Source organism: Sitophilus oryzae, unplaced genomic scaffold, assembly GCF_002938485.1.
Source record: "Sitophilus oryzae breed Bouriz unplaced genomic scaffold, Soryzae_2.0 scaffold_1430_pilon_pilon, whole genome shotgun sequence".
Taxonomy (NCBI): domain Eukaryota; kingdom Metazoa; phylum Arthropoda; class Insecta; order Coleoptera; family Curculionidae; genus Sitophilus; species Sitophilus oryzae.
This window is the reverse complement of record NW_022146094.1, coordinates 884263-989522: the sequence shown is the minus strand read 5'-3', so window position 1 is coordinate 989522 and position 105260 is coordinate 884263. Positions and strand designations below refer to the sequence as shown.

Sequence of the window (105260 nt, the reverse complement as noted above, 5' to 3'; positions counted from 1 at the left end):
AAATTAATTTGGATAGTTTAGTTTGTTTAGAAACTTTTTTATCTCTTGTGTTTTTTTGATAAAACTCACCGATTTGAAATTAAAAAATAAAATGTAAAGCATTACATGTCAGGACAAAAAACATTTTTGGATAAAGAATCTAGTAGGCTGCTGTCAAACAGTTTTATTTCGTAATAATATCGTTACATTTTCTTCTGAACGATAACATCTTAAAAATTATTTACCAAGACAATTTTTAATTCTGTATTTTAATCCATGAAAGTACAAAATAATAAAAAAAAGTACATATTAAAAAATAAAAATGTTTTTTGTCCTGACATGGGGTAATGCTTTACATTTTATTTTTTAATTTCAAATCGGTGAGTTTTATCAAAAAAATACAAGAGATAAAAAAGTTTCTAAACGAACTAAACTATCCAAATTAATTTTTTTGCATGTGTTTGATAAGATTTTTCTTTAAATTTCGTTAACAAGAATGATAGGGGTAGTTTATTTCAACCCCTTCCACTCATTTTAAAAAGTGAAAAATTACCAGAAAGTGTGTTTTCATAACAGTAATGCTTCCATAAAATTTTATTAGTCTATCTCTTTTCGTTTTCAAGATAAAAAATAAAAACATTATTTTTCCGCCATCTTTGTACCGCAATATCTCCCTAATGGTTGACTTTTGACCCAACGTTTATGAAGCAAACTACCCTTTATTTTGAACAAGGAATCGCCCCCTGAAGTTTTTCGCATTTGTTTCGAAACACCCTGTATATGCGGTTAAATATTTCATTTTGTAATAGTTTTAATTTTCTAATTATTTTTTATTAAACGCTAACAAACCTGCATCTATTTTAGATTTTAATAATATTTAGTTCTGAAAGTTAGTTCTTTCTTTAAGTATTATTATGCTAAGGATAAATATAGAAAAATTAATTCAAAAAGATTAATTGTATACACAAATAAAAAAATAGTAAGATTTCAGGACTTTATATTAATAATAGCAACGCTGGCCATATTCCGAAAACACGTTGAGATGACAGTTAGCATGTTTACCTCCCACTGCAAATTTTTAGGCGGGATTCGTTTTGTAGCTTCTCTACGATTGTTCTTCTCTGGTATAAGTTGGGATATAAATGAGTGTGGTTATTGTGAATCTTAGAAAAGGACTTCAAAAATAGTTACTTGTGCAGTGTGTGATCGTTCTCAGGTAAAAAAACAACATGAAAAATAACGGAATAACTTTTCACTAGTAAGTAATTATGTACGTCTTACTAGTACAACAAAATATTACGAAATTCCTTTAAAATTAACTAATATTATCTCTAGTTATAGCAAGGCCTTCATCCGAGGATATAATTTTAAAACCACAAAGGAACTCAGAACATGCTCAACAAGACTAAAACCGGAGGAACTATGCTCACATCCTATCAAGGACCAGTACAAGATGGTGTAGGGTACAAGGATAGGAAAGTAGGTGCAGACATAGAAGGGGGACAAACACAATAAAATGTCAGGTTCCACTTGTTCTTTGGACTGAAACTGTCTATAGATATCATGCTATATTTGACGAGTTATAACTATGGGGTTATATATAATACTTTTATTTCTAAGGTTTAGTTTTTTGAGCCACACACTTAAAAAAATAAAATCAGCGCCTTGTGGGAAAATATTACAATCTCTCCGCACTACTTAAAGCTCTCTCAGCTTCAAACATTAAAAGAAAAAAAAGATACAGCTTAAATATTTCAAAAATATAATCATAATTAAGGTAAAATAAATATATTTTAGGATCAACTTATACCCTTTAAATTATTCTAGGATAGTTGCATATTTGAATTTTGAATAATTTAGCAAGATTTATAAGTTATAAAACACAATAACAAGAAAGATAATTTTATATTTCCTTTAAAAATTTTGAAGTGAAACTTCTTTACGCGCGATGGGAGTAAAAACTCAAGGCTGTGAGTACCTTGACCATGCCTTGATGCACGAGCTAGCGAGAAAAAAAAGTGGCAAGTATCGCGCAAACACCAAAAAATATTTGATTTAAAGTTAAAAAAAGCATTATAATAAACTTGCTACTGTACCTGGGTACCATTATCCTCTGGTTGTGTGCTAGGAAGTAAAGTTTCATGCATATTTTCATCGATAGGTTCGTAGCTTCTGAATAACGGTCTAGATAAAGCATTTAGCTCATTTGTTAGCTCAGAATTAGAATTATTAGAGTTAAGCAACTCGCATTTTCATTGGAGGACATGGTCATATTTATTTCAAACCAATAATCAACGAGAATATTTGTATAATTTAAGGGTGCAGCCACACTATCCTAAAAACGGCGTATCGGCGTAACGGCGTAATGACCTTGAATAGATTTCCAGTAATTCTATTGGCTGAAACATTCATCTGTCAGAAATTTTATCTGTCAAATTCATCTGTCAAAAATTTCAGCCAATAGAATTACTGGAAATCGATTCAAGGTCGTTACGCCGTTACGCCGATACGCCGTTTTTAGGATAGTGTGGCTGCACCCTAACAAAATTACTGTAAATCACTCTTAGATAAGGAAAGAGAGGGGACAGCTAACACGCATATTCTCCAGTGAAAAAATTTTGAGGCCAAAATTTGATCGGCGCGGCGGCCATACTTTGATGACAAGATGTCGAGCTGTCACCAAGCCAATTTTTATGTTTTTTGTGAATACTGTTTTGTTTTAAATTTATAAACTGTGTTGTTTAGTATGGTGAGATGTTCGGCGTATGGCTGCAAAGGCTGAAGCGAGAAAAAAATGACTGGAATTACATTTTACAGATAAAAGTTGATACACAACTTGTGCTATGTAATCATAAAATGTACATTTTTTTCATTATAGCAGTAAAAATATGTAAAATGCTATTAATATGTCTTGTACCACATCCAAAGCAAACTATTTTTATTAATTCCAAGTAGTATTTTCAATATCCTATATTATAATTAATGTTTGAAACTATAAATAATGCTACTCAGACAGGATTTCTCCAGTGGCGTAGGGTATTATAATCAGAGAAATACAATTTCTGCAATAAATTTTATATATTTTACATGTAAAAAAAATGTATAAAGTATTGTTATCAAATATGTAAAATAATAATTGTAGACTATAAAAAACATGAAAAATTTTGGTTATAAAAAATCTATATGTATAGTTGTTACATAAAACTTAAATTTACCTGCCAAGATTTGCTGGGGGTGGACAAACTTGTGGTGGGCTACTTGTTACAATATTTTTTTTTCGATGTTATTTTATATAGTTTTTATGTCATTTTATATGTAGAATTATATGGGGAATGTCATCGATCGTTATTTCCAAACAAACAGAATGCCGTTGTTTTTCGATCATACGGTATATATGTATATACACGTTTAAAACATATATATTTACATTATTTTTTATTTAATTATACATTAGACACACGTTAATTAATAAATAATTGTCTTGATGGTCAGTTCACTGTGACTGTTAAATAAATTTTGCATTATCGGCTTAGATATTCTAATATTATAAAGGAGAGACTATAAAATACAAAATTGTATATGCATTACTCAAAAATAAACGATATATTAGTTAACGTTTTAATAAATATTTTTTATCGTCTAGGTACAAGCTAATTTCTGATGCTACGCCATTGGAGAATTTCGCGTGGTGACAAGTGGCCTCACTTTCAGCTGCCGTGTTACCTGTCCCCTCTCTTTCCTTGTCTAAGAAATCACTAAATACGAATTGTTGGTTAGGTTCAACATTTTTTCTCTTCTTAAATAAATTTAAGCGTTAGCATTATGAGGCATTTGCATAAAAGTGTATTTTGGGTGGTATTCCAGGGTATTCCACAAAATTTGCAGATCCAGAGATAAATTGAAAATAACGTTTACATTAAAACAGCATTATATGTCATTTTTTCAAACATGTCCTTCAAATCCTTCAATTTAATAGCTGCTAGTAAGAAGTTTCACTTCGACACATTTTTTTCATTTAATTAATAAAAATAAAACAGTAATAGATAGTGTGAATGGACTCTTACATAATAATTGTGCAAATTTATATAGGGATAGGGTTATCTACCACCTGAGAATGTTTGTCTCTTCACTATAAGAATTTACAGAGTCCTAAGTAACAGGAATATATTATAGTAATGTTTAAGAACATCCTTATATCATTCATATACTGTCTATATACTTTTCTTTTTTTACTAACCTTTTTTTTATGTTTCTTATTGATGAAACTGTCACAGATCAAGATATAGACACTATTTGAGATATATTTATAGTAACTAGCCCGACAGAATTATTATGTTCAATACTTTTGCTAAAAAACCTAGCTATTACACATTTATTTTGTATATATACTTACATTTTTCTTTAAATATATATACACCAAACTATCTACCTACCAATCTTCTGATGTTACCTAGTTACATGATATACTGGCTAGAATTCTTTTTTAATTTAAAAAATATACCTCCTTTATGTTTGTGCACTATCTAAAAAAATAATAAAGTCAAAATAATACGACTAAGACTTTTTTTTATCATTTTTCTGCCTTGAATTGTTCTAAAATGTATGTTAATTTTTTTGAAGTACTTCTTTCAGTCATATAACATATTTTCGTTAAATAAAATAAAAAACCAGGTACTTATAAAAAATAAATTAATAAATATTTTTAATAGTCATTCAAAAATATTACCTAATTTTCACAGTATATAATATTTTTAAAGTGTAATGAAACAAAGAAATTTTAGTAAAAAATAACTATGTATGTGTTTTACAAGAAAATTTGTTACAATAATATGATTCATTGGCAAGCAATGCAAGTAATTTGTTGTATTCAGTGTTTAGGTGTTTCTAAAATTTATCTGTTTGAATCCACTTTAAAAGCTTTATAGAAAACATATTCTTACCCTTTCATTTAGTTTTAATCGGTTAAATTCAACGTTTAATGCGCGTGCGCGCAGTAAGCTCTAGTGCATCACGCCATCTATACAGGGGTACCAAAATCAGGATCCCCCACGCCATCTACATTAACAGAATTCGCATTATAAACATATCTAGCTAACAATTTCTCTCTTCTTTGATCGTTCTCAGTGCCTTCGGTTAGTTCCTCATTGGGACATAACCTCAATGCTTTACTAACCCTCAGATTTTGACCGTGTAACGAGAAATACTTCTTTGAAGGTCCGAGATTTTTTGGTTTGGATTGCTTGGTTGAATTTATAGCTGCAGCAGTTTCGATTTGACTTTTCAAGAAAATATCTGTAAGGATGTTGTGGATGTTTTCCTCAAATTGGGGACTAGTGTCGGGACAGAAAACTGTATTTTTAGTTGGTTTTGGTGGTGGGTCAACTGAGGTAGATGTCGCTTCGGTAGTTTTTTCTATACGTTGTCTAGGAAAGTCGTCTCCTATTTCACTGGCTGTAGTGGATATGTCGGAGTACCCATCGTTTTTACTGAAAATGCTCTGAAGTGTCTTAACACCGAAATATTTCTTCTTAACTTTTTTCTGTTTCTTGTAGTTCCGGTTTTTTAGGTGTACAGGTGAACTACTACAACTCTCGTCTGAGTTTAACAAACTTTGATCGCTCTTAGTTTCAGAAATTGATTCATTCGAGACGTACAAAGATGGTTTGTTTAATTTTTCGACCTCAATAAGACTGGTTTCGTAGTTAAATGAAGAGCTGTTCTTTGTTACGTCTGTCTGAAGGTTTTTCGGTGATTGCGAATCGTTTGAAGCGATATCCGTGGATAGTATCTCCGAATCCAGATACACATCGGTGCTGGTTTGCATAGGGGAAGACAAGTTATCCGAAATAAGCGAGTTAGCTGAGCAATTAAAGTTGCTTTCGATCGTAGCAAAAACGTCGACTTTTTTGAACTCTCCCAACTTGATAATGTTGTTGGTTGCGTTGTCTAAAAGCACTAGTTCGCTCGTATCGACGTTTGCAAGTGTGTCATTGAATTTTGTGAGGTTATCTAGCAGAGTGTTGTTGTTGGACGTGTGCAAATCTGTCATGTCATCCGGTGGTGCTTTGACAGTTATGTTTCCGTTTTCTGTCAGGTCTAAAACGCTGGTGGAGGTTAGGTTTTCTTTGCTGTTCCTTGCGCTTGATCGAGATAACCTGTAATATTTTGGGTTTTATATAGAGTGTACCAAAAAAAATTGCAACAAATGTATTATTTGAAAAATCCCCTGTATATTGGACATGCTGAAAAAATTCCGTATAGTCTTTTTCTCAATAAACTCAATTTGTTGCAAAATTTTTGGCACCCCCTGTATATACAGGGTTGTTCGCCACATACGACACGGAGTATTGTAGCTAAACGATGAGATTTTTACAAATTGTAAGTTTTGGGTTCGATGAAGGACTATTAGAGGTACAATTTAAAAATAATTTTACAAGATACAGAGTGTCCCAAATAAGTAAAAAATATCAAAGTTGTATTTTTTTAAATGGAACACCCTGTATATTATTACATTTTTAGTTTCTACGATTAAAATGAAGGTAAATTTGATTAAGGTTTATACTTAAACCTTACCGTTTTTGAAATATTTTTCAATTTTGTGAAATTGCAGTAAACATTTTCAAGGCTTCATTTCTCCAAAGGGTATCAAAGTTTTTAATACTAAATATTTACTGAAGTTTATTTACTGATCAGTTATTGTGTTGCAATAATAAAAATAATACTACCTTATACAGAGTGTTTAAAAATTTATTTTAAATAATTATTAGCTTCAAACGGCAATAACTTGTTTAATTTAAATGGAACACCCTGTATATTTTACGAGAATCAGATGCACAATTTAATTGGTAAAAAATGGTATAATACAATTTGATAGACAATTTAATTGTGCATCTGATTCTCCTAAGATATACAGGGCATTCCATTTAAATTAAAGAAGTTATTGCCGTTTGAAGCTAATAATTATTTAAAATAAATTTTTAGACACTCTGTATAAGGTAGTATTATTTTTCTTATTGCAACACAATAACTGATCAATAAATAAACTTCATTAAATATTTAGTATTAAAAACTTTTATATCCTTGGAGAAATGAAGCCTTAAAATTTTTACTGCAATTTCACAAAATTGAAAATATTTCAAAAACGGTAAGGTTTAAGTATAATAAATCTTAATCAAATTTACCTTTATTTTAATCGTAGAAACTAAAAATGTAATAATGTACAGGGTGTTCCATTTAAAAAAATACAACTTCCATATTTTTTACTTATTTGGGACACTCTGTATCTTGTCAAATTATTTTTAAATTGTACCTCTAATAGTCCTTCATCGAACCCAAAACTTACAATTTGTAAAAATATAATCGTTTTGCTACAATACTCCGTGTCGTATGTGGTGAACAACCCTGTATAGAACAAAATAAATATAGGTGTTGCAAAATAAAAAAAAATAAAGCGTAACATTCATTTATTGGTTGCAATAAAACTACATAACAAAAATAAAATTAAATGTACAGCTTAATAGGAATGGTGAAAACTAAATATAAATAAATCTTAAGTCACTATACAGTATACATAAAATAATAACTTAAAATAATATAATATAAATAGGAATTTTCTTCATATCACATAAATTATTGTAACAAAAAACATGCAAAATAAAAACACTTTTGTAAAGTGTGTGTATTTTTTTTGAAAACTGTTTCTGTTTTGAATGATAAAAAGTCATACAATTTATCTATACAGAAACAGCTTTTAGTACAAATAAAATTAAAAAAAAATAAGTTGGCATGCTGTCACTTTGTGAATACTCTCACCTGCTCACTGATTCAGGTGTTCTAGGTGCTGTAGGCGTGTTCACTATTTCTTGTGATCCTTTCAGTAAACTGGAATTGCTTGATTCACAAACTTCTTCGTTGAAGAATCTGTCAAATTACAATTTATAATATTAAGATCCAGTGCTATTTTGTTTCCAAAAATATTTTGATTAAAAGAAAATATATAAAGTAGGCAACGCTGTACCGGTCAAGCTTAATCACGTGACTTAAAGCTTATTTGGTATGAACTGTATATAGTTAGAGGTAATAATACTGGTATACTAGCCATAGATAAAGAAAGAAATATACTTAAATGATGAAAATAATTATGAACAATACAGAAATATGCTAAAACTAACCTGAAATTTAAGCCATCCTCTTCCAAAGAATTATCGCTATCATCCGCAGCAATGTACTGAACTTGCAACACGCAATCTCCGCTCTGCTGTTGCAGTATCGACACGGCCTCCTTGTGAGTGGCGTTCCTTATGTCAATGTCATTAACATACAAGATGGCGTCCCCTATGTACAGCTGTTCTGATACGGAAGCGGGTCCGTTGGGCTCCAATTCTGATATGAGAATCGGTACTCCGTGTTCCCTACCGCCCTAGGAATACAGGGTTGATCAAAATTAACTGGTGATATTATGCTTTCTAAACGTATTAATATTTGTGTAGTCTAAAATACCTATTACACGTGTCTAGTAGCAATTAATGGTCTATAATAAAAATAGTCGTTTGATGAAATTAAACCTAAACGCGCTGTGGTTTTATTTGTCCTGTTTTGACTTTGGTTAACAAAATTTAAATTAAACTTACGATTGTTGATAAAAAAAACAGCACGCCACTAGTAGACCGGAAAGACAGAAATGCACAAGAAAGTGCTGTAAACAAATGGTGTTTTATGAATGGAGTGTTGTGTCTAACCTTTAGTTACCTACATGTTTTTAGTAAACACGTCATTACTAGTGAAAAGTTCACAAATTGGGTGTAAGAGACACGAAATACCTACCGTTATACTAATGCCTAGACCCTGCTCAGGTTTTCTCTTCACAACCACTATCCTTATATCGCCAAAATGAGCAGTACCACCGTTTGACTCAATCGGTGGTTTCGGACACTTGTCCTGGTTGTTGTGCAAGGAACTGTTCCGTCTACAAGCTCGTACCACAGTCTTATGTCTCTGAAGCAGAATTTCCGATTCTAACTGACCCCACAGCTTATCTCTAACCTCACCACGCATTTCCCTACCTATTAGAAGAAAAACAGTAAAATATAAGGCAAAAAATAATGAGATACACCTTTTACACTCAAGCCAAAAGTATTAAACTTACTTACCTAAAAGTTGTAACTGCTGTATCCTCCCTGCCAATTCCTTATCCAAGTACTTGGCCGCTAATTTTGCTCCATATACTTCAGCTGTCAAAGCCAGAATGTCATTTCTTAGCGCGGTATTCTCGGCAAGTAACTGGGCGTTCTCTATCTTGTTCTGGATTGGTTCCAGCAAGGTTGTACTGAATTTGAGTTCAGGATCTTTTTCCTTAGCATCAGTACTCACTGAAATAGAAATTAACACATATTTAATCCCTAAATCCATTAAATAAAAAAAAAAGTGTGTGCACTATGTGTTTCTAAAATGAAACTTCTTATTAACAGCTATTAAATTGAACGATTTGAAGGAAAAAGTTGAGTGTTTTAATATAAATATTATTTTCAATTTATTTCAGTAATCTGTACATTTTCAGTTTCCTCAATAGCCTGCAAATTTTGTGGAATACCACCCAAAATACAAACTTTTATGCAAATGCCTAAAAAAAAAGCTTAAATTTATTTAAGAAGAGAAAAAAATTTGAACTGAACCAACAATTCGTATTTATAGTGGTTTACATAATTTTGTTAAATTATACGAATATTCTCGTTGATTATTGGTTTGAAATATATATGACAATGTCCTCCAATGAAAATGCGAGTTGCTTAACTCTAATAATTCTAATTCTGAGCTAGCAAACGAGCTAGCTCCTTTACCTAGACCGTTATTCAGAAGCTACAAATCTATCAATGAAAATATGCATGAAAATTTATTTCCTAGCACACAACCAGATGATATTGGTACACAGGTACAATATCAAGTTTATTATAGTGATTTGCTTAGCCGCGTATGGCACAGATCGTTACCCAGAGCGAGTTAAATTGTTTCGCAAAGGAGTAGCTGTGGCAACACTGCCGTTACCACTTTTTCTGACTCTAGCTCGTATGTCGCTCGTGTGAATTTTTACTCCCAACGCGCGTAAAGAAGTTTCACTTCAAAAACACAGCATTGTATTTAACTCTAGTCTACAAAATGAATAACTTTGAATTTTGACCGTTATTTTTTACCAACATGGCAAATCTAAAATCCCTCTATCAAAAAAGTTACTGATATTCTTTAAATTGAGTACCTGAACGAATCAGATAGGTAACTCTTTTTACTTTCGTGAAATAGAAACGGAAAATAATAAAACAAGTGACAGTTCTTCCTCTTCTTGCAAAAATCAACACGAAATGTCATAATTGACAAAAGTAAAATGTCATCAGCTTTTGACATTTCTAAATATTAGACCAATGCCGTCTCTAATAGAACAGCCACGGAGCGAGATTTATGGCGTCACGCTAGTTAGATACTACGGATTAATCAATATGTTGTAGAATACATGGAAAACATAATTATTTTTCGTATTTTTGGTTTGTATTTTAAAAATGATATAGTTTACATGAAATATACATAATATACAGTTAATAAATACAATATAATAAATATATCTATTTATAGTAATAAATACTTTGGCAAATAAACTATGAACCATACAAATGCAGCAAATGTTTTACAATATACAAATAATGAATAGGTGGTACACAAGATAATGGGTAAAATGTAAAATATGTTTTAAATTTTGGGGTTTAAAAATCGATCTAATTTAACAAAAAACATTCAATATCTACTAATAGTGATGTATTATTATTTGCATTCACAAAATTTATTTATATATTATAATGTTTACTGCAATTAATAAACTAATATAAACTTGTCAAAAGATGACCATATATTTTTTTAAATTATTATTCTTAACACAAAAACTATCTACATTGACTATGGAGTACGATTTCAGCCATATTGTAAAGCGTTTGCTGCATTTGTATGGTTCATAGTTTTATATGCCAAAGTATTTATTACTATAAATAGGTATATATATTGTATTTATTAACTGTATATTATGTATATTTCATGTAAACTATATCATTTTTAAAATACAAATCAAAAAAATACGAGGAATAATTATGTTTTCTATGTATTCTACAACATATTTATTAATCCGTAGTATCTAACTAGCGTGACGTCATAAATCTCGCTCCCAGGCTGTTCTATTAGAGAGGGCATTGCGTCATCATGGCCGCAAGTTGCTAACCTAATAAAACTAACACTAGAAAAGCCCGCGGGAACTGTCAAATTCAAAGTTATTCGTTTTACAGACTATAGTAATTGTACAGACTAGAAAATATATATCTGTATAATATATAAAATACAGACTAAGGCTGTATTCCGCTGCAAAACCAGGCGAACCAGACCGGTAAACTACGGTAAAGAGCGGTTCCTGAAAAACATCGCTTTGATACGGAACTTTTTCTAAATTTCAATACCTCTATTATAAAATTTATCTTCTATGCATTTTTAATATACCTATTCTCTGCTTTTACGTTTGCTTCTTCTTTTCAATGGAGTTTAATGATGAAAAGTACTTTATTAATAAACTGTTAAACTCGTTAGACAGCTCAAGTGAAGATTTGCAGGTCCAATATTAAAACAGATCAATAATAAATAAACAAATCTAATCAATATTTATATTTTTATAGCTTACAAAACATTCACGATTACTTGTTGTCTAGTTTTTCATGTTTTCTTTAAATGTTCCTGATTTTATAAGAAACAATGGCTGCATGATAAATTTAAATGGTCCTAAAAAGTCATTTTATTTAGTTAATGAAATTTATTTACCTTTACTGCTTACCTCCATTACTTTTCGATGTAAATACAAAATATTATTACAAATTTTAGAAATTAAATGAGAATTTCACTCGAACCTCCAATATTTGCTTGATTTCTGTCACATAAATGACATTGATTGACAAACAAAACCAGAAAAACCAGCGCTGGTTAGTTTGATGATAGTTATAACCGAATTTTTCAGGAACCGTGTTCCGTAATAAGAAATCTTTCAGGAAACCGATGGAAACGGTTAATAAAACCATAACCAAGGTAAGCAACGGAATACACCCTAAATAACTACAGTTCTTACTGCTTCTGCGTATACGTAGAGGGCTCTGTCTCATTTCCGCTTCAAGACGCTTCTTGATAGCGTTCACATCCGGTTTAAAATACTGATCTGATTTTTTGTTGTTCAAGCTGTCCGGAAGTTGTGACAGTTGCGAAGAATGAAGCTGAAGAAGTAAGTTGTGCAACTCGTTCTCTAAAAGTTCTTTTTTGGATTTGGACTCGACAAGTTCTGCACGCAGATGTATAAGTTCAGCCTGTAAATTGTAAAAATAAGATTTAATTTATAATCTAGGAACATTCTGTACACAGTAATATAGAAAACGTTTTTATTTAAGTGTATTTTTATTCGAAAATCTAAAAATAAAATCGAACCAATCGGACTAATGCATTTTCGATGAATTGAGGAGGAAATATCAGAGCCCAAGCCATTAGCGATATCTATCAGAACATAGATTAAATTTGAAGCTGGTTTTTCCGTTTTTTACCACGCTATCTCTATAAATAAAACCTCGTGAAACGCGTTAAGAAGAACTTGTGAAATTGTAACGACAAATAAAATGCTTTCGGTTTCTTTTGGTGGGAAAATCAAAGATAAAAAACATCCTAATAGGAGACTGGAAGAAGTTATTATCTGTGAACAAATATTGAATGAAGCTCCGAAAGTGATAACGTAGGGCAGTTAATTCTAACTTAATAGTTCTAGGCTTTAAATAACATACAAGGTGTTCGAAAAATGCACGCCCAAAAATTTAAAGGGACGATTCCTCATAAAAAATTAGAGAATTTACTTTTTTATTTAATTTATAATAGAATTAAATAATAGAATTTAAATATAATATTTCTAGAAATATGGGTGCAGGAAAATCTATACTAATATATCAAATCCTTAAGTGACTGACATACTGATTAATGACGATCCTGCTCAAACCACTGTACCAACCAGTGTAAGAAGCTCAATTTTGGCATACAGGTTGATTCGAGGATTTAGAGGTTCGATAAGAAGGGATTTTTCGAAATTCCAGTTCCAAGAGGGTGAAACCACCCCTCAAATATTACAATATTTTTTTATTTAAAAAACGGTCAAGTTTCCGAAAAAACGCTTAAACACGTATATTTTATTTTGTTGTTTTACATATTTTAAGATTTTTTATAAATTTATACAGGGTGTTTCATAAAATATGGCCATTGAGTAATCATTATTCTGCTTAAACTGCTTGACGTTTAAAGCTGAACTCGCACTAATGGGCTACCCGGTAGATATTGTTGTTTCCAGTTCCTACAAACTTCTATAACAAGCCCAGCCAGGAGGACCCTGTACATTATTTTTTTCCTTATTCACGGTGTCCCATATAAGAATATACACTACTGGGACCTCGTAAAGCAAAAGAGATACAAAAAAAAATATTAAATTAGAGAAAAGTTACGTCTTGCTGAACCTTGATCTGCTATCTCTATCTCTAAAACTCTTTGAAATATCGAAAAATAGTCTGTCAGATTTACAGAGCAAAAATTGCCAGACCTTTGTCGGTCATCTTTTGAAAAATGCAAGATGGTAATGTTATTGCGAATTTTTTGCCAGAGAGAAAAATTTGATAGTTCCCAGACTCCCAAACCGATTAAAAGAATTTTAAGTGGTTCGCTTGTGTCTCATTTTTATTGCGCTGCTTTTTAGGATAATGTGTTTTGACGATGTATTTTTATGGAAAACATTTTTTTGTAGCGCGTCAATAACGTGATACAGAGTGTCCCATTTTCGTGGCTTTTTTTACAAAGATGCGGCTTTCACATTCACTGATAACTGATACTAAAGATGCTACACGTAGATTTGTCCTAACCTTCTTAGTTACTGAAATACAGAGCGAATTTTAAAATGTTGCATTTTTCGACCCTCTTCGTATCTTGGTTATCTTATAACTTATTGAAAAGGTAAAAAATGAGTCCCCTAGAGTTTTTAGCCGACCATACCAACAGGTATGTGTCTGTCCGTCTGTCTGTAACACGATAACTGAAAAACCGCCAAACCGATTTTAACCAAATTTGGCACAAAAATACTGTGGCACCCGAGAATCCGGCCATTAGTTTTTGGTGGGAGTGGGGGGTTGGTAAGGGGGTATGGGAGGGGGTTAAAAATGTTAAAAAATCGTAACTCCAAAATTACAGTAGCTAGCGAAACGCGGTTTTCAATTTAAGATTAGGAATAATATTTGCAACAAAATTTGTAATAACATCAAAATCAGTCAAAGTCGCAGTTTTTGGGATAATTGAAACTAAAAGAACTGCCTAGCAACTTTTTATTAACATATTTTAGTATGGGCGGCTATACGTGCCTCCCGACGCCAATTTTTTTACGCGGAATCCAGTGGCGTAATTGTAATTTTTTCGCTGGGGGTTGTCATTTTTGAAATTGGAATTGCTTAACATAGCCAAGGCAAATAAAATAAAAAAGATAATACACAAATTTACCCATTTAAAAAAAAATACTTTGTAACATATTTCAAGAATGACAGCTCTCAGCCAAAAACAAGTTACTCCACTGGATTCTACGTGGAAACCTCTACGGAACTTAGCTTTCACTTTTTCGATGATAAGTTATAAGATACCAATACAAGAAGCGTCGAAAAATGCAACAGTTTCAGGAACTAAGAAAAATCTGTGTGCAGCATTTTTAGTTTACTCATAACCGAGAAATCCTGTAAATGTAAAACACACGAAAATAGGACACTCTATACAGTGCAAGTCTAGAATTTGGATTTCAATAAACTACATTGGCGTTCCTTGAAGAAAGGCCTGGGTATTTCGCCAGAGGAAGTGAAATTTAAAGGATACACACAAATTGCAACATTTTTTATTTTGTAAAAAGACAGTGAATTTTATGACAAATACACTCAGCGCAAAAAAAATATTCAACATCGCATTTAAAAACCTACAACTTCAGGGTAAAAATATATTTTAATCACCCTGTATATCGATGAAACTATTTTTAAAATGTGCGTAAAATGTGTATCTTTACCAGCATATTTTGTAAAAAAGATTGGGCCAACAAAAACACTGGAAACACTTTCATATTATTTTATGTAAAACCACAAAGAAGTCGATGTTATAGAAAATATCGATATTTTCAAACGTCCCTAACAAGAGGTACAATAAAATTGACGTTAAAAATTACTAGGTACGACCTTTCTTTTGTTCGAAAATTGACTCATTACTTTCTACCTTCCTTTGAACCTTTGAAGTACCTACCACTCTACGCTGTATTTTTTTCAGATGGGACAGTCTGTGCTGTGGTACAACTTATTGGTACGTCCTCACGATATGTTATTAATCCTCGATCAGTCGGGACAGCCGTACTACTTCACTAGTCGTACCAGCACTTCATTTCGATACGCAAGTGATATGATAAGTAGCAACGATTGATTTTTCGTAGAAAAAATTGTTCTTTCGGGAATCACAAAGAAAAATATGAGATAAGAGATCGCGGAATTGTTTACTAAAAACCAAAAATTAACAAGAAATTCAGAGTGTGTTACAGATTAAGTCAATTTTATGTAAAATGTATAGTAAAACATTAATATTTTTATGTACTTTTTGTTGTAATGTTTTGTTAAGTTTGAGTTTACCTCAAGAAACGATACGGGTGAATAGTGATGTGGAGAATTTTCAAAATGCTGTTCAAAAACAGGTAAGTACATATATAGCATGTAATTATTATACAGGGCGGTTAAAATTAAATATGTTCACTAGATAGTTATTTTTGACTGAGATTATATATTTGGAAACACTTTGGTGTCAAAAGTTCTAGAGAAATTGTTTTTTTCATAAATGTTCTATATCTTTTTACTATTTAAATAAAATGTAAAATAAAACACTAATGAAAATTATTATTATTAAATTAAAAATACTATTTTTTATCATCTGCTGATGATGGTTCCAGTGCAAAAGTAAAAGCGTCTTCTTGTAGTTGAATTAGTGTTTTATTTTCCTGTTGTAACACCAAAGGTTCCAACCTTTAACTGTAATCCCCTAATATAATCGAAATCTTCGTTATTACTAATTTCCACCATGTATATCAATCACTCCGTCAAAATGAACTAGATTTCTGTTTATTCAAATTATACTTTATTTGTTTACGCCGTGTTTGTGTGTATAATATGCATTTAAATGTATTTGAACCTGATAATTTTGTTTGTTTAATAAATAAGATTAGTAGGAAAGATTTAACATATTTGTACTTATTCGTAATGCAAAGGACAATAATCGGCAGATAAGCAGGTACTTCTAACGTCTAGAGTACGACCGAGAATGTTGAATAGCTTTTGAAAGCTCTTTTGCATATATAAATTCTATTTATGTAAAAATATATAGCTGCAAAAAAATACAAAGTTTTCATTGCATCCTCTTATGATAGAAAATACAGGGTGTTCCGTTTGAAATAATGGAGATAAATTAACGTTTAATTTTGACTCATTCTGTATATATCAAACACAGCAAATTTTAATGGGTTGAGTTTTGAAGAAGACACTATTAGACGGTGCTTTCGGTTCAAAGTCTCAAAAATTTTCGACTTTACAACTTCGAGAAGAAAACCAAAAAACCTTGGATTTTCCAGGTTTTTTTTGTAATTGTATTTTTTTTAATTTCTAGACATTTAATTCTGTACTCTTCTCCATCGAAGAAAGACTAAGAAATCTAGACAACATCTACTCCATGCAACTCTCAGAAACTCTGAAAACTAAACTGGAACAATACCATAGAAAACTGGAAATTTTGGATAAGAAAATGATCCAGTTAGAATCCATGATTATGCTGAATCTGGACAAGATTTCGGAAAATATCAGTACAAAAAACTACAGAGATGACATTGTGAAAACACAGATTTACAGGAAATTGGATAATATGTACGATGGATTGAGCCACAGGATGTCTTATATGGATAAAAAGCACGATATGGCTTTGGATAAGTTACAGGTACCTGTTAAATTATCGACAATCCATATCGATATTTTTTTCAAATATCGATATTTCGATGTATCGATATTTTTGCCCATCTCTACTACAAAAACTTTTTTTTCAAACGTTACAAAAGTATTAATTTTTGCGAAGCGATTGACAATATAAAAAAGTCATTTCAACGCCTAGGCATAAAAATAAGCACTTTTACACCTAAGTACAAAAGTAAAAAAAATATATTATTAAACTGACAAGTGTCAAATTCAACGAGTTTACCCATTGTTCCATATGTCATTTCTTACAAGGTATGAATTTTTATATTATTTGCGACGTTTGAAATTGTTTAAAAGTACTATTTTTAGATCAAAGCCGATCGACAATCCCTATCGATATTTTAAAAAATGTCGATATTTTTACACATCACTAGTAAAAAAACATTTTTTTTTAGATTAAAACTGATACAGTGATGTCTCGTTTAGAAAAAATGGAGGACAGCATGAACCAAAAATATTCCGATATAGAAAACGAATTTTCTGATACCCAGATAATCATTGAAGAGCTGAAAACATCTCTAATCAGTACAGAAGAAAACTATCAAAATTTAACAAGCGGTATTTTACATGTAAGTAAAATAAATCTGTATTTTTTTAATTGAAACATTCTTTAATCATTGATTAAAATAAAATATTGTATTTCTTTGTAGAATACCATACAAAATGGTCTTGTAATAAACTCAATAAATGAGACGGTAAATGTTCTATCTCAGGAAGTTCACTATGTCATTTCACCAAAAGTGGAAAAAATTGAAAATAAAACAGAGAAAAACCTGGAGATTTCCTTGAACTCACAGACACTGCTTTATGCCATGAAATCTGAACTTAAAGAAGACTACAACAATTATGCTAACAAAGTAATTATAATTATACATACATTCCTCATAGAAGATACCCAAGATATACAAACGAGATGTAAACAGAAAAATGCTAGGTTGCCATTTATTTAATAAAAAAGTTTATAAATAAAGATCTTATATGATTAGTAACTACGCCAATGATGTTGACAAATCTTGAAAAAAGAATTATATTAAGTCTACAAATCAAACTGTATACATCTTTGTACCGTATGATCGAAAAAAACGGCGCCCAATGACGATCGATGACATTTCCCATATAAATTTACATATGAATTGACAGCGATCTTCATTTCATAGCCATCGCTGACGCCGTTTTTTCTCGATCATACGGTATAAATAAACAAACGGTTTGTTTGCATTTTCCTTGTATATGTTGGCCCAAAACAAATCAATCTATATTGTTTAGTCTATTTTTTATACATGTCTATAATAAATTCAATATGACATAAAACAAGAGACGTAAAAATGACATGCGTTCAAGGAAATAAGTAAATCTAGAGAAACATATATTTTTTAAGAATTATAATACATTTTAGGTGGCCGATATGAACATAGAAGCCTGGAAGAAGAACGACATAATAGATATCAAAATAGAAACAATAGAAAAAGGTATAAATCAAATTAAAACAGAAGTCCAAAATGGCGTTAGATCACTTATGCTTCAAATCGGGAAAACTGGTGGAAAGGAATCACTAAACAACGGTAAAAATTAAAAATAAAATTTCTCCAACAAAAATTAAGAATTTCTTTCAGAAAAATCTCTGGAATCTTTGAGGAAAAGCTTAAATTTAAGCATGGAGAAGATTTTGTCTAATCAGGGACTATTTTTGGAAAGTTGCCACAGAGTACAGATGGACGAATCGCAAATTGAATCAGAAATAAGTGTGATGCTTGAAAAATTGATTGATATGCTTGAAAAAAAGTACGTAATTATCAATTTAAAAAAAAAATATTAATACAATAACTAAAAACCTGTTTTTTTTTAAGAATGACGACAGTAATGAAAGACATAAAAACCCTAGAAAAATCCGTCAAAAATCACGATTCCAGAATTAACAGGAACATTTTACAGGCCAACACAAACGTGGTTTCTTTATACGAAAAAAACACCAAAAATAACGAATTGGTAGAACACGAATTAGAACGAGATTAAATTCTTTATAAACTCATTGTTTACTTTCGTTCAAGATGTCCTGCCTAAGAGCAAAGATGCTGAAAATGTAAGAAATATGTGTACAATTGTCAAAAAAAAAATAAGTAAAGATAGAACAGCTCTAAGGGGTGTCCCTTAGAGCCCCTCTATGTTTTCTTATTTCTCTGTGGTGATTATTAGGTCTAGGGCGTGTAACCTTGACATTTGAGTTGAATTTTTTGAAACGCTCACTTTAAAAATACCTATTATGTGCTATAACAAAGAAAATTTTAATTGAAATTATCAAAAGATTTAATTTTATTACCTATTTATTAATTAGTAATATTGAAAATAAACTCAAGGCTATACGGTAGCAACAGCATTATTTACATAAAAAAAATTAATTACACATTTTATTTTTCAGAATATTACAAATATTTCAGAACTGTTGTTTAACATTACCCAAAATTTGTACAATCTGAATTCAAATGCCATCAGTAATTGGAACGAATTAAAAACTAACTTTACAATATTTAAAAAATCCTTAGAAAACATGAAAAACATTCTTATAGACAGCAAAAACCAGAGTATATCTGTATTAAATCAAAACGATGATGTAAAGAATAATTGTACAGAAAATTATGGAAATTTAATTGATATAAGAGCTGGAAGTCCACTATGTCAGAACAATACAAATGAAAAGACTTCAACAGAAATACCAGATGATCTTAAGAATGTAGTATTAGAAATATTTGGTAGTCCAAAATCATTAAATTCAACAAATTCGAATATTAAGCCTGATAAACCCAAGACAAAAAAATCAAAAAATAGGTGCAAACCAAATCTGATTGGTTTGATAGATATCAGGGCTGATTCCAGCAGTGATAGTGATATTTTATGCAATAATACTCGAAAAAATAAAAGAACAAAGAAGAAAAAAGCTAAGTTATCTGTAAAATCAAGATTTAATGATGAAGATTCTGATGATGACTATGTTTTAGAAGATGATGAGCTTGAAACAAGTACAGAAATAACTACAGAAAGTACAACTAATGCAGATTTCAAAACAGAAACCACAACATTAACTAATTAAAGGAACTTTAATTACTAACGTCACAATTTACCAAAGACTATTTGATAATGTAATTTTTTTTATAAATAAACTGTCTTCAACTATATCTCTCTAAATATGGTATTTAATACCTCCACTTACCTCTAATTTTGCACTATTCTGAAAAATGGTTTGGGCCTTATGGGACAGCTGGGCAAAACATGATCCTAGAGTGCACAATTTCTGTCGGACATTAAAAACTATATTGGCCTCCTCCCCATCAATTTCTCCTACGATAATAACAAAAAGAATTCAAAGAAATTCCACGTATTAGTTAATGTAAATTATAAAACCGCAAAATTACAGAGATAAAGTTGTTTTAAGCAATGCCATCGGCAGATTTTATGTAGTAATATTACTTGACCTTACCCAGAGCTAAATCCAAATCCACAAAAGCTTTGTCGAACTCTTTCTCTAGAATATCAAGCCATCTAAAACCGACGCTAGCCATTTTTTTCTTAAATCACTTTAAGCATTTAATTTATAAAATAAAATTATCTTTATAACTTAATTTTTCCTTTGCTTTGATTTGACGTTTAAATATTTTAGCGACGACTGCGACCTCTGCGGATTAATAAGAGAGCATGTAATGTCAGATAGTATATGCAACCAAATATACACACATAGAATAGGTTGATAAAGTAGAAATTTGTATGGTGTGTTTTAAGTGGTTGATCTGTGGCTGACGTCTACTTGCTGCACTTGCTCAGTGAATGTTGCCAGATTGTATGTCTATTTAAATGTTAATCAAGCTCATAGAAATATTTCTAAAGCGTAAACCTAATAAACATTTATAAATGAGTAATTTATATATCTAATTCATGATGGCGCTACCTATACACAGTAAAAGCAGAAAACTGTAATCGCTTAGTTTTAAAACTTCCCGTATGGTGGCGGCATAATCGTTTAGACGATAGTTCCAAAAATTCTCACTAAAGAAGAATGGCGCTGTAATCAATTAAGCGCGTCAAAGGAAAAATTTGAATAGACGAGGTGTTTTTAGATAGATAAGGATAAGTAAATGCAAGATTTTCTTGTTTTTCTTAACTGAGTACTTGCACAATAGAATAAAATACCAAACTTACCAATTTTAGAAGTTGTTTAAGGCTTCTTGTTATCAAAACGTTTAGAAAAAAAATTGAGAGGCAACTTGTATTTGATCTGTCGACAATTGTTAAAAGTGACAAATGACAAGTATCAGATGTCAACTGTGGATGTCAACAATCAATATCAAAAATAAAAATATCTGGAGAAGTTAAACCAAAACAAACGTTAAAATGGGAATTGAAGACGATGATCCTTACGCTCAAGCGGCTGTTGGAAAATTAAAAATAAAAGGCGACAATGGAATCAAGAAAAAGAAAAAGAAGAAGGACAAGAAACATCTGGAGAAACAGGTATCGAAAGCTATGGAAAGCAACATCGAAACAACAGAACATGTCCAACCAGCCAGAGTCACCAAGACAAAAGCAGAGCTTGCTTTCTTAAAGCAGCAAGAAAAAATGGTAAGTATTTACCTAATAATTGTTCTGTAGGTCTTGTTTTTGATGGTGTATTGTTTGTAGCAAAGTCAAAGGATACTGGAAAAAGCTTCAATGACTCATAAGGAACGGGTAGAGAAATTCAATCAGCATTTGGACAACTTGACAGAACACTTTGATATACCTAAGGTATCCTGGACTAAATAATAAGGCTCTATTTTTAAGATACAAATATATATTACACAATAAAATCTCAGAAAACTATTTGGACTTTTTAGTTTTATCAATAAATTTATAAATCACATTATTTAAACACCTAGCAAAGTTTTCATAGGAAAACCCCGCCTCCAATCTTTTTCTTCCTTCGTTACCCATTTTCCGATAATCCTCTTTTGTTAACCTGTACATGAATTCTGCTAAACTATCTGCGGTGGGTTCACATAAGTATCCCGTTCTGCCGTGATCTACTGTTTCACGTGGGCCTCCGCTGTTCATTGCAATCACCGGCTTTGAAGCCAGCATAGCTTCCAAGGGCACAATACCAAAGTGCTCGTTTAATGGGGTATATAACAAAGCCGTACATGATGTAAGTAAATCTACTTTAAGTTTGTCTGAAGGTGACTTGATAAAAATAATTTTATCTTGAAGATTTTTCTGCTTCACTAGTTTTGATAGTTGATTAAATGTCTCTTCGTTAGTTTTGTTTATTGGATCATATCCTCCAGCTAGAACACAGTAAATCCTTTGCCATTCTGTGGGATTACAAATTTTCTTAAGCTTTTCCATTCCATAGATGGCAAATTCTAGTTTTTTAGCTGGATGAAATCTGTTTATAGACAAAAATACAATCGGATTAAAAGTAATTTCTGGTACAATTGTCCATATTGGTTTGATTTCTTTAATTCTCTTTACACTCTGCTGGAAAGAATATGCAACTGTGGGGTATAGGATTTTAATTGGTTTTTTGATTTGAGGAAAAGTCTGTTTAAACATACTGGCAGTATATTCACTATTAACAAGAATAATATCAGCTAAAGCGGTTGCTCTTAGTTCCAACCAGTCAATTGGTATGCGATACAGCCTTTTCAAAAGATTTCCTGGTGGTGAGGCTAATAAATCTGGGTGATGACAATAATAAACGACTTTTTGATTTGCTAATCTTAAAAACGGTACAGATATAGGTATAAGGTCTATAAAATACAAGTCTGGTTGATGCTGTTTTCTATATAACAGAAGATAAGCTACGGTGAGGTAAACCATGCGAATATAAGCACAGAGAGCTTGAAATCTTCCGAATATCTTTCTGGGTAACCAATCTCCATAGACTTCTACCGTAAATTCCTTGTTTTTGAGCTCCTCGAACGCGTGATCGGGGTCAAAATGATTAGTTAGAAAGATTACTTCATGTTTTTCCTTTTTTAAGACGCCGGCAACGTCTAATACCAATCTTTCGGCGCCTCCGATGCCCAGATCCGGGTGGATAAAGGCTATTTTCAGTCTTTTCTTTGATACCATTGTAAATTATCAAGTATTTGAGTTAAAAAGCCACGTTATAACATTTCTCAAATTATCTGTATTTTAAATTAAAAGCAAAGGGAGCAAAGGTTAGAAAAAATCTGACAAATACGTCAAAAAATATGAATGTTGCTAGACGTCCGCTAACCGGATGAATAAAATAAATTAATCATACGGTTATAGATTTCCATTTTCTTTAAATTTAAATAAAATTTATTTAATCAAGTCTCAAATCATAAAAAAAGAGCCAAGTGGCTTTAGCGTTGCTTGGATGTTTGTGAAGATGATCACTGAACGATGTGTTCTTTGCTCTTTGCTGCCTTTTTCTTTCTCCGACATAATAGCGGATTGGATTGTCCATATTATATTCGTCTAGAAAATTGTGCCATCTAGATAGGCTTACGTGAAAAGATGTTCTTTCGGCCCTACTATTCCAACTCCTAGGCCTTCACACGTTTCTTGAGCCGTCTGTATACCAGGTTGCCTCAGCTCGAATGGATACACCTTTTATCCAGTCTTCTGAGTCTTCCTTATATATTCCTGGTGTAGGTATAATTATGTCAAATTTGTTGTTAAAGCTATATATTGTTGTTAAAATACATGAAGTATCTTATGCATATACTCAATCACAATAAATCATTTATTTAATAAATAAATATAAAGATTTTATTATTTTTCAATTTTTTATAACCGCACGATTAATTTATTTTATTCGTCCGTTTAGCGAAGGACTAGCCACTTCCAATCCCTCCAATAGAGTAAGGTTAGAAAAAAATCTGGCAGATCTGTCAAGAAAACAATAACAAAAAGTATAAAAATTTAAGAGAATACAAAAGATTGTTTTTTTATATAAAATGGCATCGGCAAGTACAACATCAGCTCGATCGTTATTCTCCGATTCGAAAATACGTTTGGCCGACAGAATCCAAGTAAATGTGAATAACATTACTGCAGTAACAAGACAAATTACAAGAGGCTCGAAGAGTCAAGAGATTCTGATGCACTCGGCTCGGAATTTCGCGGCCCAAGAAGGACTGATCGAGAATTCCGAAAATAATTTGAAAAAACTACAACTACTATGCACGCATCTTAATGTTCAACAGGAGGCTCTGCAAAGACGAACCATGCAATTTGACCAAGTGAAGGAACAAGTACAAGCTATGCAAAGATGACTCCAGTCGTAACAAATTTAATGGTTTTGGTTGTGTAAGACTTGTTTGAATTTAGATCATTGTTATATCTTTCAGATCTTTTTTTCTCTGCTGAATGTAGATGGCATCACCAAGATACTGCTAATTTTCTGTCTTTTGAGCCTCGTGGGAGATACACTATGGACCAATCAACGATTGAAATAGTTGAGAAAACAGTGTCCCTAGGATAAGTGATTGGTACTCAAAAAAATTGTAATTATTAAATGTTATTAACATTTAGCTGTACAAAATCAACGATATCGGGAAGGATAAAGGGTTTACTATTAACTGAAACATTAGATTATACTTTTTATTGTCCATATCTTGTCTTTTCAATTATTTATTTGAAACATTGTCTTCGCAAATTGTTTATAATCTTTAATTTTGTCTCGTCACATACATCTAACTGATACTTTTTTTACACCTTCGAAACTATGTATATATATTTTTGAAATTCTTCTTAAAATTATTTTTTAGCTACCTATATAGATACAATAAATATCCTTTTTTATATAATATATGCATTAAAAATATACAGGGATATACATAATTGTTTTTATTTGTAAAACCTGTAGATAATATATAAAAAAGGACATATTTTTAAGCGTGATGGATAATAAAACATGTTCCAAACGAACTGTTATTATTTAGTAGTTTTTTTTACATTATATACGTTTGATTTTATTAAAATTATTAGTTAATAACTTAAATGAGCCGGGTTTAAATGTTATAAATAAATAAATTAATGTTAAAAATGACGGTAAACAGGTACATTTAACAATACGTCTAACGATACAATTATTTATACAAAATTAAAATTAATATGAATCGTTACTTTTGTTTAACGTAGAGGAAAGTAACCAATATGGAATAGTATAGATTTTTAATCTCTTTTCTCTCTGTTTTAGAGGTTTTTTCCTGTCTAAATGTGTTTAATAAAAAAATCTGATATACGTTTTGATTAGTTTGAAGTGTTTGGAAGGTCCATATTTGGGTACCTATCCATATTTAGGTGCCTTATGTTCAATTTGTTTTTGAGAAAAAAAATTATATTACTTTATATTAATATATAAATAAATAAATGTCAATAGTCCATGGGTATATTGATAAATAAGTTCTAAATTATAAGAAAATGCATTTTCTACGGAAACTTAAAGAGATAGGTAAAAAATGGTATAATATAATTTGATAGACAATTAAATTGTGCATCTGATTCTCGTAAAATATACAGGGTGTTCCATTTAAATTAAACAAGTTATTGCCGTTTGAAGCTGATAATTATTTAAAATAAATTTTTAGACACTCTGTATAAGGTAGTATTATTTTTATTATTGCAACACAATAACTGATCAGTAAATAAACTTCAGTAAATATTTAGTATTAAAAACTTTGATACCCTTGGAGAAATGAAGCCTTAAAATTTTTACTGCAATTTCACAAAATTGAAAATATTTCAAAAACGGTAAGGTTTAAGTATAATAAACCTTAATCAAATTTACCTTTATTTTAATCGTAGAAACTAAAAATGTAATAATATACAGGGTGTTCCATTTAAAAAAAATACAACTTTGATATTTTTTACTTATTTGGGACACTCTGTATCTTGTAAAATTATTTTTAAATTGTACCTCTAATAGTCCTTCATCGAACCCAAAACTTACAATTTGTAAAAATCTCATCGTACTCCGTGTCGTATGTGGTGAACAACCCTGTAAAAAACTAAATGGTATTACATATTTGGTTATTTTCCTCTAATAATTATGAATACAATTTAATTTTTTTCTTCTTAATAATATAACAATTTAATCACTAATTCAGTCACCGAGATATGTAGCTTTAAAATTAAAAATCGCAATTTTTAATGCTCTTCCCTTTCGAGTTGTCTCATTATTAAGCGCGGTCTAGAAGCAACGACTTGCTCGACACAAGCAAACCGTACGATAACTCGTTGCGTGTGGACCACGCTTTAAACATAGATAAAGGAAACAAGTCTAGATTGGGATTGGAATGCTCGGCTTGCCGCCAAAACTTATAACTGTTTTGGAGCGCATACGTTGTGGGGCGCTGCTATAGCGGTTCCTAAGAACAACCACCAAACAAGAACAGAAATAATTTTCTCTTGTCAAAGTAAGAATTTTTAAAAATTATAGAATCTCACAAAATTTAAAACGGTTCATTGAAAAAATACCGAAAAGTGTTTAAAGCGTCCATTTTCAAAGTAATTATTGCTATCTTGTGAGTTTAATTTAAATTTTATTTACTCAAACCCGTGATAATTGTGAAAAAGTGGCATTGAAAACTTAAAAAGCTGTGTGAACTGTGAACTGCAAAAACCATCGGCATCGTGGATCGTTTTATAACTTCGGTTTCCAATGTTTCATAGGTATTTCATAATGTAACACACTGTGTTTTATTTAAAAAATTAAAAGATAATAATAAAATTGAATAAATAATATTTGGCGACATAAATCCGGAAAAAAGCCGAACCGCTCCGAAATTATCAAAAGCTTTGGAGAGCGACCGTTGTAACAATAGCGCCAAACAGTATTTACATTGTCCTTATGGGTACTTTCCAATCTATAGTTGTTTTTTCTATCTATGGCGAAAAAATATAAATGTCGACGTTCAAAGTTATATATGTACGTCACTGTCAACTTACAGTACTGCCCTCTAAATGTCAAAAATAATGTCAAAAACGTCAAAAATGGGGAAAACTAAAAAGATTCTTAATAAATTTGAAACGTACACCACACTTAACATTTATTACAGCGATATAGGCTATCTTTAAAGAGTTCTCTCAATTTTTCACAAATAATGTACATTAAGCTCAATTATTGGACGTCGGATACATACATATTATTCTAGACCACTCTATATAATTTTTAATTCCTTAATTTAGGACTTTGGTTGCATATTCTTCAATTGGAGGCTTGGTAAATGAAAAAAAGAGATTTTAAGCAAGGCGTTTCTTAAATAAGTGCAAATATTTTAACCATAGATAACAAAAAAAAGTAAAAGGTGAAAACAAAAATTACAAGAATCTGTGTGCAGCATTTTTAGTTTTATAAAAATGGATATTTCTTTTACAGAGATCTACCAGATGTGAAAAAATATTTACACTTAATAAGTGTAATGTTAAATAATATCCTATAATATTTAACATTCACCCTATAGAATAAAAATAAAGAAAGATTTAAAAAAAATCGTTGAAATTAAACATAAACCGAATTGACTGTGCTGTATTTTTTTTGTTGTAAAAATATATTTCAAAAAAAGGTCTATAATTAAATAAAATTTAAAGCTTAAATTTACGAAAATTCGTATATTATTGTTTATCAAATGAATGATATTGCTGTCGAAGTGATATGTGTTAAATCATACTTAAGTCTAATTCAATACACCGCGTGATTTAATAAAAAAAAAACCGTCATAGTAACTGCCTACTAATTTTACTTCTTTTTAATGCTTAACAAAAAAAAATCACTGAAAATATTAAATTATTTCTAGGCATACTATGACGTAGTTTTAATTTCATCACGAAGTATTTTTGTACGTATTTTTATTATTTGAAAGAAAAAGTTAATATAACTTATTAGGATTTTTGGTTATAAATATTAATGCTTTATTTACACAAAACGTACTGTAGAATCGCGAAAATTAAATAACTTAACTTTCAGATTCGTTATTATCAGATAAGTCTTCTTTTAACCAGTTAGGAATCACCCTTATACCTATTTTTTTAAACAGCTTTACCAAAGCTGTATTGTAAGTTGAATAATATCTCTGAAGATATTTTAGTGACTTTTCTTCCATGGGAGGGTACTGTCTACCTTTGCTACGGCCCAAGCATTTGGTACTGTCCCCTTTTACCACCTGACAGTAGAATCCCTTTTTCTTATCAAATCTGAGACAAAGAAATTCATATCTATAGATATTAGCGGCTCAGAGTGATAAAAACGCTACTAAAACTCAGAGTAAAAGAAATAATAAAGATAATTTACCACATGGCAGTAGAATCACTGTTTATTACCAAATCTGAGAAAAAAATACATACCTATAGATATTAGCGGCTCAGAGTGGCAAAAATATTATATATAACTCAGAGTAAACATGCTATTTTTTTATATATTATACCATATATAAATTATATATTATATACTCGTTAAAGAATGAAAAAAACTCAAAAATGTATTGAATAATGTGTAAAATGTCGTACCTCAAGTGTTCTGTGTAGTTAAAAAATGGCGATATCTTCAGAAATTTTTGCAATTCGTTCATCACATCTATAGGACTGGATTTCAATTCCTCACCATCGATAATATGGATAGACTGGGCGGAAAAGTACGTCAGCCATCTTTCCAAATGTTGAGCGTACTTTCCAGGGTTCAGACACCTGTCAAAAAATGACAGCTCAAAATATAGGTAGAAAATCTTACTACTCTAAATTATTTAATTAATAATCTTCTAGTAACATTTTAATGAACAGTGCTTTCCATAAAATCGATAAAATGAAAAATATACGAAATAATATACATGTACTGATTAATTAATTACTACTGAAAATACCTGTTCCTAAGGTCTCTCAAAGGTTTCGGGGCAGTATCACTAGCTGTGATCACTTGGTGGAAGCTGTAATTATTAGTGACGATGTCACCGTGAGCTTTGGTATGTTGGTACCACGAATAAGCCCTCTTGGCTGGTGATATTAAGATTGTGATTATCTTCGCGCGAGGTAGTAAAGCGTGCACCCTTTTCGGTACTAACTCGCCGTCAAAATAAGTGGCGCTTTTCTCGAAATAGTACCGAGTCGATGTTGAATTGGTGTCACTGGGAAAAAAATTCATATACCTAAAAAATACAATAAATAAATAGATATATAATGAAAAAAAATTCTATAGTTCATATACTATGGGCTGGCAAAGGTTAATCTTGGGTCGATATTTCCGTATGTAAGAAGAAGAGTATAGTCTGTAAAACGAATAACTTTGAATTTGACAGTTCCCGCGGGCTTTTCTAGTGTTAATTTTATTAGGTTAGCAACTTGCGGCCATGCTGACGCAATGCCGTCTCTAATAGAACAGCCTCAGAGCGAGATTTATGACGTCACGCTAGTTAGATACTACGGATTAATAAATATGTTGTAGAATACATGGAAAACATTATTATTCCTCGTATTTTTGGTGTGTATTTTAAAAATGATATAGTCTATATGAAATATACATAATATACAGTTAATAAATACAATATATATACCTATTTATAGTAATAAATACTTTGGCAGATAAACTATGAACCATACAAATGCAGCAAATGTTTTACAATATGGCTGAAATCGTACCCCATAGTCAATGTAGATAGTTTTTGTGTTAAGAATAATAATTTAAAAAAATATGTGGTCATCATTTGACAAGTTTATGTTAGTTTATTAATTGCAGTAAACATTATACTATATGTACTATATAAATAAATTTTGTGAATGCAAATAATAATACATCACTATTAGTAGATATTGAATGTTTTTTGTTAAATTAGATCGATTTTCAAACCCCAAAATTTAAAATATACTTTACATTTTACCCATTATCTTATGTACTACCTATTCATTATTTGTCTATTGTAAAACATTTGCTGCATTTGTATGGTTCATCGTTTTATTTGCCAAAGTATTTATTACAATAAATAGGTATATATTATATTGTATTTATTAACTGTGTATTATGTATATTTCATGTAAACTATATCATTTTTAAAATACAAACCAAAAATATGAGGAATAATTATGTTTTGCATGTATTCTACAACATATCTATTAATCCGTAGTATCTAACTAGCGTGACGTGATAAATCTCGCTCCGTGGCTGTTCTATTAGAGACGACATTGGTCTAATATTTAGAAATGTCAAAAGCTGATGACAATTTACTTTTGTCAATTATGACATTTCGTGTTGATTTTTGCAAGAAGAGGAAGAACTGTCACTTGTTTTATTATTTTCCTTTTCTATTTCACGAAAGTAAAAAGAGTTACCTATCTGATTCGTTCAGGCACTCAATTTAAAGAATATCAGTAACTTTTTTGATAGAGGGATTTTATATTTGCCATGTTGGTAAAAAATAACGGTCAAAATTCAAAGTTATTCATTTTATAGACTATACAATGCGTTTATAATGTACTGAACAAAGAGGGAACAGTAAAAACGTTGCCAAACGTATGAAATAAACCGAGAAACTGTGCACATTGCTACGGGACGTGGAAGGGGTTATAGCAGATTCGTCGCGGTCGACCGGTTGTCCCAATCAGTACTTAAAATTCTAGGAAAGGGCGTACATCATGCGTTCAGCTTCACGATTTAATTACGTCTCGTGATACTTTAATTGTTTATTTATGAACGAGTCGTAATTTTCCCTATAGCTTGTAATTTTTAAGCACTTTTGGTAAAAACAAGTGGAAGTGAGATGGTGTTTGACAGTGGTCGCGCTATTAGAATTCTGAATTGAAAATCGAAATATCTCGAAATCCATTAGAAACAATTGATTGTAGTTTTTTTCAAAAACTTTCTTAATATTTCTGCTGTATTTTCTTGGCAACCCAAGTAGCAAAAAGAAATTCTAAAAGGATTGAATTATTTTATAACAGTCGAATAGCGTGGTCTTAAGGACTGCTTGATTTTATTAAGCTTTTGGTTTCGACCATTCTGTTTTTTAATAAAAGTTGTTATATTAAACTATTTTGTAGTGGTTTTTACAACGTATCCTATAACGCATTAAACGATAATTTCTTTTAGTATGATATAACACTTAATAAGACAATGCTATATGATAACAAACATATTATTTTATTAGACTCTTATACCCACCATGTAAGAGTTCTATAATATATATATATATATACCGCTCACTCGTCGGGCACGCATGAAATGCATTGCGTGCACGAATCCATGAAAATCTGATCACGTTTGTTAGTTTAAATACTAATCAAATGAGATTTGGCAACATCTATTTGTCACAAACCTCAATATGTCCAAAATAGTTCTATAGTGCCTGGAAATTCTGCGTAATGATAGATATTTATCCTATACCGATTTATTTTACAACAAAGACTTATTTAAGGGATTCAATTATAATAAAATGGTTGCATTATAATTCGCCATGTTTAAGGCAGAATTTTTGTATGGCCTATGGCCGCCATTATATGAAGCAAAACCAAAAACATCAAAATAAATTGTAAAATGTTATTTTTGAAAATTATTTTGTGATAAGATTCCCACATACAGTAATAAAGTGTTTAATTAAATTAAAAACGAGAATTTTTGAAAATGTTATTTTATTTTATTGTTTAAATTTATATGTAAACCTTAATCGCAATTAAAGCGCTTTAATTTTTTGCCAAATACATACCTATAATCTAGCAGTAAAATTTTCGGCGCAACAAAAATTGTCCCTTCTTTTCAAACCCTATTAATGATTTTTTATATTACATATTTGTTGTACCTTCTGGCTCTACCCGCCATTTTCATTGTCGAGTAAAGTCTCCTTTTTAACAATCCACATCCTCTAGATTCATTTTACGACACGCTTAAAATATAATTTGCTCCTAATTTTCTTCGGTAAAAAATAAAATACTCTTGTACCTCGCTAAATGATCAAACGTTTTTATTCTTCTGTTTCTTAGATGTGACCACGTAATACACAATAAAACTAGTTTTATAATAGTCATATAACGCTGTGTAAAATAGTTGCATAAGAGTTGTATACCCTTTTTATAGAACTTCTATACTACTAAACGGTTGTATAAAAATGGGCCTTTTTTGGTTGTAAAGCTATCATATTACGGTCATATAGCACGTTATATGAATTGAGGTATCCTATAAAAATTATCACATAGCTGTTTATACAGCCTTTATAAAATAAAATTTGCTACTTGGGAAGCAGTATGTGAAAGTCTTTATAAATAAAAAAGTTACATGATTGCCGAAAATTGCTATACACTAAAAGTAAATGGATGGGGTTTTAAAAATTTTGAATGGAAAAAAAAACAAGCCTATCCAATTTTTCGTATTTGAACGTCATTTGAATATATATCATTTGTCACTAAAATTATAACCACTGTACCAACTTATTTCTTTGTAAAATAAAATAAACTGCTTTCAAATTAAAATGACAGACTATTCTTGGGAAAAAAACAATTTTGGTTTTTCATAAAATGTTTTTTACACGTAAAAAACTAGTTTTTCACATTAAAAATAATCTCGACTTACCAATCTAAGCCTCTCAAATAATTGTTTCCGTTAAAAAACTGAATTTCCTCGAAAGTAGTGGGGCTGGCCAGATTCTTAGCTATGGCAGGATGCAGCGCTAAAAAAGTATACAGTGCCGTAGTTCCGGTTTTTTGAGGCCCGATAACTAAAAACCTCGGTAATGAATCGCACGATTTATTTTTCGACCATATTTTCTGATGTCTTTGTGTATCGCAAGGATTCTAAAAAAATATATATTAAAAATAAATAGAATATTTAAAAAAATAATAAATTTTTACCCCCCACACTGGATCTGATTCGCCAGGATACAGTTTAAAATAATTTTCAGCCAATTGCAATGGAGGCGCTGACGTAAGTCTGATGTTAGTCCAACACTGTATAAATTTAATGACAGATTCGAAAGTATACAGTCCTAACCTGTCGTTTCCATAATTTGACATGTGCGTCATAAATATATTTATCTGTAAAAATGTTTTTGTTAAAGAGAGACTTAAAAAAAATGAATCGGAATATAAGTTATCTTTTATACGTCAAAAAACTTACAGGGTTATATACAATAGTTTGGAACAACTCTCCACCTTGTATGGATTCGTCAAGTTTCTCTCTACCACCCGGATACCTATCAATTAACATGGTGTGCGTGAACAAACCGCAGGTTTGTCTAGGCAAAACCATTATGTTTCTGTGGATGAAACCTCTTCTTAACCTAAAAGAATGTTATGACAGAAACATACCAGACATGTAGAACATATTTTAAATTGTCAAATTTTTCTTAAGCTATTAAAATTAAATGATTTTTTACCTTGCTGGCCTCAAATTTGGATACTCCTCAGTAGCTGTCACCCGAATATTCCACACTTTCTTCCAAGCTATATACAACAGTTCGTGCACTGGATAAACGCCAGAATGATGCGGTGATATTGAATAGCCAGAATCACTTGGTATACCTTGAAGATAGATTTTTAATTTTATTATAAATCAAAAAACTTAAAAATAACAATCCTACCATATTGTTTGGCAAAATTCTTGTTCAAAATCATATCTTCCATCAAGAGAGTTAAGTTATCATAGAGATGCGGCTGTTGATGGTTCCACATGTGAGAGAACCACATGAATTTATCCACGTTTCCCAGAATCATGTCGTCCCCTTTGTCTTCTTCAGAGTTTCCATGGTGGAAGTATTTTCCGGAAAAACCGAGGTTGAATTTGAAATTGGGCACCATACTTGACAAACTTAACGAGAAAAAAAGAAACGCTTAAAACATTTTAGAATAATTTTACATATAAAATGACAGCAATCTTTATTTCATAGACATCGCTGACGCCTTTTTTTCTATGATATTGTATTATTTGCAAATATAATTTTTTGAACACTGATACTTGCAAAATATACATATAAATTTTGTGGATGCAAACAATAATACATCACTATTAGTAGCTATTGAATGTTTTTTGTTAAATTAGATCGATTTTCAAACACCAAAATTTAAAATATATTTTACATTTTACCCATTATCTTATGTACCTATTCATTATTTGTATATTGTAAAACATTTGCTGCATTTGTATGGTTCATAGTTTATTTGCCAAAGTATTTATTACTATAAATAGGTATATATATATTGTATTTATTAACTGTATATTATGTATATTACATATAAACTATATCATTTTTAAAATACAAACCAAAAATACGAGGAATAATTATGTTTTCCATGTATTCTACAACATATTTATTAATCCGTAGTATCTAACTAGCGTGACGTCATAAATCTCTTTCCGAGGCTGTTCTATTAGAGACGGCATTGGTCTGATATTTAGAAATGTCAAAAGCTGATGACATTTTACTTTGGACAATTATGACATTTCCTGTTGATTTTTGCAAGAAGAGGAAGAACTGTCACTTGTTTTATTATTTTCCTTTTCTATTTCACGAAAGTAAAAAGAGTTACCTATCTGATTCGTTCAGGCACTCAATTTAAAGAATATCAGTAACTTTTTTGACAGAGGGATTTTATATTTGCCATGTTAGTAAAAAATAACGGTTAAAATTCAAAGTTATTCATTTTATAGACTATATTTCATATATAATGATGACGTAACGATGAACGATGGCTGAGCAGACTGTATATCAATATATGTATAGTATTATAATACTATTCTTTCTGTTGATTAATGCGTTAGATATTCGATAAGAACTAAAGGCACATTTTCATTACCACTTTTTTCCAGTTATGTTTCTTTTATACATACTGGGTGTCCCACTTAAGATGGATACAAACCAATATCTTGGTTGTTTGTTGAGCGATCTTTTTCATTTTTGGCAGGAGGCTGTATGGCTATAAGACGTACATTTTGCCCAGGGTAAGAAATGCGATACCTCATAGACGTACGTTTTAATGGGGTTTAATATTTTTCGAGTCAAGAGTAAACTACCCTTAGGACAGTATTTATTTCAAACCTGATAAATTATATTGAATCCTCCTTACCTAAGATACTTAAGTTCTAATTTTGATAAATATTGATACAGGGTGTGTCATTAAAATAAGACGTTTTTATTTTTATTATTATCTTTTTTAAGTACTTACGACGCCACTGGATAAACAACTGGCTTATTATCAATAACCAATTATATCCAATTTTCAACTAATAATCGATGGTGGTTTGGTCGAAGATACTTGACTTGACTTGTTGACTTTTAGTTCGTTATAGTTTTATAAATCTTTGTTTAGAGCATATTTTTCAAAGTTAATAGTGATTGTTTTAAATAACTATTTGGATTTTTTAAAATATTCCTCAATAAAACGAATAAAAATTATATTTCAGATTCCATTGAAAACTGGCTGTTTAAATTATTTTGTAACTCATTTTATTCATTTGTATTAGCAAACTTAAAAAAAAACAAGTTTTTAAAGTAAACAAAATAAATTGAAAATATTTAGTTTTTTGGTATCGTATCTTAATTATGGAAGCTATCTGAAAACTTAAATCGATTATTAATTGATAATTGGTTATAATTGGTTATTGATAATAAAACAGTTGTTTATCCAGTGGCGTCGTAAGTACTTAAAAAAATACGTCTATGAGGTATCGCATTTCTTACACTGGGCAAAATGTACGTCTTATAGCCATACAGTCTCCTGCCAAAAATGAAAAAGATCGCTCAACAAACAACCAAGATATTGCCTTGCATCCATCTTAAGTGGGACACCCTGTATATGTAATATATTATGCTTCTTTTGGAATTTAAATTACACTGTATAAACTTTTTAGGCTAAGTAAGGTATAGTCTGTCCAACGAGAAGATCCTTGACAGTGATAGATGTGTCTGTCATTTTAATTTCAAAGTAGTTTATTTTATTTTACAAAGAAATAAGTTGGTACAACTGGAACGCATAGCAGGAAATATTTAAAATTTGATTGACAAGATGACAAGTGATTACTTCAAAATATTGTGAAAAAAACTGTATAAAACTGAAAAAATGTAATCGAGTTATTTTATTTAATAAAACGGTATGTGTTAATACAAAACAAACAAGAACAAGACACTACATACCAAAAAAATATAAAAAAGAACTATTATTTACTTTCAAGCTTTATGAAACTACCCGCATTTATGATTATATTTATCAATATAACTTATTATGTACAAATACAAATTTGTAATATTCCACAGGAATAAATAAAACAACATAGGTAAATAAAACAAACTATTAAGTGTTATTAATAATAACACCTACCAAATTTTATACCTTAAAGGTTGATTAATTAACTTTAATCTTAATTTTTTTAAACCAGTACCTTTTGACATTATTTTTCTGCAGTACTAAAATCCATTATTTACCTATTGTGTGATGTCGATATTTTACAGCTACTCCAGTTTTTAGTATGTGTTTAGTTTGATCCTTCTACCATATACGAGATGCACTTATCTACGACGAAATGGTATACAAACTTTATAGATGGCAACTTCATTGGTGTATAAGACTTTCTGCCTGGGCAGCGAGTATTAACCATAAACTGTGCTCTGGGTCTACAGTTAATTTTCACTCGATTTTTCCTCCACTTGACTTCAAAGACACAAAACACGCGTAATAATACGAATCAAAATGCATCATCTTCCAAAACGCAGGGTATTTAACAAAAGTTGACACAAAATTATAACCTATAATTTGGCAAGACTTTGACAAACGTCAAAAATGACAAAAATCTAAAGGCGAGTTCATACGCATCGGCGTCCGTTTGTCGTTCATCGTTCCGTCAAACCAATAAAATTGAAATACGATCTGTCATTTTTTAAATAAACCAATAAAACTGGTTAAAAACAACAAGACACGACGCATGACGGATTTATATTTAAACCCATCCATAGATAACTTAAAAATGATTAGAAACTTTTTTTAGTAAAATAAATAGATTGGTATGGGACGTCATCTGCTTTTCTTCTGTCATTGTCTGTCGAAATCTTACCTGAGAAAAAAAACAGACTATACTTACCGAGTTTGAGTACTTATTAAAGCTTGCACATCCTCAGGTTTGAGCCTAGTTCCGATATCCCCAACGAAAATATCGTCAATATCCACCAAAATCGATCTGTCCAGAGACAAACTCAGCTGTCCGTGACTAAGATAGCTTAAACTATCCAAGAACAATAACCTGTGCAGCCAAAACTTCAATCCAGAGCCAAAAATAACCCTGTGAATGTCATCATACAGCCCGTGGTCTTGAATAACTGTTGGTAGAGGAGTCCTTATGCCGCTCTCATTGATCTGGAAGTAATCGTTCCTATAAGCCCACTCCAGAGGCTCATAAGTACTGTGATTGGCCTGAAAAACCACCCAATCGTTTCCTGGTAATTCACCCCAGGCAGTCTCACCAGCTCTGGTGAGTCTCAAGATCTGTGAAGTTGGATTTAAGGAGGCGTCTTTAAGTTTCAAGTTCGTGTGAATGAATAACGGGAAACCTTTGAGCTGGGAACCGACATAGGTCTCTTCTTCTGCAGGCACGAAACCTATAATCCCCACGGAATACTCTCTACAGTACTTGTCGAGTAGTTCCCTGTTCCAGTTATCCATCTGCAAGTATTTGTTGTAGTTTTCGAAAACTATGACGCCGTATCGGCCTTTGTCCAGGGTGGTTAGAACAGGAAGACTTTTCCCTGTGACCTCGACTTTGTATTTTATCCTGGTGTGGACTAGGAGTTCGGCAATGTCTTTTCCTAAATTTAGAATACTTTCGACAAATACTAATACTTTGGGGTAGCTTTTCAAGCGGGCGTCCGTTTTGTGGTCGTGATTCTGTAAAAGTCTCGGACCGTTGAGGTTTCCACATTTTATATTCGGTTCTGGACGAGTATTGGTCCTGATAAACCTGGAAAATAATAACGCAACATTAAATTACTTCATATAAGTGAAGGTGAACTAAATAAAGATCTTTACAATCTGCAACTTTCTGTTTTTTTAATCAAGATTAAGGCTGGACAGAAAGAGTAAAACTGTTTTAGTCAAAATTTGTGCGTATTTGTGCGATTTCAAATTTTGATGCAAAATCCGGCAATACCGCAGAGAAGAAATGTATCAATCCAACTTTTATTATCTCTTTCCAATACATCTTATTTTTCATTTAGCTATCTACATTACTGTCTTACACGTTAAAATACAAACCACACAGTTTCGAAGACCAGATCGATATAGTTCCTTTAGAGTCAATATTCAAAAATAAGTTGATTGAGAAAATTAAATAAAATTCTACAAAACAAATAAATTCTAGGCGTTAACGTAATGTAAAACTATCATATTACATCATACTATAAAACATCAATAAATAATGTAACGCGTATAATATGTAATAATAAATATCAATTAACATACAATGGGACGATTTGCAGATCATATTCAGTTAAAGTACAAATTTAAATTATTGCTGTCTTTCATGCGTGTGATACGTTTTACAATTTTTCAGATACGATTCATAAAATCATAGATAAAAGAAAATAATCTTCTATTAAGATAGATATGAAACTTAATAGTAAAATTTTGGGTCAAAGCGCCCCTCCGTGTTCTTAGTAGAGACTACGTTTAACCCAGCGCCTTCGCCTTTTCTGCTGTAAATATTTTTATGTTTATATTTGATTTCAAAGGATTTAGTTTTAAAGTTATACTGATATATTAGTATATCAGAGTAACTTTAATAAAACATAAGAATATATATATATTTTACAGTTTATTAAATATAAATTTTGACTACAAGGTAGAAAGTAAATCACAATATTTGATGAAACTTATAAGTATACCATTTTTACAGTTAATAAATAATAAAACTATTTCTGACTATGATGTTTAAAATTTAGATAGATAGAATATTAAAAAACATACCGGTATTTGCAGACGCAGGCCCAAATTCAATAAAAACCAAAATTGTTCCTGCGAAAATCGGGCTTTTTTCACAGAAAAGGTATTTTTGATTTATCAACAATCATTGTCAAGTTGACAATATACAGGGTGTTTTCTAATTAGTCTAAAAAATTGTGGTGTGATTCCTCATGTGTTCTTAAAACAATTTTTATATAACCATTAGGTCTAAAGTAGTTCCTTTCTGATCTACAGGGTGTTAAAAATTAAAAAAAAATCGATATTTTGCTTAAAATAAATTGTACACTACTGCTTTTTTAAAGAAAATATATTTTTTTCTTGACTGGCCATCCTTTTTCAACAAAATTGATCTTTTGATTTTTTCTTGTTCATCAAACGGTTGCCGAGAAAAAAATAAATATACTTATTAAGAGCCCGCCTTAATCCGTTTTCTAACGATTTTTTATTTTTTAGATCAATTAGGAAACACCCTGTATATGCATATCACAGGCAACCAAATAAACTAGTAACCTCTAAAAATTATTTTTCCTACCGCTAGTGACCTACCGTGTTTTTAGTGAGTACTAAATTATTTTATCAAAATTTCACCATATAAGTTTCCAGGCAATGCATAAAATATAAAATCTGACTGGAAATAGGGATGTGCAAAAATATCGATTCATCAAAAAATTATCGATATGTTAAAATATCCCCATTTTTTTACTATCGATATATTAAAATATCGATTAAATTTAGTGTTTTTAATTTTTGTTGCCTGATCCGGCAAAAACAATAATTGTATTCGTCAATCAATCCTAATTTACGTCATATACTAACATACCAAATCTCATTTTTTTATCTGAAAAAAATTTTTGTTACCTAAATTTTAGGGTTTCTGCACTAAAGTCATTCAAAAGAATCAAATAGCTTCAGTTCATAAATTTTGTAGAAGTCTAACTGATTAAGTTTGAAGAAAAAATCTGAGTAACTTAAACACATATTTTTCATACAAAATAAACCACTATACTGGTTTTCATACAAAATAAACCACAAACTGTATATTTGAAATTTTTTTATAGTTATTTTATTCTAATTTATTTTATTTTCTTGATGACACAGACATAGCTTTATTTAGTATTTCTTTCAAGATATTCCAAAAAGGGGAATTTTGGGATTTAGAATTGAACTGAACTATTGAATGGATATTATCAGAAATTGTATTAAATATAGGTCAGCCAGTTCACTAATCTATATAGGAAACCGATAAAATGTATCGAAATGACGAGAAAATAAATATGGAATTGAATCTTTTGATGTGTATACGGCGTGATAGATTTTCTATTAGATAGGAAGTAGTTTTTTTTAATAAAAAAAAAGATTGTGTGTAACATATTATTATAACGAAACTTTAATTCCATAGTTTAATTCTATATAAAGGAATTTGTGATAAGATTTTTTTTATTTTTAAAAAAATTTCAGGATTTTTTCAACAAACAAATTTTAAGGAAGTCTGCTATTAAATGTTTTAACATCCTGTAGCTTTAAAACTAAGCATTTTTCCAGACCCATGTTGAGAGGAGCTTTTTTCCAGATTTTTTTGTTAAGGAATCAATTTTCATACCCTGAAATTTGACTGAAACATCCTGTATAACATAGATGATATTAAAAAAAATATAGTACAATAACATAATGTATAATATATAGTAGTTTATGTTTTGGTCGATAAATTTGTTAACTGCGGCATATCATTTACGTCATTTAATTTGCAAAGTTAAAGAAAATTTATTACAGATTTTGTTTAAAATGTTATCCAAACGTTTTAGAATCGGTTTTAGTATAATTAACAGGCGGAAAAATAATGTTTTTATTTTTTATCTTGAAAACGAAAGAGATAGACTAATGAAATTTTATGGAAGCATTACTGTTATGAAAACACACTTTCAGGTAATTTTTTACTTTTTAAAATGAGTGGAAGGGGTTGAAATAAATTACCTATCATTCTTGTTAACGAAATTTAAAGAAAATCTTATCAAACACATGCAAATGCTTTAATTTGGATAGTTTGGTTTGTTTAGAAACTTTTTACCTCTTGTGTTTTTGATAAACTCACCATTTGGAAATTAAAAATAAAATGTAAAGCATTACATGTCAGGACAAAAAACATTTTTAGATTAAGAATCTAGTGATAATAACGATAATAATAATCATCTAGATAATAATGTATTGCAGTAGAGTAATGCCAAATAAAATAATATTAGGAACATCCTAAAAGTAACAGCGGCCGACTAGATTTTTTCTAAAAAATTACAGCAGCCCACTAGATTCTTTCTCAGAAAATGTTTTTGTCCCGACATGTAATGCTTTACATTTTATTTTTTAATTTCAAAGCGGTGAGTTTTATCAAAAAAATACAAGAGATAAAAAAGTTTCTAAACAAACTAAACTATCCAAATTAGTTTTTTTGCATGTGTTTGATAAGATTTTTCTTTAAATTTCGTTAACAAGAATGATAGGGGTAGTTTATTTCAACCCCTTCCACTTATTTTAAAAAAGTGAAAAAATTACCAGAAAGTGTGTTTTCATAACAGTAATGCTTCCAAAAAATTTCATTAGTCTATCTCTTTTCGTTTTCGAGATAAAAAATAAAAACATTATTTTTCCGCCATCTTTGTACCGCGATATCTCCCTAATGGTTGACTTTTGACCCAACGTTTATGAAGCAAACTACTCTTTATTTTGAACAAGGAATCAGCCCCTGAAGTTTTTCGCATTTGTTTTGAAACACCCTGTATAGTAGTTTATGTTTTGGTCGATAAATTTGTTAACTGCGGCATATCATTTACGTCATTTAATTTGCAAAGTTAAAGAAAATTTATTACAGATTTTGTTTAAAATGTTATCCAAACGTTTTAGAATCGGTTTTAGTATAATTAACAGGCAACAAATGTCAAAATTTGACATACGAAATGTCATTCTATTCAGTGTCATTTTCTATTGAATAAAGTAGAAATATACCGAGGGTGCCATTTAAAATTCAAAAGTTGTAGTCATTTCCGGTGAAACAGGAAGTGGCCAAAAACAATTGGATCCATCAATCAATCCTAGTTTATGTCATATACTAACATACCAAATCTCGTTTTTTTATCTGGAAAACAAATAGGGGTGAGCAACTTTTGAGGCGCACCCGGTATACATAAAGTTTAATTTAAAATAACGAAGATATGAGCAACATCTTGAACAAACGAAATAAACATATAAGGAAATGGAAGAGTCACAAAGTTGCAACAAGACCACCTGGACATTTTCGGGTGGTGGTTATTTTTTTTTTAATTTGAAGTAAATCATTCAAGAATCACGGTACTTTTTTTAGATACTATTACTTTTCGAATGAAGTTAAGCTGAAAATAATTAATAAAAAAATCAGAATTTTCAATAAAATCCTTTCATCGATTCTCCATGAACGATTAACCTACTACCCTTTGACTGTAAATCACCCTGTATAAACATCTCAGATGTAGAATAGTAATGTAAATAGTTAAATAAAACTCTTATCTCGTTCCATATGTCTTTTTTCCAACGCAAACAGCACAGCGTGCGACTGCAAGCAAATTAAAATTTATATCTTTATTTAGATTAACGTAAATATGGACTTAACATTGGGAAACTGCCAACAATTCGAAAATATTTAACAATTCCAGGCACATCTGTCCGTTCATACGGAATGCAGACTAATGAATTACACCAACAACATATTATACTGAATATATTTACCAGAGAAAAACATTTTTTTAGAATTCAAAAAGGAAAAAAAATAAATTTTTCTTTCTGATAATAAGGAAAAAATAGAAAAATAAAAGGCGGAGGACCTTCCTATTAAAATTAAGAGCTCACACTTGCAGAGAATTTTTTTGATGTGTCTACCAACCTTTTTTCCAGAGTATAAAATGAAAAAAAAATTGTCGATTTGTCGAAATTTAAAAGAAAATATGAAATAAATCATATTCACACATAGGTCGACACATTAAATATTTACAGCATAAAATTATACGGAATTAAAAACAAATCAGGGAGATTCTTATCAATATGAATCTATTTGATTACCGTTGATTAAATATGACATATACGAAAAAGTCGTTTGACATGCGTGATAAAATCTAAGCATTATTTGTAAAAGGATTAACTACGGATGCATGATTGTTTTTTTAATTATTCTCCTTAATTATTACAATCGTTGTTTTTCAATGAGTGAAATAGCTGTATTTTTCTGTCGGTTTGAATTTAAATTGTTATTATTTATTGGATTTGAGCATCAATGGAATGTATAAGTGCCATACATGAAATAAGAGTCTAGAATTTATTATTATAATTTATTCATATTGGACATGAGTATTTTTTTAAATATTCATGCATATTTCAAAGCGCCAATAAGCTTTCGACTTTTTTGACGGTTTTTTTAAGTTTTGATGTAAAAAATTGATAAAAAAATGGAAGAAATTTTTTTTAAACAACCTGAATATTACTTTCTTTTAGATGGAGAATTAAAAAATGAACATTATTTGTATTTAAGGTATTTCAAAATTTTTACCGGTTTCACAGATATTTATGGTATTGTATTATACCATTATATGATAAAAAAAACGCGTCCAGTTGGCTAAGAAATGACGATCGATGACATTCGCCATATAATTTTCCATATAAAATGACAGCGATCTTCATTTCATAGCCATTGCTGATGCGTTTTTTTTCAATTGTATTGTATATGGCTTTTTCAACAGCAAATTTTTATCAAAGCCACCTAATGATTTTAGCCTTTGTACCTATTTTACTGTTGAGGGAGCCATATTCATTATAGTGTATAAATAAAACATGACAAAAATAATACAATCACTTACTTGGTTAAATATGGAGTCCTAGTCTGCCTTAAGTAGAATATAATTAAGATAATACTAAAGAACACTATGGCAAATACACATTTCCTTAAAGTAGCTGGCCCAAGGACCCATCTCACTCCTCTACGAACACCCCGTCTCACTCCTTGTGTATGGAAGGCCCCCAAAAGAGGTCTGGCATCCTCCAACATGATTTTTCACCCTTTTTTGGACAATACAATACTACTTTTTTCCTTAGATAACTTTGGTTAGCACTAATCTAAATTCTTATGGCTTAAAATTATGGCACTCTCAAGTTTGGAATGTAATTTTGATAACTGGAGAACAAAATTTATGTTTTAAAGTTTTGAATATTATTTGGATCTTGCCACTGTTCTCCATTTACTATGTTTCCAAATTTCTAAGTCACAAGACAGCACTATCTTTCGCATTTTTTTCTGGGCCTCCAAAAGGGTTATTTTTCGAGCTTTTTTGCACATATCTGCATGTTAAAGACATCCCTTAACAAGCTCAGTTTTCTAGAAAAAAAATGCAAGTAGTAATAACATAAAAGATAATTTATGATGTTAAATAATAGGGACAACTGTAATATCTAAACTACTAGATTATCAGACGCGCTAAAACTGGGACAAGCTAGATAATATGTAACTATTGTTTATTTACATAGGGCATACCTAAAATTTTACAATCCAAACTTTTTTTATAACCTTCAAACATAAAGAAATCACTACTTTTTATTCACAAATTCCAATTGAAACTAGAAGCACAAATCACATAACTGTGTTTGTTTACAAACACTTTATTTTATGGAAACAAATGGCACTATGAAACTACTTTTTTTAGTGTTTAAAAACAGAAAAATTTCATTGTTTTTGTCTGCTGTTTAGCTCAGAATGACAGACGGAATGAAAATGAGAAAAAGAGATAGGAAATCTTTCGTAGAAGTTCGAGAAGAACTTCGGACGATGTCGCTGATGAAGTAGTGTATTATTGGTTGCCTGTTTATTTATTTTTTTAAAAATAGATACCACATGGTTTGAAAAGTTTATTGTTTCCTGCAGAAGTTTCCTGTTAGTATTTTAAAACCATTTTAATCATATCATTGCAGAAGCAAGACTTACAAATTTACCCTTAAAACAAAGTTATACTTGTTAAAAATTTATCATGTTTATTCTCCTATAAATAATTTTGTTACATTTAACTCTGATATTTTATTAAAATTAAAATAACATTACAGTTATTTGAAAATCTAAGAAATTTTGAACCAAGACAAAATAAGGCTAATAAATTTTAATTTAGCTTTTAAAATGTAGGTCTCTTCTATTTACTATAAAAAGAATAAAAATATTATTAGTGCGTAAGACATATTTAATTATAATAGATATATGTTATAAATATTAATTTTTGTAGAAACTTAAAACAGTATTTTTATCAAATGAAGTATTATTCTATTATGTACCTGTTGTTGAAACAGTCTTATCACAGCCCGGGTAGCTCAGTCGGTAGAGCATTGGACTTTTAATCCAAGGGTCCAGGGTTCAAGTCCCTGCTCGGGCGAAACTTTTTTTGCTTTCAAATTATTATTTTTTATTTTTTAAACATATTATACTAATTTATATATTTATTTTCAAACTTTTTAAATAGAGATTTTGCTATAAGCTATATAGATCTCTATTTAAATAATTTCTTTTTTCTAAAATAAATCAGATATCACTGATATATCGCATCAGAATCTAATAATGTAAATGGTTTTGTATCATTACACTATACATAATTACAAAATAATATGTTTTTAGAAAAATATAGAAAAATAGAAGCAATTCCAATATCAAAAAGTACATTTTTTGATAAAGTTCTAATATGAAAATATTACTCATAATATATTTTACATTAATAAATTTTAGTAGTGCAAATCTAAACTTAAATTTCAAAAGCAAAAACACACCTTTGAAATGTTTAAAAACAATTATGAATAATTATTTTGGATTGGTTGATTCGCAAGATCACGTGATGGTTAAGAGAAATAAACGATACATTGAATTAGATGTACCATTTTACATAACAAAGAGTGAAAATCTAGATAAGTTTTTAGAGAAAATAAATAACAAACCTCAGTCTTATACCTTTTATTTGGACGATGTAGAGCATTTTAATGAAACAATAAATACTATTGTGAATTCGGTGAATTTCAGAGATGCCTTTTACGTGGTTTTTATTTTTAATGAAGATCAGATAATGGGGGTACAGATGATTGCAGACATAATGTGGGAATACAGGTAAATTAGATTTAATATGTTTTTTTAATTAAGACAATATACGAGGGGATCAGCAATATAGCCCAGATGTTTGCTGAATCTGATTTTTTTGGACTTATTTTCCCAGTCGTTGAATATACAGGGTGATCCGAACTGTATTCCGGAAACTTTGGCAGCATATTCTGCAGATAAAAATAAATAAAAAAGTTCGTACAAATGTATGTCCTAAAATTCTTAGTTTCGGAGATACAGGGTGTAGAAATTTAATTTTTATTTCGATTTTCTTCAAATGACTTCTGAAGTAACGTCAATATTTGGATGAGAAATTTGATTTTGATGTCAATACGATTCTTACTTGTAGAGGGCAACACCTACTTATTTTTTAACAGGTTTTTAAAACTACACCCTGTATATGAAATTTGCTTCATAGAATAACATACCGAATAATTCTATGTTTGCTGATTGGGAAAATAAGTACCGAAAATTTTCACTGTCTCCTGAACTGATAAGAAATGCGTGAATAACGCAAAATTTATAAAAAAATAGAATATTGATTTTAATTTTTTTCAGATTACTAAAGACTAAAATCATTGTTCTAAACTCAAACCAAGACATTTTTAAAATCTACAACATCACTATCAATGATTGTGGTTCAACAAGTAACGCCTCATTGATTTATGAATACTCACCTAATCAAAATTGCTCTGTAGACACTTTTTCTTCAAAAATTAACATTAAAGAAGTGTTCAAAAACTGTCCTTTACACATAACTTGGTCTGCCTTGCCTCCATTCGTTAATTTACCAAAGGATCCAAGAGGAGGACTCTTCCTGGACATGTTAGATCCATTTGGCGCAATCTCTGGACGTCTAGTAACTTACAGACCTTACAACCCAACATATCTGGAAGAATTACGATTTATGTACTATGGATCAGTACAGGAAGACCTAGAAAATGAATATGCTGATATATTTGTGGGACCTACAGATTTAGCACTCATGGAACTATTTGATCTGTTGCCTATAATCACTTCTGATAGCCTAGTAATCATTGTACCTACTCCAGTTGATAATTATTGGGATACTATCAAGAAATTAGCTGGGTTTGATAGAGTGCTGCTGTATTTTGGAGCCTTAGGTGCCATGACCTTTACATTTTACCTTTTGGTGAGATCCATAGAACCAGAATTTGGATCTTTTGCCCAGGTAGTGTTTATGTTTTTGGGAACGTATTTGAACGTGGATAGTTTTGTGAAATGGCCTAAAAATAACTATCTCAGATGTTTTCTAGGTGAGTATCAATGATTCATTGGTAAAAAGTGGAGGCAAAAGTGTCCCACCCCTATAACTTTTCTATTTTTTTCAGATAAAAAAAGAGATTTGGATATTAGTGTAGATTGATTGACGTATTCAATTGTTTTTTATCACTTCCTGTTTCATGGGAATTGATTAGAACATTTAATGTTTAAAGAAATGACACTCTTATAGAATATCATATCATAATATGTCAAATTATGACATTTTCGCTTAAAAAAATCTAGAGTGCTATGGTTATGTTAAAATCACTAATTCTTGATCAAGGAGTCTTGGAAAAATATATTTTATCGTCTAATGTTTTTCGTGTTTTGTCCTGGAAGGTTAAAAGATGCCCAAATCGTATTTTTAATCATATCTTAATTTTTTCAAAGAGAACATGGGTGACTCATTAGCATATTTTGAAAAAGCATTTTTTTTGGTACCACGCACTTGGTATTTCGAGTCAAATTGTCGTTATGAACCGCATATTACAATATCAAATAAATCATTTGCGAAAATGTCAAAAGTTGACATATGATATATAATTCTATTCAGAATGTCTATCGAATAATAACTCTGATTTTTTTTCCACAGCGAGTTACGTTTTAAAAAATATTCAGAAATTATTATTTCAAGGAATTTATTACGGGTAGAAAAAATATTGTGCTGGCTTGGCGTTGGTTTCTATGCAATTTGACAAATAAATAAAGCTGTCTCTTTAGTTGTCAGTTTTGAGTCAATATTTTTTAATTCTCTTTCGTGTCGATTGCTGATTGAACTGGAGCCAGAAACGTCAATCAATCCTAATTTATGTCATATACTAATATACCAAATGTCGTTTTTTTATCTGAAATTTTTTTTTATAGGGGTGAGCCACTTTTGAGACGCACCCGGTATACATATGTTTATTAGTAATCTCTTTCTAGCAATGTGTCTGTTAGGAACAATAATAATAATAGTATACACTCAAGCCTGTGTTTTTGGTATATTATTTGAGTCTGTATATGGAAAACCTATCACGAACATGGAAGACTACCTCAAAACCGATATTCCTTTAAAACTAATAAACGGAACTGATGCTTTATTTCAAAGTTTTGGATCAAAGGAATACAAGGAGATGTACAATCGTCGTCAGCTGCTGATCGAGTTTTCTAATCTCGAAGATGCAGCTGATCATGCTGTTGCACAAAGAAATTTTGCCACCATGACAGATATGGGTAAGAAACAATCTCAAAGACTATACCATACCTCTATACAGGGTGTTCCTTAATGACATACTAATAATTTAGGGGGTGATTCTAGGACCAATTCTAAGAAAAAAACTTCGTATGAATGTATATCCTAAACATCTTAATTTGTGAGATACAGTGTGGTAAAATTTAAAAAAAAAACTTTTCTTATAATAACTCTGATTTTATTATAGATTTCTTTATGAAACTTGTGCCTGTTGTGTGGAAATCATTTCTGCATCGGCTGGAAGGAAATTAAGATATAAAACATTTTTTTTGTAAATCAAAATAAGTATTTTGATGCATGGAAGATGTGTATCAAATATAACATCAGGCAGAGATATTTCAAAAAAATAGAAAACTTTTCCACCATGTATCTGAAAAGTTAAGATGTTTAGGACATATTCATATGAAGTTTTTTTTTAGAATAGGTCCAAGAATCACTTCCTTAAATTTTAGCATGCCATTAAGGAACACCCTGTATAAATATCTATCGTGCTATAATCTCACATGAATACGGTTTTTTGTTTCACTGTCTTGGCAGATAAATTGTGTTATGTATTATTATACAGGGTGAGCCTTAAATATGTGCAAATATTTTCAGGGGTAGTATATTTCGACACCAGAAACACGATTATAATATATTTTGCGCAATTTTTTTTTAATTTTGAGTTAAAGAACATAATTCTTGATAATATGGCAACATAGGTAGTAGATTAAATTTACAAGAAAGAAAACCCAGAAAAGATTAAGCAAAAAATAATATTTTTTGTAAATTTTCAAAGAGAATAACTCGGTTATTTTGAACTTATTTGAAAAACGGTAAAGAGAAAATATGTTTCTGTTCTCGAAAATATTTGTACTTATTTAAGACACACCCTGTATAATAGTATGTTCTCTCATTTTAATAATATATTTTCAGCTTACACATTGACGAAACCGAACTTCAACAAAGCCTTCGGTCATTTTGAGGTGTGGAATATGAGGCTGTGTTTTGCTGTCAAAAAAAATCAGTATTACTTCCAACAATTTAATGACTGGTTCTCAATAATCATCGAATCAGGATATTACGAGAAATATAAGAGGCTATACCAGGCGAAAAGTGCATGGAAGAATAATTTAGAACTGGAAAAACAAAACTTTGTTTTGTCTTTGCGAAAATTCTTAGTAGCTTTTGTATCTTTGATGATCGGATTGTTTTTTTCGTCTGTTGTTTTTATTGTCGAGTTGTTTAATTATAAAATATTTAACAAGTATTGCAAATCTAAGAAATAATTATATATCTCTTAATAATATAGTATGATCGAAAAAAAAACGGTGTTAAAGACGGCTGGGGACGATAATCGATGATAATTTTGGCGAGGTCAATCTCTAGACTTCGTTTACTAAAAATTTACATAAAACTTCTCAAAAATTAACATTAATTATAGAAAGGCTAGCGTTTACCAGTGACTTCGTTCGCGTCGAATTAATCATTTGTAATGGCGACGATAAAGCAAAGCAAGAATTTCCATTAACATACAAACTGGATAACATTTTTTCACATTTATGTCTTCTACATTTGCTAACAATATGGCGATATTATTATATAACTTGGTAATATTTGAGGGGTAGTTTCATCTCGTTGGAATTTGACTTTCGAAAAATCCGTTTGCCAAAAATAAGTTTTTTACGTCAAGCAGTTTAAGCAGAATCGTGGTTAAGAAATTACCCAACTTTTTGGAACACCCTGTATGATTTTTTAAAAAAATTTAAAATATGTAAAAAAACCAAATAAATTATGCTTGTCAAGCGTTTTCCCGAAAGACTAACCGTTTTTTAAATAACAAATATTGTAATATTTGAGGGGCGTTTTCACCCTCTTGGAATTTGAGATTCGAGAAACCCCTTCTTATAGAACCTCTACACCCCACAGTCAATCCGTTTGCCAAAAATCCGCTTTAAACGTCAAGCAGTTTAAGCAGAATCGTGATTACACAATATTTTATGAAACACCCTGTATAAATTTATAAAAAATCTTAAAATATGCAAAAAACAAAATAAAATATACGTGTTTAAGCGTTTTTTCGGAAACTTGACCGTTTTTTAAATAAAAAATATTGTAATATTTGAGGGGTGGTTTCACCCTCTTGGAACTGGAATTTCAACAAATCCCTTCTTATCGAACCTCTACACCCTAGAATCAACCTGTACGCCAAAATTGAGCTTCTTACGTTGAGTGGTTTGAGCAGGATCGTGATTAATCAGTATGTCAGTCAATTAAGGATTTTATATGTTAGTATAGATTAAAAAAGGATAGGGCATTACGTTTCCACATGCAACACAAATCTATTTACAAAAAAAAAATTCTCGAATTTTAAACTAAAGAAGAATACGAACCAAGTAAACGACGTCTAGAGCGTGAACTCGCTAAAATTACCATTGCTTCTGATTCCTCAGCCGTCTTTGACACCGTTTTTCTTCGAAAGTATGGTTTTACCGAGAGGTTTTGGAATATTAGTTTTATCTTACTCTGTATATACAACAAGGCATAAATAAGGATATAGGATAGAACTAGAATTGCCTATCTTTTATTATTATTGTTCTAGAACGATAATATTACAAATTTACTACTAGGGCTATCTTCATACATATATTAACCTACGTAGCAATATTTAATTTTAAATTTTATAGAAACAACATAAAGTTTTAAGATTAACACATCTATAAATTTTGGTCATATCGATTTTGATGAAGCTATAAAATGCCTACAGGGTAATCTACATCTCTCCTAATAGAGAGAATCCAAATATATTTTTAATTTCTATATAAACACGATATATCTATAGAATCAATATAAAATTACATTAAATATTGGTATATTCTCAAATAATTATGTTTGTTCAAAAAGGATCTGTTTATTTTTGAGAATAATCTTAAGTAAATACGAAATATTTTCGTATCTCTGAGATCTATTTAATGACAAACATTATAAATTGAGCAAAAAAACCAAATACATATTTATTCCAGGTTATCTATTTTAATAAAGCAGTCATGTGGATTGTTTTTAATATAAGTTTCTTTATCATTTATTCAACATTTGCTAAATTATTGCCAATCCACTCAAACCTGGAGGAAGATCAAGCAATCCTTACAAGAAACCTGATACAATTAAGTTTCAGAAAAAGCATGGTAAATGTATATATTTCCGATTATTCCAACCATTATCCCAAGTCTTTAAAGAACCTCCCTTTGCTTCTTACCAATGCAGAGAACTTGGAAGAATTCCTCAAAGACTTACGGCAAAAACCTCAAAATTATTTTATATTTTTGGACACTCTGGAGAAGCTTAATGACTCCTTGCTTACTATCAGTGAGTCAGGATTGAAACTGAGTACTACCAAGTATTTGGTGGTTACAAATTCCAAAGAAAATTATAATAATCTTGCTAGAATTCTTTGGAATTTTAGATTACCTCAATCAAAGATTATTTTCGTTCATCCAGATAATGTAGAAGTTTATGAATTGGAGATAAAAAATTGTGGGGATTCTGTAGGGGTTCAGCAAATCTTTTCGCTAAGTGAAATGGCTGCTTTTACTACAGAACCATTTTATGATACAAGAAAATCATTCAGGGGTTGTCCTTTATATATTGCATGGAGTATAGTGCCTCCTATGGTAAACTGGATTGATGGACCCTATCCAGGGATATACATAGAGATGATGAAGGTTTTCCAAAGCATTAGCACGAGGAATATAACTTACAGACCCTTTAACGGTATATATACAGAGGAGATTTCACATTCATATTATTTTGGAACATTATTAGATGATTTTGCTGAGGAATACGCAGACTTGTTCCTAGGATCGATAGATCTATACACTACAGAGATTTTTGATATCAGTCCAGTGCTATGGGAGAACAGCATTATATTCCTGATTCCTAGACCTATAAATGATTTTTGGAGAGCATTTATTCCCGAATCAGTGGTTCCAATGTTTTTTATTGGTCTCTCAGTTTTAGTTGGCTCTGCATGGTTGTTATCCTATTTTTCTAGAACAAATGCAGATTTCAGAATATTTTCTTCGTGGTCTAAAGTCATTTTGATTTTTTTTGGAGCTTTGCTGGGTGTACCCTGTATGCATATTCTTCCGAAAACCAGCACCTTAAGGTTATTTTTTGGTAAGTATACAGGGTTGTTCACCACATACGATACGGAGTATTGTAGCTAAACGATGAGATTTTTACAAATTGTAAGTTTTGGGTTCGATGAAGGACTATTAGAGGTACAATTTAAAAATAATTTTACAAGATACAGAGTGTCCCAAATAAGTAAGAAATATCAAAGTTGTATTTTTTTAAATGGAACACCCTGTATATTATTACATTTTTAGTTTCTACGATTAAAATAAAGGTAAATTTGATTAAGGTTTATTATACTTAAACCTTACCGTTTTTGAAATATTTTCAATTTTTGTGAAATTGCAGTAAAAATTTTAAGGCTTCATTTCTCCAAGGGTATCAAAGTTTTAATACTAAATATTTACTGAAGTTTATTTACTGATCAGTTATTGTGTTGCAATAATAAAAATAATACTACCTTATACAGAGTGTCTAAAAATTTATTTTAAATAATTATTAGCTTCAAACGGTAATAACTTGTTTAATTTAAATGGAACACCCTGTATATTTTACGAGAATCAGATGCACAATTTAATTGTCTATAAAATTATATTATACCATTTTTTACCTATCTCTTTAAGTTTCCGTAGAAAATGCATTTTCTTGTAATTTAGAACTTATTTATCAATATACCCATGGACGTATATTTTTTTATAGCAAAAAATACCGAGGGTGTCGTTTAAAAATTAAGTTGCAGTCATTTCCGGTGAAACAGGAAGTGAGCAAAAACAATTTAATACGTCAATTAATCTTAATTATTATTTATGTCATATACTAACATACCAAATCTCGGTATTTTTATCTGAAAAAATAAAAAAGTTATATAGAGGTAAGCCACTTTTGAGAAACACCTGGCATATAAAGCTAATTGTTCTTGAGTTCATAATATGTTTCAGGAACATTTTGGCTCGAGTCCTTCATCGTTTCAACCTTCATCCAAGGTTCCATAGTTGGTTCCTTGAGCGGTTCAGTGTATGGTCCTCCAATCACAAACGCTATAGAGCTGCTACAGTCTAGCATCCCTATAAAGACTCTAAGCGCTATGCAGTTCCTATTTCGAATCGGAAAAGACAAAACAGACGCTGAAATTTTTGAAAGAATCATAGTTCTGGAGAATACCACGTATTTGGAAGATGTAGGAAAGCTAGCTGTGCGCGATAGAAACTTTGCTACTACTTTGGATAAAGGTAAGAAATTATATTTTTTTACATATGTTTTTGATGAGAAATAAATCAAAAAAATATATGACTCACTGATTAATCACGATCCTGCTCAAACCACTCAACGTAAGTAGCTCAATTTTGGCATACAGGTTGATTCTAGGGTGTAGAGGTTCGATAAGAGGGGATTTTTCGAAAGTCTAGTTCCAAGGGGGTGAAACCACCCCTCAAATATTACAATATTTTTTATTTAAAAAACGGTCAAGTTTCCGAAAAAACGCTTAAACACATATATGTTATTATGTTTTTTTTACATAATTAAAGATTTTTAAAAAACTATACAGGCTGCTTTGAAAAATCTGGTCATTGATTAATCATGATCCTGCTTAAAGCGCTTGACGTAAATAGCTGATTTTTGGAAAACGGATTGATTTTTCGAAACTCGAATTCTAATAGGGTGAAACCACCTCTCAAATATTAATATATTTTTATTTAAAAACCGTTTTTAGGTTAGGTGTTTCATAAAATACGACAATTGAGTAATCACGGTTCTGAAACTGCTTGACGTTTAAAGCAGATTTTTGGCAAACGAAGTGACTGTGAGGTTCGATAAGGAGGGGTTTCTCGAATCTCAAATTCTAAGAGGGTGAAAACGCCCCTCAAATATTACAATATTTGTTATTTAAAAAACGGTTAGTCTTTCGGGAAAACGCTTGGACACCCATAATTTATTTTGTTTTTTTAACTATTTTGAAATTTTTTAAAAAATCATACAGGGTGTTCCAAAAAGTTGGGTAATTGATTAACCACGATTCTGCTTAAACTACTTGACGTAAAAAACTTATTTTTGGCAAAAGGATTTTTCGAAAGTCAAATTCCAACGATATATGTATATACAGGATGTCTCAGATTTTAATCGGGAAAATTTAATAGACGATAGAACTTGCAAAAATAAAACAAAAATTTCATATCAACTTGTAAGATTTAAAGCTTCCTTTTCGAGATACAGGGTGTTAAAGTTACTTAAAAAAGATAAAAAAATTACGATATTTGAAAAACTATTTAATCGATTTTGGTATAACTTGACCCGTTTATAATACTTACTATGGGACTTAATTTGATGTAATTAGATTTAAGTTTAATGGCCAGGGGCGGCGGTGGGGCATCACTGTTAAATTATTTTAAAGGAAAAAATAGGCACGCCACTGCTTTTTTAGAAGTTTTTATTTTTTGGATTTAGTAATTAAAAATATTATTTTTTTGTCTCCTGACTTTTTTGTCTATCTTGCTTTACTTCTTGCGAAAAAAAAAAAATTCTAATTGGTAATTAATATTATAATTAGTATTCTAATGGTACCCTGTATCTCGAAAAGGAAGCTTTAAATCTTACAAGTTGATATGAACTTTTTGTTTTATTTTCGCAAGTTCTATCGTCTATTAAATTTTCCCGATTAAAATCTGAGACACCCTGTATATCGCCATATTGTTTTTTCTCATGCTGACATAAATGTGAGAAAATTTTATCCAGTTTGTATGTTAATGGAAATTCTTGCTTTGCTTTGTCATCACCATTACAAATGATTAATTCGACGCGAACGAAGTCGCGGGTACACGCTATTGATACTGGGTGTTTTCTTTTCAGGCTTCTTGACTACCAGACCCAACATTTTGAAATCTTTCAGCACATTCGAAGTGCTTGATCTAAAACAGTGCCTGGCCATGCCAAAAAACTCGTATTTCTCCAAGCAGTTCAACGAATGGTTTCAGAGAATCCTGGAAATCGGGATCATGTCCAAGTATATAAACCTCTACGAGTTTTATTACGCCCTGAAACAATACGTGGAGACAGAAAAAAGAATCTACACTATCAATTTGAAGCATATCATGCCAGCCTTTGTGATATTGTTAACAGGATATGCTGTATCATTTGGTGTGTTTGTTCTGGAAATGGTTTTTAACCAGTTTCAAAAAAGGACGAAGACGTTGTTTAGAAAGACATACAAACACAGATATTTAAATTAATTATATTGATTATAATTATTTAACAATTTTTTGATATTATAAGTTTAATAACTCAAGTAGTCAAATATAACGATTTCTATAGACTTTTTTTACCTAAAAATGTCTTAAATGTTTATTTTTTTACTTTTAGTAGTTTTATACAGGTACGGACGAAAAGTTAATACTCTTCAAACCAGTTAAAAATATGTAGCAGGCGCCCCCTACAAAGAGGTGTCTTACTGACATCAAAATCAGATTTCTCATGTCAATAAACTCCCAGACAGTAATTTTCATCCAAATATTGACCTAACTTCAGAAATTATTTGAAAAAAATCGAAATAAAAATGTAACTTCTACACCCAGTATCTCCGACAATAAGCATTTTAGGACATACATTAATACGAACTTTTTTACTTATTTTTATTTGCAGAATATGCTGCCGAAGTTTCCGGAATACAGTTCGGACCACCCTGTATATTTAAATCTAGAAAAATATTGAAATATATAGAAAATACTTGAACAGAAAAAATGTTTTTCTATTCTTTTTGGCACTAAGACTACTCTGGACTAGATCTACTTTGTTTAGGCGAAATGCGAACCTCAGTCCTCTGCCATATCATTGTCAATGGCCTACCGACTTGGCAAGTGTTTAAACCCACACCAAAAATTTAAAATGATGTTTAATAATTATTTGTTTCTAAATTTTATTTGATTTTTTTTTGCTTTATGTGAAAAATAGGTACGAATAGGTATGGTATGCCGTTTAATAACTGTACGTATTTCCTTAGACATATTAATAGGATTATTTTAGTACACCATAAAACAACTAAAATGAGTTTACTTACAGCCGTAAGTGCCTAAAAAACGTTAAAGTAGTTATCTTTTAATTTTACCGATCTTCACAGTAATGTCCTACATAAAGGTAATAATAATTTTATTTGTGTGCTTTTAAAGATTTTTTTTATTAATATACATTGTATATAACATAAAAACAATAATTTCTAAATAAATATAAAAGAAAATCTCACACCGTTTTATTTTTGATGGTTTGATTGACCAAACCAAAACTATTATTCTTAAGCTATTTTTTTTAATTGCTTGTAATTTTTATAACTGTAACTAACAACGATCTATAGAAAAAAATACTGAAGTAAATTTATCTAATTTAAATCGATTTTTATCGTTTCCATTAGAATAATTTAAGAAAATAAGCAATAAAAATAATTCAAAAGCCTACGTAAAGTCGTTATAATACGTCATTTATTTTACAGAAAATTTATTTTATGTTTAACTCTTTTCCAAAACTATCATTTAATATATTTAACAAATAATAAATAGTGTAAAAAAAATATCAATCAAAAGTTGTTTTTTTCATATTTTATCATCATTTTCAGCTTAATCAACTATTTACAATTGGACTCTATGGATGTGAGAGCTGGACACTGGATTCACAGACCGAAAAGAGAATAGAAGCCTTCGAAATGTATGTATACCGACGGATGCTGCGAATCTCATGGGTACAAAGGATCAGCAACGATGAAGTACTCCAGCGCATGCAGAAACAAAAAGAGATAGTGAACACCATCAAGGAAAGAAAAATGCAATACCTGGATCATGTGATTAGAGGTGGTAGATACGAAATACTGCGCCTCATAATAGAGGGCAAAGTGCAAGGGAAAAGATCAGTAGGAAGACGATAGAACTCATGGCTAAACGATTTAAGGAGATGGTTTGAACGCTCGTCTGCGGACATCTTCCGGGCTGCAGTTTCCAGAGCCACAATTGCCATTTGGATCGCCAACAACAACATTTGGATCGCTGTATATACAGCTTTGTGGATATATCACCCTGTATATAACATCATAATATTTATTAATAGTGTTCATAAATTCATTTATGAATGACTATTTTTTTTAATTTGATTTCTATAGAGCAGATCCTAATAAAAAAATGTAATGTTTACCCAAAAATCAGAAGAAAACTAATAACTCTGTATAATTTAAGATGTAGTTTTTCTCGGTCAAATTTCCTGAGAGGTGAAAATACCCATCATGTCATTTTCGTTGGTTTTTACGAATTTTTAAATTTTTTATTACTATAATAAACAATAAAAAAAATTGGCGGGGGCGTTTTTATATTTGATCGCAATCATGTTACATTCTAGCGGTATTTTTGCAGAAATATATATAAAATATATGCAAAAATCAACGATAAACGTATTCTGCTTTGTTCTAAAATTACGAAAAATAATGGGCGTTTTTTAGTAATAGTCAGCTTCAGTATGGCTGATACAAAAAACAAAATTATAATTTATTTTTACCAAAAACAGTTTGAATGAACTCGCATGGATAATATAATGCGGAAAAAAAGGTTAACGAGTATTTTCATTAGTAGACTATACAAAGTGGCCAAAATACTTTTCAAATAGTTTCTACATATCTCAGACAATTTATAGTAAAAACAGAGAAATTTTTGTAGTTTTAATTTTACTGATTTAGATATTTTGTTAGGTCAACATATTTTAATAATTTTTTTTGCAACCGATAATCTCTGCAACAGATAATGATCTTTTATAAACAGAAAATGATAGAATTTAATGTGCCTATTAATCTTTTAAAATTTATTATCTTCCCAATATAGAATTTGGCTGTATAAAAACCAAGATTTTTTTAAATTACAGAGATGCTTGTCTGTTCCTATATTCTTCTTGTACCGTTAAACTTATTTAGAGTTGGTAGGAGTTCTTAAAATATAAAATAAAGCACACCGAACCACAAATCGCATGTATCTTCGTTTTGTGCTAATATTCAAGCGATCTAAGATGCTCCTCCTAGTGAATATACAATTTGTGGTCAGTAAAAAAGCTTTTAAAATTCTGTAGAGTGTGAAAACCTATTAAAACAATAATAAAATGCGTTGCTTTGATAATTTATTTTGATTGTTTTCAAATACTCGGAAGATTTATAGTGTTGTTAATTGTTGGTGGGTGATTTAAGATGAGTTCTTTTGATGTAAATAAGTAAAGAAGAATGGTAGAGTGATTTCACAGTCAAAAAAGATGCCACAAAGTATTTAATTTGTCAGAGTTTTTCAAGAACGATTAATTTCTCTAAAATTCTGCATTTTTTCAGATATAGTTTTGAAAATTTAGTATATTTTTTTATTTATTTTTCAGAATATTACAATGTTTTGGTTGTTTTGTTTGGCAAAATCCAAACCTTTAATACAAGGCAGACTTTCCTTGGCAGAACCAACGAATTACTATTTCCGTGATGCGAATGGTAAGAATTTTGTTTCATTAACATTTAAAAATAAAGTACTAGAATGATTATAGTAGATTATTTTGGACTAATCCAATTTTTTTACTAGACTTTTATCTTAAATAATTTTTTAATATTAATTTTTTACTTTTTTTAAAGTAATATCACAGATTAGGTATCCTATAAGTATACAGATAAAATGCGGCGTGCTATGTGCGCAAACTAGTAACCTAACTAGCACCCGATTCCGAAAATTGGAACCACGAAAAATAATGAAGAAAAAGAAAAGTTTATAATCTGTATAATCTGTGGTAATATCCTGTAAGTTATTATATATCGAGAAAGTATGGTTACACTCGTTGAATTTGACACTTTATGTAAAGTGCTCCTCTTTTATGCCTAGGCGTTAAAATTACTTTTTTATATTGTCAATCACGTCGCAACAATTAACACTTTTGTGACGTATAAAGATAATCATATAGTTATATATGTAGGTCCGGGAACTTATGCTTTTGGATATGACGTGGACGATCCAGAAACGGACAATCTTCAATTTCGGGATGAAGAACGTCATGCCAATGGCACAGTAACTGGAAAATATGGATGGGTTGCACCAGATGGACAGGTTTATATGGTCAAATACATATCAGATAACTTTGGATACAGGTAACTATTTTTAATTTTCTTGCAGAGTTTAGATAATGTTTTATTTTGTATTTCAAGTATTTTACTCAAAAGTAACAAAATAATAATAAATAAACTAATAGCCCCTCTAAATAATTCTTTTAAAATTATTATTATTTTTTTGTTATAGGGCAAAGGTAGAAACTTTACCAAACTTCAAGAAATACAAAACTAGAAGATTTAGGACATCATTTAATAATTTATTCTAATTACCAGGTTTATTTATTTTAAATACATCAAAATATATTTTAAGGTTGTTCTAAAATTGTGATATTACTTAAAACTATTTATTTATACTATATTTTATTGCATGAAATTATTTAGTCATCTTTAAGTCAATTTTCTTGCCATAGAAATAAACAAATCATATAAAATAAAGAGTCATTTTTGTATTATTACTGTTTTTTTCTTAAGTGCTTCTTTATTGACAGTAATATAAAATCTATTAAGAACAAGACACATTTCTAATAATAATTTCAAAGAAATGCAGTAAGCTTCATGATGCTTGTGTTGACATATCAAACAATATTGTGCTTTATGTTCATAATAAATACAAATTCATTTTTAATTAATCATAATAATCAAACTACAACATGTTTAAACGATTTTTTAAAGACTTATGTTCAGTATGATACAAATATTTTGATTAAATTTGAACAAGATCATAATGAACTGGTTCCAAATTTACTATGTTATATTTTTAACGAAAATGGTTTGAATGAGTTAACAAAAAATATCGAAAATATAGGAAAATTTATTAGTTCTTTTATATTTTTAAACCCCAACTTTAAAAAATTGCAAAATGTTCTGTTGAATATCAAAAATTCCCAAATAAAATATATTTCTAAAAAGTTTATAATAATAATAAAGAAAGAAGTTGATGTTTCCGATGTTGCTAAGTTGTTATTTCAATATAAACTTTATTATTCTATGGTAGTTAAAGAAGTTGAACCGGATGTGGTATTTTATACTGTAAAATCAAGAAACAATGGGTTTAAACAAATTAAAATAGGTGATTGTGGTTCAAAATACAAGGATATTGTAGGCAAAATGCAAAAATACTCTGAAATATATCCTAAAGATACTACATTGAATGTAATATGGAGTCTAATGGATCCCTATATTATTGATCCAGATAATGATTATCCAGGTAAGAAAAAAGTAAATAAAATCAACTACATCCATAGATTTTAGTATTCCGCTAGTAGGAATAAAACTTTTTTATTCCATTAGTGTCTAAAATATCACTTTAAACGACTTATATGAGTAAATAACACTCCCATTATTGTATGATTGTGTATAAAATCGTCTTGTATAAAAAATAACTATTTTTTATATTATAGGTATCACAGTAGATGTTTTGACATCCTTCAAACACACCAGCCCAATAAAAATCCATTTCAGACCGGCAAATAAAATCTACAGGACAGAATTTGTCTTAAACTACACGTTCAATGCTGTCCAGAACTCATTTGACAGCCACTATGCTGACATTTACGCTGGTGCAACTGACGTAACCATTGGCAGACAGTTCGATATGAGTCCTCTAATTGACAGCAACCCGTTGTACTTTTTTGTGCCCAGACCAGTGAGGCAGTCTTACATTGAAGTGATTTTCAGTGCCCTTGATTACAAGACTTGGATTTGTTTGACCGGGATTTTTTTGGTTTGGACGAAAATTTTTGGTTTGTTTGCCAAAAATTGTGATGAATTGGTTATGTTTCGGTCATTTTTGAACAATATTTTTATGTTTTTCAGTTATGTTTTGGGGTTTTCGTACAAAAATCAAAAACCTAAGAGACTTACTGTCAGAATTTTATTAGGTATATATTTTTTGTCTATTTAAAAATCTATTTTTTTAAATAACTTGATACCACACACTTGGTATTTCGAGTCAAATTCTCGTTATGAACCGCATGTTATAATTTCAAATTAACCATATTATGCGAAAATGTTAAAATTTGACATATGATATGTCATTCTATTCAGAGTGTCATTTTCAATCAAATAAAGTAGAAATATACCAAGGGTGCCATTTAAAAATCAAAAGTTGTAGGCATTTCCGGTGAAACAGGAAGTGACCGAAAATAATTGAATACGTCAATCAATCCTAATTTATGTCATATACTAACACACCAAATATCGTTTTTTTAACTGAAAAAATAAAAAAGTTATAGGGGTGAACCACTTTTGAGACGCACCCGGCATATAGCATAGTTTTGAATTATCACTCATAGCATTAAGTAACTTTTTTTTAATTTTAGCAAGTTATTTAATCTTCTCCATTCAACTGTCAACAACAATTCAAGGAAAATTTATAAGCGTCATGTCAAATTCGCCATACTTGCCTCCAATCACCAACCTCAAATCACTAATGGCGTCTAGAATGCCTGTCAAATTATTTGACGTGTCTAAATACGCATTTACAGATGTAGAAGATCCAGATGTGAAACAATTACTGGCAGTATACCGGAGTGTCTCTCCAGAAATAAGTGTATACGATATTTGTATGGAATGTGTGGAAAAAAAGGATTTTGCAACATTTTGTGATAATGGTTAGCATCTAATAGTATATTATTGAACGAGCAATTTATGCTAGCCTATTACGGGACGTCGTTGCAGCCACCCTAAGTTATCAATTTCTTTTTCAGCATTCCTAATCATGAACGACAATGCTTTGGAAACGCACAGCATCTTCAAAGTGTGGAGCCTAAAATACTTCTTTGCCATGCCCAAAAACCACTACCTCTACAAGCATTTCTACAAAAGGTTCCAAAGGATCGTGGAAAGTGGTATAGTTATAAAATACCTGAAATTGTACAGGCATCACTTCTCACTGATTAATAAAAGGCAAAAGAAAGATACAGAGTTCGTGTTAAGAATGAAGATTCTAAGTGGTATTTTCTTCAATTTTATGATCGGAATGTTTGGAGCCTTTCTTGTTTTTGTTAGTGAAATAATTATATACAGATATAAAGATTTTATTAAAAAATAATCACTTAAAGAATTTAAAGTTATCAAAAAATATTGTTTTTTTTAGTAATTAAAGTAGTAATTAAGGTCTTAAGCTTCATTCACAACCTCGCAATTAGTGGAATAAATTAGTGGTTTCAATTACACTTTATACTTTTTAGTTTACGATCATTCACAATGTTTAAAAACAGAATTAAAATTAAAAGAATATCCTAGCAACAGCTTGCGTTATTAGTTAGTTCTATCCCTAGAGAAAGCCTAAATTTAGCCACAGAACTTTTTCTTTAATGGCCATAAGCGGGAGTAAAAGCCCAACCGCCCGAACAAACACTAGAGGCGCCACCGGTCATCAAATGGTGTAAAAATTGCGAAAATTTAACCATCTAATTTTGACACAAGGGGTCGCGCTTAACTTTTTCAATTTTAATTCAATATTCATTGTTTTCAAATTATATTATTAGACTTTGTTGTATTTTGTGAATGTATAAATGTTTTCTTAGTATAAAGTTGCATTATAGTAATTTAAATTATATTACATACATATTTAATTATGACATGTATGTCAGTTGCCGTCTAAAATGTCATCTTGATAACAAAAAGTTAGTTATTGTCAAAAGTAGTTAAAATCATGTTAACATATTAAAATTTACAAGTTATAATTAGATATTTTATATTATTTCAACAACAAACACATAATAGTACAGCGTAATGTTGATATGCAGGTCCAAAACAAAAAGTGCCGTTATATTTTTCAGTTTTCGTTGTGAGCCGCGGAAGTCTCAGTGATTTTAGTGTTGTCGGATATTTTTATTTGCGAAATAGAAATATTGCGTTTGGATTGCAAACCTAAAAGTGGAAGTTTTATTGCAATGTAAGTAAGCGTTTGTTCATTTTATATTTTACTTTTTTCATACCTACGACAAATATACTTATATTGAAATTTTATAATTCGTTTTATTTAAAAAATGTTAGAAAACAAGCTTGTAATCCTGTAATTGACATAATTGTGATGTAATATATTCATTTAAATGTAATATATTACTTTACAATTAAAAAAAATGTAAATTTAAAAAATATATTAAAAATATATACAGGCATTAAATGAAATTTTTTGAGTGCGAACAAACACGAGAGGCGCTTTATTATTTACTTTCATTTCTTAACATGGTAGACGAAGTTCTAAAGGGGGATGTTTTGTGAATTTAGCTTATAAAACAATCAACTTTTGATTTATAACCACAATTTCTCTTGACGGAAGATAATCAAAGGCCAAAATGACATTTCTCGCAAATTTTGAAGGATATAATTAGTGGAAAAGTATAAAGTTTGATAACTTTTTCTACTAATTGAAGATGTCTACCACTAAATTTGACGTTCGGAAAGCTTACATTGAAATTAGAGGAACTTTAACGCTATCTGTATTTCTAAATATTAGATTCTTAGGTATAGTTTAAAATTATAACAAAAAAAACTAAATTTAACTATTTATTAAGGACTGTGTATTACAACATCAAGCAAAAGTTGTTTTTTACCCTGTTCTGTCATGGCGTTACAGTGCAAGTTCGTCAAAATCAAACACTGACCTCCTTGACATATTTTTGTCGGACTCTCATTCAGCGTCATGATTGGACCATAATATTTTTGTCTAGAACCAATAGTTAATTGTTATTAATTTAATAATAAATTGTTTTATTAGGAGTAAAAATGAAGCTCTTCATTCTACGTTACAGGCGAGGCACAAAAAATCATTTTTACTCTTCATCTTATTTACTTATTAAAAGCAACACTATATAAGCAATTATACAGGGTACCCCAAACTATTCCGAAAACTTTTTAAAAAAGTTTATATAATTTTATGTCCTAAAATGCTTATAGTTTATACAGGGTGTAAAAGTTTCGTTTTTATTACGTTTTTTTTCCAAATAATTTCTAAAGCAAGGTCAGTATTTGGATGAAAATTGGTATCTGGGAGTTTTTTGACATGAGAAATTTGATTTTGATGTGAATATGACTCCTATTTGTAGGGGGCGCCACCTATATGTGTTTTAACTGTTATAAATAGTAATAACTTTTCGTCCGCACCTGTATATAACTACCGAGTGAAAAAACATACATTTCAGTGAATTTTTACATAAAAAATGTCTCTTGCTAAAAATCGCTACTAGCAACCGTTCTCAAGATATTTAGAACGGAAATAGTCAATACATGTCATTATTGACAAAACATAAACACGTTGAGTAGATAGTAATACTTGTGTGACATTTGAAAAAAACCGTTTTAATATGATATCTAGATGATATATTGGCTAAAAACCTTATGTTATTATCCAGTGTGGACACTGCAACCGTGTAATTCAAGTTAGTGTTGAAATTTGAGCCGACCCAAACCATTATTTTATCACTGGAACTGAACACTTCACTATCGTCATCTCTGTATCGTTCTTCAGCATCGTTTTCTGTAGTCTCTTCGTCATCAGGGTTTTCAGTTAGATGGACGTTACTGATCCTGGTTGCCATGACGATGACGATTGGTTCATGATCTTCTGAAGGTAGTTTGGGTAAATTTAATTTACTAAAAAGAATAATAAAATATAATGTACGCAAAGGTTCATCTAAATGACATTTTAGTAAAAATGTTATGGAAGAGGGGCATATAAAAAAAACTTGCTCGAGCGCGATGCTACTGTTAATTTAAGTTCCACCACACAAATTGCTACTTTTTTTAAGGACCTAATTTTGCAAATAATTTAAAAACTGCTAAGCGGAAGAGTTATGCAGTTGATAGATAGCCTAACAAATGCATCCACTGTAACTGCACTATTTTACACAAGAACAAATTTCCCCCCGTACGAATCCTGATACTATACAAATAAAAATACAAAAACAAAGCACATTTCGACATCGAAAAACCTGAAGAGATCTAACATCTTTAAAAAACACCGCCAAACGTGTAAAAACAGTCTCTTTCCTATTATTTACCTCTGCCTGTACACGCTGGCCGATTTGTTCTTCTTCAGTTTGAGCAGAACGATGCACTTGATGATGCAGTAGCGGATGTCGAGCGGGTGGAAGCGCGAGGCACAGCGCGCGTCCAAGGTGGCGCCGATGGTGGGCACTTGGTCGTGTTCGTGCCTGAAGTGGGATTCTAAGGTGCAGACGGAGACGAAGCGACCGCAGTCGGCCATGGGGCACTTAAGTGGCCTGGAAAAAAATGAACAGAAAATAAGAAAATGGAAACTAAAAATATTTTGGGATTGTTTTTTTTAATTTTATTGAGCTCTTGGGAAAAATAGGAGACGTAGAAGTAAAATTTTGAAAATTTTAGATTTTGTAGGAAATTTTATATAGATTTGGGATACATGAACAGTTAGAGCTTTAATTGTTTCAGTTTTGCGTGAAAATCGTTTTTTTAGACTCTTGTTTATGGGAAATAAACATATTTTTTTTCAAACGTCACAAAAGTACAAATTTTTGCGACGTGATTGACAGTATAAAAACGTCATTTTAAGGTCTAGACATAAAAGTAAAGCACTTTTACGCCTAAGCATAGAAGTGTGAAAATATATTATTAAACTGACATAAAGTGTCAAATTCAACGAGTGTAACTATAGTTTCTCGTTATATAATTACTTACAATGGGTTACTTTTAAATCTTTTTATATTATTTGCAACGTTTGAAATGGTTTAAATAGTTATTTTTTATACAAGACGATAAAACGGTATTTCATCGTCTTTGAACTTTCGTCTTTCATCGACCGAAATGAGTCGATTTTTCGGGAGAATTTTTGGGAGACGATAATGCAATTTTATCGTCGTGTATAACAATATTTTTTTTTATAGCGAGTTACGTTTTAAAAAATATTCAGAAATTATTTTTTCAAGAAATTTATAACGAGTAGAAAAATATTATGCTGGGTTGGCGTTGGTTTCTATGTAATTTCACAAATAAATAAAGCTCTCTCTTTAGTTTTCAGTTTTGAGTCAATATTTTTTAATTTTCTTTCGTGTCGATTGCTGATTGAATTGGAGCCAGAAATGGCTCAAAACGAAATAAGTAAATTACCAACAGATATTCAGGCTAAGGCGACGAACGCCATATCCAAACTACTTCTATTTAAATCCCGAATAACTTATGAAAAGGAATACAAACATTTTCAAAAATGGAAGCAATTAAAAAACGTGCGAGAAGAAATACAGTTTTTAACATATACTCGCTGTTAAAGTACCATTTGATCTAACCTTCCGGTTAATCTTAACAGTTGCTATAGAAAAAAAATATTTGTGACATTTGGAAACAATAGTAGGGTTCTATTCGGAGTAAAAATGACTTTTTATATTATCAATAACGTCGCAAAAGTTAATACTTTTGTAACGTTTAAAAAATTTTTTTTTGAAATGTCTGAAAAGTATTAAATTTCAATATACCGAGTACTTAGACACAGAAACGCGTGGCCAGATCTGTTAGTAAAAATATACCTTTTTGATAATGACATCATGCTCAGCATACTCTGACGGTTACGCAATAAATTAACTTGAGGATTTTGAACATATTGTTCGGGTTTTGGAATAAATTTAGTTTCGGTACTTGCCAGCACTTCGGTCTTTGCATCACCAGCACCTAACATTTTGTTTTCTGAAACAAAGTACAAAATATTTTCGTATATGTATTTTTTTGATAAAATAAGGAATAAGTATGAGGCTACTGTACATAATAACGTTTAATGATCATTTCATTTTAATGATTATCCTCAAATATGGGACACTCTGTACATCACAATTTTTTGAATTTGATGCTAGTTTATTGCGAAAAGAATATTTCCCCGTTCCTGTCTTAGAGGAAAAAAGAAAACAAACTGCAGTGGACACAATTTTTTTTATCTTTTTAAGTGCCTCTGGCTGAAACAAACCCATGATTAGAATAATCAATAGAAGAGAATAATTTCTTATGCTAAAACAACCACCTACGATATGTGACCGAAATTTAAATCCTCCTAATTTCTGCCTCTGTGCGTGAAAGCATAAAATAGAATTTTTACAATAGAATTAAAAGTACCTTTAATGCAGTATTTCTCTAGCATGAAACTTTTTTAAAACATACTTGCATAAAAAACATATTTCTCTAGATCATACTTTCGTGGATAACTATGATGCTATGTCATTTTAAAGGTATTTTTTGTGCGATTCTTCTATATTATTTTACTACCAACGGCCTGCACAAGTTGAATGAGTGTAATATGTAGAAAAGGGAGAAACTCTATTGTCCTTATAGGTCGCAGTGTTTCTTAATATTGAGAAAAAAGCTCCTTAATATTAAGGAAAAAAAATAGAAGTGATGCTGAAATAATTGCAGATTTTACCTGAAACAAAGCTTTTTTTGAAACAATCCCTACAAAAGAACATATTTTTGTTATTCTGCAACATGGCGGATATTCTATATCGTCCATCGCATATCTCGCATTCAGCAAATCCTTTTTGGGTATCCATTATTTCGGTAATTTTGACGTGTCTGTCACAAACAACTATAATATGTCAAAAGTCAATGTCAACCGTTTATTTTTGATGCTCAATTCCGTTTTTTACCTTGGTTCTCTCTGTTCCATTTCTATCTAATCAAACATGAAATTAAAAAAAAGTACTTATCTACTATTTTTGATAGATATAAGGCAATTTTAACAGTTGCTATGGAAAAAACAATAATAATATGACTTTTCAATAACAGTGCCATTAAAAAAAACAGTAAACAGTAAATTTTACAAGTGTGTTGATGAGACTTCATTAGTAAACATTAACAGATGATCGATCAAACTCAATAAATAGTAAATTTTAATGTAAAATTGTTTAATTTAGACACTCGATTGGGGTTGTTACTCAGCGTAATGTCAACCGAGTATAACAATAAATTGTCGGAAAAAAGAGCCAATAAGGAACAGGGAACTAGATTATTTTATGTTACAATAGTAATATAAAAAAAAACACATTTTGTTGGTCATTAAAGCTTTAAGTATAATTTTCAGTGATATCATATGGCGTTTACGATAGTTTTATTCACATATTGATGAGTATTTCATAGGTTTTTTTCAATGAGTACTAATTACTTTCGTTTTTATTACACTGTTTGAATCTTCAGTTATTTGGGTACTTTCATCTTTTACTTTTGCATTCAACTATCGATTGTTCCATCTCTTTTGAACAAAGAAGAGGAAAGCTTGTATAAATATAAATTAAGTCAGTTTCACTGAAACACTACATTTTTTTCTTTGTGTTGGTGTGCATACTTGGACTTAACATGATATCGTTTAAGGTAAGTGTTTATTAGTGTATAAAAAATATATGTAAAATCTTAGATTTTTAGAACTGCCACAGTGTCATTTTTAAATATAATGATACTATGGTGCGTCTCAAAAAAGATTCACCCCCTATAACTTTTTTATTTTTTCAGATAAAAAAACGAGCTTTCGTATGTTAGTATATGACATAAATTAGGATTGATTGACGTATTCAATTGTTTTTGGTCACTTCCTGTTTCACAGGAAATGACTACAACTTTTGATTTTTAAATGACACTCTCGGTATTTTTTTACTTTATTTGATAGAAAATGACACTCTGAATAGAATGACATATCATATGTCAACTTTTAACATTTTCGCATATGGTTTATTTGAAATTGTAACATGCGGTTCATGACGACAATTTGACTCGAAATACCAAGTGTGTGGTATCAAATTATTCCTAAAAAAATGCTTTTTCCAAATCTGCCAATATTAGACGATCAAAACTATTTTTCAAAAACTTCTTGATTAAAAATTAGTGTTCGAACACAGCCTAGGCACTCTAGATTGAAATTTAAAATACGATTTTTTTAAACGAAAATGTCAAAAGTTGACATGTGGTATGTCGTTCTATTCAGAGCGTCATTTTCTATCGAATATATCGAATAAAGTAAAAATATACCGAGGGTATCATTTAAATATCAGAAGTTGCAGTCATTTCCGGTGAAACAGGAAGTGACCAAAAATAATTGGATACGTCAATCAATCCTTATTTATGTCATATACTATCATACCAAATCTCATTTTTTTATGTGAAATAATATATGTATGCATGGTATACATGTTTTTTTGTGCACTGTATCAAACTTTGATATAAGATATAGTTTTCCGTTTGAATTCGTTGAGAAAAACTTTACATCTCTTTTTGACACGCCCTGTAGAATAATCTTTAATCATAAAATTATTGGATCATACAGTATGCACACAAAGAGTAATTCAAAGCACAAAAGAACTCTTTGTTTATATAAATTACTCATTATTTTCTACTAATGATACGTATATACCAGCAGTTTTTTTTTAATAAAATCAAACAAATCATTATTATTATTTGCAATTTGTTTATTATTAATATAACGCCCTCGTTGAATCAAAATCGTGACCCACATCTAAGAGTGATCATGAATTGAGGAAATAAAGTTGAAGGTTTCGATAAATGAACAATATTAGTGTGTGCTGATCATTATATCATGATTAGGTATTTTGTATTGATAAAATAGTGGAATATATTTGAACATCAAAATTGTTTGTATGGGCGTTCCTGCTTTAAATATACAGGGTGTAGACAGATTTATGTAACGTTACTTTTAAAAGAAATCTTGTTTTACTTAATTTTCTATAATAATTTGTTATAGCTCTCATTTATTTATTTTTTCAAAGACTCTTATTTTCATTAATTTTCTTTGATTGACACGTATTTTCCTACACATAATTCGATTTTTTCAATTTTCAGATGACACAAATAATTTTTCTGATAATTATTTTCAATATTTCAAGTTACATAGATGCTAGAATTATTCACAATGACTTAGCATTAGAACAAGAGCAATATCAGCAAGATTATGACAAGTATTATCAGCAAAGTATTCAAGAAAATTCCGAAGAACAGGATGATTTAGACAAGCCAACAAGTACTTCACAAGAAACACATTATTATTATGTAAGTCAAGCAAAAATCAATTTTTTTTGCTAGTTAAAATTTCCAAATTTCGGAGTTTTTCATATTTTTTCTTTTTTTTTAGGATTATCCAAAGTACTCCTTCAAATATGGAGTAAACGATTTCCATTCAGGTGACATAAAGTACCACAAGGAAACAAGGGATGGTGACAAAGTCGAGGGTGAATACCACTTGGTTGAACCCGATGGTTCTTTAAGAACCGTCGAGTACCATGTTGATAAACTCTCCGGTTTTGTAGCAGTAGTCAAAAAAACAGCTCTTACTGATCTAAATTCACATGACGAACATACAAATTCTGATGTACAAACCCATCAACAATACCAAGAAACAGAGTCTTAGAATATGATTATTTATTTTTTTTTGCAAAAAAAATTATTAGTCTTTTTGTTGTAAAGTTAGGGCTTGGCTCGACACATAAAGTTTTACATGGCAGGTAAGAAGGATTAAAACTAGCGTAGATTAGGGTTCCTGGGAGATCCTGTTTGATCCTTGACTCGGAGGCCTTGGGTATATTGCTATACCCCTGTATTATTGTATACCAAACCTTCCTTTCATTCTTTGTTTGCATTAAAGCACTTCCAGCTCTTTGCAAATTTCCTGATGTCGTTGATGTTGACTTCTGCTGCTTCCTCTAGTCCCTTCAAAAAAGAGGTACCTACCCTAAAGCGTCGGTTTTTCAATGCCAGATAGTGGCACAGCAGGTGCTCTATGGTTTCTTCTTCCTCTCCGCATTCTCTGCAGTAGTCATCGTTGGAAATCTTCTACCTCACGAGTTTTACCCCCGTTGGACAGTTTCCAGTGACGACACTTATAATTAGGTTCTTTTTGTACTCTAGTAGTTGTTTCCGTTTTTAATCAGTTTTACTATTTCCGTCTTGTAACGGAATTTTAAATTATGTCTTTATTTTCGAGAAAATTTAGTCCAAACATAAGGAATATTTTGTTGATGTTTAACCATCAAAATCTTAAAAATAAAAAAGTTGTCTAAAAATGTGCTACAACACGGATATCGTATAATCCTTTATCTTTAATTTTTTTCTTCATTTATGTAAAAATACCTAGCCTGTTTTACGTAAAACGTTAAATTCCGAACGCTTTTTTTGCTACTTTTTTGGTCTAGTGAAATGGACTTTTAAAGACGCTGTAATATATCTCTTTTTTTGCAAATTTACCGTAAAACTGTTTTTTTTTAACTACTGTATGTTCGTCTACACATAATACGCACATCATGTACAGACGGGGCTTCAGACAAAAATATGTTAAGATTATTTATTGCAAGACTTTATTTATTGTTCACTGTGCTTTAAGGAGCAATAATATTTTTTTCTATTGTTTAATATCTTTCATAAAATAAAATTCCGGCTAATAAATAACCCAACAGGATGAGAATATAATGTCTACATCAAGAATTGACAGAATAACATTTTTCATGGAATTTATTATAAATTCTTTTAAACCATATACGTTTTTAATTGTTTTTAATCTTGATTTTATATGTTGTCTTTGGTTTTTATGTCACTGTAAATTATACCGATATTTTGTATCGTTTAGTGTTAGAAAATGTGTTTGTTTTATGATTTGTAAATCTTGCTTGTATATATATTTTTTTATATCGTTATAAATTATAGAGATTTTTTATGGTATATGTCTGTTAAGTTTAAAATATCGTATCGTTATTTTCTGTATTTATTTTTATTATATTTAATTAGCATACCTATTATCTGAATTAGCAAAATTAAACAATAAACAATATTAGTTTAAAATAACTGTATGTATGTATTAAGTATCATTGTTACCCAATAAAATATGTGTATTTTCTAAATATTGTAAGCAATACTGATTAATCAATTTTAATACAGCTAAAAATTTGCAAAACTTCGGACAAAAGTTTTTTTTAAATGGCACGGTTTGTATAAGAAAGCAATTTTTAAAAAATCATCTTCTTCAAAGGTAAAGTGGTAAAATATATGAAAAATTATTATCCAAAGTAGTTCATTGGTAGTATATTTTTACTTTATTTGATAGAAAATAACATTCTGAATAGAATGACATAACATATGTCAACTTTTGATATTTGCGCACCAATTTTTAATCAAGGAGCCTTGGAAAAACAGATTTGATCGGCTAATATTTTTCGTGGCTTTTCCTGATTGGTTAAAACATGCCCCAATAGTATTTTTAATCAAAATTCAATTTTTTTTAATGGAACCAGGGTATTAAATTAATTGTGTATTTTTTAATCCCATATTCATTTTTTTTATTTTTTTTTTCTTTCCTGTTGATATTAACGATCAATTTATGACAGAGTTCCGATATTACAGCATGTTAAAAATAAGTTCACATGAATAAATTAAATAAAAATCACTTACTATTCTACGAAACGTGATTCCTTTGGAGTAACCTTTGGTGTTTTTAATGGTATTTATATGATTATGAGTGGGATTAATTGAACTTTACCTTCGCAGATTATGTTTTTATTAAAAAAAATAATATGTAAGTGATATAACTGTTTTTACAAGATATTGATATTTATTGCGTGTGAGTTTTCCATTGATTGTTTGAAATTACTAATTCACTAGTATTTGAATTTATTAATTGTATATTTATACTCTTTCTTATATTTCTCTAGATTAATGTTGTATTTGATTTTTTAACAAACTATATTTTTTTAAACGTCACAAAAGTATTAATTTTTGCGACGTGATTGACAAAAAAAAAAGTCATTTTAACGCCTAAGCGTAAAAGTACGAAAATATATTATTAAGCTAACATAAAGTGTCAAATTCAACTAGCGTAACTATAGTTTCTTCATATACATATAATTACATACAAGGTATGAATTTTAAATCTTTTTATATATTATTGGACACGTTTGAAATTGTTTAAAAAAATATTTGTGGCGTTCGGAGTGAAAATGACTTTTTGTGCCTCGGCTGTATGTGGGACTCACTAACTTTTTTTTATTAATAAATTTTCAAGCTTAAAAAATAACAAACAAAAACGTTAAAGCCTCTTAAATGTAGTACAAAATAAAATGCTAACACTGTATTCTTCTAAAGGACGGTACAACCAAAGTACAACTTAGATTTGTACGCCATAGTACCTATTTGGAGATCATGAATGATGTCTGTCTGGGATTACTGTTACGTATGGCATTAAAAATCTGGTCTCGAATGAGAATTTCCTCGTAAATGCTATAGATACGAGATAAAAACCTTGAAAAGGCTTCTTTCAGATGAAGAGTAGTAAGGGAGTCTGCTAATATAAATAAGATAGTTGTGTGGGGATAATTTCTAGTATTGTTCGGTTTGCAATTATGGCGTTATTAAATGTAAGTAACCTATATCCATTATATTTTTACAAAACTTAAGAGATATGAGTATTATTCCCAAGTAAATTTTAAAAAAGATAAATAAGTTTTCCCCATTTTATTTAACAGAAAAAATTATTTGAAACTTTTTAAAGAACTTCTTAAAATGAAGTACATTGTTCATTTTGACTAATTGATACGATTTTGTTTTTAGTTATGATCTTTGGTAGATACAAAATTACTAAATTAGGCGAAAATTTAATATAGTCCGGTCCTGGTCAAACAAACATAACAATCACAAGCTGTCAAAAATATCTATCTAAGTTATTATTCTATAAATCTCTATATTATCTATAAAAAGTTACAAAAGTACACCCTTAACATAATAGGAACTCTAAAAATTCAATATTCAAAAAAAATATTTCGTAGGTAAGTAAAATGCTTCAAAAGATTTTATTTATTAAACAGTAAACAATTCTCAAAATTAAGTAGTTTATAAAATTCGCTAGGCAGTGGTACGATGTTTTTCGACTATTTCTCCAAGTATTCTGGTTCTGGTACTAACTTGTTTTTCATCATCCACTTGCAACAGAATATTTCATTCATTTTTATTTAATAATTCTTGATGATCATTATCAATATTATTCTTCTTTTTATATTCACCGTCCTTAGTAGCTGTTCCTGTTGGAATTCTGCTTTTTACTTTTATATTCTTTAATAACTGTCCTGGCCTATTTGGAAAATGTACAGAAAATAAATCCTTTACAACCTACAGACTATTTCCTGCATTAATATTCTCAATTCATGATTTTATAAATGCTTTTCTATCTCCCTGTATAAAATGAGCACATTGAAGTGTCAGACAGTGAAAAATATTTAAAAAAGTACCCCTTAAAATACCATACGATCGAAAAAAAAAACGGCGTCAAAGATGGTTGGTGAACGAAAATCGATGATAATTGGCAAGACCATGGTCTAGACATCCTATTTTTCTTCATTTTATAATGGCGCTTTCTGCCAGTGGGCCTTAAGAAGACTGTAATTTATTTTTATACAGAGTAAATATTATTTTTAAATGGTGTATTTTAAAATAATTATTGTAGTTTAGAAAAAATATTTTTTTAGAAATAGATCTGTGTAGATCTTTCTATAATTAAGTTTTGTGTCAATTTTAAGTCTAGAGATTAATCTCGACAAAATTGTCATGGATTGTCATTCCCCAGCCGTCTTTGACGCCGTTTTTTTTTCGATCGTGCTTTTCCTCATAAAAAATTAAATTTGTATCTAAATGATATCTTTAAAATCCTCTAATGTACGGGTTGTATCACAATAAATATATTAATTTAAGAACATTTTATCAGTTTATAGATTTTGAAGAATATACAGGGTGAGTGTTAAATAAGTGCAAATATTTTCAGGGGTAGTATATTTCGACCCCAGGAACACGTTTATGAGGTTTTTTTCGCACCACCTGAATCCCCAGTGCGAAATTTAAATTCCAGTTAGTCATCAAAGTTTAATTGATATCAAATATAGTTTATCCTTTACTACGATTTAATTCTAGAATTTTCCAAAGTTCTACATATCATTTAGCACGAACTAATTTATCAGCGATCTTCACTATGGCGCAAATTCGTAATAGATAATAGTGCTGGAAACAAAGAGAAGCATAAAACAGTTTGGTATATCACGATCGCGATGTCACGAAGGAAAATTTACTCTGCAAAGAGATAAAAGTTTTTCTGGGAACTGATTTTTCTCGCTCACACGTACCTACCTAAGTAGTAGATCAAGGTACTGAAATGGTAGCAGTACCATGGCATGACTGTAAATCGTGGATAAGATTTCTTAACTAGATTTAAGGCGGCGTTAAATGTAGCAGAATAAATCTCAGACAGTTTGGTTTTCTTTTATGGTGTTGACGTAGATTTATTTGTCTGTGTAAATAGTTAAGACGATTATCTATCCAAGAAAATCCTTGTCCTGCATCCAGGATATTTTATACAACTCGTTCACATCAAATGTTTTATTGGATTTAATTTTTTATAAAATATATACAGGGTGAGTCCTAAATAAGTGCAAATATTTTAAATAGTATATATTATACAGGGTGTCCCAGAAATAAGTGCAAATATTTTCTATTTTTTTTTGAATTTTTGTGAAATTTGAATTTTTTGGATTTTTTTTTAACTTTTAGTTAAATAACATACCTAATATTTTGATAGTATAGCAACATAGGTAATAAATTAAATTAACAAGAAAGAAGCCCCAGAAAAGATACAGTGGTTCTCAAAATTTAAGCAAAATATAATGTTTTTTTTTAATGTTTAAAGTAAAATAACTCGATTATTTTGGACTTATTTGAAAAACGGCAAAGAGAAAATATGTATCTTTTATCGAAGTCTAACAGCCGTGAAAAAATTTGCATCTATTTAAGATTCACCCTGTATAAGTAGGTATTGTATATAGTTCGTCAAAAAGAGTCAGTGAATAGTTCGATAGACTGAATTATTTTTATTATTTATATTTTTAATGATTAACTGAAATACTGAAGGATATTTTTTTAATAACAATTATTTTGTTTGGTTTGTTTCAGGCACTGGTACTTATAAGTTTAGCAGCTATTTCCCAAGCAGGTTTCGCTGGCCATTATGGTAGTTATTCCCTAGATGCAGCCCTAGGACATGGCGGAGTGGCATATGCCCCAGCTCCTGCATATGCCATTGCTGCGGCCGTGCCAAAATATGCAGCTGTGGCACCTGGGGGACCTGTGCCATATTCCACAGGAGAGCATGGTCACGACGTAGACTATTACGTAAGAACCTTTTTATAAACTTTTTTTTTAACTTTTTTAAATTCACACTACAGATTAGGTATACTATATGTATACAGATAAAAATCTTATAAATATCGCTAAACCGAATAGCGTGCATGGACGTTAATAAGGCTAGGTATTATTTCCTTTACGTGAGGTGGTATTAACAAGAGAGTTAATATTTATGTTTTAATTTATAGTTATCGGAATTTTGTTCGAAAAACGAAAAACAATAAAGAAAAAACAAAGTTTATAATCTGTGCTCACACAGTCAGTTAACTGAAAGTAAAAAAATCCTTTACGTAATATTAAAAATAATTTTTCTTTCTTTTTAGGCCCATCCGAAATACTCATACAACTACGGTGTAGCGGACGGATACACCGGTGACAGTAAGTCCCAAACCGAGACACGAGATGGCGACGTAGTCAAAGGATCGTACAGCGTTGCCGAACCTGACGGCTCGATCCGTGTAGTCCACTACACCGCCGACGACCACAACGGCTTCAACGCTGTGGTCAAGAAAATCGGACCAGGTTACCATCCAGGGGTAGCCAAGTTTGCTGCGCCTGTAGCCTACGCTCCTGCTCCAGCATACCATGGTGGGTTTGGTCATGGTATACTTGGTGGAGCGTATAAGCATTATTAGAAGAAGCTTTAAGTACGCTTGTAGCATGACAAACAATGTAAATTACGTAGGTTTAGTGTAAAAATACTGGCACAAAATCTGGTAACTCAAAACGTACTGTAAATTTTGTAAGCCGTAAGAAATAAATTATTTAAAAATTAGATACTGTGTTGGTTTTATTTTGTAAATGAAGTCAATAATTCTATTAAAAAAAGGTATTTACAGTATATATGTCTCCGGATTATCTTTACAAGAGAAAAATCTTTTTTATTATTTGCTTTTTGGACTCACTTCAAAAAATTCATTGCTATATTTTGATTGAAAGCATTAATTAATGTTGTTTTTCATGAACTTATTTTCCTGAATATGTAACTTTGTTTACTCTGAAAACGTATCTACTATTTGTAAACAAAATTTTACACCTTTAAATGACTTTTTACCAGTACCTAGTAATTATACAAAGTATTTTGTTAAAACAATGACAGTGTTTCATTAACGATTTTGTTTGGCACATTTCTCACAGCTCAGACAAGGTGAAAAAAAATGTTGCAATACATTCTTACTTTGTTTATATAATAGCTAAATTGTGTTATAAATAGAATAGATTAAATAAGTTCATTTTGTTTAAATTTATTTGGAAGACTGAAAGGATTCTGAGAAAGTGTTATAATAAGAATATGCTTTATTTCACATATTCTCAAATTAATTATAAGTAACACTATTATATAATCACCCCAAAAAAAATATATCTCATTTCTTTTTATAGTTTATGCTCATTTTTTGTCTCCGTTATTATATCTTTCAAAATAATACCAGTCCAGAAATAGTTATTTTTTATACAAGACGATAAATTGGTAAGGAATTTATTACGAGTAGAAAAAATATTGTGCTGGGTTGGCGTTGGTTTCTATGTAATTTGACAAATAAATAAAGCTGTCTCTTTAGTTGTCAGTTTTGAGTCAATATTTTTCAATTCTCTTTCGTGTCGATTGCTGATTGAATTGGAGCGAGAAATGGCTCAAAACGAATTGAGTAAATTACCAACAGATATTCAGGCTGAGGCGACAAACGCCATATCCAAACTACTTCCATTTTTTCACTTCCAATTTAAATCGCGAATAACTTATGAAAAGGAATACAAAAATTTTCAAAAATGGAAGCAATTAAAATACGTGCGAGAAGAAATAAAGTTTTTAACCTATCCTCGCTGTTAAAGTATCATTTAATCTACCGTTAAAGTACTTTTGTATCTACTATTTTTGAAAGATATTAGGCAATTTTAACAGTTGCTATGAAAAAAAAATACATTTCTGTCAACTAGTTCGTTGAACATTACTTTAGTTTTTGCTAAATTTATTTTGAGACCTACTTTATTGCTGGCTGTATTTAGTTCTTTAATTTGTGTTCGTTTTTCGTCTGTTTTTAATCCCTTGTTGGTCCAATCCAGTTGACGGAAGGCCTGTCAATGCCTTGTTTAGGATATATCACATCGAAAGCCTTCTCAAAGCCTATAAAAGCTATGGCCAGTGGAAGTTCGTATACTTTTGTTCAGCTGATAGTTTCTCTAGTGCATGTATGTGATCGTGCTGAAGCCTCTTCTAAAGCCTGCTTGTTCTCGTGGTTGTGCAGCTTCTAGTGTGTTTTTTATTCTGTTGTTTATTATTTTTGTAAATATCTTGTATGCTAGTTTCTGATATCTTCTTCTGAATTAGAATTATGTTGGCGCTATTCCATTTTCTTATATTTAACTTAATCTAAAACAAATAAATAGAGCTTTAAATAAAACAAACATTCTTCAATGTCACTGTTGAAAGAAAATAGACTTATTTAGTAAGATTTATGCAACACATCATTAAAGGAACATTAGAAACAATTAAATTTTATCAACTTTATCTAGACAAAAGATTTAATAAGCTGATATTATCGCGAATGCGTGGAGGAATGGACTAGGTACTTATTTTTTATGTAAATTGCTTGACTAATTTTAATAATATCTAGAAAAAAGCAGATCCTTAAATAAATTGAAATAGGTATGGTCAAATATAACAAATCGAAGTTGGTTTATGAATAAAGTACAGTATGCTCAAAATAGAAGTACAAAATGCTCAAAAAGTTTATTTGGTTTGAACTGTATTTATAGTTTTACTGACATCTGTCACATTGCATAAGTATGTGGTTGTAAAATTATTAAGAGATATTTTTTTGTTTCCTTTTTAGATAATGTTTGATTAGAGTGAAAGTTTTTTTTACACAAAAGAAACACCAGGTCGTAGAGTGCAGCAAAGCTCAAATTTTCTCTAATTTAATCATCATTGCTTCTCTCCATATTTCTAAATCCGTGCTGCCTTTAGAACACTCTGTATAGTCAATATCAATATTTATATATTAATTAACCAAAACAAACATTGAAATATGTTTATAAATTCATATTTTTCAATGCCGTTACAATTTTTTTAATGCACGCAAAGAAAATTAAAAAAAATGTTCGTACAGCTATTATTGTAATGGCTCTTCGCATAATGACATAATTAGCACCAATTAAAAGTTCTTTAAATAGATGTAGAACTAAATCGCATACATAACTAATGTATACTAAGCCAGGCAGAAAATCGCTATTAATTGTAATTGTTGCAATTACTAATAAGTCAAAACGATTAAATCAAAAATTACGCGTATTTCTGCTTGATAAAAGAATATTGCTTTTCTGATTTGTGTTTTTCTATATTGATTCTTCCATAATTATATTTAAAAGTAGTCTCTTTCTCTTTCTCTTTCTCTTTTTCTTTCTCTATTTTTTCTCTTTTTTCTTTTTCTTTCTCTTTTTCTTTCTCTTTTATCTTTTTCTTTTTCTTTCTCTTTTTCTTTCTCTTTTTTCTTTTTCTTTTTCTTTTTCTTTTTCTTTTTCTTTTTCTTTTTCTTTTTCTTTTTCTTTTTCTTTTTCATTTTCATCTTTCGTTGTTTTTCTTTTTCTTTTTTATCTTTTGTTGTTTTTTCCCTTAAAAAGAAAAATATGTGTTTATCTTTCTTATTTTTTCCGAAACGCCTCGTATGTATGGAATTGTTGTTATAATTGTGTATAATATATTCTGCGTATGGCTTGGGGTTTGTATTTTATTTAATGGTTTTGTCAATAAAAAAGATCATCATAATGTCTATTTTCGATCTTCTTGAATAGATAATTCGGAATTCACGTCAGCGCGTAATCTGATTATCTAAATAGTTAAAGTTGTATTCTATTGCAAAATCAACACCAAATAAAACCTCCCGAAGACAATGGTCCGTCTCATTATCACACTAATTGCTATAATTATAGCTGAGTGAACTGAATGAAGTAGACGCCTGAAAATCATCTACACTGAAAAAAATCTTTAGAACACTTTAGTTTTTTAAAACAGATACATCTACAAAAACCGTTGACGTTCTGTTAAAATGACATTATATCATGTTAAACTTCATAATTAACAATTACTACCTGATAAGAATTACTTAATAAGGTAAAACCAAAAAGCCCCAAACTTTCTATATGATTATTTTTAATTTTTACGTATGTTATGTTCTTTAAAATCAAAGAAGCGATTGCCATACATTACTAACATCTACAGATGCATGAGCAATACATTTATTTTTATTAGATTGTATTAAAAAAGCCTCCTTTATTTTTCTTTTAGAGGCTATCGTTTCTTTCATTATAATTTTGGCGTTATTAAAATTTATTCTGTGCCCTGTGTCCCATGAATGATGACAAATCTTAGATTTGTGAAAATCTCCCTTTCTTAAATAATCTTTATGTTCTTTAATTTGAACATTTAAAGGTCTAGAAATTTATTGCATTCACATGGTATTTTGTATATTACATTTTTTGTTAGGTTGTACTCTCTTTCTCTTTCTCTTTCTCTTTCTCTTTCTCTTTCTCTTTCTCTTTTTTCTTTTTCTCTTTCTTTTTCTTTTTCATCTTTCGTTGTTAATAAATAAAAAATATATGTTTTTCAGCCTTTATTAAAAAAGATATTACACATAGATTATACACAAATACGATCGAAAAAACGGCGTCAAAGACGGCTGGGAAATGACAATCCATATAAAATGAAAAAGTCGTCTAAGGTTTGACCTCCCCAAAATTATCATCCATTGTCATTCTCAGCCGTCTTTGACGCGTTTTTTTTCGATCGTATAAATATATATTGTGTATAGACCATTATAGCAGATTTTTCTCTTTGTGTAGCATAAATTTTGAGCTGTCAAAGGACCGTCTGTCTGTCTGTCCGTCGTGAGGATTTTGGGCAGCCTTGCCTTGGGGGTCGCTAAAAGCGAAATTGCACCATAGACTCACATCATAGGTTCCAAGGTGGGGTTCCTGTGCGCTGGGAACCAAGCACAGCATATAAGCATTGTTTGGAGGAATAAGTGTGTCAGTCGTTCCGAATAGCGCATATTTTAATAAGAATTTTTGCGAGAAAAAAAAAGATTAAAAATGCACAGCAGTTTAACGGTAATTAGCTGTTTTAATTAATTGCAACTGAAAAAAAAGGTGTCGATTGTGGAGAAGCCGATGAAGTCTGAAATTGTTTGAAGTTTTTTGTGATAAAAATATAAGTGTTTTAGTGATATTAGAATTTGGAAAACGTGTCTATAAGAATAAGTATACACTATTTTCACCCATTTGAATGATCATAAATTTTATTATTTTTTTTTGTAAAATACCACTATTTTGAATCTAAATGGAAACTAGATGGTCAGTGGTCTCTTTTTGTACAGGTATATTAACTGGAAACATTATTATAATTAAAGAACTGATAGGCCTCGAAACGAAACATAAAAGAGGCTTTTTTAATCCAATCAAATATAAATAAATGTATTGTTTAGTCATCTGTAGATGTTCTGGAATGTATGGCTATCGCTCATTTGATTTTTTCCGTTGAACAGCATCACCAAAATTCAAAAAAAATATTTCATATACAGAAATTTTAACCTTTTTTTTTGGTTTTACCTCATTAGTAAATTGTTAATTTGTCGTTTGATTTTATATAAAGTCAGTACAGGGTAGAGTCTTAAATAAGTACAAATATATAGGTAGTGTATTTCGACCACACATAAATACGATTTAGTTTTGTAAAAAAAAAATTTGAAAAATTTTGAATTTTTTGGAAAAAAATTTTGGAATTTTTTTTAGTTAAAAAACATAATTTCTTCATAATATAGCAATATAGCCAGTAGGTTAAATTTACCAGAAAGAAAATCCACAAAAGATCTAGTGGTTCTCAAAGTTAAACCATCATTTTTTTTGGGAAATTTTCAAAAACGGTAAAGAGAAAAAATATGTTTCTTTGATCGATATCTACAAGCCCTGAAAATATTTGCACTTATTGAAGACTCACCCTGTATAATTCGAACGTTAACGATTTTTAATAAAGGTGTATGCTAAAAATCTAAAGTGTTCTAGTTACATTTGAAATCATTTCTTCCTTATTCTTTTGGTTTTTTGCTTCCGAAGATGGGTGAAGGTTTTTTCCCCTCATTTTTAACGTAAAATTGAAATTATCTTAAAAAAGTGTTAGATTTAAATGTGGAATTATTAGGATTTAAAATTTTAATATAGAATTTAAAAATCGTGGAATTTACTGATGGCGGTTTTTTTAGGAAATATATCGGGGTTGTCGCTCAAAATCGTATATTTAAACATAGGCTCTGATATGGCATTATACTGTTTTTTTCTCTGTTACAGTATTTTCTCTTTACTGTTTTCAAAAGAAATCCAAAATAACTGAGTTATTTTACTTTCAAAATTTAAAAAAAATTGTTTAAATTTTCAGAACCACTGACTTTTTCTGGATTTATTTCCTCTAAATTTAGTCTACCACCTATGTTGCCATATTATCAAGATATTATGTTTTTTTAACCGAAAATAAAAAAAATATATATTATTTTTTTTTTCGAAAAATACAAAATTTTCTGGAATATAAATATACCACTCCTAAAAATATTTGTACTAATTTAAGACACACCCTGTATAAATTTATAGGAAATATTTTCAACAGTATTCAATTTGCAAGTTGGTAAAGACTCTAGCCCAATAAAAATTTTAGCTACTTCGAGTTAAATCAGAAAAGTCAGGAAAAAAACGAAAAAAATAAAAAATAAAAATATGAAAATAAATTTTTCAAAATAAAGTGCATCTCGAGATATCTTTTGCACAAAACATACTGGATTGTGTATAAATATTATTCTAAAAAAGTTTTAACAAACATGTTTTTGAAAAACCCTGTAGATATTGCTCAACATCTGTAAATAATTATTTTTTACCAAAAGTAAAAGTGTCAGATGGTAAGCACTGGAATTTTTGGCAAACAAAAATTTTATTTGACTTCAATTTCTCACATCGACATCTGTCATGTATTAAAGCAACTACCAAAAATTATTTATGTGATGATAAATTAACGTGACGGTACTTTCAATTATTTTAGGTAATAATCTTTGGTGTATTTTCGTTGGTACCAAATATACACGGCGGAATTCTTTCGCAAGAAGAGGATCCTCATTATAAGTATAAGTATGTGCCTGAAGAAGTAGATTATCACGTGAGTATAAACAGTTTTTAATGTTTTTTTTTAATAAAAATATCGTTAGTTTTTTGAACAAAAGTGAACAAAAAATGAACAAAAGTGAACAAAAAATATTACATTATTTTTGGTATATATTTTTAAAATTCCAACACCCTGTGTATTGTACTGTATATTATACATTCTCTACTAAAGTTCTACACTAAGGCTTATTCAGGTAGCACTTGACAGCCATATGTTTTGTCAAGGCACTTTTGCCAAGGCATTTGACAGCCATATGTTTTGTCAAGAGACCTATTGTCGTCTGAGTCACAAACGTCACAAAAGAATTAATTTTTGCGACGTGATTGTCAATATAAAAAAGTAATTTTAACGCCTAGGCATAAAAGTAAAGCACTTATGCGCCTAAGAACAAGAGTAAAAATTAGTATTGTCTTTTTTTAGTCTCATCCAAAATACGCCTTTAAATATGGAGTATCAGATCCTCAGACAGGAGATCACAAATCACAGACGGAAGTACGTGATGGTGAAGTTGTCAAAGGGCAGTACTCATTGGTTGAACCCGATGGTTCCATCAGAACAGTCAATTACGTAGCCGATCCTGTAAATGGTAACATTTTTTTTAGAAAATTTGTTTTTAGTATCATCAAAAAAGAAAATTAGACCAATTTACATTTGATTGAACATTTTTGAAGCATTCTACGTAAAAGGGTGCTTTGGAAATGTTTTCATAGAAATATAAAATTTTCCATAACAAAAAAGTTACAGCGATTTGTTAAAAATGCATATTTTTGTAAAACACCCCGTAACTCCGAAACGGTAACAGATATTGATGTGCGGTTTTCACCATCATGTTTTTGATGAAAATTGAGCTCCAGACATCGATATTAGTTTTCATCTATCTCCTATAGAAAAGGGTGTTTTCATTACATTCAATCTAATCTACAATCTTTTACATAACAATATTTCTTTTATCAAATTCTTTGATAAATATCTCGAAAAAATACACAATACTAACAGATTTTTTCTTCAAACAATGGTACTACTTCCTGACTGTTTTCAGGCTTCAACGCTGTCGTTTCCAAAAGTGGGCCATCTGTCCATATCGAGCCGCAACAACATCTGGTACCGGAAACTGTAGTACAGGCAGCGCCACCTGTGTCTACTTACGTCAAAAAAGTCGTACCGACATACGTCAAGCAAGTGGTACCTGTTTATAAATCGCTACCGGCCGCGACACCTAGCATACAGTACCAGAAGCCGATCGTGAAGTACACCACGCCGATAGGTAAGAATTCTGTATTTTTACTTTTTTTAACAAGTTTCTATTCATTTTACTGGTAGTATACTTTTAAAAAATAGTACTGACGCTTTATGTTATTATTACATAAAAACATTCAAAAAAACAAATTTTGTGGAAAACAAATAGTGCTAAAAACTCCCATGTTTTTTGGAGGAATTGATCTTTTTTGAGAATAGATTATCTCTTATCTTTTTTATAAATTATTCGCCGGAACCTGTACTGCATTTTGAAAGTACCATCCATTTTAAGGAAGGTAGAGATAAGTGCCTTTTCTGGTACTTGTCTGCTTGTTAAAGTAGGAAATACCATCCAAAGAAAAAGGGTGAATAACCACTCCACCTCTATTTTAGTATAATTTTGCTTCCATTTGTTAATTTTTCTTACGAAAATATCAATATGAATTGATTGACAATGAATTAACAGACATTTTAGACGGTTTGTATATACATAAGTTTGAAATAATAGCGAATAAAATTAATATAATAAAGAAACATAACATTTCTTTGCAATACTAATAAAATAAAGTGTTCTGTAATACTGCATATAAATCTTTACTAGATGGCAGTGATTAAACATATTTGTTCTTTGAACTAAAATATATAGCAATTATAATTAAATTAATTTTCATTTGGGGTAAAATTGCTTGTGACAGTAGCATAAAATAAGATAAATTAATATTTATAACTAATAAAAATATTTAAGTCTCACCCACACAAAAGTTTCAAAACGCAATCAAACATTTTTCTTTAGTCAGGTACTAAAAAGTACATGAGGTACTATTTCCGCAGTTAATAAAAAATGCTTAATTTAAACAAATTTATTATAATTTAAAAAAATCACTATAAATACTATAAATTTTTTATTGCTTCAGATATAAAAAAACGAGATGGGGTTTGGTTTGGTTGTTACTAATTTTAAGGATCATTTAGTTAATATTAGGGGATCATCCTATACGGTTTCACATATTTTATTAATTTAATTTTTCCATTTTTAGATAATTCGTATTTAGGGTTGGATGGTTGTAATTATATTCTGTGTGATATATAAAACAATAGCAGCCAATTATTCAATTCATTTTTTCGGGGTTATATGTTTTTGACAATTGGCTTTCTATTTTCTTACTAAATTGAAAATTGTTAAAGAAAGCGGAATGAATATATGTCGAAAAAAATTGGGCAATACATTTCAATGTAATTATAGATGACTTACATGATACAGTATCAATATTTCTCCAATTATACAGGGTTGTTCACCACATACGACACGGAGTATTGTAGCTAAACGATGAGATTTTTACAAATTGTAAGCTTGGGGTTCGTTGAAGGACTATTAGAGCTACAATTTAAAAATATTTTTACAAGATACAGAGTGTCCCAAATAAATAAAAAATATCAAAGTTGTATTTTTTTAAATGGAACACCCTGTATATTATTACATTTTTAATTTCTACGATTAAAATAAAGGTAAATTTGATTAAGCTTTATTATACTTAAACCTTACCGTTTTGAAATATTTTCAATTTTGTGAAATTGCAGTAAAATTTTAAAGCTTCATTCCTCCAAGGGTATCAATGTTTTTAATACTAAATATTTAATGAAGTTTATTTATTGATCAGTTATTGTGTTGCAATAATAAAAATAATACTACCTTATACAGAGTGTCTAAAAATTTATTTTAAATAATTATTAGCTTCAAACGGCAATAACTTCTTTAATTTAAATGGAATGCCCTGTATATTTTAGGAGAATCAGAGGCACAATTAAATTGTCTATCAAATTGTATTATACCGTTTTTTACCTATCCCTTCAAGTTTTCGTAGAAAATGCATTTTCTTATAATTTAGACCTCATTTATCAATATATCCATGGAATATTGACATTTTAGATTGTTTTTAAAGCAACAAATGTACAAAATATACAGACTAGTAATATTATCGTATATTACTAGCCCATTTGTATGCAAAAAGAAAACTATTTAAATCTTTATAAAAGAGTATATCATTAATTAAATATAACACCATTATTTCCGCCCATATACTAATTAATGACATACTTAATTGTGTTCGTTAATAAATTATTATAAATAAATGTGGATTTTTGAGTCAGAAATCAATATAATAATAAGTTATCAAATTAAAGTCTTTGTTGTTATAAATAAGCATTTATTAAAAAATGAAATATCATTTTTAAGGTGTTACTTTTTATCACACTGTCTAATGCCCATACAAAATTCAATTTTTTAGTATTTGGAGCAATTATTATTAATCAACGCAAACAGTCAGTTAATGTAGTTTGAATACTGGAATCATATTAATTGGTCCTCTTTAACAAATATTTAAACAGTTTTTTTTATTTTTTAATGAAATAAACGAATTATATCGACAATATTAGTATCTGTACTCTTTAAAAATTTGGTACATCTTTAAAAATAATCTAAAATGTCAATAGTCCATGGGGATAATTTGATAGACAATTAAATTGTGCATCTGATTCTCGTTAATAAATATCTTATAATAGTTAATAATATATATAAATAGATCTTTAATAAATAAGGTACAACCTAGCATTTTTGTGTTTACATCTTGTTTGTATATCTTAGGTACCTTTGTTTTTTACCCTAAGATTTAATTAATTATATCATTTGTCTGAGAACTGATGTACATATCTTTAATAGTGACATACAAGCAAAGATCAATTAAATCAAACAAAGGAGTAGGTTCATAAATAATTTAGTACCATACATTAGCATACACACACGTATGCTAATTGACTTCGAAGACTTATTATAAGTGCTACAGTTTTTTTGTGCCATTTTTCAGACACACAATAATCGGAAATGCTCGCCAGCAAAGAAATGTGGCATTTCGTTTTAAAAACCTGTTTAATTGTGTTTTTTTTTCGTAAGGATTCTTATAATGTCAAACTGGATTACTTATCATGCAGCCTTGATATTTACGAAATTAGTCCTGCTGCTACTTAACGAGTACCCGAAAATTCGTCTAGAATATTAAATTAGATTCCACAATTATATTTGCATGTGTGTGGAGAAAAAATACAATACCTGTTATACGCTTTTATTTAACTTGCAATGTTGTACCTTTTAAAATTTTGGAACTATATTTTTCAGCAAATTTTGTTAAAAAAACATAGTTTCATAGTTGTCGATTTTCGAAAGAAATCAGTACATGTATATTATTTCGTATATTTTTCATTTTATTGATTTTATGCAACATGTCACATTTTTTCTCATCATAGAAACTATCGTTTTCTTAAACATTATGGAAAGCACTGTCCATTAAAATGTTGTATCCTATGTTATAGGGCTTGTTTCTCTCTACAATTTCCTGTCTCACAATGTACCGTTTGTGTCCAGGAAGGGTTTATAGTTTCATAGTTGTCGATTTTCGAAAGAAATCAGTAGGTACTTGTATATTATTTCCTATATTTTTCATTTTATTGATTTTATGGAAAGCACTGTTCATTAAAATGTTGTATCCTATGTTATAGGGCTTGTTTCTCTCTACAATTTCCTGTCTCACAATGTACTGTTTATATCAGGGAAGGGATCATAGTTTCATAGTTGTCGATTTTCGAAAGAAATCAGTACATGTTTATTATTTCGTATATTTTTTATTATATTGATTTTATGGAAAGCACTGTTCATTTTATTTTGTAGATTTTGTTACAGTGGCGAAAAACCCAAAAGTCTTTTGGAGAAACATTCGTTTATATTTCTTATAACAAATAGTATTTAGCAAGCTGAAGTGCGATTGTCTTATTAAAAACAAGTGTTCGCCAATATTTGAATAGCGTGAAAAGGTTTTTTTCGTCATGTTCTAAAGAAACACAAATATATGTATATACCGTCTGCATAAATCAACATTTACTTTAGTTAAATATGTTATTCCAGACAGCTTTAGAGCCATACGTGATATACAAGGGTTAATCAAATTTATCTAAATGCAGAGGTGGGTAACATGGTTTTTGAAATGTATTTAAAATAAAAATACAAAATAGATAATAGAAAAACTATTTAAAAAACAAAGTAGAAAATACTTTTTAAAATTGTATTTAAAATACCAAATAGAAAATGGATATTTTGTATGGCTATTTTAAATAATTTTATTTGAAATAGTTACCTACCTCTGTCTAAATAATAGGTAATATATAGGGTTAGTCTTAAATAAATGCAAATATTTCTAGAGATGGTAGAACTCGATAAGAGAAATATATTCTTCCTCTACTATTTTTCAAATAAGTTGGACTTCATAATTGACTTGAAGATAATTTAAAAAGAAATATTTTTGCTTTAATTTTGAGAACCACTGTATTTTTTTTGAGTTTTCGATCTTTTAAATTTAATCTATTTTCTGTATTGCCATTATATCATTACATAGATATTATGTTTATAACTAAAAATTAAAAAGAAAATCCAATTGTTTTTGAAAAAATACAAAATTTTCAAAAAAAAAAAGTTTTTTTTATAAACAAGTGCTGCTACATAAAGTCTATATGCAAACTAAAATAAAGTCTTGTAAATTTGATATGACCCTCGTATTTTAATAGACTCATTTATTATATAACTTTCTTTTAAACCAAAACACTACGAAATTTAAATAAACATTACCGTAATATTACGAGCTTATACTCTTATAACGGATTTGTTGTTATTCAGCGCTGGTATTAAAAATAAGTATAACAATAAGGCGGAGTGCAATACTTTAATAAATGGTATAAATAATAATATTGCGTTTCTTAGATAATCTCTCTATAAATTTATGTGGTAATAACGGTAGCGAAATTATTGATATAAATAACGTATTGAACCAGATTAAATATCAGAAAAATACTAGCTAATAGATTTTTTCTTTATATAGCTTTTTTATATATTTTATAAAATACTAGCGTGTACCCAAGCGACTTCGTTCGTGTCGAATTAATCATTTGTAATGGTGATGATAAAGCAAAGCAAGAATTTCCATTAACATACAAACTGGATAAAATTTTCTCACATATTTGCTTTTTACGTCAAGCGCTTGAAGCCGGATCGTGATTGATTAATCAATGACCAGATTTTTCGAAACACCATGTATACATTTTTAAAAAATCTTAAAATATGTAAAAAAACAAAATAAAATATACGTGTTTAGGCGTTTTTTCGGAAACTTGACCGTTTTTTAAATAAAAAATATTGTAATATTTGAGGGGTGGTTTCGCCCCCTTGGAACTGGAATTTCGAAAAATCCCTCCTTATCGAACCTCTACACCCTATAGTCAATCCGTTTTCCAAAAATCAGCTTTTTACGTCAAGCGCTTTAAGCAGGATCGAGATTAATTAGTATGTCAGTCACTTAAGGATTCTATATATTTTGTATAGATGAAAGTTCTTTTTTTAATTAGAGATATCTATGTATGTTCTTTAAAATTTAAATACCTAGGCTGCCTCGTTACAAACAGATGGGATCCAGAAGTCGAGATCAGAAGCAGAATTGAACAAGCTCGATCAACTTTTCTTAAACTTAAAAAATTCCTAACGAATAATGATCTCAGCTTTCAACTCAGATATAGAATGGTTAAATGTTATGTCTGGTCCGTCTTGTTGTATGGTGTCGAAGCCTGGACTCTTAAAGTAACCTCGATAAACAGACTGGAGGCATTTGAAATGTGGACTCTTAGAAGAATGTTTAGAATCCCTTGGACAGACCTGGTAAGAAATGAAGAAGTTCTTGGAAAAGCCGGTCTGACTAGCCGTGAACTATTCGACGCCATTAAGAAAAGAAAGACGTCTTATTTGGGACACATCCTGCGTGGTCCTCGTTATGAATTCCAACGTCTTATCCTACAAGGAAAAATCGAAGGAAAAAGGGGAATAGGAAGAAAAAAACTTTCATGGCTCAGGAACATTCGACAATGGACGGGAATACATGACTTTATGTCTCTCCAAAATACTGCTTTAAATAGAGAAATCTGACAGGATGCAAATGGACGGTCGCCTACGCAGGAATCTGCTTGGCACTTTAAGAAGAAGAAGAATGTATGTTCTTTAAAAAAACTTTTTTCATACCAATATCTGACCTGTTTTTTTTGTGATTTTCCTCTTCTGTACAAGTTAGTAACGGTTTAAACAAATCTGCAAAAAAATTTGGTACATATAAACATAACCTCGATGATGGATTACGTACTATAAATAAAGACTATACAGGGTGGTCCGAACTGTATGCCGGCAATATATTCTGCAGATAAAAATAAGTAAAAAAGTTCGTACAAATGTATGTCCTAAAATGCTTAGTTTTGGGGATACCGAGTTTAGAAGTTTCATTTTAATTTTTTTTATGTAAAAAATCACGTAAATGTAAATGTTTTCACTTAGTAGTTTTATACAGGTACGGACGGAAAGTTACTACTCTTCAAAACAGTTTAAACATTTGTAAGTGGCGCCCCCTAAAAATAAGATTCATACTGACATCAAAATCAAATTTCGCGTGTTAAAAAACTCCCAGACACTAGTTTTCATCCAAATATTGACGTTACTACAAACCCTGTATCTCCGAAGAGTTGTTGTTGGATCCTGTATCTCCAAACAACAATTTTTCCAAACAACAGGAAAAAACTATTTTCTGTTTGTCAAATACTGAAACTTATGTGGTAGCGCTCCCCGTATCCCCATACAAAACGTAAATCACGAATATTCTCAAAGTAGTTCGTTCGTACCCACATTTCCCATCGATTCTGCCGCATTTTTTATTCAAAATTAACGCAATGCATTTCATCGTTAGGCGGTTGCGTCATTGCGATGATTCAACAACCAATCAAAATTCACAGATGACATTTTAAGGTTATACCGATGATGGCAGACGGTATCAGCTTATAGAAAGGAACAGCGAAACGGACGAATGTTAGAGATCAAATGTCAGATTTTTTATTTCGGAATCATCAAAGCTGGGAATCTATGTCTAAAGGCCCATTTACATGTCGTCGTTCCTTGTAAGGAAGAGTATAGTACGTCGAAGAAGGGAGATTTTGAGTTGTATCTATTTTGCGACAATTGAATAGAACTATTATCTCAAAATATAAGGGTGGTACGAACTGTATTCCGGAAATTTTGGCAGCATACTCTGTAGATAAAAATGAGTAAAAAAGTTCGTATAAATGTATGTCCTAAAATGCTTACTTTCGGAGATACAGGGTGTACAAGTTTCATTTTTATTTGAATGTTTTCCAAATAATTTTTAAAGCAACGTCAATATTTGAATGAAATTAGGTGTCTGGGAGTTTTTTGACATGAGAAATTTGATTTTGATGTCAATATGACTCCTAATTTTAGAGGGCACCACCTACATATTTTTTAACTGGTTTGAAGTATAATAACTGTTCGTCCGTACCTGTATAAAAGTACTGAGTAAAAAAATATACATTTACGGTGTTTTTACGTAAAAAATGCCTCTTGCTAAAAATCGCTACAAGTAATGGTTTTCGAAATATTTGGAATCGATATTATCAATACCTGTCATCATTGACATAAATTAAACATGTTAACTAAATAGTTATTAGACCGAAATCATAAATCTGTTTTATTATCACTTTTTCGAAGAAAAATTTATGATTAATTTTAAAAAAAGTTTATCATTTCGGTCAAATAAGTATCTACTCAACATGCTTATTTTTTGTCAATAATGACATATATTGATATGGAATACACAGGGTGATTCAGATTTTACTAGAATAACTTCAGGTATCTCGATAGAACTAACCGAAATAATGATTTTGAATTATAAACCATACTCCAAAAACGCTTCCGCTTGGAGTAAAATGGCGCTAAAATTGGCAACGTGGCTGATATGTGTGAAAAAAATTGGATTAATTGCTATACAGGGTGTTGTTTTTGTGAGTGTCAACTGCACGGAATCTTGTAGAACTTTTTTGTCGCACGCCACTGGATAAATTTGTTTTTTTTTCTGATACCTTCCGTCTTTTTACTAATTTTTCTTGTTCTTAAAGTTTTTTGATCTGTCGTCTTAGTTTTCGAGATATTCCACAAAATTCAGGACATAGCTCGGCTGCGTTCGAAAAATGTTACTTAATTAGCAGCATGCCTTGGAGAACTTAATTCAAATTTTGGCGCCATTTTACTCCAATCGGAAGTTATTCTAGTAAAATCTGAATCACCCTGTATATGGAAATGTATATTTTTCACTCAGTAGTTTTATATAGGTACGGACGAAAAGTTATTACTCTCCAAACCAGATAAAAAAATTGTAGGTGGCGCTCTCTAGAATAGGAGCCATATTGACATCAAAATCCAAATTTCTTATGTCAAAAAAACCCCAGACACCAATTTTCATCCAAATATTGACGTTACGTCAGAAATTATTTAGAAAAAATCGAAATAAAAATAAATTTAGAGCATTTTAGAACATAGGTACATTTATACAAACTTTTTTACTTATTTTTATCTGTAAAATATGCTGCCAAAGTTTCCGGAATACAGTTCGGACCACCCTGTATATTTTCTTCTAGTGGGCCGATTTTGATGATTTTTAAAGTAATTTGTAGGTGAATTATTTGACTTTTTAGTATCTCTTTGAAAATTAAAAAGGAAAATTTTCATCTGTCAATTATATGAGGGAAAACAGTATGTTGATATTTTTGTGAACTTTTAAAACACTGTGGAATAAGTTAACATAGCAAGGAATTTAAAAATAATTTTATCATCTAGGTACATTCTTTCTCGATAGTTTGTTTTTTGGTTTATCTCTATAGCCTTATTTTTGTTGGAGATATTCGTTTTTGAAGAAGACACTAACATTTTTTTCGTAATTTTTACATTAAATATATGGTCCTAATCAACACACCTAGTAAAATGTAATCCCAAAGCAGGCCTTCTTGTCATAAGATTTGTTTCGTTTAATCTTCTTCTTTACAGTTCGTTCAGTTAGATGTCCGTTCCTTAGGCGCAATTCACTGTAATTTTTTTTTCGGTTTCTTAGCGATAAACTTACAATAAATCCATCGTCTCGATTCAAAGTTCTGGACGTCAAGCTAAATCTGCTAGCGTCATCATTTTGATCTTTATCATCTTCAGTTTAAAGCAACTATAGCGGATACAACTTCTGGACTTAGAGAATATTGCAAAACGTTCAGTAAAAAACAGGATAAGCTTTTATTAAGGTAAATACCACAGATACACTTCAAATCAGAATCCGGGTACTTTTTTAAATGTCAGACGATCTCAACTCCTGACAAGGATCTTTTTAATTCGCTATTTTACAGATTTAAAATTTTGTTTATATGTTTCATCGATACGTTTCTCAATCACTTTAATATTAAAAACCACTTGCATGATTATTGTTATTAAGATATACATTTCCTAGTACTATTTTAACATCGTTTCTAGTTCCTTGTTTCGGGTTTTCAGATTAGTACTTATTTTTAACCTTTTAAACAGAAAAAAATTAAATCTATTTGAATGTATTTAAGTCAGTTTTTGACATGATTCCTCAGTTAAAACAAAAGCATGATTTATTAGTTTCATGTAATATCAATTCGAGGTATTTAATTATAAGTGGATTAAGAGGGATTAATACGATTCTACGTATTTGTTTTAAATATTATACTTGATACAGGGCAAGTCTTAAGTAAGAGTACATACTATTTTTATAAAATATGCCGGTACTGTTAGAAGACATCTGAAAAATATTCTCGTTGGTAAACAGTGGGGTTTACGAAAAAAACCCTAAAATATTTAAAAAAAAGCATGTTTTTTGGACTTATTTTTTATTTATTTTTTTAAGTAATAACCTCATTTTTTTATGTTTTTTAGGCTTTCCAAAAACTTATTACAACGATTACGAAACAGCATATGCCTACCCTGGAAACTACGACTATTACGGGGATATCCACAGTCACTATTAAGAAAAATGAAGATATTATCCATCAGTAACTTTCGTTGAGGCCTAATATGGTCAGCTCTCATTCACTTTACAAGAGCCTCAAGTATTTAATGTACAGTGTGTTCACCATCAGAAAAAATATCTATACAACAATATTCAGAAGATACAGGACAATTTTGATGTTTTTTGGTTATTTTGCAAGTTAGAATGTGATTATTCAGACAAAATACTTCAACATTTTTTTTTAAACTAATATCTACCAAGAGAGCTAACGGCTAAAATATAAGTTAACGCCCTGTATAAGAAAGCAGGAATTTATTTAAGATAAATATCGTTTTCTTCAATTTCAAGTGGTCTATATAAAGTTAGGTTATGTTTACATTGCCAGAGGTTTCATTTGATTTGCCTTTACTTACATACGAAATATTTTCTTTGAATTCTGTATTATAGCTTGGATGTCTCAAAGTTTAACATAATATTTTAACAATAATATAAAATATATTTAATATTTTTACCTAGATTTTGTAAGAAAATATACAAAATGGAAAATATTTTTTTATCGAAATGTATAGTTTAAAAAATATTATTAATGTATTATTAAAACAACAAAACATTGAATAAGAAATATTTTTATTGTAAAGTACAATTATTAAAATAGTGTACACACGTTATACTAATATAAATTTAGAGTATTTTATGTTATATTTTATTAATATTCACCAAAGATTGTTAAAATCGTACGTATTTTTGTATATATTTGCCATAATAATAAAAATGTTTTTATAGTTACATTTATTTTTAACATATTTTTGATGAGGTATTTTTGAGAATTTTTTTTTCCTGACACTTCATTGAAAATTGAAAAAAAAACTTTTTATAGCTGCAGATTCATTCATCGAAAATTTATTGACGGTGTATGCAATGTTGCCACATCCTGTGTTACCCACATTCTGCATATTTTAGTGTTTATACGGGGTGAGTCTTAAATAAGTGCAAATATTTCCAGGGCTGGTAGATCTTGATAAAAGAAATATATTTTCTCTTTATCCTTTTCAAATGAGTTCAAAATAATCGAGTTATTTTACTTTGAAAATTTCCAAAAAAAAATATTTTTTGCTTAAATTTTTAGAACCACTGGTTCTTTTCTGGGTTTTCTTTCTTGTAAATTTGATCTACTACCTATGTTGCCATATTATTAAGAAATTATGTTTTTTAACTGAAAAAAAGTCCAAAATTCGTTTAATTTCCATTAGTTATACAGGGTGTCCCAGAAATAAGTGCAAGTATTTTAAAGGGTGGTAGATCTCGATAAAAGAAACATATTTTCTCTTTATCGTTTTTCAAATAGGTCCAAAATAACGGAGTTATTTTACTTTGAAAATTTTCAAAACAAAATATTTTTTCCTAAAATTTTGAGAACCACTAGATCTTTTCTGGATTTTTTTCTTGTAAATTTAATCTAATACCTATGTTGCCATATTATCAAGAAAAAATTTCCAAAAATTTCGAATTTTCAAATTTTCTTTTGGCGAAAAAACCTCATGGCGTGTTTTTGGGGTTGAACTATACTACCAGCTAAAATACTTGCACTTATTTCTAGGATACCCTGTATAATATTCATTAAAACGACTATTGTTGCCGATAGTTTAATTTTTGAACTGTTTCTTTTTTAAATAATTATTATCATTTCATAGATTGGTAGGTAGTTAAAATATATATACCTAAACCAGAAGAAACAATCCTCACTTTCATCTATATATAAAATAAAAAGAAATTTTTGACGAAAAGTAAGAGTGCTTCAAAACAAAACCAATAATTTAACGGTATATAAACAACAAATTAAATGAAAATAGTCGAAATTAATTTGTTTATAATGTTTTTCGGTTTGTGATCTAGTGATTCCTGTATTTTCTGTCGATTATCGTTATTGTATTTTAATGAGAAATCATTTTTCTTTCATAGATATACAATTACCATCAAAATGGTAAAAAGATTATATGCTTATTTTGTTTAGATTTTTTAAATAAAACCGATAGTCTCAAAGATGAGAAAAAACATATAAATACTACTAAAAATATCTTTAAAATAAAATATTTAAATTTGCATTTGTATTTATATTAAATTGTAAAAATATTTTAATAAATGCGAAAAACTTCAAGGGGCGATTCCTTTGTTCAAAATAAAGGTAGTTTGCTTCATAAACGTTCAGTCAAAAGTCAACCATTTAGGGAGATATCGCGGTATTAAAGATTTATGGAAAATAATGTTTTTATTTTTTATCTTGAAAACGAAAGAGATAAACTATTAAAATTTTTATGGAAGCGTTACTGATATGAAAAACACACTTTCAGGGTTTTTTTCACTTTTTTAAATGAAGTGGAAGGGGTTGAAATAAACTACCCTATCAAGATTCTTGTTAACTTAAATTTAAAGAAGTAATCTTATCAAACACACAAAAAAAATTAATTTAGATAGTTTAGTTTGTTTAGAAACTTTTTTATCTCTTGTATTTTTTGATAAAACTAACCTGATTTGAAATTCTAAAACATAAAATGTAAAAGCATTACATGTCAGGACAAAAACATTTTCTGATAAAAAGAATCTAGTGGGCTGCTGTAATTTTTAGGAAAAAATCTAGTCGGCCGCTGTTACTTTTAGGATGTTCCTAGTATATTATTTTATTTGACATTACTCTACTGCAATACGTTATTATCTAGATGATTATTATTATCGTTATTATCACTAGATTCTTAATCTAAAAATGTTTTTGTCCCGACATGTAATGCTTTACATTTTATTTTTAATTTCAAATCGGTGAGTTTTATCAAAAAGAACACAAGAAGATAAAAAAGTTTCTAAACAAACAAACTATCCAAATTAAAAGCATTTGCATGTGTTTGATAAGATTTTCTAAATTTCGTTAACAAGAATAAGTGGTTTATTTCAACCCCTCCATTCATTTTTAAAAGTGAAAAAAATTACCAGAAAGTGTGTTTTTATATAACAGTAATGTTTCCATAAAATTTCATTAGTCTATCTCTTTGGTTTCAAGATAAAAAAATAAAAAAATTATTTTTTCGCCATCTTTGTACCAAGTGATATCTCCCAAATTATTGACTTTTAAACTAACGTTTATAAAGCAAACCCCCTTTTTTTGAACAAGAAATCACCCAAAGTTTTTCGCATTTGTTTTGAAACACCCTGTATTAAATTAATAAAAATATTTTAATAAATGACTGGTATGAACACACCTCCTGTATATATCTATTAGGTGATTATTGGACTTAGTTACATAAGTAAAAAGTAGTTTTATACTATATCTTAATTATTAACTATACATTTTCATGCAAAACTAATATTAAAATCAACGCAGAACAATCATATTCTACATATGATATAATAATATATGTAACTAGACCAAATGAATCTTGTAAAGCTTACTTATTGCTGTTTATAATAAGAAAATATAAAATAAGAGCAACGCCGCGACTACCGTATACACATAAATAAATTATTTTAGTAATATAATTGCAGTGTATAAATCAATTTGTTTTGATTTCTATTATAGTAATTTATCATTAAAATAAATATATATTTTCTTCATAAATTTCCAGTTTTTCGAAAAGGACATTTAGACAAATTGTATTAGTAATGAATTGCTATCAATTCGCTGATTTTTCAAACAACACCACAACATAAATCTTAGTAAAAAAATAAAACATTCCTTTTTATTTATATAGAGATTCTATGTAGTATGGCAACATAGGTGGTAGATGAAATTTACAAGAAAGGAACCTCAGAAAAGATCAAGTGGTTCTGAAAATTTAACAAAAAAAAATATTGTTTTTAATTTTCAAAATAAAATAACTCGGTTATTTTGGAGTTATTTGATAAACGGTAAAGAGAAAATTTGTTTCTTTTATCGAGATCTACCAGTCCTGAAAGTATTTACGCTTATTTCAGACTCACGCTGTATAGAGTATATTACTCAGTGATTAACTGGATTTAAACATGTGTTTCATTTTTAAATTTATATAATTATTTATAAATTACTCTAAATATAGTATGAGATATTTTTTTTTTCTACAAAAGTACCCACTATAGAAAAGATCCGCAATGTTTTATAGCAAGCAATTATTAATAAAACTACATTAATAGTCATCTTAATGGATTTTCCATTTAAATTACTCAATAGAAATTAACCGATTCTGCCTCAACATTTTCCTTATTATACCAATAAAACAATATTTTATCACATTTAACAATATCCGTTCGAGACCACACGTAACCAGGTGCGGAGTTAGAGTTTCATCTCGTTGGAATTTGACTTTCGAAAAATCCGTTTGCCAAAAATAAGCATTTTACGTCAAGCAGTTTAAGCAGAATCGTGGTTAATCAATTACCCAACTTTTTGAAACACCCTGTATGATTTTTTTAAAAAATTTCAAGCGTTTTCCCGAAAGACTAACCGTTTTTTAAATAACAAATATTGTAATATTTGAGGGGCGTTTTCACCCTCTTGGAATTTGAGATTCGAGAAACCCCTCCTTATCGAACCTCTACACCCCACAGTCGATCCGTTTGCTAAAAATCAGCTTTAAACGTCAATCAGTTTAAGGAGAATCGTGATTACTCAATGGTCATATTTTATGAAAAACCTTGTATAAATTTTTAAAAATCTTAAAATATGTAAAACAACAAAATAAAATATACGTGTTTAAGAGTTTTTCCGAAAAACTCATCGGTTTTTAAATAAAAAATATTTTAATATATGAGGGGTGGTTTCACCCTCTTAGAATTTGAGTTTAGCAAAATCCTTCTTATCGAACCTTTACACCCTAAAGTCAATCCTCTTTTCCAAAAATCAGCTTTTTACGTCAAGCGCTTTAAGCAGGATCGTGATTAATCAATAACCAGATTTTCGAAATACTCTTTGTACATTTTAAAAATCTTAAAATATGTAAAGAAACAAAATAAAATATACGTGTTTAAGCGTTTTTTTTCGGAAACTTGACCGTTTTTAAATAAAAATATTGTAATATTTGAGGGGTGGTTTCACCCCTTTGGAATTGGAATTTCAGAAAATTCCTTCTTATCGAACCTCTACTCCCTACAATCAACCTGTATGCCAAAATTGAATTTCTTACATTAAGTGGTTTGAGCAGGATCGTGATTAATCAGTGAGTCAGTCACTTAAGGATTTTATATATTAGTATAGAGTGACTTTCAATAATTCTCTACCGCATCTTCAATCTTCAAAGTAGCTAAAATTATCAATAAAGTGTGGTGCTGAGAACTATGTATTTCTAGAAAATTTACCATGAATTTTGGTCGTGTCCAAGTCGTCACTCTTTTGACTAGGAGGTTCTCCTTTAGGGTTCTTTAAACATCTTTTGAATATTTGACGCGGTCAAATAATTTTTTTAAGTTATAGTTATTAACGTAATAAGGCCGATAAACAACAAATAACGGCCGGGCTGAAGTTTGTGATCCGAGGCGATAGCCGAGGATCATAGCAGCCAAGGCTGTTATTTGTTATCGGCCGTGTTGCGTTCTAGATTTTCGTCATACTGCAGATTTTTTAGAGCAATAAACACTACTATTTAATAACAAATTTTATTGAACAATAACACAAGTAAGGATAAAAAATACATAATGTCTTATACTAAAATTCATTTTTCATGATAATGAACATGGAAATTAAAAGTGCACTTGTTGTTCTTAGAAATCTGTAATCCTTCCCAGGGATTTACAGATTTTATAGAAGAAGATGATGCTACTGAAGAATGGCAAATATTTGTATCCACTAAAGACACATTATTTTTGGAGCTATCATGAAAAAGTTGATTTGTTATTTTCATTCTTTTGAAACTGATTTTTCTATGTAAGTTTCTGCCACTGTTGAAGACTCCCATCCTCCTAGCTCCTTTAGCGATAGTAAATCACCACCATTTTCGGCGAGCATGGTTGCTGATGATCTACGAAATGAATGCCCTGTATAACGTTCTGATTCTCCAAGTTCAAAAATTTTGCAATTTTCTGCGGTACGCCCCTGATGGTATGTATACCGACGATTTGCTTAACACACTTGCCTTTCTTGTAACCAATGAAAAATTTTGGATTGTCAAAGTTACGAGGACGCAGGTTGATGTATTTTTTGTATAAACCATAGGCATCAAACGGAAGGCCCGTTTTGGAATAAGAAATTTCCTATCTTTCTTATTTTTAGTATTTCTTAATGAGACAAGAATATTTTTCTCCGAATCTTCGAAATCATCAACTGTGAGTGACCAAAGCTCGCTGCGCCTACAAGCTCCAAGAATACCAAGCACCAATACAATTTTTTCGAGTAACCAGGTGTAATCATCGGCATCCAGTAGAAAATTATTTATGTCATTCTCCGACAGAACTTTGGCTTTTTTTGGTGAATAACCTTCGTTTTTGCGTCTCAGAAACATGAACAGTTTACCAAATCTATGAACAAATATAATTTAGATGAGTATGATTAAATATCGAAGAATATAATGGCTTTTTACCTTGATATGTCGATGTTTTCTATATACTCTCAACGCAAGCTTCAGCATGGATATCTTTGTCCACAGTGATGTAGGAGAATACATTTCAGACATTCTTTTAGCATAAGCCAGCAATACCGCTTCATTTACGCTGTTTATACTTCTATCCTGCCGCCACTTCAAAAAATTGTCATATTCCTGCTGATATCTCCCTCTGGTTATAGTCGGAAGTAAATTTTGAGTAGCCGCAGCCGCTTCCTCCTGTATTTCCAACGGAATTTCTCGCGACATCTCGCTATGGTCTATTTTCCCAATTTTTTGAAAAGTCCAACTGACAATAAATAGTCATTGTTGCAGGTGACAGACGTTACGATTACCTTAGAAACTTAACGGCCGCCGGCCGTTATGATAACGTCCGGCGGACGTTATATGCATCTTTTCCATTCTGATTTTGCTTATGTTATAATAATATAACAATATAGTATGACGAAAAAATATTTTCCTAAAATACATCCTAGTACATACTTTAGGTTTGTACTTAAACAAAATTCCCAAGTTTTTTATTTTAGGAGGTACAGATGTCAGACGCACTATTGCCGGACCCTGTATAGATGCTGATGTACATATGCTGTACTTGAACAATCAACAAGATGCAAAATTAAAATTCCTTTTAATTACACAAATTATAGAATAGAACCGAACCAACCAGATCGTGGAATCGATAAAGTAAATCTTGAAAATCTCTCTTGTGGTTGGTTGTGGCAACGTGGTATAAATTTCGGGTTAATGTGTTACCAAACTGGTATTGTTCGTTACGTAATGCAGTGGCAGAAAGTGAAGACGTTCTTGGTTTTGCTCGTGTAATACTTCAGGCAGAATTTCAAGCAAGCAGAAGTTCATTTGTATGCGTAACTTGTCATGTTTTGAATGTAGAGATGTTCTTGTTAACACAGAAAATAATAACTCTATTAGATACATATTCTAATAATTAATAGGTATTTATGGTACTAGTGTGTCTACTATATCTTACATATAAGTCACACCGGGAAATGTTTAAAATTTCCCAAATGACGTACAAGCGAGTGCCATACAAAGTTTTATCCAACAGCAAAACTGTTTCATGTCCAATCTCTAAAGAATAATTGATTTAAAAGGATCTACCAGTTCTACTTTCATTATTGTGAATTAATAAATTATCAGGGTGCGTTTATGTTAGTATGCAATATAGATGTGCGTTTTTTTTTTGTAAATAATAAATAGCACTCACATTAAGATGTCGTTTAGATAAATCGCGATTTTTTAACGATAAAATAGTGAATTGTCAACCAGCAAGTCAGATTTTAAAGGAAAATGATTCAGGAAGATCTTCCGCAAGTACTTGGGTCTAAAATATCCTGACACATAATTGGCCATTGCATGAGAAGATCATCCGCTACATTACTGGCAAATGCAGGAGTGAACATGACAACGTCAAAAAGACCCGGAGGATGGCGATCTACCACGGTTACGGAAGGATATATCGAGGAGTCCATCAAAAATAAAATAGAGATTGCGAAAAAGATTCAAGTTGCTGTAAGTGTTCCAGAACGAGCCGTTGTAATGACAGAGCCTATTTCAAGCAGTGAAGGGACAGCATCTGGCGGCATATAAGGTTTTACAATTTCTAAATTTAAAAAAAAAAATTCATTTAATGTTAATGTTAATTTAAATAAATAATTGAATTAGTAATTTATGAATAAAGCTTAATAATTTCTATAAAATGGCGTGGCTTTGAAGTTATAACACACTGGTTTGTTATAACTTCAAAAACTCAGGCGTGTGTTATTATTTATTTTATATGCGTGTATACATGTGAGTAATATCTGTATAAGTAGGGGCTGTTGAATAAAATACTTTATTACTAAAGGCACTGTTTAGATTTACTTAGTAATCGATGTAGATTCATCTATCCAAAAAAATCCTTTATGGGTATTTCACCACTGCACTGCAAGAAAAATCTACAAAATGAAATAGTTATTTTTTATAAACACTTCTGCGTTAAACCTAAACGGACGCTGCTTGTCAGAAGTTGTGTTTACAGTAATAAAAATTTGCCTAACAAAGAAAAAAATGCTTAACGTTTCGGAAAGTTTTCTCTTTCTATCGTCGGAAGCAAAAAAAAAATTAAAGAATCAAGAAAAAAACAATTTAAAATATTTAAATTAAACTATTCGAGAACACTTTACTTTTTAAAACAGATACGTCTACAAGAAATCGTTGACGTTCTGTTAAAATGACATTATATTAAGTTAAACTTCAAAATTAACAATTACTACCTGATAACAATTACTTAATAAGGTAAAACTAAAAAGCCCAAACTTTCTGTATGATTATTTTTAAATTTTACGTATGTTATGTTTATTTATGTTTTATGTTCTTTAAAATCAAAGAAGCGATTGCCATACATTACTAACATCTACAGATGCATGAGCAATACATTTATTTTTATTAGATTGAATTAAAAAAGCCTCTTTTATTTTTCATTTAGAGGCTTCGCTTCTTTCATTACAATTTTGGCGTTATTAAAATTTATTCTGTGCCCTGTGTCCCATGAATTAAATCCCATTAAATTTATGGTATTTTGTTCAATTATGTTCTAAGATTCATTCAGAACTTCCAAATTAGTGGTTTCAGCTAGCAAAACAAAAAAGAAATCGTTGCAAAATTGGCTTTGCCATGCCAAATCCAAGATCCTACGTTATTTTTTCAAATTTCAGACAATCTTGATTTAATTGCTGTAGGTATTTTTAAAATTATAAAATACGTCTTGGTTACTTGTTTAGCCTTGGAAATTAGATTGAAGATACCCTAAATATTTTTCGAAAAAAATTGCATTGAATTGCAACTAAATTGCTTTTGCAGTTGTTATTAATAATAATTTTCGAGTTCGGTAAACTCAAGACGCAAAACCCTAATGATTATTTTATTATAATTTTTGGTATAACTAAATGCATTTCGAGTGTTATCAGATTGATTTAGAATAAATAAAACAAAATATGTGATATGGAAATTGTTTTTTTTTTATTTAATGCCTATAATCGTATTTATAATATAATAAGAGCAACGTAGCGCTCTATATTATTATATGTATTTTTCACGATATCTATACTAATATACAAAATCCTTAAGTGACTGGCATACTGATTAATCATGGTCCTGCTCAAACCACTCAACGTAAAAAGCTCAATTTTGGCATACAGGTTGATTCTAGGGTGTAGAGGTTCGATAAGAAGGGATTTTTCGAAATTCCAGTTCCAAGAGGGTGAAACGACCCCTCAAATGTTACAATATTTTTTATTTA

The 105260-nt window shown here is 30.1% G+C and overlaps 12 protein-coding genes and 1 non-coding gene across 14 annotated transcripts; 9 read left to right on the top strand and 4 right to left on the bottom strand.

Annotated features, from left to right (window-relative positions):
* Nucleotides 1–3954: 3954 nt before the first annotated feature.
* On the bottom strand, nt 3955–20758 carry LOC115876264 (Golgi-associated PDZ and coiled-coil motif-containing protein-like). 2 transcript variants are annotated; one of them, XR_004049122.1, is made up of 9 exons: nt 20572–20758; nt 20305–20432; nt 12122–12353; nt 9129–9347; nt 8803–9041; nt 8151–8398; nt 7792–7899; nt 4920–6134; nt 3955–4502 (listed from the first exon to the last, which is right to left on the bottom strand). XR_004049122.1 is itself a non-coding variant. In XM_030891973.1 (8 exons), the coding sequence occupies exons 1-8, from the start codon at nt 20651–20653 to the stop codon at nt 4997–4999; spliced, it is 2394 nt and encodes a 797-aa protein (XP_030747833.1). In that variant the 5' UTR covers nt 20654–20758; the 3' UTR covers nt 4753–4996. The 2 variants fall into 2 exon arrangements, 1 of the variants encoding a protein (XP_030747833.1); XM_030891973.1 differs by lacking the exon at nt 3955–4502 and having other exon boundaries at nt 4753–6134.
* Nucleotides 15309–20267, top strand: LOC115876265. The gene is made up of 8 exons (XM_030891974.1): nt 15309–15778; nt 16741–17064; nt 17495–17668; nt 17750–17956; nt 18496–18661; nt 18713–18881; nt 18947–19179; nt 19516–20267. Exons 1-7 carry the CDS (start codon nt 15650–15652, stop codon nt 19110–19112), a joined length of 1335 nt encoding a protein of 444 aa, XP_030747834.1. The 5' UTR covers nt 15309–15649; the 3' UTR covers nt 19113–19179; nt 19516–20267.
* A 636-nt stretch (nt 20759–21394) lies between the features above and the next one.
* LOC115876262 (protein FAM32A-like) lies at nt 21395–21947 on the top strand. Its single transcript, XM_030891970.1, has 2 exons — nt 21395–21707; nt 21768–21947. Exons 1-2 carry the CDS (start codon nt 21480–21482, stop codon nt 21888–21890), a joined length of 351 nt encoding a protein of 116 aa, XP_030747830.1. The 5' UTR covers nt 21395–21479; the 3' UTR covers nt 21891–21947.
* LOC115876261 (alpha-1,3/1,6-mannosyltransferase ALG2) lies at nt 21901–23295 on the bottom strand. Its single transcript, XM_030891969.1, has one exon. It carries the CDS (start codon nt 23196–23198, stop codon nt 21945–21947), a length of 1254 nt encoding a protein of 417 aa, XP_030747829.1. The 5' UTR covers nt 23199–23295; the 3' UTR covers nt 21901–21944.
* Nucleotides 23296–23964: 669 nt separating this feature from the next.
* LOC115876260 (BLOC-1-related complex subunit 7) lies at nt 23965–25026 on the top strand. The gene has a single exon (XM_030891968.1). The coding sequence runs from the start codon at nt 24053–24055 to the stop codon at nt 24368–24370; it is 318 nt and encodes a 105-aa protein (XP_030747828.1). The 5' UTR covers nt 23965–24052; the 3' UTR covers nt 24371–25026.
* Nucleotides 25027–26632: 1606 nt separating this feature from the next.
* LOC115876259 (bifunctional heparan sulfate N-deacetylase/N-sulfotransferase) lies at nt 26633–44774 on the bottom strand. Its single transcript, XM_030891967.1, has 11 exons — nt 44557–44774; nt 43886–44400; nt 37141–38013; nt 33650–33876; nt 33446–33590; nt 33187–33349; nt 32922–33104; nt 32644–32864; nt 28955–29236; nt 28605–28781; nt 26633–28292 (listed from the first exon to the last, which is right to left on the bottom strand). The coding sequence occupies exons 2-11, from the start codon at nt 44071–44073 to the stop codon at nt 28055–28057; spliced, it is 2697 nt and encodes an 898-aa protein (XP_030747827.1). The 5' UTR covers nt 44074–44400; nt 44557–44774; the 3' UTR covers nt 26633–28054.
* Nucleotides 44775–45366: 592 nt separating this feature from the next.
* On the top strand, nt 45367–45439 carry Trnak-uuu. The gene has a single exon. It is a non-coding gene; the product is annotated as a tRNA-Lys (tRNA).
* A 440-nt stretch (nt 45440–45879) lies between these two features.
* Nucleotides 45880–50001, top strand: LOC115876331. Its single transcript, XM_030892067.1, has 4 exons — nt 45880–46158; nt 46708–47426; nt 48358–48648; nt 49583–50001. The coding sequence occupies exons 1-4, from the start codon at nt 45893–45895 to the stop codon at nt 49933–49935; spliced, it is 1629 nt and encodes a 542-aa protein (XP_030747927.1). The 5' UTR covers nt 45880–45892; the 3' UTR covers nt 49936–50001.
* Nucleotides 50002–58586: 8585 nt separating this feature from the next.
* LOC115876330 lies at nt 58587–60136 on the top strand. Its single transcript, XM_030892065.1, has 4 exons — nt 58587–58834; nt 59159–59264; nt 59738–59909; nt 60058–60136. The coding sequence occupies exons 1-4, from the start codon at nt 58766–58768 to the stop codon at nt 60134–60136; spliced, it is 426 nt and encodes a 141-aa protein (XP_030747925.1). The 5' UTR covers nt 58587–58765.
* A 4236-nt stretch (nt 60137–64372) lies between these two features.
* LOC115876329 lies at nt 64373–68494 on the bottom strand. The gene is made up of 6 exons (XM_030892064.1): nt 68480–68494; nt 68257–68418; nt 67376–67532; nt 65879–66100; nt 65214–65471; nt 64373–64545 (listed from the first exon to the last, which is right to left on the bottom strand). Exons 2-6 carry the CDS (start codon nt 68381–68383, stop codon nt 64389–64391), a joined length of 921 nt encoding a protein of 306 aa, XP_030747924.1. The 5' UTR covers nt 68384–68418; nt 68480–68494; the 3' UTR covers nt 64373–64388.
* Nucleotides 68495–69185: 691 nt separating this feature from the next.
* On the top strand, nt 69186–71244 carry LOC115876325. Its single transcript, XM_030892061.1, has 3 exons — nt 69186–69200; nt 70680–70886; nt 70969–71244. The coding sequence occupies exons 1-3, from the start codon at nt 69186–69188 to the stop codon at nt 71242–71244; spliced, it is 498 nt and encodes a 165-aa protein (XP_030747921.1).
* Nucleotides 71245–74163: 2919 nt separating this feature from the next.
* On the top strand, nt 74164–77819 carry LOC115876258 (cuticle protein 7-like). The gene is made up of 3 exons (XM_030891966.1): nt 74164–74236; nt 76812–77030; nt 77366–77819. Exons 1-3 carry the CDS (start codon nt 74222–74224, stop codon nt 77675–77677), a joined length of 546 nt encoding a protein of 181 aa, XP_030747826.1. The 5' UTR covers nt 74164–74221; the 3' UTR covers nt 77678–77819.
* Nucleotides 77820–81999: 4180 nt separating this feature from the next.
* Nucleotides 82000–95946, top strand: LOC115876257 (cuticle protein 19.8-like). Its single transcript, XM_030891965.1, has 5 exons — nt 82000–82145; nt 84118–84231; nt 84658–84823; nt 85277–85501; nt 95336–95946. Exons 1-5 carry the CDS (start codon nt 82128–82130, stop codon nt 95425–95427), a joined length of 615 nt encoding a protein of 204 aa, XP_030747825.1. The 5' UTR covers nt 82000–82127; the 3' UTR covers nt 95428–95946.
* The last annotated feature ends 9314 nt before the right edge of the window (nt 95947–105260 follow it).

Bases quoted from the DNA above. Each gene is read 5' to 3' on its own strand.
- LOC115876265 (XM_030891974.1), top strand. From the start codon at position 15,650: ATGTATAGTAAAACATTAATATTTTTATGTACTTTTTGTTGTAATGTT. The intron at 17,957-18,495 runs GTAATTATAATT...AATACATTTTAG, and splicing joins ACAACAATTATGCTAACAAA to GTGGCCGATATGAACATAGA. The intron at 18,882-18,946 runs GTACGTAATTAT...TTTTTTTTTAAG, and splicing joins ATTGATATGCTTGAAAAAAA to AATGACGACAGTAATGAAAG.
- LOC115876264 (XM_030891973.1), bottom strand. From the start codon at position 20,653: ATGGCTAGCGTCGGTTTTAGATGGCTTGATATTCTAGAGAAAGAGTTC. The intron at 20,433-20,571 runs GTAAGGTCAAGT...TTATTATCGTAG, and splicing joins GGATTTGGATTTAGCTCTGG to GAGAAATTGATGGGGAGGAG. The intron at 8,399-8,802 runs GTAGGTATTTCG...CTGTATTCCTAG, and splicing joins GTCTAGGCATTAGTATAACG to GGCGGTAGGGAACACGGAGT.
- LOC115876262 (XM_030891970.1), top strand. From the start codon at position 21,480: ATGGGAATTGAAGACGATGATCCTTACGCTCAAGCGGCTGTTGGAAAA. The intron at 21,708-21,767 runs GTAAGTATTTAC...TATTGTTTGTAG, and splicing joins TAAAGCAGCAAGAAAAAATG to CAAAGTCAAAGGATACTGGA.
- LOC115876261 (XM_030891969.1), bottom strand. From the start codon at position 23,198: ATGGTATCAAAGAAAAGACTGAAAATAGCCTTTATCCACCCGGATCTG.
- LOC115876260 (XM_030891968.1), top strand. From the start codon at position 24,053: ATGGCATCGGCAAGTACAACATCAGCTCGATCGTTATTCTCCGATTCG.
- LOC115876259 (XM_030891967.1), bottom strand. From the start codon at position 44,073: ATGTTGGAGGATGCCAGACCTCTTTTGGGGGCCTTCCATACACAAGGA. The intron at 33,591-33,649 runs GTAGGATTGTTA...TCTATCTTCAAG, and splicing joins GAATTTTGCCAAACAATATG to GTATACCAAGTGATTCTGGC. The intron at 29,237-32,643 runs GTAAGTCGAGAT...TGTATTTTTTAG, and splicing joins TATTTGAGAGGCTTAGATTG to GTATATGAATTTTTTTCCCA.
- LOC115876331 (XM_030892067.1), top strand. From the start codon at position 45,893: ATGGTTAAGAGAAATAAACGATACATTGAATTAGATGTACCATTTTAC. The intron at 46,159-46,707 runs GTAAATTAGATT...AATTTTTTTCAG, and splicing joins GACATAATGTGGGAATACAG to ATTACTAAAGACTAAAATCA. The intron at 48,649-49,582 runs GTAAGAAACAAT...ATATATTTTCAG, and splicing joins TGCCACCATGACAGATATGG to CTTACACATTGACGAAACCG.
- LOC115876330 (XM_030892065.1), top strand. From the start codon at position 58,766: ATGTATCTTCGTTTTGTGCTAATATTCAAGCGATCTAAGATGCTCCTC. The intron at 58,835-59,158 runs GTCAGTAAAAAA...TTTATTTTTCAG, and splicing joins TAGTGAATATACAATTTGTG to AATATTACAATGTTTTGGTT. The intron at 59,265-59,737 runs GTAAGAATTTTG...TTATATATGTAG, and splicing joins CTATTTCCGTGATGCGAATG to GTCCGGGAACTTATGCTTTT.
- LOC115876329 (XM_030892064.1), bottom strand. From the start codon at position 68,383: ATGGATACCCAAAAAGGATTTGCTGAATGCGAGATATGCGATGGACGA. The intron at 66,101-67,375 runs GTATATTTTTAC...ATTTTTTTCCAG, and splicing joins ATGATGTCATTATCAAAAAG to GCCACTTAAGTGCCCCATGG. The intron at 65,472-65,878 runs GTAAATAATAGG...TATTCTTTTTAG, and splicing joins GCCAGCGTGTACAGGCAGAG to TAAATTAAATTTACCCAAAC.
- LOC115876325 (XM_030892061.1), top strand. The intron at 70,887-70,968 runs GTAAGTCAAGCA...CTTTTTTTTTAG, and splicing joins AAGAAACACATTATTATTAT to GATTATCCAAAGTACTCCTT.
- LOC115876258 (XM_030891966.1), top strand. The intron at 77,031-77,365 runs GTAAGAACCTTT...CTTTCTTTTTAG, and splicing joins GTCACGACGTAGACTATTAC to GCCCATCCGAAATACTCATA.
- LOC115876257 (XM_030891965.1), top strand. The intron at 84,232-84,657 runs GTGAGTATAAAC...GTCTTTTTTTAG, and splicing joins CTGAAGAAGTAGATTATCAC to TCTCATCCAAAATACGCCTT. The intron at 85,502-95,335 runs GTAAGAATTCTG...TATGTTTTTTAG, and splicing joins GAAGTACACCACGCCGATAG to GCTTTCCAAAAACTTATTAC.